This window comes from Malus domestica, chromosome 16 (assembly GCF_042453785.1).
Source record: "Malus domestica chromosome 16, GDT2T_hap1".
NCBI classification, from domain to species: domain Eukaryota; kingdom Viridiplantae; phylum Streptophyta; class Magnoliopsida; order Rosales; family Rosaceae; genus Malus; species Malus domestica.
Window position 1 is genome coordinate 9,904,908 of NC_091676.1, and position 129,217 is coordinate 10,034,124.

Below are 129,217 nucleotides of genomic sequence, written 5' to 3' on the forward strand. Positions count from 1 at the left end.
TGGGAGTGAGAAGGTTCCTGGCCACCACCGCAGCAGTCATATCATTCTTCATCACGGAATCCCCAACGGTAAGAGGACCAGTAGGGGAGACGAAGGATGGGCGCCATATGTTGTCTGGAGAAGGCGGGGCTGCCTCTTCAACAAGGTTCAAGTCAAAACGACGGTCGGAGGGGCCAGACATTTTCAAAGGTGTTGAAGAGAGAAGAGGTTGAACAAATCAAGATCTTAGAAGTGCAAGAATGGAGCTTCTACTGGTGGAGATTCAAGTGTGCTTTGGAACTTAATGCCAACCCCTATAAAAATCAGCACTCGACGGAGCTTCAGAAATCGAAGAGGCGTTTGCTTTCTCAAAAGTTGGGCTGCTTAGAGACCACGAGGGTTGATCTCAGAAATCGAAGAGACGTTTGCTTTCTCAAAAGTTAGGCTGCTCAAAGACCACGAAGGCCGATCTCAGAAATCGAAGAGGCGCTCGCTTTCTCAAAAGCTGGGCTCCTCAGAGACCACGAGGGCCGATCTCAGAAATCGAAGAGGCACCTACTTTTCCAGCCTTGTCAGCACCTGTCACACGCACAATCAGCTTTGCGGAAATTATGGGCATTCTGTCGAAGACTTCTGAGGAAGTAGAAAACACATGAATCTTACTGTTCAATCACCCACTTCCCACACGCAACAATAGCTCATGGGTACCACAGATAACTTTACCAAAGTTCTCTGCCAAAATTGAGCACGTAAAGCTTGCAGCTCCCACTACATCGCTTTGACCAAGAAAGGTAAAAGAATAGCAAAGAAACAGCACTAACAAAGTTTAGACCCATAAATTTTGAATGTCTAGCTACCATATGATTACCCATAAGGGTAAAGGAACAGTACCACTGCTGGATAATTGGAAAGTCCCTGTGTGTTAACCTCTGTGCTTCGTGGCAAGGTAGACTAGCAAACATGCCCAACCTTTACTCACACTCGAGAAAACACTACCAATAAGATTGCTTGCTCCAAAATCGAAGAGGCACCGTCTTCCGAATCTCGAGAGCCAGACTCCCAACATGACTACTTTCTCAAAAATCGAAGAGAGGGTAAAGGAACAGTACCATTGCTGGATAATTGGAAAATCCCTGTGTGTCAACCTCTGTGCTTCGTGGCAAGGTAGACTAGCAAACATGCCCAACCTTTACTCACATTCGAGAAAACACTCCCAACAAGATTGCTTGCTCCAAAATCGAAGAGGCACCGCCCTCCGAATCTCGAGAGCCAGACTCCCAACATGATTACTTTCTCAAAAATCGAAGTGACACTGCTCCCCGAATCTCGAGAGCCAGACCCCCAGCGCCAGACCCCCAGCATGATTGCTTTCTAAAAAATCGAAGATGCATCGTTCTCCGAATCAATCGAAGAGACGCTCGCTTTCTCAAAAGCTGGACTGCTCAGAGACCACGAGGGCCGATCTCAGAAATCGAAGAGACACCTACTTTTCTAGCCTTGTCAGCACCTGTCACACGCACACTCAGCTTTGCGGAAATTATGGGCATTCTGTCGAAGACTTCTCGAGAGCCAGATACCACAGACCACTTTTTCAAAGTGCTCTGACAGAGTTAAAACATGTGAAGCTAGCAGCTCCCACTACCGTGCTATGACCAAGCAGGGTAAAGGAATAGCATTACTACTTGTTGTTAGGGAGACTCCTATATATGTCGACCTCCATCCCCAACGGACAGGCAGACCTGCAAAAATGCTCAACCCTTCATCATATCTGAGAGGGCACTCCCAGCGAAGCCTTTCGAAATATTCAGCTTTCTTTCCCCCCGATAATACCTCTGTAAACAAGCTATACTAGAGCAAGAATATCTCATATCATCAGGGTTAAAAGCAAGAGTATCCCATATCATGCTTTTTCCCTGTCTTTTCCTTTGGCCTTGTTTTTACCTGCAAGACAAGGAGAAAGAGAGCAATCAGTCAGCACTTGGAATCAAGCTTCCAGCCAGGAACTGACTGCCTGGAACCCCTTACCTGATTACTTACCTGGCATTGCTCTCGAGTACTCATCTTCAACATCTTATGTTTCCAGGAAAGATACCGCATCTGCTTGAGGAACAGATAGGGCAAGTGCGAAGGATACAAGGAAGCATGTGGAGACAAGCGTAACAGCACACGTGCCGATACATCCATTACTCTGTCAAAAGCAAAAGTATCCCATATCAGTAGGGTCGAACGTACTCTAGATTTGATGGACTTGTTTTGACCCTCAAATTCTCCAGTCGGCTCTGGAGGAAACCAGAAAACCCTCCAGCCCAGTTCAAGAATAAGCCTGTGGAAAGTTACTTCTTCAAAAGCAAAAGCATCCCATATCATCTCTTCTCATTTTTCTTCTCTTTATCCTTCATGCTGCTGCAAGATGGGGAGAAGGTGAACAATCAGCCGGAGCTCTGATTGCTTACCTTGTCTGTCACCTCTTTCAGCAGATCCCCTAGCTCGGCGACTTGGGGGACTCCTACTACATGGTTTGTATCGCGCTTGACCAAGCCTGAAACTACAAGTAAGCTTCAAGTGAAATTGATACATTACCTTGTGCATCTCCACCAGTTAAAGATACCACCCCTGGATGGAGGAAGAGTACTTCCAGAGAAGATGCCACATCTACCTATGAGACAGATAAGGCAAGTCAAGACGATACCACACTCCGATACTTAGAAGTTTCGTGATTACGAGATCATTCTCTCACAATATTTTCTAATGTCATTTGTACTAAATCATTCACTTGTACTCACTAAAGGAGAGCTTGAACCTATGTACTTGTGTAAACCCTTCACAATTAATGAGAACTCTTCTATTCCGTGGACGTAGCCAATCTGGGTGAACCATGTACATCTTGTGTTTGCTTTCCTATCTCTATTCATTTATATACTTATCCACATTAATGACCGGAGCAATCTAGCGAAGATCACAAAAGCGACCGTTTTTGCTGCCTAGGATCTATCTTGCAAGAGAACGGATAATTAGATGGAGATCTCAACCATAGAATACGAGCTGGATGGATGAAGTGTAAGAGTGCATCCGGCGTGTTATGTGACCGTCGTAGGCCACTGAAGCTCAAGGGAAAATTTTATAGGACGACAATAAGGCCAACGATGTTGTATGGCACAAAATGTTGGACGGTGAAGCATCAACACGTACACAAAATGGGTGTAGCGGAGATGAGGATACTTCGTGGGATGTGTGGGCACACGAGAAAGGATAAGATTGGGCATGAGGATATCTGAGGTAAAGTAGGAGTAGCCGAAATTGAAGGAAAGATGAGAGAAAATCGGTTCCGGTGATTTGGACATGGGCAAAGAAGGCCGACTGACGCTCCGGTTCGAAGATGTGACTACGGGACAGAGGTTCAGGGCCGAAGGGGTAGAGGAAGACCTAGGAAAACTTTGGAAGAGACTCTAAGAAAAGACTTAGAGTACTTGGATCTAACGGAGGACATGACACAAAACCGAGCGCAATGGTGTTCTAGGATTCATATAGCCGACCCCACTTAGTGGGAAAAGGCTTTGTTGTTGTTGTTGGATGCCTCAATAACTGGCAGTTGGGAGGCCTTTCCTACATTGGTCAAAATCATGCGGTTTGGGGAGTCCTTTCAGGCTTGTTGCTAGTCTTGGGTTCCAAGATCGGCTGGCGGCGGACCGGTTGGCATCGAAAAGCAATACGGAGATGAGCGATTCCACTTGAGTTAACCGACCTCCATCTTCGTTCATGTTCTAAACAATGATAGGTTACCTTGTCCTTCCTAATTTCTTGTAATTTGTAGTGAAGGGGGCGACATTTTAGCTTTTGTTGCAGCGTCTTTTACCTCTGTACCCTCCTTCATTACCTTATTTATGTCTTTATTTTCCTGTTGCTTGCCACTCTGTGGGCTTCCTTTGTACTCTTGGCTTTTGCTCTGGTTATAAAAATCTCCAGTTCACCATAAAAAAGACAAAAAAAAAAAAAAACTAAAGACGTTATTTTTGCAGTCTATTTTTCTCCTCTGCACTTCTTTTTTTCTCTTTTTACATTTTTTAGCCTTTGAATGGAGTATAAATAATAAGAAAAACGATTGAAGAGAACATATGAATGTAAGAGAAGAAACCGAGAATGTGAAAATCACTTACTTAACAACATATCTGACTTCAAATGGGCCTAATAAGCATTTTCATGTATCTAATTCTGGGCCTCAATCTTATACTGAGATCCTTAATGAATAATATTATCAATTGGACCGTACTCGTAAGTCTTATGGGATTGGGTTATTTGGAAAAACTGAAATGAATTTGCAATGGCCCCATGTATGGACAGCCAGAGAAGTTGTGTTTCAACTATGCGCTTACTTTGAGAGCTAGTTTGAGATCTAGCCATGACATAAAATATCGATGATATCGGAAATATCGGTAGTTTAAAATATAAAAATTTCGATGAAAATATCGGGATATTATCAATATTGATAAAAATTGAATAAAAACCACTGAAATTGTAAGAAAAACTTGGAAATTTTTATTGAAACTTTGGAGAATGTTTATTTAGTCAATTATCTATTAGTTTATCAAAAAAAATTAGAAGAAAATGCATTACATGATGGATTTAACTCATTTAAGTTGATTATACAACGAGCTAACAAACACTGTGAGTGTAGAAAATATGTAGTAATTAATGAACAAAAGATTAAACACACCATAATCATTTATATATGATGATTTACTACAATATTTTACACTTTATACAATTATTTAGTATCACATAAAGTTCCTATGAGGTTCAAAATTTTCACTATCTTCATCATCTCTATGTGTAGAGTAAGTTTATTGTGAAGCGTATTCATCAAATGATAAATCCCCAAAATAGTTTTGCATGTAATTGTTAACATGCCACTCATATAAATATAAATATATTAGCATATTATCACTAAAACATAAGTGATATATGGTGGTTACGGTGTTGGAGGAGTAAAATAGGAGGGGTTCAAATCCCATTTGTGTTTTTGTTTTTTTCTACTTTTTTCCCTTCTTTTTTTTTTTTTCTTCCTTCCTTTACATCGATATTTTTGATATTTTAGCGATATTAAACCGATATTTTGACAAAATATTGCTGAAGTGTGAGCGAAATTATCGACATCGATATTTTCCGATATTATCATCGATATTTGTACGATATGTACATAGATATGTTTCGAAATATCCGTGATTTGAAAAAACCGAAATATCCTCGATATTTCGTCAATATTATCGATATTTCAAACTATGGATCTAACTAGGGCAACATGATTCATGACCATATCGACGCCATGCCAGATTATCAGACGTGGAATTCAGCCAAAATGGAGAAAACTTACCTATCACGTGACCAGATATGAGACACAAGGAGAGAGAGAGGGTATTGAAGTCATTGCATCTAATTCTTCCTCGCCAACATGGATAACACTAGAGAGAACTTGTCATACAAGTGGAGATAAAGTTTTTCGCGCTGCAAACACAAGAAGATATATCGCGGGTAAGACATAAGATTTTCTCGTGACATTGACCAAACATGTCTGCCAATTGTCATGACAACTGGACGAGAGCCTTTCCAAGTTACCAATTGCAAAGGGGAACTTGTTGTAGTATAGACCACAATGTGACCAGAATACAAGGTGGTACATCATGTGTCACTATACAAAAAGTGAGATATGTGTGTTAAAAAGTTAATAACTTAAAAAATAAAAATTCTCATCATTTATATATAAATATGTGGTGTACCATCCGTGTTCCGGTCACAACGAAAAATTTCTTGTCCACTAGAGCGACTCTCCAAGTCTAAACCCTAAGGTACAGGTAGGTCAATATTAATTAAGAAAAGCTTAATCACTTGCATTTCTTATGGGCAATTGTAAAATGTGGTCATAATATAAGATAGATATAAAAGCAATTAAAGGCCAGGAGGGGGTGAGTGGTCCATGCATTCTAAAATTTGTTGAGAAAACAAAAGGTGCATGGAGGGGGATCTGTCTCTCCACATGCCCTTGGGTCAGTTCAACGCGGGGTTTCTTGGCCCTACCCGGCTTTCCGTCTATCCCCTTCCTTACTCACACAAGCTTTTGGACTTTGCTTTTATATCCATCCTCTCCTCTCCTCTCATTCCTCACTCCCAAACAATAATATGTGCACTAATGTTTTGCATGTTTTCTTCTCTCATGTCGTATTCAATTTGAGTCGTGGGGGAAAGCACACTCAGATTTTCTTGATTTTATATATTAATCATACTGGAATAATGTTAAATGTCATAAGCTTAAATTAACTTATTGCAATCATATCTTTCTTACTCATTATATGATCAGTCTCAAAATGAAAGAGAAACACATAATTAATAATTGAGTAAATACTCTCCAAATCCTCACATTTATTTAGAACGCTAAAACTTGAGTCTCGATCCACTCATTTTCCTCATATTTATTTGGAATACAAAAAATTGAGTCTTATCCATGCATCCATCCATCCATCCCTGAATACAACCAGCTTCATAATAAGTCGGTTGATTTGTTTATCTGTTCATAGCTAGGCTGGCAAGTGGCAAGCCAATGAACAACTTCACATTCTATGTTGCAGATGGATATTTGGATGCTTTCAACTCAAAAGATGGTTGTTGATTAACACTTTATCAGATATATTATTTAATCTGAAACACTTAAGTTCGATCATTCTTCTAAAGGTAACTAATTAAACATTTGAAAAAATAGTACTTTGAGGAGGGGGGTGGGGTGGGGCTTGTGGGTGGGTTGATTGGTTGATAATTTTAGTGTAGCACGTTTGTATATTGGTATTTGGCATGCACGTATGAATCGCTTTTTTAAATATTATAGAGACTTTCTTGGTTTATTGCGTGTAGAAGTCAATTTTCTTTATTTGTAAATTACAATTGTTACATCTGTAAAAGTAACTTATAAATTGTGATTTTCTTTATCAGAAGAAATAACGCCTTATATATAAAGAGCCGAACATTTTCTTAGGGGTGTGTGTGATATCCAGACACCATTTTTTCCTTCTTCTACACCTTTTTGGCTTTCGGCCGTTGGATCGGATGAATTGAAGAAGATCAACGGACATAAATTAACAAGGGATGTGAGAGAAGTAAAAAGGGGTGTGTGGATAGCACACCCCTTTTCTTATAGATACACCTGAAATACCAAATCTCAAAACGGGATTTGTTCGTGCCACCATGTATACATAGAAGAAGGGATATTGAATGTTTAAAATATTACTCTTTTATGAAAGATCATATATGCTTATTTTAAAATTAAAAATTTTAATACATTGAGGGTGGAAGGAATGAGTTGTCTTTTGGGATTAATCTGTTAATACAATCCTATACTAGTAATAGCATATATTAATTTCCCTGCATACATCATACATGCCATGACGAGCTCATGTGGCCATCTCTCTGTCAAGTGCTTTTCTAAATATATAGTATACATGCTCTTTATCCTTTCTTCAGTCATTTCTCTTTGCCTCTCTGTTTCTTCAAACTCAAATTCCAAAGCAAAAGCACTTATTGCAAAGGAAAAGCACTTCTCCTTCTTTTTCTTCTTGATTCTCCTCCCATAGCCATGTCTACTGAGGCTGCTGTAGTACCTGTGCCTGCTGATGATCAGGTAAACCTGCTTAAATTCCACAACTTAATTTGCTAGCTCTTTCTTTAATTAGATGTTGTCACCTCCCAATACGGATACCTTGTCACGACTTCACTTCAGTCACAAGCCAGTCCTTTGGTCCCTCAAATGAAAATTCTTGTAGAATCGAGTTCTATGTTTACACAGTTTTGTTTGCGATTCTCTGTGGTTTCAGTTGTTAATTAGTGGTGAAAACATCTTGAACTTTTGCTTTAAAGCTGTATGAAGACCACCACCCTTCCACAACATATAAACATATATGATTGTATGGTGATATTTGGATGCTTAGGGGTAATAATTATGTGTTTATATCTAGGGAATTTGGGTTCTTTGGTTTATCATTTTTGGCAGTTCAATTGCTCATCATCTTCAACTGATGTAAAATCCACTGGTCTATCTTCACACATTGTTTTCTCCTTAAGAACCCTTTCTTCACCTGTTGATTCTCTTTTGATTTATTCAATCTGACGGGTAGTAAAATAGAGAGAAGTTTATGGGGCATGGGGGAAAAAGGTTGCAGAAATCACTGCCCTAAATAATCGATAAGTGTGTGATTCCACTACTAATAATATTGAAACCTTTTGTACTAAAATTTCACACCTAATGTGCTAGTAGTGGTAATATACAAGTCAGAAATAATATCAGCGTGATTTATAGTGGACCCGTGATTTGTCTCTCTGAAATCTTCGACACCAAATTCATCATTAACTAAGGTTGTAGAAACAGTGTTTCTTAGATATGCTTGATGTTGTTTTACCAATCTGTTATCTGATTTAAAATTATTTGCTGAGATCATTTTGAGTTATGGCAGCCTATTGTGGAAAAAGTTCATGAACAAACACATGAGGTTAAGGAGAGTGATAATTCTTCTCCACCCAAACCTGATGAGAAAAAGGATGCAAAGGAAGATCTTGCAGCAGAGAACTCTGTTGGTTCAGAGGTCTCTACAACCAAGGTTGAAGAAACACCAGTGGATAACGAGAACCAGACCGAGACTCCTGTCGTTGTTGAGGCTGAGAAGGTTGATGATGTTCCAGCCGAAGTAGTCTCGGAAGAGATTGAAAGTTCTGATAAGGAGCCAGAGCAATCATCCACAAAAGAATCAGCTAGTGAAACAGTTGAAGCAGTTGAAAATGTACCAGTGGGGAAACCGGCAGCAGAGTCAGTTGAAGAAAATCCGGTTGAGAAAATAGAAAGCGAAGCAGTTGAGAAAGAAGCAGAGAAGGCAGAAGCTGTTGAAGCAAATGAGAAGTCAGCTAGTGAAAAAGCAGAAGCAGTTGAGAAAGAAGTGGATGAGAAGTCGTCTAGAGAAGAAGCTGAAGAAGTGGATGAGAAAAAGCCAGTGGAGAATGTAGCATTTGAGGAAGTTGAGAAAGAAGCAGAGAAGGATGAAACTATTGAAGCAGTTGAGAAAGAAGACAAAAAGACGGAAGCAATTGAAGAAGCAGATGAGCAAAAGCCAGTGGAGAATGTAGCAACTGAAGAAGTTGAGAAAGAAGCAGATGAGCAAAAGCCAGTGGAGATTGTAGCAACTGACGAAGTTGAGAAAGAAGCAGAGAAGGATCAAACTATCGAGGTAGTTGGGAAAGAACCCGAAAAGACAGAAGCAATTGAAGCAGCTGATGAGAAGAAACCAGACATCGAAGCAGTTGAGAAACAGATAGCTGATGAGAAGCCAAGGGTTGAAGCTTCTGAGGCTAATACATCGACTGAAGAAGCAGCTGGTCAGTCGGTGGAGGCGCCTTGTGAAACGCCTCTTGTTAAAGATTCAGACACTGTAAGTGTAGTGGAGGGCAAGCAACATGAACAGCTAAAAGATTTATTAGAGATGGAGAGAAATGTTGAGAAGGAACTCAAGACTGAAGAAAATGCTGCCACCGCTAGCTCTGCCTCAACCATTGAGGAAGCACAAAAGAATGAGAAAGAAGCTGAGAAAGATACTGCAGTTCCTGATGTACATAAGCCAGTTGCTGAGAACACCGAAAAAGAAGCAGGCGAAAATGCTGCAGAGAAGGATGAGGAGAAGAAGATTGTGAAAACAGAACAAGAAACTGAAGAGAATGTTGAGAAGACTGATGAAAATGCTGCACAAGTTGCCGATAGAGATTTAGTCGAGGCGAAAGAGGTAGCATCGGAGAAAGAAGAGGAGTACAAGGATATTAAAGAGAATGAAGTTGTTTTTGCTCCTTCTTCTGCCATTGTTGAACCCGAAAGTAAGTTGGAGAAAACCGAAGAAGCGAAAACTGAGACGGCTGCCGAGAGACTTGAGGCCTCCAAAGAGGAGGCGAAGCAAGATGTTTCAGTAAAAGCACAAAAGCAGTCAGGTGGGATCCTTTCGAAGGTGAAGCAGTCCATTGTGAAGGTGAAGAAAGCGATTATTGGGAAATCTCCAAGCTCAAAAGTGCTTTCCCCGGCACCAGAAGTCAAAGCAGATGAACAAGTCGGTGTCAAGTAGTTCTTTTGGGCTGGAGAGTGATAGTTTTAATGGACTTTTATTCACTGTGTAGTTGGTTTTTTTGGCATTTCCTCATGAGGGCAGAGACCATGCGTTTTGCTTTGTGTGGGATTTGCAATGATTTTTTTTTTCTTTTTTCTTTTAGTTCTTTTGGGCAGGAAAAAAGATAATTTTTATTGATTTTTATTACTTATGGTTGTTTTGGTGAGTCTTTTATTTGAAATGTAATTGAACATTATATTGATTGGTATGTTACATTTTTAAAGTTGTAATTATTTGTAGCTCACATCAACTACATTAGTTATAGTCTGTTTTTTGACGAGAAAGAATACATTGTGACATAGTATAGTCAATTAAGGAAAATCAAACGATAACCTTAAGGCATCATGATTTATAATCCACCAAGGAAAACCTCAAGTCATAATAAATAATAATATAAATAACAAAATCAAAGTAAAGATAAAACTATTTTACAAACTACCTCTACCTTTAGCGTGGTTAAGAACCCTAATTGAAAGCAACATACAAAAAATAACAAAACTTTAAAAATACCGTCAAAACTCAAAGTTTTAAACTAATAGACAATATCCTTAAAAGCCGTATATCATAAAAAGTAGCATATTTGACTCTTCTTGCTATTCTCCTTGAATTAGCGTACTATGGATCTATATTAAGAGAGTAATTTACATGACAAGACTACACTATTCTTGTGAAGTTTGTGACAAAGTCTTCTCGTATCAAAGCTTTAGAACCCAAATTTACAAAAGATCTTGTTTCTATCATTATTAAATATTAGCCTTCACACACGCGCTCACGCGCGTGTATAAGGCATTTTTTGAATCACAGCGTGTCATGCGTGACTTACACGTTTTAAATGTATTTATATATGTAAATTGACAAAAGGAAAATTAAATATTTAAAGTAAATGAATAATTTTCGATCATGCTAGAACAAACCCCTCATAAACCAATTAAAGTCGCTGAATTAACATAATAAAATCGGTTTCTATAAAATTTACATTAGGAATAGAGAAAATAATATTTAATAAATAATTGATTGAATTATGTTGATGCACAAAATCAGCGAGGACTTTGGTACAACAGAAAGTGTCAGGTTTTGTGACCTTCGCTCGGTTGCTTCGGTCACTAGTGAGGATAAGTACGTAAATGAATAGAGACAGAGAAGCAAACACAGGATGTACGTGGTTCACCCAGATTGGCTACGTCCACGGAGTAGAGGAGTTCTCATTAATTGTGAAGGGTTTACACAAATACATAGGTTCAAGCTCTGGTTTAGTGAGTTCTAGTGAATAGTTTAGTACAAAAATGACATTAGAGATTATTGTGGGAGAATGATCCCTATTTATAGAGGAGAGTTTCTAGTTTTGTTCTAACATCGACACGTGTCGTGTTGTGATTGGCTTCTGATGTTGACATGTGTCGAGCTGTGATTGGCTTTTGATGACGACACGTGTCACATTGTGATTGGCCTCCTGGTTGAAGGGAAGCTCTTCTAGGTCCTTGACGATATAACGTTGACCGGTGCTCAGTAGTTTCAGGATTGATCAAGTATGGTACAAACAGTGCTCCCCTAAGTTCCCGAGTTAGGGAAGCTCCTCGGTTGGGGACTTGCAAGATCCAAGCCATTGAGTAATCACGAAACTTCTAAGTACTGAAGTGTGGTATCATTTTCACGTGCCTTATCTATCTCATATGTAGATGTGGCATCTTCTCTGGAAGTACTTTTCCTCCATCCATGGGTGGTATCTTTAACCGATGAAAATGCACAAGGTAATGTATCAATTTCACTTGAAGCTTACTTGTAGTTTCGGGCTTGGTCAAGTGCGATACAAACCCTATAGTAGGAGTCCCCCCAAGTCGCCGAGCTAGGAGATCTGCCGAAAGAGGTGACAGACAAGGTAAGCAGTCAAACTTCCAAGCAAGCAACCCAGGATCGGAAGTTCGACTTCGACTTCCGGTTGATTGTTCTCATTCTCCTTGTCTCTCATTCAGCTGCCAGGATAAGGAGAAGCAAATGGAGAAGAGATGATATGAGATACTTTTGCTTTTGAAGAAGTAACTTTCCACAGGCTTATTCTTGAACTGTGCTGGAGGGTTTTCTGGTTCCCTTCAGAGTATAAGGCCGACTCAAGAATTTGAGGGTCAAAACAAGTCCATCAAATCTAGAGTACGTTCGACCTTGATGATATGGGATACTTTTGCTGTTGACGGAATAATGAATGTGGTATGGAAAGGTGTCGTGCTGTAGTGATCTGTTTCAGCTCACCGTTGAACCTTCTGCTTCAATCTTTTGCATGGCAGAAGTGGTGTGTACCCTTTTCATTTAAATGGTCCTTCAGAACATTCCTTCCTAGTGACTCATCCACGCTTGGCAGCTTCAGTGTAAAGAGCCAATATCTGATCAACTGTCATGAGGTATTTGTTGGTGGAATTTGTGACCTTGACAGCAGTTGAGGATGAGTACTCGAGAGCAATGTTGAGTAAGCAACCAAGCAAAGGTCTCAGGCAGTCAATTCCAGATTGGAGGTTTGATTTCAGGTTCCGACCGACTGCTCTATTTCTCCTTGTCCTGCAGGTGTGGACAAGGACAAAGACAAAGACAGGGAGAAAGCATGATATGGGATACTCTTGCTTTCAACTCTGATGATATGAGATACTCTTGTTCTTGGTGTGGCTTATTTGCTGAGGTATTATCGGGGGGAAATAAAGCTGAGTATTTCGAGAGGTTATGTTGAGGGTGCCTTCTCGAATGTGAGAAAGGGTTGAGCATTTTTGCAAGTTTGCCTGTCCGTTGAGGAGGGAGGTCGATGTATATAGGGATTTCCCAATAACAAGTAGTAGTGCTATTCCTTTACCCTTGTGGGTAATAGCAATGTAGTGGGAGCTGCCAGCTTCACGTGTTTTAACTTTGTCAAAGCACTTTGAAAAAGTGGTATGTGGTATCTGGAAAGCTGATGTTACGTGTGAAGATTATAGACAAGCTTTATCTAAGGAAATCTGGCTCTCGAAGTTCTGAGAGTTGTGCCTCTTCGGTTTTCGAACAAGCAATCCCGTCGAGGATCTGACTCTCGAGATTCGGAAAGCGGTGCTACTTCGGTTTTTGAGAAAGTAATTATGTTGGGAGTCTTTTCTCGAATGTGAGTAAAGGTTGGACGTTCTTGCCAACCTGTCTTGCCGCAAAACACGGAGGTCGACACACATAGGGACTTTCCAGTTGTCAAGCAGTGGTGCTGTTCATTTACCCTTGTGGGTAATAGTAGGGTAGCTGGAACTTCGAAATTCTCGTGCCTAAACTTTGTCAGAGATCTTTGACAAAGTTATATGTGGTACCCGAGGAGTTGATGGTGCATGTGGAGAGCGGTGATTGAACAGTAAGATTCACGTGCTTTCTACTTCACCAGAAATCTTCGACAGATTGCCCGTAATTTTCGCAAAGCTGAGTGTGCATGTGACAGGTGCTGACGAGGTTGAAAAAGCAGGTGGTTCTTCGATTTCTGAGATCGGCCCTCGTGGTCTCTGAGCAGCCCAGCTTTTGAGAAAGCAAATACCTCTTCGATTTCTGAAGCTCCGTCGAGTGCAGATTTTTATAGAGGCTGGCATTAAGTTCCACAGCACACTTGAATCTCTACCAGTAGAAGCTCCATTCTTGCACTTCTAAGATCTTGATTTGTCTGACCTCTTCCCTCTTCAACACATTTGAAAATGTCTGGACCCTCCGACCGTCGTTTTGACTTGAACCTTGGAGAAGAGACAGCCACGCCTTCTCCAGACAACATATGGCGCCCATCCTTCATATCCCCTACTGGTCCTCTTACCGTTGGGGATTCTGTGATGAAGAATGATATGACCGCTGCAGTGGTGGCCAGGAACCTTCTCACTCCCAAAGATAACAGACTACTTTCCAAACGGTCTGATGAGTTGGCTGTTAAGGACTCTCTGGCTCTTAGTGTTCAGTGTGCAGGTTCTGTGTCTAATATGGCCCAACGCCTATTTGCTAGAACCCGCCAAGTTGAATCATTGGCTGCTGAAGTGATGAGTCTCAAACAGGAGATTAGAGGGCTCAAGCATGAGAATAAACAGTTGCACCGGCTCGCCCATGACTATGCTACAAACATGAAGAGGAAGCTTGACCAGATGAAGGAATCTGATGGTAAGGTTTTACTTGATCATCAGCGGTTCGTGGGTTTGTTCCAAAGGCATTTATTGCCTTCGTCTTCTGGGGCTGTACCTGGTAATGAAGCTTCAAATGATGAACCTCCAATGCCTCATCCTTCTGGGGTTTTGTCAAGTACTGAGGCTCCGGATAACCACCCTCCGGTGCTTTCTCTTTCTGGGGCTCTACCGACTGCTGAGACTTCCCCTAAGCACCCTTTGTGAAGGCTCCCTTTTGTTTGTTTATTTTGACTCATGTATATGTACATATTTGTGGCTTTATCGAAAATATTAATAAATAAGCTTTGCTCAATTTCAACATATTGTGTTAAATACACCAAAGCCTTCTTCAGAAAGTTCTCTGAATTTTTTCTTTTGTCGAAACTTGTATTGTTTGAGTAAAGCATGTAGTTTGAGGTAGTGTTCCCTTAATTTCCTGAGTGAGGAAAACTTCTCGGTTGGAGACTTGAAAAATCCAAGTCACTGAGTATAGGCCTGGCAAACGGGTCGTGTCTGTCGTGTTCGTGTCGTTTTCGTGTAACACCTGTTATCTTAACGGGTCGTGTCGTGTCACACCTGTTATCTTAACGGGTCCTAACAGGTCGGGTCATTTTACCCAACGGGTAAAGTGACCCGACCCGTTATGACCCGTTAAGAAAAATATATATTTTCTTAAATTTGCACATTCCACTCATTACCACATAAATATTCCCATTGTAACTTCCACTGACCCTCCATCACTAAGGTTTGTAAAATCTTGGTCTACAACATCCATTGCTTTAAGAAAGAAAAACAAAACTAAGATTACCAATTCTAGATAAACATAACTGCAAATTACCAAACAATACTAAGCAGTTTGCATGAAAATTACAATCACTAACCAACCCCTACTTAACCAACCAATAAGATAACAAATTCATCTTCAAAAAAGGGATCCCAGAACAAACACATAAAAATCAACAAACGCATACAAACACAGATCAAGGCAACAAGAAATATAAAAAAGAAACATATTTAGTTTAACTCATATAAACTACTGGATAAGAAAACTATTTAAGCTGAAACCCTAAAAGTAAAACCCATGAAAAAAAAAGTAACTTGAGTGAATGTAAATATTGAGTAGGAAGCTGAAAATGCTAAGAACTCAAAAACGCCAGAAACCCAATACTCCAGTACACTGTTTAATTTACTCTTGGACAGATCTACTTCAAACTTTTGGTATATTATATATACCATCAGCATCTAAAACAGCACCAAGTTTATGGCACCCTAGGGCTTTATTTATATTTTTTATATTCACCACAATATTTGTAGAGGTCGCACTTGGTGCGATGTCAAGTGCCTTCGTCCATAAGCGGTAGGTCTCGGGTTCGAGACTTGGGAGCAGCCTCTCCATAAATGGGGGTAAGGCTAGCCGACATTCACCTCTCCCAGACCCTGCGTAAAGCGGGAGCCTTATGCACTGGGTACGACCACAATATTTGTTCAATTCAATATTAATCTTTATGACAATGACATTGACTACAACATGTATAATATTAATATCCCCTAACATACAAAATACAATATTGGGCAGATGAGAAGTTCAGAGAAAGAACCTACACGGAAGAGGATGAAGTTCAGAGAGAGAACCAGGGGAGGGCCGAGAGAAGCAGGGGTCTGTCTGCGGCAGAGAAGAGAAAAGCTGAAGGGGATAGTCTCCAAAGTCCAACCTAAATACCTAATGCATAATGGACAGCTGAGATTAAATCTCAGCCAATCTAATGGCCACCAATTTTTTAAATTTAATTTAATATATAGATTCACTAACGCTTAATAAGATTTTGTGGTATCCACTTGTGTAAATATTTTAAATTGACGATCGAATTCATTCATTGTATTCGTATAGGGTCAACAAGTGTGGTTGTAAAAAATCATCAAAATCGAAGTTAAAATAACCGTTAAATTGTGATTTTTTGTTTTATAACCGTCGAAAAGTTTTGTCTCATTACTTGATCTCTGAATGTTTTTTTTTGTGATTTTTGGCGTATGCGATCTCGAAGCATATACAAACAAGTTTGACGGTTTGATCATTGAAATTAGTTTCATAGAATTTGTATCTCATCAAAACGATAGATTCACTAACACTTAGAGTTTATTTATACCTTCATTAAGTATAAAATAAGATTTTGTGGTATCCACTTGTGTAAATATTTTAAATTGACGATCGAATTCATTCATTGTATTCGTATAGGGTCAACAAGTGTAGTTGTAAAAAATTATCAAAATCGAAGTTAAAATAACCGTTAAATCGTGATTTTTTGTTTTATAACCGTCGAAAAGTTTTGTCTCATTACTTGATCTCTGAATGTTTTTTTTTTGTGATTTTTGGCGTATGCGATCTCGAAGCATATACAAACAAGTTTGACGGTTTGATCATTGAAATTAGTTTCATAGAATTTGTATCTCATCAAAACGATAGATTCACTAACACTTAGAGTTTATTTATACCTTCATTAAGTATAAAATAAGATTTTGTGGTATCCACTTGTGTAAATATTTTAAATTGACGATCGAATTCATTCATTGTATTCGTATAGGGTCAACAAGTGTAGTTGTAAAAAATTATCAAAATCGAAGTTAAAATAACCGTTAAATTGTGATTTTTTGTTTTATAACCGTCGAAAAGTTTTGTCTCATTACTTGATCTCTGAATGTTTTTTTTTTTGTGATTTTTGGCGTATGCGATCTCGAAGCATATACAAACAATATTGACGGTTGGATCATTGAAATTAGTTTCATAGAATTCGTATCTCATCAAAACGATAGATTCACCAACACTTAGAGTTTATTTATACTTTTCATTAAGTATAACATAAGATTTTGTAGTATCCACTTGTGTAAATATTTTAAATTGACGATCGAATTCATTCATTGTATTCGTATAGGGTCAACAAGTGTGGTTGTAAAAATTCATCAAAATCGAAGTTAAAATAACCGTTAAATCATGATTTTTTGTTTTATAACCATCGAAAAGTTTTGTCTCATTACTTGATCTGTGAATGTTTGTTTTTTGTGATTTTTGGCATATGCGATCTCGAAGCATATACAAACAAGTTTGACGGTTTGATCATTGAAATTAGTTTCATAGAATTTGTATCTCATCAAAACGATAGATTCACTAACACTTAGTTTATTTATACCTTCATTAAGTATAAAATAAGATTTTGTGGTATCCACTTGTGTAAATATTTTAAATTGACGATCAAATTCATTCATTGTATTCGTATAAGGTCAACAAGTGTAGTTGTAAAAAATTATCAAAATCGAAGTTAAAATAACCGTTAAATTGTGATTTTTTGTTTTATAACCGTCGAAAAGTTTTGTCTCATTACTTGATCTCTGAATGTTTGTTTTTTGTGATTTTTGGCGTATGCGATCTCGAAGCATATACAAACAAGATTGACGGTTGGATCATTGAAATTAGTTTCATAGAATTCGTATCCCATCAAAACGATAGATTCACTAACACTTAAAGTTTATTTATACTTTTCATTAAGTATAACATAAGATTTTGTGGTATCCACTTGTGTAAATATTTTAAATTGACGATCGAATTCATTCATTGTATTCGTATAGGGTCAACAAGTGTAGTTGTAAAAAATCATCAAAATCGAAGTTAAAAGTAATAACAGAAATGTTTAGTAATATAGTATAGTTAGAAGGGTATTATTGTAATTAGGATATATGGCTATATAAAGGATTATGTAGCTAGTATTTCATTAAGTTCATTTGTATACATTTTCTCAATTCATTCAATACAATCTCTCTGATTTCTCTTTAACAATTCTTTCCCTTTCTTTGTACCAATTTCATCTTCAACAATGTAGTTAACATGGTATCAGAGCCACCAAGGCTCACGCCATGGATCTTGGTGGTTGATTTCCGCTTCTATCTTTCTTCATTACTTTCTTTCATTTCCGCATATTCATAGTTCTTAATTTTTGTTTGGTCTCTGGATTTTTCCGCCGAGGGTTTTCTGTTTAGTTTTTGGGATTTTTTTTTTCCCTCTGAGTTTCAAGCTGCACAAATTCCGACAGGAAGAGGGCTGAAATTCGTGGGGGTTAGGGTTTTCATGAAGATCTGCATAGTTTCAGAAATTGGTTTCTTGGAGTGTCATTCTCCTTCGTAGATTTAGTTTCTTGGAGTGTCATTCTCCTTGGTACAGTTCAGCAGCAACATACATTTCAGTAAGCTTCATGGGTTGATCAATTGAGCTCTCAAGGATAAAAGCATGCCTGTATGGTTCTCCAAAAGTGATTTCAGGGCTTCTGTTGGCTTAGAACTGGATCGATCTCTCAGTCACATGGTCCTCCTACCACATCCCAGGCTTCATCACAATCTTTGTCATGCATTCACAGCGTCTTGCGGTTTCAGATCAGTTTCAGCTCAGTTTCAGAGTTCAAGCTCGTTCAAACTTCACTTGGCTACACCACGTTCAGTTTGAGGGGGGAGTAATAACAGAAATGTTTAGTAATATAGTATAGTTAGAAGGGTATTATTGTAATTAGGATATATGGCTATATAAAGGATTATGTAGCTAGTATTTCATTAAGTTCATTTGTATACATTTTCTCAATTCATTCAATACAATCTCTCTGATTTCTCTTTAACAATTCTTTCCCTTTCTTTGTACCAATTTCATCTTCAACAATGTAGTTAACAAAAAGAACCGTTAAATCGTGATTTTTTGTTTTATAACCGTTGAAAAGTTTTGTCTCATTACTTGATATGTGAATGTTTGTTTTTTGTGATTTTTGGCATATGCGATCTCGAAGCATATACAAACAAGTTTGACGGTTTGATCGTTGAAGTTAGTTTCGTGTATCCCATCAAGTTCAATGGTGTGTATATTATATATATATATATATATATATATATATATATTTTCTTATATATATATATATTTATTTATTATGTAAATTTAAATCTATTTATTTTGTACGTATAATTATTATAGTTTTTTTAGGGGTATAAATTTTAATTTAAAATTTAATATATATATATATATATATATATATAATTATTATAGTTTTAAACTTTTTAGGGGTATAAAATTGTTAAATTAATATATATAATTATTATAGTATTTTTTAGGGTTATAAAATTATTAAATTAATATTCTGCTTATCGTGTATCGTGTTACCCACGTGTATACCCGAACCAACCCGTTATCTTAACAGGTGCTTATCGGGTTACCCGATAATACCCGATTCGTTATCGTGTCGACTCAAACACCTGTTAATTTCGGGTCGTGTCGTGTCGGGTTATCGGGTCGTGTCAGGAATTGCCAGGCCTAACTAAGTGGTTGTGAGACTTCCGAGTATCAAGGTGCAGTAGCATATGGTGGGAGTCCCCCAAGTCTTCAGGCGATGAGAGTTGCCGAATGAGGTGTCTTGCTTGCTACTAATATGTCAAAGTAACGAAGCCTTGTTTTGATGTCACACCTTCATATATGCCTTATCCAAAAATATTTCAAGCTAGGTTTAGCTTTGGGAGGGCCAAAAATTTTTGTGTAGCCCAAAATTTTTGTGTAGCCCAAAACTGCTCATTTGTTTGCAAGCCCACGAAAAGAAGGGATCCAGTGCCTTTGTTCATTTGTTATTTGTGTGGCAAGCCCAAAGAGGAGAACAGGTTTGTGCCCACTCCCCTTTATTTAGTTTTTGTGAAGCCCAATGTATTCTTGCTGCCTATTGGGAGGTAGATAAATAATAACAATGAGACTCAAAGTCTCATCCCTTTGCATGTGTCTTCTTCCCCATTTCCCCGGACTTTGTTCAATATGGCACTGTGCACTTATTCCTTTTGTCCGTCACTTTTGGTGGCTTTTAGCTATTCTTTTGACTTGCCTTTTCCTTTCTTTGCTGGAAAGGTCTTCATGTCCTCGTAAAAATCTGAATGAGTCCAAAGGCATGATGAAGGAAAGTGGGTGTTGGAGCCAAGGAAGGGAAGGAAGGAGTTAACGTAGAGGGTGCGGTAGCTCTGCAATATAACACCATGTTCTGTAGCTCAACTCGCAAGGTTGTCTTCATGAAAATTGTTCCTTAGCTTGTGAACTACAACATATCCAAATTTGAGAGCCATCGGAATAGTACAACTCCAGATATTCAGGTATGTTGAGTAAGTGTTCATCATTTTGCTGTTAACCCGTCAGACTTATTGTGAGCTTCGAAACTTCATTTTTTCTTGTTCAGATCAACATACTTTCTTCATCAAAGTTGTTCCTTATCTGGTGAACTACAACATATCCAATTTTGAGATTCATCGGAGTAGTACAACTCCAGATATTCAGGTATGATGAGTAACTGTGCATCATTTTTCTGTTAATCCGTCAGACTTATTGTGAGCTTCGAAACTTCATTTTTTCGTGTTCAGATCAACATACTTTCTTCAACAAAGTTGTTCCTCATCATCTCTTCCATAACATATCAAAAATTCAGAACAAACTAACGGTTGGATATGTCCAGATCTTCGAAACACCGCAGCAGCGTTGAAGCTTGCAGAAATCTGACCGTCGTTTTGTTGGAGCTTCATCACTCTAACTTCCGTCGCTCAAATGGAAACATTTTCTTCGTGAAAGTTGTTCATCTGCTCAAGAACTATAAGATGTCCAAAATTCAGCTCTACTAAAGAAGAGCAGGAGTTGCAGAAATTTGATAGATGGAAAGAGGCGGAAGAGGGAGAGGGAGAAAAAAAGGTTGCTTGGGTTGGATTGTATATAATTGTATGTCTGTTTATGATAGGGATATTGTGGATGTAAAACAAAAAAGTTTGTGTGCACTCATGTGTTGTTGTACAAGTTCAAGAGAATCTTGGTTGTGTGAACAAAATTTGTTTATTTGCCACAAGGTTTTGTGTTTGGAAAATAGTTTAATAGGTAAGGTTTATTGACTATAGATTTGTGCTTGGGTAGATAGCTTGACTAGTGAAGCTTTGGTGTTGAAGCTTTATAGGTGAAGCTTTTGTGTTGAAGCTTTATAGGTGAAGCTTTGGTTGGCGAAGCTTTATAGGTGAAGCTTTGGTGGTGAAACTTTATAGGTGAAGCTTTGGTGTTGAAGCTTTATAGGTGAAGCTTTGGGGTTGAAGCTTTATAGGTGAAGCTTTGGTGGTGAAGCTTTATAGGTGAAGCTTTGGTGTTGACACCATAAATTAATTGTGCTTCGCACTATCTTGATGAACATAGTGCGAAGCTTTTGAGATTGATATTTATCCTCCATTGATAAAGCTTTTGTTGGCACCATAAATTGATTATGCTTCGCACTATCTTGATGAACATAGTGCGAAGCTTTTGAGATTGATATTTGTCCTCCATTGATGAAGCTTTTGTTGGCACCATAAATTGATTATGCTTCGCACTATCTTGATGAACATAGTGCGAAGCTTTTGAGATTGGGAGTTGAATCCCATTGATGAAGCTGCTGTGTTCCCCCTTCCCTTTTTTTTTTTTTTTTTTTTTTTTTTGGATTTTTTTTTTTTGGATTTTTTTTTTTTGGATTTTTTTTTTTGGAGGGGGGAACTGAAACATTTGAAATTTGAAACTCCTTAATGTTAGAAGTTTGAAGATTCTCCATGTGGGGCTTTCTCATGGTTTGAATTTGAATTTTGAATGTTAATAGCCATGTTGAACTATATATAAGAAGGATAAGTTTCCATTCTTTACCTTACCTTCATTTGCTCATCTTGTAGTGATTGTTGAAGACAAAGTGCTTTTTACTTGAGAGGGATTCTAGCATTGCTTTGCTGCACCATCTTCAGGTTGGTAGTCTTCTCCACTACATTGGATGTTTTCCTTTTTGTTGAATTGTTGGAATGTTCATGTATTTTGTGACGAACATAATGAACTGGTTGAGCTGTTCTTCATGCCCTGTGAGCTTCCTTATGTTTTGATCCTTCATGTAGTAATAGAGTTTGTTTCTGTTTGTTGTAAATGTCGGAGTCTGGAAGTCTTAGTGATGAGGGATCCCCTAGCTCGGGCTCTAGGTTTGAGCCTGCAATGCGGGGTCTTCATGGCCTTTGTTAGAGTCTTGTACAAAAGAAACGTTGGATGATCCTCACAATTGTCAAACCTTAGCCAATATTGGTTATTCCTCCATGTTAGTGGGTGAGGGGGTTGTTTGTGACGCCATACCCATATGTCGTTCTGATCCTCACAATTGTCAAACCTTAGCCGAGATTGGTTTTTCCTCCATACGAGTGGGTGAGGGGGTTGTTTGTGATGCCATACCCATATTTCGCTCTGAGTTCACAGCGGACCATTTAGAAAATAACTTGTTAGATAGCGAAAAGCAGCTTGAGGCCCTAAGGCAATCATGTAGTATCCCCCGTAGTGTAGGAATACGTTTGGTGCGTTGTGAAGAATTGCCTTCGGAGCCACCCAAGGGTCATGTTATGTTCTATACCCAGACATTAGTGACCTTGGGGGTAAATTTACCTTTGCATCCGTGGTTGCAACGAATGCTGGCTTGTATTGGTTATGCACCTGGGCAACTCAACCCTGGTTTCTGGGATACCTTGATCGGGTTTTATATTATTTGGATGGAGTGTGGATTAGGTGAGCCTTCCTTCCATCAGTGGCGCTACTGTTATAAGATGCACCCGGTGAAAACATGTACTGGTTATGCTGAATGTGCATGTCGGAGCGAGAGAGAGCGTGTTGTCTTTAATAAGTGAAAGTCGTACTGCACATGGAAGAAACGTTGGTGCTTTCTTTATAATGATTGGGAGCATGCTAAGGGTGTCACGCCTGAGCGACGTGTTCCTACTCACTTCCAGACTGTAGGTTGTAATGTATCCATTTTCTCATTATTTGCTATTGTTGTGATTTTCTCTTGCTTCTAAGATTTTTCTTCATGCAGTGACACGAGGCACCATCAAACTCTCCGGACAGGAGCTAGCTGATGTAGAGAAAGTGCTGAGGGTGCCTAAAGAAGATAGATACTTGGGTAAGCTACGTCCCTTGTTTCGAAAGTACGGTTTCCAGCCCTTAGTTTCCGAGTGCCAGAGACGAGCGAGTAAGTTGTATCCTCACTTGATCCTTGTTCTTCCCTTTTTTTTTTTTTTTTTTTTTTATAGATATATAATGTGGTATTCCTTACTTTGATTTTCCTTGTTCAGTGGAGAAGGTGGGCAAGAAAGTGGAGACTAGCACCAAGAAAATGAGAGTGCCCATGTTAGTTCATTCAGAAGACATCCTGTTTCACAAGGAAGCTCGCAAGCACCGAGTGAGACCAATTATTAAAACTAAGTCTCGAGAAGAAGTCCTCAAGGTTGCTGCCTCGAAGAAAGCTGAAGCTGAGGCCATTGGATGTGCTGCTGCCATAGTTGCCGGGGAAGATAGGCGATTGCTGCCTCCTCTTCCTACTATTAATCCCATCTTTCCTCCAGTTAGGGAACACATTGGGCAGGAAGGGTAAAGATAAGGAAGAGGTTGGCAGTGTCCCTTGGAAGGATTTGAAGGTTGCCATGCGGCCAAAGGACTTTGGGTATATCAACAATTGCCTGGCAGGGCGTCGATTCACTTTCGATGAGCTCGGAGAACCCTTAGCTAAAGATGAATCGGATTGCGACCGGATGTTGAAGCTATCTTCATATGTGAGTGTTACTTTGTCATTCCCTTGTTTTCTCCTCTTTATTAGCATTATTTTAGTAGTGATGATCGTCTTGTCATACAGGTCATGGCTGAGTATCACGACAGACTGCGAGAGGCTGAACGGTGCAAGGTGAAATTGAAAGAGAATAAGCAGCTTGTGAATGATGCCAGGAAGACGAGCAAAGCTTTAGCTGAGGCCATCCAAGTCAAGGATCAACATTTTGAGAGTTTGAAGAGGCGGAATGGTGAGAACTTGAGACTCAAGGTACAGTTGGAAGTGACTAAGAAACAGTTGGAGACAACTATGCTCGAGGTTTCCAAGGTTAAAGGGGAGTTGGATAGTGCCTTGGTTAAGGTTTCTGAGCTGAAGAGTGGTATCCCGGATGAGAAGGAAGCTGCTGTGAATGAGTTCTTGGGTTCCCAGGCCTTTCTCCATGTCCTTAGACCTCGCTGTGCCCGGGAAGTGCACTTTGAAAAAAGAAAGTGGATGGCTGTCCTTGATCGTTATGATGATGGAAGTGTTCTTCGAAAATACCGTGAAGAAATAGATGAGCATCATCGAAAAGGTGAAACCTTCGACCTTGCAGTTTATTCGAGCAGTGCAGATGAGTCGGGCGATGATGCTAGTGCTGATGAGCAGAGTCATCAGGGTGATGATGAGGTTGGAGATGCAGAAAATGGCAGTAGGTCTCAGAGTGATATGATCAGGGGTTCAACTTCAGAGGAGGAGGACTAGAAGTGCTTTCACTTTCTGCATGTACTCTGCCTGCACTAGATTGTTGTTTGTATGGCATGTGCCATGTTATAAACTCGAGGGTTTTTTTTTTTTGTATGTTTATGAGTGTTTGCATTATCAAGCAAGTGTTTGTATTATCAAGTTTCAAGTGTTTGCCCTATCATTGATGAATGTTTGGCTATGTTTGCATAGATCATTTGTATAGTCTTGTTGACATATACTTAGATTTTATTTTGTATTGGAAACATGTGCGTTGAAGCTTTAATACTTGAGTGTTTCATTGCTCAGAATGTAAAAGAGTTTAGGGCCGAGTTGGCTAAATCACCTCTTTATTGAATTCATACCAAATGGTCTTTGTTACATAGGATGCCGAACGGCTGTAGCTTAACACTTGTACAATGTGAGTCTATTTGTAATAATACTTCAAGTGGTCAGCATTCCATGGATGGCCAAGGGTCTTGCCGTCGGAGCTTCTGAGCTTGTAGGAGCCAGGGCGGCTGATGCCGACGACCTCGAACGGTCCGTCCCAGTTAGGACTGAGTGTTCCTTCACTCGGGACTCTATCACAGAGTAATCTTTTCTTCAGTACCCAGTCTCCCACTTTAAAAGAGCGAGGTTTGACCCTTGAGTCGTAGTAGTTGGAGATGCGCTGCTTGTAGGCGACATTCCTCAGGTGAGCCTGATTTCTGTGTTCCTCGACTAGATCCAGGTTGAGGGTGAGTTGCTTGTCGTTCTCACTCTGTATGTAGTTCTGGATTCGGTATGTTGCTTGCTCAAGCTCAACCGGGACAACTGCTTATGTACCAAAAGCAAGTGAGAATGGAGTTTCTCCTGTGGAAGTCCGATATGAAGTGCGATATGACCAAAGAACTTGGGGTACGAATTCTGGCCAACAACCTTTAGCTTTGTCCAAGCTAGTTTTCAGAGTGCGCTTGATTATTTTGTTAACGGCCTCGACTTGTCCGTTAGACTGGGGATGGGCTGGAGAGGCAAAACATAAGTTGATGTTGAACTTAGAGCAGAACATCTTGAACTTCTTGTTGTCGAACTGCCGCCCATTGTCCGTGACTATCGCATTGGGAATGCCGAATCTGCAGAGGATGTTCTTCCATACGAAGTCTTCTATTTTTCCCTCAGTAATGGTTGCCAAGGGTTCTACTTCAGCCCACTTTGTGAAGTAGTCAACTGCAACGATTGCATAGCGGACCTTGCCTTTCCCTGCAGGCATTGGGCCGATCAAATCAAGTCCCCATTGGGCAAAGGGCCAAGGGCTGATCATAGGAGTGAGCGGCTCGGGAGAGGAGTGAGGGATAGTTGCGTAGCGTTGACACTTATCACATGAGCGTGATATTCTGATGGCATCCTGGTGGAGTGTTGGCCAATAGTATCATTGGCGAAAAGTCTTGTGTGCTAAGGATCGAGACCCAGCATGATCTCCGCAGACTCCTTCATGTATTTCCCGAAGGACAATTTCCGCCTCCGCAGGTGTAAGGCATCTTAGGTATGGCAGGGTAAAACCGCGCTTATAGAGTTGGTCATTAATGATCAGGTATCGGGCAGACTTGTATCGAATCTGCTTAGCTTGGACTTTGTCAATTGGGAGGCTGCCATGAGCAAGGAATTTATAAATTGGGGTGATCCAACTATCTCCTTGCTGTAAATTGCACGCTTCCATGACCATGGTGCTTGGTGCTGCCAACAATTCGACATGAATTTTTCTCCCAATCTTGTCTTCCACTGCCGAGGCGAGGCAAGCCAAAGCGTCTGCATGACTGTTTGCCGCTCGAGGAACTTGGGTGATCTGGTAGTGGAAGTGCTTGAGCAAAAGTCGTGTTTGCGCAAGATATGCTGCCATGGAGCTATCCTTAGCATCAAAGTTATTCGTGACTTGGTTGACCACTAATTGGGAGTCACTGAAGATATCAATTCGTTTAACCCCGAGGTGCTTGGCCAAACGTAAGCTTGCTAGAAGGGCTTCGTATTCGGCCTCATTGTTCGATGCCTTGAATTTGAAACGAAGAGCGTATTCCATCGCCACTTTGTCGGGGGTAGTATGGACTAATCCTGCTCCGCAGCCCTGTTGGTTAGACGAGCCATCAACATACAGACTCCATGTTGGGGTTGTTGATTCTATCTTCTGAGCTTCCGATGGTAATGAAGCTATTGCTTCAGGTGTAGAAGCAATGTCAACAGGATATGTGAAATCGGCTATGAAATCTGCTACAGCCTGACCTTTTTCGGCTGGTTTTGGTTGGTAGGAGATGTCAAACTCACCCAATGATATTGCCCATTTGATCATTCGCCCAGACGTGTCAGGACTCTGGAGTATCTGTCGAAGAGGGTGATTGGTAAGCACGATAATGACGTGTGCTTGGAAATAGGGGCGAAGTTTTCGAGCAGACATGACCAATGCTAAAGCTAATTTCTCAATGTTGGAGTATCGTGTCTCCGCATCTTGTAGGGCCTTGCTAGCGTAGTAGACGGGCCTTTCGACCCCACTGTCCTTTCGAATAAAAACAGAACTAACTGCTGAAGTCGAAACCGATAGATAGATAATGAGAGTGTCACCAACTTCTGGTTTGGAGAGCAGATGGGCTTTACTCATGTACTCCTTGAGGTTCCTGAATGCCTTGGCACATTCCTCCGTCCATGTAATGTACTTCTTATTTCCCTTGAGTGCTTTGAAGAAATGAGCACATCTGTCTGTGGCCTTAGAGATGAATCTGGTTAAGGCTGCCACCTTGCCAGTAAGGCTTTGGATGTCTTTTGAAGTTACTGGCTCTTTCATGTCGAGGATTGCTTTGATCTTTTCGGGGTTAGCTTCAATGCCTCGTTGGCTAATCATGAAGCCTAAGAATTTGCCAGAGCCCACGCCGAAGGCACATTTGTTGGGGTTCAACCTCATTCGATACCTCTTTAGAATGGTGAAAGTTTCAGATAGGTTGATGATGTGTTGGTCAGCATGTTTGCTCTTGACTAACATATCATAAACGTAAACTTCCATGCTCTTCCCAATCTGTTCAGCGAACATTGAATTGACTAGTCTCTGATAAGTTGCTCATGCATTCTTTAGGCCGAAAGGCATGACTTTGTAGCAATATAGTCCCCTGTCAGTAGTGAAGGCTGTGTGTTCTTGGTCTGAGGGGTTCATGAGGATTTGGTTGTATCCTGAATAAGCGTCCATGAAGCTCAAGAGCTCACACCCTGCCGTAGAGTCTATAAGTCTATCAATGAGAGGAAGGGGGAAACTATCTTTCGGGCATCCTTTGTTTAGGTCGGTGTAGTCGACACACATTCTCCACAAGACCTTTTGAAGCAGGAGACTTTCCTTGGTCGGATTTTTCTTAACAAGGACAACATTTGCTACCCATGTTGGGTAATTGACTTCACGGACGAAGCCTATGTCCTTGAGTTTTTCAACTTCTGCTTTCATCGCCTCGTATCGCTCAACATCATAAGATCTTCGCTTCTGTTTTACTGGTTTGGTCTTGGGATCAATACTCAAGTGGTGACAAATGATATCGGGAGAGATGCCCGGCATATCTTTATATGACCAAGCGAAAACCTCAGCGTTCTCTTGCAAAAAGGAGATCAGTGACAACCGAAGGGGTGGTGACAAAGTAGTGCCAATCTTCACCATGCGGTCTGGATGGTCTTTGGAGATAGAGACCTTCTCTAACTCTTCAGCGGGTTGTGCTTGCTGGGTGAATGAGTCATCTCGAGGGTCGTCGGGTTGACTGTTGCCATCCTGAAGACCCGAGTTGGATTCATCTGGACTGGTCTTTACGACTTGGTTATGTATAGAGAGAGTCTCCTTGGGGACAGACAGGTGTTGTTGTTTGACTGAAGTGTTGTAACATGATCGAGCACTAAGTTGATCTCCCCTGATGTACCCATTGCCGAAAGGGGTTGGAAACTTCATCAACAACATATGTGTGGATACCATGGCCTTGAGATCATTGATGCATGTGCGCCCAAAGATGACATTGTATGCCGTCGGGCAGTTGACCACTAGGAAGTTAGTGGTAATAGTAGCTGTGTAGGGGCATGTACCAATGGTGAAGGGTAAGTGTATACTCCCTAAAGGTTGCACGATATCGTCAGATAAGCTTATCAGAGGAGAAATCGAGCGATCGAGCAAGTGTTCCGCTACATTAAGTGCCTTGAAAGCTTCAGCAAACATGATATTGACTGAAGCACCTGTGTCTATCAGGATTCGTTTCACATCAAAATTTGCTATGTGAGCTTCCACGATCAGCGGGTCATTGTGAGGGTAGATGATACCTCTTTCTTCCTCAGGGTAGAAACATATTGGATCCCAGTTAGGCTTTTGATACTTGCCTCCTCTGATGTCTTCCACGTGAAACACTTGATGGCCAGGTCTCAAAGTTCGTTCACTGCTTTTCATGGCCCTATTGGAAGATTCAGACATGGGTGTGCCGCCGCTTATGGAATATATCACATTCACCTGGCGTTGGTTACGGTTATCCCTCGGAGGGTGAAGGAAGAACTGATCAATTTTTTCTTCACGTGCCAGAGCTTCAATATGGTCACGGAGGATAATGCATTTTTCACTATCATGGCCATTATACTCGTGGTAGCAGCAAAACATTCCCGTGTTCTTCGTGGACTTGTAATCTGGCTGTCTTGGCTTTGGCTTTGGTATCAGGTGAGCTATACTGGGGTAGATGGCAGCACATGTAGCATTCAAAGAGGTGTATGTCTCATACCTCGGGGTAGGGCCTGTCTTGACACGTGATTGGCCCACTGCGTTGACTGCCTGGGGGCGGGCATTATTGTGACGATATCCTGAGTTATCGCGATAGTGCCCCTTATTCTTTTTATTAAAATGAGATTGGTGAGGATGGAAGTCTTTCCTTTTGCCCTGAGATTGATATGTCTGCTGACTTGGCGAAGCATTAAATGAGGCAGGGGGGTGTGCTGCTACCATTTGGAAGGTTGAGGTCTTTTCATTCGGTTGGATCTGGCCTCCACTCCCTACTTGCTGATAAGGGGTGACTGTAGGGGGTTTCCCTTGATATGTCCTTGCCTCGGCGGAGGCATGGTTGTAAGCTTGTGTCATCACCTCAGAGTAAGTCTTCCAAGTGTTGGCATTGATCATGTACTTGAAGAAACAATCACGTAAGCCTGCCGTGAAAGCCTTGAGGGCGGTCTTGTCATCTGCCTCAGCGCAGCGAGAATACTCATGGCTGAAGCGGCCAGCGTACTTTCGTAATGACTCGTCCGGCTTCTGGCGAATAGTGTACAAGTCATCTGTGGAATGCAAACGATCGGTCTGGAAGATGTGTTGAGAGACAAACAGCTTCCTCAACTCTTCAAATGAGTCTACTGTCTCAGGTGGAAGACGACAATACCAGTTTAAAGCTCCGCCAGAGAGGGTGGAGGGGAAGAGAAGGCACCGTTCTTCATCGGTGTGTCCCCGGTATACCATGGTGGACTCAAAGAGGTTAAGGTGTTCAATCGGGTCTTCCTTTCCAGTATAGAGCTGTAAGTCAAGCTTCTGCTTTGTCTTCGCTTGGAGGGGAGTGTTGAGGATCCTTCTTGTGAGAGGGCCAGGCCTGGGTTGGTTCCAGTCAGGTATCTCGGCTTGACGTTCAGCCTTCAGCTTGTTTACTTCCTCAAGGAGCTGCAGGACAAGGGGGTCCTGAGCGGAGTCGTGCACCACCAAAGTTTTCTTCTTTAAGTCCCCATCGCCTCTTGGAAGTAAGAAAGTTTGATCAAGATAGCGTGATCTTTCTTTGGACTCGCCATACTGACTTCTAGAGTGAGTATGTCGGAATGTTTCCGAGTCCCCAGTACCTTCATATTCTTCTGGGACTTGTTGCCCATTCCCTAGATTGGTGGCTGGCCTGGGTCGTGGAAGAGGACCGAGTCTTTCAGAAACCCTTGGGTCATTGATCTTCGAGCTTATGTGGATGGGATTCTCTCGACGTTGCTTTAGGAAGTCTCGACAATCGCGATAGACAGCTTTTGATCCTTCCACTCCCTCTATGAGGAGGTGTTTTCCTCTACTTCTCCTGCTTCAGGTTGAAGCAGCTGGGTTGAGAGAAGTCTCATGTTGATTATCACATTGATGTGTAGCTCGATCCCTATCAGGGATGTCCGTGTCGGATATCGGCGACCCTCCGTGTTGGGGGGCATTCAGTTGATTGTTAACCTCAACAGGGGCGACGAGCTTATGTGTTTGAGCCTGCCTAGCCTCGTGAAGCATCTCGAAAAGTTTTTCATATTGTTCCTGGAGGACTTCATTCTTCATTGCTATCTTGTTGTTCTGAACCTCTAGCTCATCGACTTTAGCTTGAAGAGTGACTCTATTTCCTTCCTGTTTTCGCTGCTTCATACTAGGTCCAGCGAGGGTGTCATTCTGTGTGCTGTGGCTTCTTTTGCTCCCCATGTTGGAGAGAGATGCTTGGCCAAAAGAAAGTGTACGAGCGGTGGAAACCAGCTTGACAAAGCTGAAGAGAGTGGGAGTAAGTGTCTTTCCCACAGACGGCGCCAAATGTTGATGCACAAAATCAGCGAGGACTTTGGTACAACAGAAAGTGTCAGGTTTTGTGACCTTCGCTCGGTTGCTTCGGTCACTAGTGAGGATAAGTACGTAAATGAATAGAGACAGAGAAGCAAACACAGGATGTACGTGGTTCACCCAGATTGGCTACGTCCACGGAGTAGAGGAGTTCTCATTAATTGTGAAGGGTTTACAAAAATACATAGGTTCAAGCTCTGGTTTAGTGAGTTCTAGTGAATAGTTTAGTACAAAAATGACATTAGAGATTATTGTGAGAGAATGATCCCTATTTATAGAGGAGAGTTTCTAGTTTTGTTCTAACATCGACACGTGTCGTGTTGTGATTGGCTTCTGATGTTGACACGTGTCGAGCTGTGATTGGCTTCTGATGACGACACATGTCGCATTGTGATTGGCCTCCTGGTTGAAGGGAAGCTCTTCTAGGTCCTTGACGGTATAACGTTGACCGGTGCTCAGTAGTTTCGGGATTGGTCAAGTATGGTACAAACAAATTACATTATTGTTAGCCTATTGTGAGTCTAAGTCCACTTCCTTCCCCTTAATTTAGATAATATTATTTGTTAAAAAAAATCATTTAACAATTAATTTAATCATATTATTATCCGCGTGCAAAAGACATCTTTTATAAAGAAACAAATGATCATTTGACAACTAATTGAATCATATTATTATACGCGTGCCAGAGACTTTTTTATAACCGGCACTATGCACCTCCTAATTAAAGATTGAGAAATAATATTTAATAAACAACCGTGTGCAAAATGTATTTTTTGAATCACAGCGTGCCATCCATGATTTATACATTTTAAATGTTTTTGGCATTTGTTTATTATTTTCTCTCTTTCCTTTCATTTTTTTTTATTTTCTCTCTTACCACTTATATTTTTATTATATTTTATGATAGCCAAATTACCAAATTACCCTTACTACATTCAATTTTGCTGTTGTATTTTTTGTGGTTGAGGGGCATTTTGGTCCAAATATTGGCTGCATGTGATGTGCACTGTTCATCCTAGTTATGACAAAATTATTTAAAAATAAATTTACCAAATTACCCTTGGATTATTTTATGGAGGTCGCACTTGGTGCGATGGCAAGTGCCTTCGCCCATGAGCGGTAGGTCTCGGGTTCGAGACTTGGGAGCAGCCTCTCCATAAATGGGGGTAAGGCTAGCCGACATTCACCTCTCCCAGACCCTGCGTAAAGCGGGAGCCTTGTGCACTAGGTACGACCTAAGGGTGGGCAAACGGGTCCTGGACCCGCGGGTAGGGGCGGGTATTGGAGGTTCGGGGCGGGTACGGGGCGGGTCCATATTCTTTTAGATACAAAACGGGGCGGGGCGGGGCGGGTCCAAGTAAACAAAGGGGCGGGCCGGTTCCAATTTTTTGAAGTCGCGGGCCCCCGGCCCGAACCGTTTGCAAACCTCACACACTCTTAAATCTCTCTCACACACACTCAAATCTCACAAACGCACACACATCTTAGCTTTCTGGAAGATTCTCCCGAGTCCTCCCGAGTCCCTCCCTGTCGATCCCTCTCTCTCTTTCAGTCTTCCCTATCGATCTCTCTCTCCCGGAGTCCTCCATCTCTATTCGTCGATTCTCCCGACATGTTGGTAGGGAGTTGCAGGGTGTGAGGTCGAGGTAGGGTTACAGATCCTGCTAAAACGAAGATCGGCTGTGGGAGATCAGAGTAGGAGGTCGATGTGCAGAGAGGATGAAGGAGCCGGACTCACCTGCTCGGTCTTACAAGGTCCTTGCTTCGCAAAGTCCTTGCACGCTTCGCTACACAAGAATCCCGAGTCCTCCCTCTCGATCTTTCTCTCCCAGAGCCTTCCCTATCGATCTTTCTCTCCCAGAGCCTTCCCTATCGCTACGGTTTTTCGATTTTTTTAATTTGGGATTTCAATTTTATTGCTTTTTCTCATATATGATAATGGTTATGGTTTTTCTACGAATTCTGATTATTTTATGATCTGGGTTTAATGATTTTAGATGGGGATCAAGTATAATACGTGTGTAGAGGTTCTTCTTTGAATTGCTATGTGTGCAACGGCTTTGTTCAGTTAGTTATCTAATTGTTGATTCTCAGTTAGGGTTTTGAGCATTCAATTCTTTGTGGGTTTGATTTGTCAAGAGTTTTTTTTTTTTAATGAAAGAATAAGAATTTACTTGCTTTACTGAATTTTGGAAAATCATGCTGTGAAGGATCTTGTAGGACTTGTTGAAGTCGTCTTTTTATCCGCTTTGGGAGCTCGATTTGGCTTGATTTCAAGCTACTGGTCCGAGTTTGGTTATCCTTTTGATGGCAGCAGTGGCGGAGGATGATGCAGCGGCAGAGGATGAAGGTGTTAGGGTTTTTTTTTATGCTGGGCTTGGTTTCGTTGTCCTATTTGGCCTTGTAAATGTGAATGTGTTGTTGGTAATAAAAAAAAGTAGCCCAATGTCAAACCCAAAAAAAAAAAAAAGTAATTGGACCCGTAGACCCGTCCCGAACCGGCCCGTTTTAAACGGGCCGGGTTAGGTCCGGTTCCTAAATTCAAAATCTCTCTATCCGGCCCGTCCCGGCCCGTTACATTTTAAAACGGGTAGGTCCGGTTTCTCCAAATTTCGGCCCGGCCCGGCCCGTGCCCACCCCTAGTACGACCTTTACCCTTGGATTATTTTATGCATTCATATTTCATGCTTTGAAATTTTTTTTGGCCGAGGGGTATTTTCGTCTAATTATTTTGTCAAAGCCGGTGACACCGAAGTTTTGTCCGTATGCTGTGACCCAAAACAACGGTTTTGCACTGTGCATCACTGTGCACTTTTCCATTGGCTTTCTTATATAGAAGCATATGAAAGTTCAAGTTTGGCTTCTTTCTTATAAAGCCAAATTAAGCTTAGATTATTTCTTATTTCTTTTACTAACTGAACTTCAACAAGTGAAAGACGAGCTAAATCCGCAAGAGTGCTGATAAATCCATCCCATTATCTTATTTTTTCTATCCACATTTTAGTATAAATTTTAATGTCAATTTTACCCTCTTGTAAAATGACATGTAAGGACCAAGACAAAAATGTACTGCAGATTGCCAATTTCCTTATGCCCACTACACATTGCCGGATAGCCCATTTCCTTATGCCCATTCACCATCCTTGTAAAAGAAAAAAAAATTCTTCTCTCTTTCAATTTAATTATTGTGCATTTCTGGGACGAAATCTCATCTCTTGTAAACAAGTATTTCTACTTCCATTTTTTCTTTCTCCAAAACCCAAATTACAGGGATCTAATCAAATACGAACCAACCGATCATATATCACCCATCACTGCTTCATAACATCCATGGCTTTAAACTCTCCGTCCTCACAGCCCCTTCTTTGGTTCTAATCCCAACCCAAACCTCACCTCCCTTCTCTCTCATTTTCCTTCTTTCTAAAACCTTAAATACATAACCCACCCATTGAATTTCATTGCAATCTGCAATACTTGAAATTCATAGGAAAAATAAAATATCTAGACTATGCAGGGGATAAGAAGATGGGTGGTGAGGCAATTTTGCTGCCATGGTGGTGTTCCGATGGTTGGGGGACTTGGGTTAGGTGTTGGAAGTTGGTGTGGCACTCCAGCAGAGTAGAGGCGTCGAGGGCTGAAATCACATTAGGGTATTTTAGGAATGTTGGTGGGTGAGAAAAGAGTGTTTTCTTCTTTTAACACATTTGGTGGGTGAAAAAAATAAAATAGGATGAGAAAATAAGAAAATGAGGTGAGCGTAGTAGCACTCACCCGCAAACTAGAACTATTTCGTGCGCATTTACAACCATATCCAAAAACACATTGAGCTTTCTTTGTGAATTGGGCTAAAAGCCTATAATGAGTTCTACTTGGGCTGACCCCAGGTGAGCTGAGCCGTTGAGAACTGCAAATCCTTTTTTCTTCTTTGGGTCCAAACCCGATTCATGTTTTTTTTCTTAATGCACTAAACATCAATTAGTTTTTACATTTCCCATTTTACTTATACACATTGATCGAGGAGTTTCAAGAATTTAAGCATAGGGCTGCCACCCCATCTGAGATGAACAAAAAGAAAGTAAACTAAGTTAAAAGTAATAGGATTACATATGCAAGTTTTGCCAGTTAGACGACAAATATTTTCACTGTTATACACTTGAGTTTGAATTTTAAACTTTTAAATTAAAATAATTCAGAATATATAACATCCTGTCATAATTGGGAGGAATAGGAGCGATGATATAGTTGTGATTTGTAGAATAAATCAGGAAAAGGTCTCCTGACAAAGAATATATGCATTAAGAAAACACACAAAGCAAAGGCTAGAAAAGGGATCGTGTTCATGCCCCCACTCCAGCGATGCAGTAAGTAAATCAGCCACGGGAAGGAGACATTGCGTAGGTGGGGCAACTCAACTCAAATAATACCTTGCTATATTTGACCGAGAACGAGAAGGAGGACTAGAAAAAGAAGTGAGATTAAGCTCTATATATATCTAGATTAGTAGGAATTGGGGTGATTAAATGAATAATTAGCAATGACATAAAACACACAGAATACAGCTTGGAATTGGACGAGAGAATAAAGTTGCAAAGAAAAGAGAGCGATTCTTCGGTGCCTCAGTTGCCCATGCATGACCTTTATTGGGTTTATAAATTGTGGGAGCTTAAAGAAGAAAAGAAATGGATAAGAAAATGACATTTTGTAGGTGACTATGGGGGCAGTGGTAATTAGATGTTGGGAGCTTTGGCAAAGGCCAGCTTGGAACAAATTGAAAGCGAGAGAGTAGCTACCTCTCTATATATGATGAGCTGCTCGAAAATACTTGGCTCTTTATATATAAAAATAATAATTAATTTTTCTTGCAAAAAAAATAAAAAGAATCATTAATTTTCATTACTAACAAATCTTAACTTGATTGTTTTTTGGTTTTAGTTAATATATATACGGTGAGTTTCCATGGTATATGGAATTTAAAAGCGTTTTTCATATAGAAGCACTTAACTCCTATATTTATAAATGAGTCGAATCACAATTAGACATGTATTTTTTTAGTATCTTTTTAGTGATCGGTTGTATATATGTATCATACTATGATTAACAGTTAAGAAGAAATGCAAAAGCCAAGCAATATTAACATAAAATATGTATTTATTTATATATTTATTATATGTATACAGTATAGACGTATGTATACTTGAGATGTACACAAAGTGATTAACATGAAGATCAATGTCATTGAAGTAAGATAAAGATATGTATGGCAGAAGCACTGTGCCAGACCGAAGCAACATAGGGGGAACAACCTTTTCTCATACCCCTCCTTGTTTGCTACAACCCCAAATCTTCTATCCCTCACTCACTCTTCCTTTGGACCCTAAACCTTTCTTCAGGACCAAGCTTGCCTACCTGTCCCCCACCCACCCAAAATAAATAAACAAATTAAATTTAGGTGCCCTTTACTTGCCAAAACCATCCCAAATTTGAAGGGGAAGGGGGTTTTTGGGGCGTGTGAATCTAACTCCACTCGTTTTTTGAGATCCAGACTTGCACTTCCCGTCTGTGACATGTATGATGCAAACAATTTAATACATTTAGATAAACTGTGACTTTGTGAATGATTTCCTTGGTCGCATCAATAAATAACCTATGACTTGCATAAAAAGAAGATCACATTGTTGGATTGTTGGAACAAAACAAGATATATAATTGAACTGTTTTTTTTTTTTTTTTAACGCGTGACAGATTTGCTCAAACCAAGTAAGAACGATTGTTGGAAATATGTTAGGTCGTTGATAATTGTTGATGCATAAAATCAGTTAGGACTTTGGTACAACAGAAAGTGTTAAGTTTGTGACCTTCGCTAGATTACTCCGGTCACTAGTGTGGATAAGTATGCAAATAGATAGCGACAGGGAAGCAAACACAAGATGTACGTGATTCACTCAGATTGGCTACGTCCACGGAGTAGAGGAGTTCTCATTAATTGTGAAGGGTTTACACAAGTACATAGGTTCAAGCTCTCCTTTAGTGAGTACTAGTAAATGATTTAGTGCAAATGACATTAGGAAATATTGTGAGAGAATGATCTCTATTTATAGAAGAGAGTTTTTAGTTTCATTATGAGATTGACACGTGTCGTGTTGTGATTGGTTTCTGATGTCAACATGTGTCGCGTTATGATTGGCCTCTGATATTCACATGTGTCGCGTTGTGATTGGCCTCCTGGTTGGAGGGAGACTCTTGTGGGTCCTTGGCGGTATAATGTTAACCGGTGCTTAGTAGTTTAGGGGTTGGTCAAGTATGTTACAAACAATAATGATGATGCATATGTGGTCATTGCATATATGTACATGTACATATATAAAAGATCTGGAAGGAGCCGTGCTAATGTCAATCATGCATGCATGATACTATCATAGTCTTTCATGTGTGTAGCAACTGTGGAGCTTTCAAGTGCTGGCGTAACACATGATTGGCGCTTACATGCACTCTATTTGTTTCGAGATTGTACATCTTAAATAAAGTTCTAGTGCTCAAATGAGTAATTTCTAGACCGTTGCTTAGGTTATATGAGTTATGTTAATTGAATTCTCATCCACAATAATAAAAGAAAATCTCATGATAGTATGAACAATTAGGTCACGGCCGGCACCTCTCAAATTAATGGGATGATTACAAAAACATGATAACTGGTCATGCATGTGTGAGGGCTAAAATTGAAACAAGGATTTGTGGAAGCATGTATTGATCTTAAAATAATTAATTTATATATGTTACTCGTTTCACATAACAAATCCTATATTCTTCTGCACGTGTATTAGATGCTCATGTAGTGCATGTATTTCTGCATTAGTTTTGCAAAAGAGAGAGAGAGAGAGAGAGAGAGAGAGAGAGAGAGAGAGAGAGAGAGAGAGAGAGAGAGAGTGGTGGGTTTATGGGCGTTGGGTGCGGAATTTAGTCGATTGCATGTTTGATAAAGTTGGGTTCATGTCTTGGCTTTTGAGAGACGTAGTCTTGGTCTCTTGGATTAGTTCAAAAGTCTTTGAACTCCAAGCAATTTATCAAACACCTCAATCGAACCTCCTACGACTTTTGAACTTTTTATAACTTTAACACCTTCATGTTCCGTCTTTGTCTCCCCTCATCCCCTCTCTCACTCTTTTTGCTTTAATCTCCCCTTAACCTTATCTTTTACCTCTTGCATTATTACACCAACCGATACCAAATGGCACACGTGTCGCTCTAATCAAATAGAATCTAATACAATAATATCATCAAACATCTGACTATTATCATGCGTGCATATGACGTAGATATTAATGAGTCTTTTGAATCTACAAAAATTTTCATATATCAAAATGTTTAATGAGTCAAGAAAAATTTTAGGTTCAATTTTATGTTAAATAGTATATCACGTGAGAAATATAATTAAAGGTGCCAACAAGAAATTAATATTGAAGGGGGTAGATTTTTGTCTGATGGGTGGGAAAGCAATCACTTCACTTTATTATACACATAATACATATATTAATTAACTAATTTGTTGTTATCATTACTAATATCTTACAGAATTTTAGGGTGGCTCATCACCATGAGCCTATGCCTGAGAAGGAGTAATGTGAAGGGAACAAGGTATGTGCATGGCCGCTGAAGGCTGTCCCAAAAGATCTGTTAATCCCATATTAACAAAATTATATATTTACTATGTGTGTTTAATCATAAAATAAAATATGATTAGTAACAAATCGTAAAAGTTAATTTAAAAAAAAAAAAAGGGAGAAAAAGAGCAAGAAGGCAGATCAGCTGCTCTCCAAAGACGAGATTGTTACTTTATTAACTGTTTGTTTGTCTCCACTAGGCACTAAGCAAACTGCCTTTGCTTCCTCATCTTTCCTTCATATTGTTCTTTTATTCTTATTTCTTATAAGGGGCTAGGGTTCTTAGAGAATAAAGAAACAGTTGTCTGCCCCATCAAGTTCCTTGGTTTGGTTGGTCCATTGTGTCTGGATAAAGCTCTAGATTAATATTTTATAAGCTCTTAAATTTGTTTAACATAGTTTCTAAAACACAATTATTATTGAGAAGGGAGACATTAACCAATCAAAGCATGTCTAAGTTGTCTCTATGGCCTTATATATGGATGTCATCATTTAACTGTAAAAGATTATTGCATGGTATTGAAACACTATCACATGATATAATAAGTTAATATGTAGTATACAACGATTTTATATTTGGATACAATTGTTTTATACTCCCCTTTCAGTATTACCTTGAATTAGTTGTACCATTTAACGATACTTCAGTAACAACACACAATGATTTCTCAATCCGATCGACACCCTTCTTTCTAAACCTTCTGTAAAACGAGCATCTAGGACCTAGAGCTGCTTTAGAGAAAAAAAAAGAAAAAAAGAAAAACCTAAAAATTACTCTCTGTCATTCACTTATGAACTCACAACCGTACAGCAGAAGAGCCCCTGCAGCCGTTGAATTGAACATTTCTCCTTGACAGCAAACTGAGTAGCACACATGAATTAATTAAAAGCCTCTGTATGTATATTTAATTTGATTGGGGGCTTTCAAAAAATTGTACAATCTGGAAGTGGGACATTGAATGTGATTAAATTAACATTTTATCTACTCTCCAACTTTATAATCAAGGAGGGCCTGCATGCAATTTGATTGCCAAGCATGCATGGTTAATTACACAGAAACATGACCAGAAATAAAAAAGAAAAATGGGAAAAGATTTCACTTTTGGGGAAGATGGTCAGTACATTACCAGGACCAGAATAAATAGATAGACAAGTATTATATATTAGGTAAAAGGAGATTAAATATTTGATTCCTTTAAGTTAATTGAATACTTGAGAACTTTTTCCACCTGTTAGAGCCTGAGTAGGTTATTTGGTTTTAAATAAAAATTTAATTCAGGTACCAAACTATTTGGTATATTTTTAGGCGAAAAATTAATATATGAATGTTTCACTGCGGTCATTTGCAGAATATTTCTCACAAAGACATAAGATTCTCATATTATGAATTTATTAACTTAACATTGGCTTCATATGATGTGAGAGCTGTTCAAATTAGGCATTGAAGTTTTTTTTTTTAATTAGAGAAATGACACAAAACCGAGCGCAATGGCATTCTATGATTCATATAGCTGACCCCACTTAGTGGGAAAAGGCTTTGTTGTTGTTGTTGTTGTTGTAGAGAAATGAATCCACGTGGGTTATGTTGCATGGACATGGTGGGCCAACCTTGTAACAAAATATATCAAACTGACTAGTCTTTTGTTTGGGATTTGGCTACATCTCCTTTCCGGTGTAGTTGTGTGTGTGTATATATTATGCACATAGATTCACGGCCTGAGATAGCGGCTTTTTATGTATTTTCACTTGAAGTTTCTCAACACATCTGAGTAGAAAATGGGAAGAAAAGCTGCAGCTTATTCATCATCTTCTTCAATAGATAGCAGCAACCATCCTGATCATCATCTTCCTAGCCCTACTGCCTCATCATCTTCTTCCTCTCTTTCTCGGAAAATCAATGGAAATTACTGCAATAGCCTCAGCATCACCAGAACAGATTTGAGCACTGATCTGAGACTTGGCCTCAGCATCTCTCCTTCTCATCACAGTGACTTGTCTTCCACTTCAACCCCAAGGTATGTATGAAAAACCACCATTCTATTTTTTTCCTTTCCTGACGAGCAAAAAGTCCTCATCTCGGTTGGCTTTTGTGGTTTATAGACACACACACACACACACACACACACACACACACACATACACACACACACACACACACATATATATATATATATATATATATATATATAAACTAATATTTAAGTATGTATATATGTTATGACTGAAAGTTGATGACATTTTTTCAGGGAGCAAGCACTGATAAACTGGCCACCAATCAAATCTATCTTGAGGAGCACACTTGCAGGGAGAGGAGCAGACAACAGGCGCCATCCCTCCTTATTTGTGAAGGTCTACCTGGAGGGCGTTCCAATTGGTAGAAAATTGAATTTGTTTGACCATGATGGTTATTCTGCTTTGATTTCATCTCTTTGCCTCATGTTCCAGACCACCATTCTATGTAAGTTCTGTTTTTTTCTAAAATTAAATAATTTATTATAGGACCACTAGTTTATGAGATCAAATCATATTTGGGTTTGCTTTTTATTTATGTATTTTAATTTGGGCACTATTTTTTGGGAGCAGGTCCCGAGAATAATCATTTTCATTTGGACAAATATCATGTGTTAACTTATGAAGATCAAGAAGGGGACTGGATGCTGGTTGGAGATGTGCCTTGGGAGTAAGTACGCATAACCCTAGGACTGCTGGTTTGGTAACCAAATAACGAAATGGTTATCCAATGGGCATTTAGTAACTCTATTTCCATTACAAACCTCTCCTCCGTTTTTCATAATACTTGTGTGTCCTAACATTGTGTTTCTCATATTTTGGCTTTGAAACACAGGATATTCTTGACCACAGTGAAAAGGTTGAAGATCACTAGAGCAGACAGACGTTAGTTGAATTATATTTTGGTCATTCTTAGATAAATATTTTTTGTCTTAGTGGTGGTTTATAACTTCTTACTCAAAAGAAATCAGATTTAATACATATTTTGGCTAAGGCCAATCTTGTGTACATTATCAAATATATAACAGTTGCATTTTCTTTTCTTTTTTCATAATCTTATTAAGAGGAGGGGAGAAAGTTTGAAACTATTACAACAATATAGGGAAATGGAGGAGTTTCAAATTCGGGATGTATGGGGAGAAACCCAACACTCTATCCATTAGGATATTGGACCACGTGCTATAATCTAATTTAATTTTCGAAGAGAGATTTAAACTTGAATGTAGAAAGAATATATTTAAGCCAAATTAGTACACCCGTGTCATAACAGTTGTATTTTTATACTTCTTGTATTTCTTAGAAGCATCTTCAAAATCCAGATCAAACCAACTTATTCCAGAAGTAAAAGTGAAGGAAAACATGGGACTTTTGAAATATTGCTATGAGGGTTTGCTAATATAGGACCATACTTGGTCTTTATTTTTCCTTGTGCACTTCCTTTTTTTTCTCTTCTGTGCTTTTCGCGTTGTTAGGTGGGAATTGATTTGGTTTAAAGTCCCTTGTCACAACAAGATTGTTGCCTTTTAATTCCCGTGATGAAGAATTATAATTAGCAACAATGTTCCTCATCAAAGACATCACTTGCATGCTACACGTGTTGGTGAGCTTAGACGTGCACGCCATCATGCTCATGATTCCTATCGTTTTGATTGCAGAAATTAACTCGGATTAATTCACAGATAGATGATAAAGTTATAAACATCATAATTTTGATCTTAATAATAATGTTAAGAAGTGGAAACATTGACCACCCAATTTCTTGAAACGTGGTGGTGGTGTCTCAAAAATTACTAGGAAGCTAAACCCTATTTTTCGTAATCTCAACGGTTAAAGAGAATTTAAACCGGTTACGTATCTACTTGTATCTATCTCTTTTGTTATGTGAATACAATCGAAAATAGCGGAAGATTATCTTCAGCTGCTAAGCTTAAAGTTTGTTGTCCACAAAACCCTTTTATTTATTCTTGTTATATTCTTGGCAGGCCAACTTAGATGAACCAACCACTAGGTTACATTACATCATGAGCAGTACTAAGGGACCTAAATTGATAATCAGAGAAAAATGGCAAATGGCAAACGGGGCAATGATCTTCCTTATTGATTAAATTGTGTGACCACCAAGGGAATTATAAAAGTTTAATTAGCTACCAGGTCATCCTCATCAATGATGTCATGTTGGAAATCTATCCAAGGTCTAGAGTGTCACTGTGTTAGGTACCCCAACCCTTACCGGTTCAACCCCAATCAACAATATAAGAACCAAACCATACCAGCTCAAATCATCCCTTGAAAACTTATGTCCTCGTTTCATAACTATATCTCTTATCACGTAACTAGTCATTTAAGAGATAGAAAAAGAGGTATGGAACAAAGGCTATATGCAAGCTATTCCCTTGCTATGGGCATAATTTGAACATCAAGAGATGTGAATTTGGTGGGTTACAATAGAGAATCAATACAGTTGGAAAAGTATTAGGTTATAAAGGGTGATGTTAATTACACACCTATTTTTACCTTTCTCACATTTTTTTTCAATTTTTTGTTGTAGGGTGGAATATATTGAAGAAGATTAAAGGATATAAATTAACATGAAATGTGTAGGAGGTAAAATGAAATATGTGGTAGCACCACCTAAGTTACAAATAGAGAGTCAACACAATTTCATAAGTTAAATTATTGCCCCGTTGGACTTTATGGGCCATGATCTTCCACTCACTAATTTGGATTAAGTTCAAAGATAATTTATGAAGAAAAACGTATTGAAAATTTGTATTTTAAAAGTCCAAGAAATGAATATGCAAATATCACGCCAATTGGTTAAGTTGGTGTGCCCGTTCCCTTCTACTCAAGTTTTAATCCGCTTTCAATAAAAAAAGTTATAAAGATGCCAGAATATTACAACAGGCCATGGTATGAATTTAAAGGTACCCAACGTTCAAAGAAACAGAGGGGAGAAATAGCAATGGGTGCACATTCAATCAGAAACGATGAATTAAAGCAAAAAATGGAGACCCAAAATTTTGAAAGGGCTGCTACAGGGACAGTATAGCTATATCGTTGCAATACATCAGGCCACTCACAGTATCAGCGTAAATTACACTTGCACCCCCTCCAGCTACCATGGTCCAGATGCGTCCTTTTGGGTTCAACACAGTGAATTTTAAGGACGCGCTTGTCTGCAATATATATGTTTAACTTTAGTTTGAACAATTCTTAAAAAGTGCTGATCCTTAAGTAAATTGAAATTTATCATAAATTTCTTTCCGCACAAGGAACGGTTAGGTTATTACCCTTTCATCCAGAGAATGAATAAACGTTTCTGTAGGACTTAAGACTCTGCCGAAAGGCAGTGGAAACTCCACACTGCCCCATCTGAATAGTATTACAAATATCGTCAGAAGGAAAAATCAAACCAAAAGTAGTCAACTAGAAACAGGTAGAACTAAAGTATGGAAAATCTTCAAGAGAAATATACTTATTGAAGTTCTTGAAGGCAGCAGTGTCATCCAGCTCCCCCCTCATATCTACGGATAAGGTTCACCATCAACCAAGGTAAATGGGTTCATTTCCAGGAAACTAAAATCCAAATCTGCAAAAGAAAATCAGGAATGCAAACTTCCACAGCAACAAGAGCATGTACCTAACTAATCATTACATAGCTAATCACAGTATTACACTGTACGATACGTTTCGTAATCCATATTTGGACATTCGTACCCTGGAATTTAGAAAATACGCCCTTTATGAAATCTCCAATTTTGTCTCTGACCTGTAAGCAGCAGAATACATTAAGCATATGTCCCAAAACCGACAAAAAAATTGAGTACGCAGAGCATAGTAGTAATAATACGATGATGATCAAACGGATTCACAAGAAATATAGCAACAAAAAACTGGTTCCCTTTGCACTAATGGTAGAATTGTTCTCATCAAGTTCAAACTGAAGGGCAGCAACCTCTTAAACGAAGAATTGTTCTCGCTGTCTCCATCTCAACCTGTTCGCAGACTGTTTCGGTTTGTTTCTGGTGAGACAACTGTAACAGCTGATCCTCTTGAAAGTGGCTATTAAGTAACCTCACCTCCTCAAGGTCCGTAGCCATTTTGTCCAGCTTAGCTTGCAAAGCCTTCCTCTCAACGTCTTCAGTGATCGTCATTATCATGCCCTCGTTTTCTTTATGTAAATCACCTGATTTCAGAAAATGACACGTTTCAGCTCAGATTGGATTTCTAATTTGTCCTTGTTGCGTGAGACTTCCATGTATCTGCAGCTTTCCTCCTACACATGATGTAACACAATTATTAAATGAACCCGCAACAATCTAGCATTCAATTACTCTTTTTTGAGTATCATCACCTACATTTAGATCTACATGAATCAAATGGTTTTGTAGAAACTCATCACATACCTGAGTGTAAGATGCTATTTCATCTCCAGAGTCACTTCTTATAGACAAGGTTTCAACCTGAAAAGTGGTTGCCAATCATAAATTTGATTCCAAGAAGAAGGCAAAGTGCAACACAACGTGATGTCTATGTAGGTTATAATCTGTCTAGAACTAGTTGCTCTCTAGCTCATTTAAAATGAATAACAAGCTGCAGAATTTCTTCTCGCTGCCGTGAGTGAGTCCTTCTGTTTTCTTTTGAGTAAAATGAAGCGTGCAAGAATGGAAGTGGCAAATTTCCAAGCACAAGGTAGAAAAGTGAAACACAACGTGATGTCTATGTAGGTTATAATCTGTCTAGAACTAGTTGCTCTCTAGCTCATTTAAAATGAATAACAAGCTGCAGAATTTCTTCTCGCTGCCGTGAGTGAGTCCTTCTGTTTTCTTTTGAGTAAAATGAAGCGTGCAAGAATGGAAGTGGCAAATTTCCAAGCACAAGGTAGAAAAGTGAAACACAACGTGAAATCATGGCATGGATAGCTTTTGTTTACTTGCACAGAAAATGAACTGGGATATAGCAACAAAGATAAAAAATAATAATGTAAATTGAAAATAACTCCAGTATTTGAAGAATGGTCTCCGACGTAAACTAATTGGATACTGTTTGAAATGGTACCAGGCATATCGATTAGGTTGATAAAAAGGATTGAAACTTTGAGCAAGGGTTTGAAGAAATTTGTTTCTTTCAAGAGAGAGAGGGAAGAGCAAGAGTCGATGTATTTTTCATATATCTCAAAAGACAAATTACAAAAGACTATATCTTTTTACAGCCAGTCTAAAATCAGATCCTACATCTAGGAACCTAGAACTCCTCTCCGACCATAAATGGTTATTGGAGGATATCATCCATCCACTTGGAAGAAGATGGGAAGGCTCAGTCCAATTAACAAGACAAAAGAAAGAAAAACACCAGCTGTAACTTTCTTAAACTAGTAAAAGAAACTAGCCGTTGAATTTCAATGGCTACTCCTGATTTAGTAAAGTCTTAATTTCTTCACATTTCTCAGCTCATTTTTTATTTCATCTGCAGGTTTAGCTTCTGCAGGGTAACTTCTAAAGCAAGAATGCAGCTTAATTCTCAACAGCCTCTTCTAAGCTGCATACTGGCTTTACTCCTAACTTCATCCTCAAGTAATTGAATCGATCTTTAGGCAAAGCTTTTGTAAATATATCTGCCAACTGCTCTTCACTTCTGCAGTACTTCACATCAATGGATCCTTGCTGCAATGCTTCTCGAATAAAATGATATTTCCTGTTTATGTGTCTGGTTCTCTGATGAAAAACAGGATTTTTTACCATCGATATTGCAGACATGTTATCACAAAACAATGGTGTTGCATCAGCTTGCAATTCACCAAAATCATCCAAAACAAATCTTAGCCAGATGGCTTGAGCTGTTGCTCCTGCTGCTGAGACATACTCAGCTTCTGCAGTTGACAATGCAACTGTGTTTTGCTTGACTGAGGCCCATGAAAATGTACCACTACCAAAACTGAATGCATACCCGGATGTGCTCCTACTGTCATCTTCACTGCCAGCCCAATCTGAGTCACAAAATCCAATCAAAACAGCATCCTTGTCCCTTGTAAATTCAATGCCATAGCTGAGAGTACCTTGAATGTATCTAAGAACTCTTTTAGCTATTCCCATGTGCTTCTTCGTGGGACCATGCATGAACCTTGATAGCAAACTGGTTGCATACATTATATCAGGCCTAGTTGCAGTTAAATATAGCAAACTGCCAACTATTTTCCTGAACAACCCTTCATCAGTCAACTCACTTCCATCAACTTTCTTCAGTTTCTCACCTGTTGATAGAGGTATTGTCACTGACTTACAATCCTCCAGACCAAACTTTACAAGTAAGGACTTTGCATATTTGCTTTGATGAATAAAAACCCCTCTTTCAGTTTGTAGAACTCCCATTCCCAAGAAATGATGTAAAAGTCCTAAGTCAGTCATCTCATATTTCTGCATCATGTCTCTTTTAAACTCACTGAGCAGTGTATTGCTACCTCCAGTGTATACTATATCATCAACATATATAGAGACTATGATCATATTTCCTTCATCATCAGTTCTAGTGTATAAGGTAGCCTCACTTATGCTTCTTTTGAAATTGCAGTTTGTGAGATAAGTGTCAATCTCACTGTACCAGGCTCTAGGAGCCTGCTTCAAACCATAGAGAGCCTTCTTCAACTTATAGACCTTGTGACTTGCATTTTTTACTTCAAAACCCTCGGGTTGCTCAGTGTAAACCTCATCCTCAAGCACTCCATTTAAGAAGGCTGACTTAACATCTAGTTGGAACAATTTCCAACCCTTTTGTGCTGCAAGTGCAATCAAAGTTCGAATTGTATCCAACCTTGCCACTGGGGCAAAGGTTTCATTGTAGTCAATACCAGGTTTCTGAGCATATCCTTTTGCCACAAGTCTAGCCTTGTGTTTTTGAACTGATCCATCGAGATTCAGTTTGGTTTTGAACACCCATTTGACTCCTATGACAGGCTTGTCTGCAGGTCTTTCCACCAGCTCCCAAGTTCCATTCTTCTCAATGGTTTCAATCTCAGAATTCATTGCTTCCTTCCATGCATTGTCTTCAATGGCTTCATGATAAGTTTCAGGTTCAATAATGGTCATGTTACATCTTGCATAAATGTCCTCCAAGCTTCTCAGCTTTACTGGTGTATTGCTTAGTGTTGAGCCTTGACTTGTACTGGCAATGTTGCTTCCAGGAACATGTTCATCATCTGAGATTAATTGAGTAGGATTTGAAGAGTCAATACTATGAGGTTCATGAAAATGTTCTTCAGTTTCTGTCATCTCAGTGTTTTCATTTCCAATAGTGAGAGGTATGTAGACAGATTCATCTTGCTTGCTTTGCCAGTTCCAGGTCTTATTCTCATCAAACACTACACTCCTTGAGAGAATAATCTTCTCTGTTTGAAGATTATAGATTCTGTAACCTTTTTCACAACTGCCATACCCCATAAAAATTCCTTTGCTTGCTTTGTCATCAAACTTCTGTCTAAGCTTGGATGGAATGTGACTATAACAGATACATCCGAACATTCTCATGTGTTTTACACCTGGCTTTCTTCCTGTGAAGGCTTCAAATGGAGTCTTGCCCTTTACTGAGATTGTAGGACATCTATTTTGCAGATATACTGAAGTTCCAACTGCTTCAGCCCAGACAATCACAGGAATGTTCTTCTCAGCCATCATAGATTTTGCCATTTCACAAATGGTTCTATTTCTTCTCTCAGCAACTCCATTTTGCTGAGGAGAATATGCTACTGTCAATTGCCTCTCCATTCCAGTGCTGGAACAGAAGTCTGAGAATTCATGGGATGTATATTCACCTCCTCTGTCACTTCTCAGCTTCTTGAGCTTAAAACCACTTTGTAGTTCCACAAGGACTTTGAATTTTTTAAACACATTGAACACATCAGATTTGTTTCTAAGAAAGTACACCCAACACATTCTTGAGAAATCATCTATGAATGTTATGAAATATCTGTTGCCACCAATGGATTCATTCTGCATTGGTCCACAAACATCTGTGTGTACCAGTTCTAATGGATTACTAGCTCTCCAAGCTTTCTCTTTATCAAATGGTTCCCTATGCATCTTCCCAGACACACAACTCTCACAGATTTCTTTCATTTCAGATAGTTCAGGCAAACCAAGCACCAACCCTTCTTTCTGCATCCTTTTCAGACTTGCAAAGTTCAAGTGACCTAGCCTTTTATGCCAGATCCAAGACTCTTCTTCAATTGATGCTTTTCTGGCCACTGGATTTATAGATTCAAGAGACAATGGAAAGCATCTGTTCCCTGTCATTACTACCTTGGCTACCACATTCTCAAGGTTGCTGTCATCGAAGATCACAGCCATGTTGCCTCCAAACAGAACATAGTAGCCGTGTTCCATCATTTGACCAACACTCAGCAGGTTTTCATCTAATCCTGGAACCAACAGGACTTCATTGATGTATCTCTTCCCATGCTTTGTATTTACTACCAGTGTTCCCTTGCCTGTTGCTTGAACCAAATCTCCAGTCCCCATTTTAACTCTACAAGTCACTGATCTGTCAAGATTCAATAGAAGAGACTCTTGAGAAGTCATGTGATTGCTGCAAGCGCTATCCACAAACCACACAGATTTATCTTGTTCTATTGATGCTGAGTGACAAGCATAGAACATTGTACCAGTGGTTACATCTTCTTCCTTGGCACAATTAGCCACTTGTCTGTTGTTATCACAGTCTTTTGCCATATGACCAAACCTATTGCACTTTCCACACTTAGCTTTTCCTTTATATCTACACACACCAAAATGGTATTTCTCGCAGACTTGACACTGTGGTTTCACACCACTTTGACTATTACTCCCTTGCTTGTTCTGTGGATTGAACTTATTGTTCCAACTTCCTCCAGAGTTGTTGTTCCAGTTTGATCCACTGGTATTGCTCCAGTTCCCATTCTGAGACCAGTTCTTCCCCTTTTTATATTGAGTCCATTTTGAGTTTGTCTTATACTGAGAGCCTTTGAAATTTCCATTACTGCTTCCGTTTCCTCCAACCTTGAGACTGCTGAAGGCCCTCTCTGTACCAGTGTATTTATCTCTTTCATCATGCAAGTCTTCTCTTTTATCATAGACTTTCACTGAGGCTAGGACTTCTTCAACTCTAATACTGTCCAGATCTCTGGTTTCCTCAATGATTGACACTATGGACTTATATCTCCTATTTAGACTCATCAACAGCTTTTGAACAATCCTTTTTTCGGTTACATCTTCTCCACGAGATTTCAGGTTGTTTACTATCTCAAAGAACCGAGCCAAATAGTCATCCAGAGATTCAACATCATTCATCCTTAAATATTCAAAATCTGCTCTAATGGCTTGTAATTTCACTGCTCGTACCTTTTTATCTCCTCTGAACTCTCTTCTCAAGATTTCCCAGGCACCCTTTGCAGTCTTCTCATTTCGGATTCTGGGAAAAAGCTCATCAGTGATTGCACTTTGGATGAGACTCAACGCCTTGGCATTCTTGATCCTCTCCTCCTTTGTAACAACAGGAGCTTCAACCGGAATGTTTTCCGTCTCGCTTTCTCCTTCTTCCTCAGAGCCTTCTTCTCTGGGAGTTTGTTGTTCAGGTAACCCAGCTTCAACCACATCCCATAGATCGTAGGCTATGAGAATGGTTTCCATTTTAATGGCCCAAAAATCGTAGTTTGATCCATTAAATTGTGGTGTTCGTAAATCACCACCAGATGTGCTCGATCCAGCCATTTCTTGAGCTAGAATACAAAGAGTCACAATAAAAGAACCACCTTTAAGGTTTTCTGTTTTTTTTTTTTCCGGAGTTGGATTTCTCTCACAGTATAACGCCCTTTCTTCGGAATCAGACCAATAGCTCTGATACCATGTTTGAAATGGTACCAGGCATATCGATTAGGTTGATAAAAAGGATTGAAACTTTGAGCAAGGGTTTGAAGAAATTTGTTTCTTTCAAGAGAGAGAGGGAAGAGCAAGAGTCGATGTATTTTTCATATATCTCAAAAGACAAATTACAAAAGACTATATCTTTTTACAGCCAGTCTAAAATCAGATCCTACATCTAGGAACCTAGAACTCCTCTCCGACCATAAATGGTTATTGGAGGATATCATCCATCCACTTGGAAGAAGATGGGAAGGCTCAGTCCAATTAACAAGACAAAAGAAAGAAAAACACCAGCTGTAACTTTCTTAAACTAGTAAAAGAAACTAGCCGTTGAATTTCAATGGCTACTCCTGATTTAGTAAAGTCTTAATTTCTTCACATTTCTCAGCTCCTTTTTTATTTCATCTGCAGGTTTAGCTTCTGCAGGGTAACTTCTAAAGCAAGAATGCAGCTTAATTCTCAACAGATACTAGGCTGGAAACAAATTGATATATCTCACTTACTATTGAATATTTATCTGATTGCCTGAATTCCTCAGTTTCCTTGGAGAAAGAATATCTGACCTGCATATATGCAAAGATTGTCAATCAACTACATATGCAAAGGTTATTACGTTGTTTAAACAACAGTTTCTTTCCAACTATTTATAGGCTATCCTTACAGAGCCCGAGGTAGCCTGACTGGAGTTCATATGCTTTTGCAGTTCTAGTTGTAATTCATCTACTTCCCTGCGGACCCAAAAACATAAGAGGATAATGAGCAATGCCGACATGTCATTTTTCACCAAAACAGCGAAAGACATTTGCCTTCACATGGTTAATATGATAGGTTTAAATTGTATCAATAGCAGCAGAAAGTAACTAGACAAATTATGGTAATAGAATGTCCACATATATGGCTGTCAAGTAGTGACAGGACCAGTGTTTATCATGTGGAGGAAGGATGAGATACCTTTCTGCCGTATGTTTTTGGTAGCCAGGGAGAGGAGCAGGATTATAGTGGAAACTTAGAGAACACGATGAAATTAATCGATTAAAAAGAAATAAAGCAGATCCAAAATGCATTAAAAAGTGTATTTTGATGAAGAAGTATACCAAATCAGTTTAGAATTCATGATCCTGCAATCTTCCAGTTCCCTTATGGTATCACTATTCTGCACTCTTCAAAGAAAGCACATTAAGAATCCGAGGTTTCTAAAAGGTCATATGTATTATTATTAACCAAAAGGTGTTTTCCAACCTGATTTTCATTCGAGCATGGAAGATTTCCTTCAAGTGTATCCAGAAGCTGCACATAAAACATGTTTTAGATAGCCACCTTAGAGTGCATGAGGCAGTTTTGGAAGGAGGAGAATTTTATGGACCTGATTGCGTAATTCTGATACTTCAGCTAACAATGTTTCTCGCTCTCCATGCTCGTGAAAGTTTTGGTACCTGGCATGAAGAATAATGAAAAATGAGTCACTGCCACCCAAAAAGAAGACAAAGAGCAACCATCTACAGAATTGAGCAATATACAAATTACAATTTAAGTTGCTCGAGAAGTCTAAAGTTCTCCGCTGCATATCGGGTCAATTCTGGATTGCTATCAATTCTTGCTTGAAGCAGCTGAATCTCTTCCAGTAAAGCCTTGTTCTCCTCCATCAGATACTTCTCAGCAGACAACATTCCATCCGTCAACAGTTCAAGTTGTTTGATTTTGTCCTCCCGAAACCTTAGCATCACTTCAGCATGTCCAACATCCTCCTCTCTTTGGCAAACCTGCAGAAATACCACGTCAATAATAAATCACATCACTTACTGCTATTTAGACATTAATAATCATGAAAAACCTTTACACAGAATAGTCAAGAACTTAACAGAGATAGGAAACCATATATAACTACTTATAGCAAAACACACCAAGTTGTTCATGTGTTCAATTTCAGGCACCAACTTCTGGACTTCAATTTCTGCCATCTTTTCCCTTCTTAGGGCACCAACTAAAACCGTCATCATGCTTTTCATCTGTTAAATTTGTGTTAGAATGCATTTCCATAGTGGCATTGCGTCATACAATTTTTCTATAGATGGAAAAACCTATGAGATATGAGATCAGTTTTTGTGAATCTATGATCTTAAATGAACAAATAAGTCTTGCTTTAAGAGTACTTTGGGGCTAAAACCGGTGTGAGGAAACTAGTGGTTGTGTCTTGTGTGGTAGATCTTGCATAATGTACGTGTTTCTCAATATGGTAATTTGTGTGGCTCCGACACCAATTCACAAGCAATGTATGTTCATGCATGCCATTGGATTAGCCATAAAATTGCTTTTTGTGTGCAATTTGGTTGCTGTATATTTTTGTAAATGTTTCCACTTGATGAAGATATTATTAAGTTTAGTTCAAGTACGCAGGATTCGTATAAAAACACACGCGCGCGCACAAAAATAGTCACTGGTCAGGGTCTGGCTGTAGTGTTTGGTTTCTTCTTGATTTTTCGGTCGGATTGGTGTCTTCTTCTTGATTTTTCGGTCGGATTGGTGTCTTTTTGATAGGACTACTGAGCCGTCACTGTTGGGATGACACGTAAGCCATCCACATCAGCCCATGTCAGTAGTCTGTTAGAATCGTTGGAAGACTGTTAAGAGTTAGTTAACCGACTTGGGTATAAAAGAATAGTTGTAATCCATTTGTATCTCAGTGTGAAATAATACAAAGAACAAATTCTCTTTCTCCCTCGAGTGTTCATCTTTCTCTTCCTAATTCTCTCTAGTCACTGCATTTCAATTCTTCTGTTCTGGTTATCATGATCGCCCGGACGATCATTGGTGTACTCGTCTTCCGCTGAAGCATACAGACAGAAGATCTTTCTTGGGGTTCTTCAATCTGGGTTTCTTCACCGCTCATTGCTATGGGCAATTTATTGGTTAGAAAAAAGGAAAAAGATAGAGCCGCAGAGAGAGTGGAAGATTCTGCGAACCCCTTTCAAAGAATTACAAAGTACGCAGGATCCAGCCTCAAAAATTCGTCAATACAAGGTCTTACGGCCATTCTATGGAATGCTGCCTGCACAACCTTCTCCTCCGCCATTCTGAAACTTCAGTGGGCACTGCAAGCAATAGAGAAATACAACCACCTTGAAGGCCGTGTGTTGGAGTCCCTCTCATGCAGCATCGCTGGAATGCTGGCCTCCTGCGCAACATTGTTGTTTGTGGTACACGCAACCAGAAGACCCCCCCTCCCACCCCCTGCACCGGCACCGGAGGCCCCTGCCCCCCTCCCACCCTCTCCACAAGATTTCAACTCGGACCACTTGCTCCGGTGGAGGGGGGCGAAGGGGGGCAGGGGCCTCCGGTGCCGGTGCAGGGGGTGGGAGGGGGGTTTTTCTGGTTGCGTGTACCACAAACAACAATGTTGCGCAGGAGGCCAGCATTCCAGCGATGCTGCATGAGAGGGACTCCAACACACGGCCTTCAAGGTGGTTGTATTTCTCTATTGCTTGCAGTGCCCACGGAAGTTTCAGAATGGCGGAGGAGAAGGTTGTGCAGGCAGCATTCCATAGAATGGCCGTAAGACCTTGTATTGACGAATTTTTGAGGCTGGATCCTGCGTACTTTGTAATTCTTTGAAAGGGGTTCGCAGAATCTTCCACTCTCTCTGCGGCTCTATCTTTTTCCTTTTTTCTAACCAATAAATTGCCCATAGCAATGAGCGGTGAAGAAACCCAGATTGAAGAACCCCAAGAAATATCTTCTGTCTGTATGCTTCAGCGGAAGACGAGTACACCAATGATCGTCCGGGCGATCATGATAACCAGAACAGAAGAATTGAAATGCAGTGACTAGAGAGAATTAGGAAGAGAAAGATGAACACTCGAGGGAGAAAGAGAATTTGTTCTTTGTATTATTTCACACTGAGATACAAATGGATTACAACTATTCTTTTATACCCAAGTCGGTTAACTAACTCTTAACAGTCTTCCAACGATTCTAACAGACTACTGACATGGGCTGATGTGGATGGCTTACGTGTCATCCCAACAGTGACGGCTCAGTAGTCCTATCAAAAAGACACCAATCCGACCGAAAAATCAAGAAGAAGACACCAATCCGACCGAAAAATCAAGAAGAAACCAAACACTACAGCCAGACCCTGACCAGTGACTATTTTTGTGCGCGCGCGTGTGTTTTTATACGAATCCTGCGTACTTGAACTAAACTTAATAATATCTTCATCAAGTGGAAACATTTACAAAAATATACAGCAACCAAATTGCACACAAAAAGCAATTTTATGGCTAATCCAATGGCATGCATGAACATACATTGCTTGTGAATTGGTGTCGGAGCCACACAAATTACCATATTGAGAAACACGTACATTATGCAAGATCTACCACACAAGACACAACCACTAGTTTCCTCACACCGGTTTTAGCCCCAAAGTACTCTTAAAGCAAGACTTATTTGTTCATTTAAGATCATAGATTCACAAAAACTGATCTCATATCTCATAGGTTTTTCCATCTATAGAAAAATTGTATGACGCAATGCCACTATGGAAATGCATTCTAACACAAATTTAACAGATGAAAAGCATGATGACGGTTTTAGTTGGTGCCCTAAGAAGGGAAAAGATGGCAGAAATTGAAGTCCAGAAGTTGGTGCCTGAAATTGAACACATGAACAACTTGGTGTGTTTTGCTATAAGTAGTTATATATGGTTTCCTATCTCTGTTAAGTTCTTGACTATTCTGTGTAAAGGTTTTTCATGATTATTAATGTCTAAATAGCAGTAAGTGATGTGATTTATTATTGACGTGGTATTTCTGCAGGTTTGCCAAAGAGAGGAGGATGTTGGACATGCTGAAGTGATGCTAAGGTTTCGGGAGGACAAAATCAAACAACTTGAACTGTTGACGGATGGAATGTTGTCTGCTGAGAAGTATCTGATGGAGGAGAACAAGGCTTTACTGGAAGAGATTCAGCTGCTTCAAGCAAGAATTGATAGCAATCCAGAATTGACCCGATATGCTGCGGAGAACTTTAGACTTCTCGAGCAACTTAAATTGTAATTTGTATATTGCTCAATTCTGTAGATGGTTGCTCTTTGTCTTCTTTTTGGGTGGCAGTGACTCATTTTGCATTATTCTTCATGCCAGGTACCAAAACTTTCACGAGCATGGAGAGCGAGAAACATTGTTAGCTGAAGTATCAGAATTACGCAATCAGGTCCATAAAATTCTCCTCCTTCCAAAACTGCCTCATGCACTCTAAGGTGGCTATCTAAAACATGTTTTATGTGCAGCTTCTGGATACACTTGAAGGAAATCTTCCATGCTCGAATGAAAATCAGGTTGGAAAACACCTTTTGGTTAATAATAATACATATGACCTTTTAGAAACCTCGGATTCTTAATGTGCTTTCTTTGAAGAGTGCAGAATAGTGATACCATAAGGGAACTGGAAGATTGCAGGATCATGAATTCTAAACTGATTTGGTATACTTCTTCATCAAAATACACTTTTTAATGCATTTTGGATCTGCTTTATTTCTTTTTAATCGATTAATTTCATCGTGTTCTCTAAGTTTCCACTATAATCCTGCTCCTCTCCCTGGCTACCAAAAACATACGGCAGAAAGGTATCTCATCCTTCCTCCACATGATAAACACTGGTCCTGTCACTACTTGACAGCCATATATGTGGACATTCTATTACCATAATTTGTCTAGTTACTTTCTGCTGCTATTGATACAATTTAAACCTATCATATTAACCATGTGAAGGCAAATGTCTTTCGCTGTTTTGGTGAAAAATGACATGTCGGCATTGCTCATTATCCTCTTATGTTTTTGGGTCCGCAGGGAAGTAGATGAATTACAACTAGAACTGCAAAAGCATATGAACTCCAGTCAGGCTACCTCGGGCTCTGTAAGGATAGCCTATAAATAGTTGGAAAGAAACTGTTGTTTAAACAACGTAATAACCTTTGCATATGTAGTTGATTGACAATCTTTGCATATATGCAGGTCAGATATTCTTTCTCCAAGGAAACTGAGGAATTCAGGCAATCAGATAAATATTCAATAGTAAGTGAGATATATCAATTTGTTTCCAGCCTAGTATCCAATTAGTTTACGTCGGAGACCATTCTTCAAATACTGGAGTTATTTTCAATTTACATTATTATTTTTTATCTTTGTTGCTATATCCCAGTTCATTTTATGTGCAAGTAAACAAAAGCTATCCATGCCATGATTTCACGTTGTGTTTCACTTTTCTACCTTGTGCTTGGAAATTTGCCACTTCCATTCTTGCACGCTTCATTTTACTCAAAAGAAAACAGAAGGACTCACTCACGGCAGCGAGAAGAAATTCTGCAGCTTGTTATTCATTTTAAATGAGCTAGAGAGCAACTAGTTCTAGACAGATTATAACCTACATAGACATCACGTTGTGTTGCACTTTGCCTTCTTCTTGGAATCAAATTTATGATTGGCAACCACTTTTCAGGTTGAAACCTTGTCTATAAGAAGTGACTCTGGAGATGAAATAGCATCTTACACTTAGGTATGTGATGAGTTTCTACAAAACCATTTGATTCATGTAGATCTAAATGTAGGTGATGATACTCAAAAAAGAGTAATTGAATGCTAGATTTGTTGTGCTAGGATAGCACCAAACCTTATGGAACCAACTCAAGCTAACCCACAGGAAATTTATCAAATGAAAATGCAAGAACAAAATATTAAAGACACCAAGATTTTAACGAGGTTCCTCAACAGTCAGTGTAACTGGAGTACGTCATCGGAGCAGTAGGAGCTCACCCAATAATCCACTATCAACCAAATGGGAGTTTACAAAGTGTTGGCAATCTCATAACCCAAAAGCCCAATACACCCAATAGCTCTCACACACCACAGAAACAAATAGAGAAAGAAATATAATGTATAATTTCTTCTCTACACATATAGCTCAAAGCTATTACAACAACAATTATGATGGATGATTGCTAACCAAAAAAAAAAAAAAAGCACTTTCTTCTTCTCTTCAACGAAGGGTTGCTGCACCCTCTCTATTTTTTGATGCTTTGCAGCTTGCACTCCTTTTTTTTGCAGCTCTCTCCTCACTCTTCTCTAAAACAAAATGAGCTTTTTTTTCTCCCACTCTTATTGCACCAACCGAACCCTTATTCTTTTCTTTAAGAAAAAGCCAAAGAGACATCATCATCACCCAATAAAAAATTAAAAAACATCATCATGACCATCAACTTTTCTTTTCAACAAACATAATCATGATGCCTCCTCATCATGATGTCTTTCATCTTTTTTTATTTTGGTTTGTTTATTAGCCGAAAGTTGTTTTGTTTTGTTGTCCACTTGGCCACAATTCAACAAGATTGTTGCGGGTTCATTTAATAATTGTGTTACATCATGTGTAGGAGGAAAGCTGCAGATACATGGAAGTCTCACGCAACAAGGACAAATTAGAAATCCAATCTGAGCTGAAACGTGTCATTTTCTGAAATCAGGTGATTTACATAAAGAAAACGAGGGCATGATAATGACGATCACTGAAGACGTTGAGAGGAAGGCTTTGCAAGCTAAGCTGGACAAAATGGCTACGGACCTTGAGGAGGTGAGGTTACTTAATAGCCACTTTCAAGAGGATCAGCTGTTACAGTTGTCTCACCAGAAACAAACCGAAACAGTCTGCGAACAGGTTGAGATGGAGACAGCGAGAACAATTCTTCGTTTAAGAGGTTGCTGCCCTTCAGTTTGAACTTGATGAGAACAATTCTACCATTAGTGCAAAGGGAACCAGTTTTTTGTTGCTATATTTCTTGTGAATCCGTTTGATCATCATCGTATTATTACTACTATGCTCTGCGTACTCAATTTTTTTGTCGGTTTTGGGACATATGCTTAATGTATTCTGCTGCTTACAGGTCAGAGACAAAATTGGAGATTTCATAAAGGGCGTATTTTCTAAATTCCAGGGTACGAATGTCCAAATATGGATTACGAAACGTATCGTACAGTGTAATACTGTGATTAGCTATGTAATGATTAGTTAGGTACATGCTCTTGTTGCTGTGGAAGTTTGCATTCCTGATTTTCTTTTGCAGATTTGGATTTTAGTTTCCTGGAAATGAACCCATTTACCTTGGTTGATGGTGAACCTTATGTTAGGAATGTCGGTACTACAAGGTAGAGAATGCACAAGGTAAAGTAGAAAATGAACACCAAGAATTTATGTGGTTTGGCAATTTATGCCTACGTCCACCAAACAAGGATCAATCTTCACTATATGAAAAAGATGAATACAACAAGAGTAGTCTTACCAAGGCAAAGACAAGGCTTGATGGATACAAGAAAGTATAACACACACTTTCTATCACTCTAAACTTCACTCACACAATGTGTAGTAGAACACTCTCACTCTCACTCTTGGAGTGGAACTCTAGCTTTGGACTTGATCCTTTGCTACTCACTCTTGGTTCTCAATTGGTTACATCACACCCATATTTATAGATGAGGGCTTGGCATTCTACTAGTTTCTAGTTCCTTCTTCAAACCTCTAGTATAGAAAAATCTAGACTAGCCACATACTTGTAGCTTCTAGATCTTTCCATTTGCAACCAAGGAAGCTAGTACTCTCTAGCTTCTTCCATCAATTTAATAACATGCTAGAATTGTCTAGCAAGCTCCAGCCTCATCTCTTGCTTACTAGAATAATCTAGAACATTGATCATGGGCTGGACCATATACCAACAATCTCCCCCTCCAGTTCATGAGGGAGGAATTCCGATCATGACTCCAAGTTACCTGGAGTTCATCCCAGCAGCCTTAATGCAGAATTCCAACTTTGATTTTGTGACTACCTTTGTCAACATGTCTGAAGAATTATTATCGGTATGAATCTTCTTCAGCTGTAGCAACTTGTTCTCGATAGCGTCTCTAATCCAGTGATAACGAATATCAATGTGCTTAGTGCGTGAATGATATGTAGTGTTCTTGCTCAAATCCAGAGCACTCTGACTATCACAATAAACGCCATAATCACTTTGCTTCAAACCCAACTCTTGGAGAAACCGCTTCAGCCACAACAACTCCTTGCATGCTTCTGTAGCGGCTATGTATTCAGCCTCGGTTGTGGACAAAGCAATGCACTTTTGTAACTTGGATTGCCAAGACACGGCTCCCCCTGCAAAAGTAAACAAGTACCCAGACGTAGATTTTCTACCATCCAGGTCACCTCCCATGTCAGCATCTGTAAATCCTTCCAAGATTGGTTTGGAACCGCCAAAGCACAAGCACATCTTAGAAGTCCCCTTCAAATATCTGAGAATCCACTTAACAGCTTCCCAGTGGTCCTTCCCTGGATTAGAGAGAAACCTGCTCACCACACCTACTGCATGAGCAATATCTGGCCGTGTGCACACCATTGCATACATGATACTTCCTACTGCTGAAGAGTAGGGAACAACTGCCATTTTCTCCTTTTCTTCATATGTTTTTGGACACGACTCTTTGCTCAACTTGATATGATTGGCTAAAGGTGAGCTTACCGATTTGGCTGCTTTCATGTTGAACCTTTCAAGCACCCGTTCAACATACTTTTCTTGTGACAGCCACAACTTTTTGGATTTTCTGTCACGAATTATATCCATGCCCAAAATCTGCTTGGCTGGCCCTAAGTCCTTCATGTCAAAGGACTTAGATAACTCTTCTTTGAGCTTTTTAATCATAGAGGTATCTTGTCCGACAATCAACATGTCATCAACATAAAGCAATAAGATGATGAATTTACCTCCAGAAAATTGTTTGATATAGACACAAGAGTCAGCATGAGTTCTCTTGTACCCATTACTCACCATGAATAAGTTGAACTTCTTATTCCACTGTCTCGGAGCCTGCTTAAGACCATATAAGCTTTTCTTGAGCTTGCACACCAAATTTTCTTTACCTTTGACTTCAAAGCCTTTGGGTTGCTCCATGTATATCTCCTCTTCCAAATTGCCGTGGAGAAATGCAGTTTTAACATCTAACTGCTCGAGCTCAAGATCCATACTTGCTGCCATACCAAGGATAACTCGAATGGAAGTCATCTTCACCACCGGTGAGAAAATCTCATCGAAGTCAACTCCTTTCTTTTGACCAAAACCTTTGACAACCAAATGAGCCTTGTACCTTGTCATGTTGTCGTCTCTTTTCAATTTGAACACCCACTTGTTTTTCAATGCTTTCCTGCCCTTTGGAAGCTCCACCAGCTCATAGGTATCATTCTTTGATAAGGAATCCATCTCCGACTCCATTGCCTTCATCCATTTGTCACTGTCGTTATGAGCTATGGCCTCCTCATATGTTTCAGGCTCTCCATAATTAGTCAACATGATATACTCTGATGAAGAATACTTGGTAGATGGTCTTCGACTTCTAATGGATCTTCTGACCTGATCTTCATTCTCTTGTAGGGCTGGAGGCTCCCCCTGATTGGGTTCTCCTTGAATCTGCTCTTCTTGACTAGGCTCCACCTGATCAGCAATCTCATGGTCTGGCACATCTTGATCAGGCTCCCCCTGATCAGCATTATCTGGTTCTGCAGGCACTTCATTGGCAGCTGCTTCAGGGATGTCATTGTGACTTTCTTCATCTGAAGCTAATGGATCAACTCCTCTGTCTGCGCCATCTGGTTGTGCTTCTTTATCCGAATCCCCAATTGTTTGATCTTCATAAAAGACCACGTCTCTACTTCGAATAAACTTCTTCTGGTATGGGTCCCATAATCTGTAACCAAAATCTTCATCGCCATAACCAAGAAAGATGCACGGTGTAGCTTTGTAGTCTAACTTCGATCTCTGCTCTTTGGGCACATGCACAAAAGCTTTACAGCCAAACACTTTCAGATGAGAGTAAGACACATCATTACCAGCCCATACTCTCTCTGGAACATCAAGACCTAATGGTACTGATGGAGATCGGTTGATCAAATAGCAGGCTGTCCTTACAGCTTCACCCCAGAACTGCTTAGATAACTTTGCAGTCCTCAGCATACACCTGACTTTCTCCATGATGGTTCGGTTCATTCTTTCAGCAACACCATTATGTTGTGGAGTTCCAGGAACTGTCTTCTCATGACGTATGCCATGTTTCACACAATACTCTCTAAACTGGTGAGATGTGTACTCGCCGCCGTTGTCGCTACGAAGGCACTTAAGAGGTTTCCCAATTTCCCTCTCCACCATGGCATGGAACTCCTGGAATGTCTGAAACACCTGGTCTTTGGATTTCAACAAATACACCCAAACCTTTCGTGAAGCATCATCAATATAAGTAACAAAATATTTATTTCTTCCGAGTGACTCGACTTCCATGGGACCACACACATCTGAATAAACAAGATCTAACAAATTTCCTTTCCTTGTAGATGGAATCGAAAAACTAATTCTTCTTTGTTTTCCTAATAAACAGTGCTCACAAGAGTTTAACGACGTACCTTTGGCAAAGGGCATGTGAGACTTCTTTGCCAAAACCTGTAGGCCTTTCTCGCTCATGTGACCTAGCCTCTTATGCCACAAGTCTAGAGATGAGTCCTCCACAGCATTCAACTCACCTTTCAAAACCTTGGCATTTGACCGGTACAACGTACAACAAAGTCGTGCTCTTGCTACCACCATTAAGCCTTTAGTAAGCTTCAATTTTCCTTCGCCAATATGGTGATAATATCCTTGTCGATCAAGGGTACCGATGGATATCAGATTGAGACGTATATCAGGAATATGTCTCACATCTTTCAACATCAATTGGTAGCCGAGATTAGTTCTTAGACATATATCACCAATTCCAAGAATTTTGGAATAGCTTTCATTCCCCATCTTCACTATGCCAAAGTCACCTTCTTTGTATGTACTGAAGAACTCCCGTTTGGACGTAGCATGGAAGGAAGCTCCATTGTCAAAGATCCATTCAATGTCTCTGTCTGAGTTGCCCATATGCAGACATTCACCAACAGACAATATTTCTGGTACATCACCACATATGACAGCAGTGGTATTGCCAGTATCATCTTTCTTCTGATTGTTTCCTTCCCTTTGCTCTCTCTTCCAAACTCGACAATTTTTCTTCATATGGCCTTCTTTGCCACAATGGTGGCATGCACCCCTGAACCTTGACTTAGATCGGCTAGGACTCCTGCCATGACCTCTAGGCCCTCTACTCTTGCTTCTTCCGCGGTTCTCTGTGACAAATACTTGGCTGCTATCTGTGCCAGAAGTCTTTCTCCTTGTTTCTTCATTGAGCATGCTATTTTTAACATTATCAAGGGTAAGAACACCATTAGAAGCAGAGTTACTTATACTCACCATAAAGGTTTCCCAACTGTCTGGCAAGGATCCAAGTAACAAGAGCGCTTGTAGCTCGTCCTCGATCGTCATTTTCATAGTAGCCAACTGGTTGATGATATTCTGGAAATTGTTCAAGTGTTCTGCTACACTTAAACCATCCTTGTACTTCACATTGATGAGCTCTTTGATCAAGAAGGCTTTCTTAGCTGGAGTCTTCTTCTCGAACAAGGACTCAAGCTTTGTCCAAAACTCGCGAGCATTGGTTTCATTAGACACATGGTGAAAAACACTATCGTCCACCCATTGTCTAATTGTGCCAATAGCCTTGCGATTCATCTTCTTCCACTCGGCATCGGACATGCTCTCTGGCTTAGCGGCATCTCCTTCAATTGGCTCATGCAGATCCTTGCAATAGAGAATGTCCTCCATCCTTGGCTTCCATGTTACCCAATTGGAGTTGGTGAGTTTGATCCTAGTGCCACTTCCTTCCATCTCGCAGTACGAGCCAACCGGGCTCTGATACCACTTGTTAGGAATGTCGGTACTACAAGATAGAGAATGCACAAGGTAAAGTAGAAAATGGACACCAAGAATTTATGTGGTTCGGCAATTTATGCCTACGTCCACCAAACAAGGATCAATCTTCACTATATGAAAAAGATGAATACAACAAGAGTAGTCTTACCAAGGCAAAGACAAGGCTTGATGAATACAAGAAAGTATAATACACACTTTCTATCACTCTAAACTTCACTCACACAATGTGTAGTGGAACACTCTCACTCTCACTCTTGGAGTGGAACTCTAGCTTTGGACTTGATCCTTTGCTACTCACTCTTGGTTCTCAATTGGTTACATCACACCCATATTTATAGATGAGGGCTTGGCATTCTACTAGTTTCTAGTTCCTTCTTCAAACCTCTAGTATAGAAAAATCTAGACTAGCCACATACTTGTAGCTTCTAGATCTTTCCATTTGCAACCAAGGAAGCTAGTACTCTCTAGCTTCTTCCATCAACTTAATAACATGCTAGAATTGTCTAGCAAGCTCCAGCCTCATCTCTTGCTTACTAGAATAATCTAGAACATTGATCATGGGCTGGACCATATACCAACACCTTATCCGTAGATATGAGGGGGGAGCTGGATGACACTGCTGCCTTCAAGAACTTCAATAAGTATATTTCTCTTGAAGATTTTCCATACTTTAGTTCTACCTGTTTCTAGTTGACTACTTTTGGTTTGATTTTTCCTTCTGACGATATTTGTAATACTATTCAGATGGGGCAGTGTGGAGTTTCCATTGCCTTTCGGCAGAGTCTTAAGTCCTACAGAAACGTTTATTCATTCTCTGGATGAAAGGGTAATAACCTAACCGTTCCTTGTGCGGAAAGAAATTTATGATAAATTTCAATTTACTTAAGGATCAGCACTTTTTAAGAATTGTTCAAACTAAAGTTAAACATATATATTGCAGACAAGCGCGTCCTTAAAATTCACTGTGTTGAACCCAAAATGACGCATCTGGACCATGGTACCTGGAGGGGGTGCAAGTGTAATTTACGCTGATACTGTGAGTGGCCTGATGTATTGCAACGATATAGCTATACTGTCCCTGTAGCAGCCCTTTCAAAATTTTGGGTCTCCATTTTTTGCTTTAATTCATCGTTTCTGATTGAATGTGCACCCATTGCTATTTCTCCCCTCTGTTTCTTTGAACGTTGGGTACCTTTAAATTCATACCATGGCCTGTTGTAATATTCTGGCATCTTTATGGGAATTAGGTTGGAGATTTGGGTTATGCTTTAGAACTTGGAAATTATGCAGAGTATAGTGGAGCTCCAAATGAGGAAGAGGTGTTGCAATATGCAAGAGTTGCGATGGATGTAAGAAGCTTTTCTTATCTTACGAAGACCTCTTTTTTCTCTCTTGCTCACACACACACACACACACATCTTCTCGTTTTTACTTCATCTGACTAATCAAGTTGCAACCATTACATGCAGCATACACTAACTGCCAATAAAATTATCATATATTGCAGTGTGCAACAGCTGATCCAGATGGTCGTAAAAGAGCTCTAATAATTGGAGGTGGTATAGCTAATTTCAGAGACGTAGCTGCTACATTCCATGGAATTATTAGAGCCCTAAGGGAGAAGGTATCACCACATTTTGACATTCATATCATATACGATAGATTGGCCTAGTTGGTTTATTTTGTTTTGTATGCTCAAATCGTTTCTCTTTTGCGATATCAAAGGAATCCAAGCTAAAAGCGGCAAGAATGCATATATTTGTGAGAAGGGGCGGTCCAAATTATCAAACTGGTTTGGCAAAGATGTGTGCTTTGGGGGAAGAACTCGGAGTTCCTCTGGAGGTATGCGATGATTTTCTGGTTTTAACACTTGATATCAGTTAACTCCGCCTATGTCTTACATGGCCGGTCCCAAGCCCGGATAAAGGAGGAGGGGGAGGGCGTCAGGTAGTCGACAGCCGGCACTCCATGATCACGTCGAATCCTTATGAAAATGAATCCAGAACAAAATCGCGCTAAAGCTAGGGCGTCACCCGTAAGTGGCGCGCTGTGTGGCCCGAGCACAGTGATAAGTGAGCAAGGGTCGCTGTATCTCCATCCGCACCCGGATGCAGTGTTAAATGAGCAAGGGGGCCATAGAAACTTCTTTTCGAACGACTCCACTCAAAGTTGTTTGGGAGCATATGCTCCTATCAACTTTACCCGGGACACACAAAAGAAGTACTTTGATCCTATTAGACGGGGGAGGGTGAAGAAGCTAGGACAGAAGGGTAGAGTTCAAGAGAGCAAAATGCGTTTAGGAACGTGGAATATAGGAACCTTAACGGGAAAATCTATGGAAGTAGTGGAAGTTATGGTGAGGAGAAGGATAAATATTATGTGCCTACAAGAAACTAAGTGGGTTGGTAGTAAGGCAAAGGATCTAGAAAACTCAGGGTTTAAACTTTGGTATTCGGGCACAAATAGAACGAGAAACGGTGTTGGCATCATCGTGGACAAGACCTTGGTACAAGATGTTGTAGATGTCAAGAGGGTAGGAGATAGAATCATGGCAATCAAGATTGTAATAGGACAAGAACTTATCAATGTGATTAGTGCGTACGCACCTCAAGTAGGGTTGGATACGAGTTCGAAGGAGAAATTTTGGGAAGATCTTGGAGACTTGGTGCAAGGAATTGCTCAGACGGAGAAGTTATTTATAGGAGGAGATTTAAATGGACACGTGGGCAGGGAGACAGGCAACTATGGAGGTTTTCATGGTGGCCATGGTTTTGGGGAGAGAAACGAGGATGGGGAAGCTATCTTGGATTTTGCAATGGCATATGATCTCTTCTTAGCCAACACCTTCTTTAAGAAGAGAGAAGAACATGTGATCACCTACAAGAGTGGGTCGTCAAAAACACAAATAGATTTTCTTCTAATGAGGAAATGGGATCGTATAACTTGTAAGGATTGCAAAGTTATACCAGAAGAGAGCGTGGCTAATCAACATCGCTTGTTGGTGATGGATGTACATATCAAAAGAGTAAGACAAAAGAACAAGACTTGGAAGTGCCCAAGGACTAGATGGTGGAATCTAAAAGAAGAAAAACAAGCCATTTTCAAAGAGAAGGTAATCACCCAATGTGTGTGGGATAGAGAGGGGGAAGCTAGCCAAATGTGGGATTCCATGGCTAGTTGTATCCGAAAAGTAGCAAAAGAGGTATTAGGAGAGTCCAAGGGCTTTGCCCCACACCAAAAGGAATCTTGGTGGTGGAATGAGGAGGTACAAACAAAGGTGAAGGCTAAGAAGGAATGTTGTAAAGCCTTATACAAGGAGAGGACCGATGAAAATGGTGAAAGGTATAGAAAAGCGAAGCAAGAGGCGAAGAAAGCTGTCAGAGAAGCTAAGTTAGCGGCTTACGACGATATGTATAAACGACTAGATACCAAAGAAGGAGAGTTGGATATCTATAAACTATCTAGAGCAAGGGAAAAGAAGACAAGGGACCTAAACCAAGTGAGGTGCATCAAGGATGAGGATGGAAAGGTTCTTGCTACAGAGAACGCGGTTAAAGACAGATGGAGAGGTTATTTTCATAATCTTTTCAATGAAGGACATGAAATGAGTGCTTCTTTAGGGGAGTTGAGTAACTCAGAAGAGTGTAGAAACTACTCTTTTTATCGTCGAATCCGGAAGGAAGAAGTGGTTGTAGCGTTGAAGAAGATGAAGCATAAAAAAGCAATAGGCCCAGACGATATACCAATCGAAGTGTGGAAACTTTTGGGAGAGACAGGTATAACATGGCTCACTGACCTTTTCAATAGGATTTTGAAAACGAAGAAGATGCCAAATGAATGGCGAACGAGCACTTTGGTGCCTATCTACAAGAATAAGGGCGACGTACAAAATTGCATGAACTATAGGGGTATTAAGCTAATGAGTCATACAATGAAGCTCTGGGAGAGAGTCATTGAGCATAGATTGAGGCAAGAGACACGGGTTTCGGACAACCAATTCGGGTTCATGCCAGGGCGCTCAACCATGGAGGCAATCTATCTCTTACGAAGATTGATGGAAAGATATAGAGATGGGAAGAAGGATTTACACATGGTCTTTATAGATTTGGAAAAAGCGTATGATAGGGTCCCAAGAGACATTCTTTGGAGGATTTTAGAGAAGAAAGGAGTACGAGTAGCATATATCCAAGCTATAAAGGATATGTATGAAGGAGCAAAGACTGCCGTAAGAACTCATGAAGGACAAACCGAAAGCTTTCCCATAACTGTAGGATTACATCAAGGCTCATCCTTAAGTCCTTACCTTTTTGCGTTGGTAATGGATGAGTTAACAGGACATATTCAAGATGATATTCCTTGGTGTATGCTTTTCGCAGACGATATAGTGTTGATAGATGAAACTCAGGAAGGGGTAAATGCAAAGCTTAACCTTTGGAGAAAAGTGTTGGAATCTAAAGGTCTTCGCCTAAGCCGATCAAAGACAGAATATATGGAGTGCAAGTTCAGTGCAAATGGAGGCCAAAACGAGTTAGGGGTGAGGATCGGAGATCAAGAAATACCAAAGAGCGACCGTTTTCGTTACCTAGGATCTATCTTGCAAAAGAACGGAGAATTAGATGGAGATCTCAACCATAGAATACAAGCTGGATGGATGAAGTGGAAGAGTGCATCCGGCGTGTTATGTGACCGTCGTATGCCACTGAAGCTCAAGGGAAAATTTTATAGGACGGCAATAAGGCCGGCGATGCTGTATGGCACAGAATGTTGGGCGGTGAAACATCAGCACGTACACAAAATGGGTGTAGCGGAGATGAGGATGCTTCGTTGGATGTGTGGGCACACGAGAAAGGATAAGATTAGGAATGAGGATATCCGGGGTAAAGTAGGAGTAGCCGAAATTGAAGGAAAGATGAGAGAAAATCGGTTACGGTGGTTTGGACATGTACAAAGAAGGCCTACTGACGCTCCGATTAGAAGATGCGACTATGGGACAGAGGTTCAGGGCCGAAGGGGTAGAGGAAGACCTAGGAAAACTTTGGAAGAGACTCTAAGAAAAGACTTAGAGTACTTGGATCTAACGAAGGACATGACACAGGATCGAGCACAATGGCGTTCTAAGATTCATATAGCCGATCCCACCCAGTGACTTGGATTTTCCAAGTCTCCAACCGAGAAGTTTTCCTCACTCGGAAAATTAAGGGAACACTACCCCAACCTACATGCTCCACTCAGAAAGCTTCAACATACAAGCTTCAACAAAAGAAAATTCAAAGAACTTAGCGAATAAGGCTTTGGTGTATTTAACACAATACGTTGAAATGAAGGAAAGCTTATTTATTGATATCCCCGATAAGCTACAAATATGTACATATACATGAGTCAAAATAAACACACAAGAGGGAGCCTTCACAAAGGTTGCTTAGGAGAAGTCTCAGCAGTAGGTAGAGCCCCAGAAAGAGAAGGCACCGGAGGGGGATCATTTGGAGCCTCAGTACTGGACAGAACCCTAGAAGGAGGAGGCATCAGAGGTTGATCATTTGGAGCTTCATTACGCGGTACAGCCCCAGAAGACGAAGGCAATAAATGCCTTTGGAACAAACCCACAAATCTCTGATGATCAAGTAAAACCTGACCATCAGTTTCCTTCATCTGGTCAAGCTTCCTCTTCATGTTTGTAGCATAGTCATGTGCGAGCCGGTGCAACTGTTTATTCTCATGCTTGAGCCCTCTAATCTCCTGTTTGAGACTCATCACTTCAGCCGCCAATGATTCAACTTGGCAGGTTCGAGCAAATAGGCGTTGGGCCATATTAGACACAGAACCTGCACACTGAACACTGAGAGCCAGCGAATCCTTAACAGCTAACTCATCAGACCGTTTGGAAAGTAGTCTGTTATCTTTGGGAGTGAGAAGGTTCCTGGCCACCACCGCAGCGGTCATATCATTCTTCATCACGGAATCCCCAACGGTAAGATGACCAGTAGGGGAGACGAAGGATGGGCGCCATATGTTGTCTGGAGAAGGCGGGGCTGCTTCTTCAACAAGGTTCAAGTCAAAACGACGGTCGGAGGGGCCAGACATTTTCAAAGGTGTTGAAGAGAGAAGAGGTCGGACAAATCAAGATCTTAGAAGTGCAAGAATGAAGCTTCTACTGGTGGAGATTCAAGTGTGCTTTGGAACTTAATGCCAGCCCCTATAAAAATCTGCACTCGACGGAGCTTCAGAAATCGAAGAAGCGCCTGCTCAGAAATCGAAGAGGCGTTTGCTTTCTCAAAAGCTGGGCTGCTTAGAGATCACGAGGGTTGATCTCAGAAATCGAAGAGGCGTTTGCTTTCTCAAAAGTTGGGCTGCTCAAAGACCACAAAGGCCGATCTCAGAAATCGAAGAGGCGCTCGCTTTCTCAAAAGCTGGGCTCCCCAGAGACCACGAGGGCCGATCTCAGAAATCGAAGAGGCACCTACTTTTCCAGCCTTGTCAGCACCTGTCACACGCACACTCAGCTTTGCGGAAATTATGGGCATTCTATCGAAGACTTCTGGGGAAGTAGAAAACACATGAATCTTACTGTTCAATCACCCACTTGCCACACGCAAAAATAGCTCATGGGTACCACAGAAAACTTTGCCAAAGTTCTCTGCCAAAGTTGAGCACGTGAAGCTTGCAGCTCCCACTACATCGCTCTGACCAAGAAGGGTAAAAGAATAGCAAATAAACAGCACTAACAAAGTTTAAACCCATAAATTTTGAAGGTCTAGCTACCATATTATTACCCACAAGGGTAAAGGAACAGTACCACTGCTGGATAATTGGAAAGTCCCTGTGTGTCAACCTCTGTGCTTCGTGGCAAGGTAGACTAGCAAACATGCCCAACCTTTACTCACATTCGAGAAAACACTCCCAACAAGATTGCTTGCTCCAAAATCGAAGAGGCACCGTCCTCCGAATCTCGAGAGCCAGACTCCCAACATGACTACTTTCTTAAAAATCGAAGAGAAGCTTCGTGGCAAGGTAGACTAGCAAACATGCCCAACCTTTACTCACATTCGAGAAAACACTCCCAACAAGATTGCTTGCTCCAAAATCGAAGAGGCACCGCCCTCCGAATCTCGAGAGCCAGACTCCCAACATGATTACTTTCTCAAAAATCGAAGAGACACTGCTCCCCGAATCTTCGAGAGCCAGACCCCCAGCATGATTGCTTTCTCAAAAATCGATGACGCATCGTTCTCCGAATCAATCGAAGAGATGCTCGCTTTCTCAAAAGCTGGGCTGCTCAGAGACCACGAGGGCCAATCTCAGAAATCGAAGAGGCACCTACTTTTCTAGCCTTGTCAGCACCTGTCACACGCACACTCAGCTTTGCAGAAATTATGGGCATTCTGTCGAAGACTTCTGGTGAAGTAGAAAGCACATGAATCTTACTGTTCAATCACCCACTTCCCACACGCAACAATAGCTCATGGGTACCACATATAACTTTGCCAAAGTTCTCTGCCAAAGTTGAGCACGTGAAGCTTGCAGCTCCCACTACATCGCTCTGACCAAGAAAGGTAAAAGAATAGCAAAGAAACAGCACTAACAAAGTTTAGACACATAAATTTTGAAGGTCTAGCTACCATATTATTACCCATAAGGGTAAAGGAACAGTACCACTGCTGGATAATTGGAAAGTCCCTGTGTGTCAACCTCTGTGCTTCGTGGCAAGGTAGACTAGCAAACATGCCCAACCTTTACTCACATTCGAGAAAACACTCCCAACAAGATTGCTTGCTCCAAAATCGAAGAGGCACCGTCCTCCGAATCTCGAGAGCCAGACTCCCAACATGACTACTTTCTCAAAATCGAAGAGAGGGTAAAGGAACAGTACCATTGCTGGATAATTGGAAAGTCCCTGTGTGTCAACCTTTGTGCTTCGTGGCAAGGTAGACTAGCAAACATGCCCAACCTTTACTCACATTCGAGACAACACTCCCAACAAGATTGCTTGCTCCAAAATCGAAGAGGCACCGCCCTTCGAATCTCGAGAGCCAGACTCCCAACATGATTACTTCCTCAAAATCGAAGAGACACTGCTCTCCGAATCTCGAGAGTCAGACCCCCAACATGATTGCTTTCTCAAAAATCGATGAGGCATCGTTCTCCGAATCTCGAGAGCCAGATACCACAGACCACTTTTTCAAAGTGCTCTGACAGAGTTAAAACATGTGAAACTGGCAGCTCCCACTACCGTGCTATGACCAAACAGGGTAAAGGAATAGCATTACTACTTGTTGTTAGGGAGACTCCTATATATGTCGACCTCCATCCCCAACGGACAGGCAGACCTGCAAAAATGCTCAACCCTTCATCATATCTGAGAGGGCACTCCCAACGAAGCCTTTCGAAATATTCAGCTTTCTTTCCCCCCGATAATACCTCTGCAAACAAGCTATACTAGAGCAAGAATATCTCATATCATCAGGGTTAAAAGCAAGAGTATCCCATATCATGCTTTTTCCCTGTCTTTTCCTTTGGCCTTGTTTTTACCTGCAAGACAAGGAGAAAGAGAGCAATCAGTCAGCACTTGGAATCAAGCTTCCAGCCAAGAACTGACTGCCTGGAACCCCTTACCTGATTACTTACCTGGCATTGCTCTCGAGTACTCATGTTCAACATCTTATGTTTCCAGGGAAGATTCCGCATCTGCTTGAGGAACAGATAGGGCAAGTGCGAAGGATACAAGGAAGCATGTGGAGACAAGCGTAACAGCACACGTGCCGATACATCCATTACTCTGTCAAAAGCAAAAGTATCCCATATCAGCAGGGCGGAACGTACTCTAGATTTGATGGACTTGTTTTGACCCTCAAATTCTTCAGTCGGCCTTATACTCTGGAGGAAACCAGAAAACCCTCCAGCTCAGTTCAAGAATAAGCCTGTGGAAAGTTACTTCTTCAAAAGCAAAAGTATCTCATATCATCTCTTCTCATTTTTCTTCTCTTTATCCTTCATGCTGCTGCAAGATGGGGAGAAGGTGAACAATCAGTCGGAGCTCTGATTGCTTACCTTGTCTGTCACCTCTTTCAGCAGACCCCCTAGCTCGGCGACTTGGGGGACTCCTACTACATGGTTTGTATCGCGCTTGACCAAGCCTGAAACTACAAGTAAGCTTCAAGTGAAATTGATACATTACCTTGTGCATCTCCACCAGTTAAAGATACCACCCCTGGATGGAGGAAGAGTACTTCCAGAGAAGATGCCACATCTACCTATGAGACAGATAAGGCAAGTCAAGACGACACCACACTCCGATACTTAGAAGTTTCGTGATTACGAGATCATTCTCCCACAATATTTCCTAATGTCATTTGTACTAAATCATTCACTTGTACTCACTAAAGGAGAGCTTGAACCTATGTACTTGTGTAAACCCTTCACAATTAATGAGAACTCTTCTATTCCGTGGACGTAGCCAATCTGGGTGAACCACGTACATCTTGTGTTTGCTTTCCTATCTCTATCCATTTATATACTTATCCACACTAATGACCGGAGCAATCTAGCGAAGATCACAAAAAGCGACTGTTTTCGCTACCTAGGATCTATCTTGCAAGAGAACGGAGAATTAGATGGAGATCTCAACCATAGAATACGAGCTGGATGGATGAAGTGTAAGAATGCATCTGGCGTGTTGTGTGACCGTCGTAGGCCACTGAAGCTCAAGGGAAAATGTTATAGGACGGCAATAAGGCCAGCGATGTTGTATGGCACAGAATGTTGGGCGGTGAAGCATCAACACGTACACAAAATGGGTGTAGCGGAGATGAGGATGCTTCGTGGGATGTGTGGGCACACGAGAAAGGATAAGATTGGGAATGAGGATATCCGAGGTAAAGTAGGAGTAGCCGAAATTGTAGGAAAGATGAGAGAAAATCGGCTCCGGTGATTTGGACATGTGCAAAGAAGGCCGACTGACGCTCCGGTTCGAAGATGTGACTAAGGGACAGAGGTTCAGGGCCGAAGGGGTAGAGGAAGACCTAGGAAAACTTTGGAAGAGACTCTAAGAAAAGACTTAGAGTACTTGGATCTAACGGAGGACATGACACAAAACCGAGCGCAATGGCGTTCTAAGATTCATATAGCCGACCCCACTTAGTGAGAAAAGGCTTTGTTGTTGTTGTTGTTGTTGACACTTGATATCAGTTGTTAACAAGCCTTATTCTTGAAGAACTTTAAAAGGGTGAACTAAAACACAAATAGATTATAAGCTACGGGCTGCAAGCCTGACGTCGTTTCTCAATGCAGGTTTATGGCCCTAAGGCAGCAATGACCGGAATGTGCAAACAAGCAAGCAATTGAGTGCATCGTGGATGAAGCTTAAGAGTTTCTTATTCGCGGCTCTTTGTATGAGTTTTCAAGCCTCGAAGTGTGTTTATGATTTGGCCAAAAAGGCAAAAAGTATGAATTGTGAGTTTGTCTTGGCAAGATGAGAGCGCATAATTTCTTCAGTTTTCCAATCTTTTCAACTATTGTGACTTATTGTGATGAACCATGGTAAGTGTGTTCTTGTTTTGAAAGGAAATGGTTGCATTGTGTTGTTTTGAAAGTAAATGGTTGTATTCCTTCCTTTCCTTCCGTTTTCTGCCCCCTTGAGTATTTCAAGTTTAAACAAGTAAGAGGTAATAAGCAAAAGAAAATATGTATCACAAAAATTTTACATATCTTTAGAGAATGAGGAAGTGAGTAATTTTTATTTTTAAACAACAATATCCTACATGTAAGGGGAGGGCGATAGTCTACTATGAGGGGAGGGGGTGGATTGGGCTAAGAGAAAATCCAGGATCCATGTGTTTATTAATTTGAATCTAAGATGTTCGAGTTTATGATTTGTTTTTGTTCAATAGAAATTAGAGAATCAAACGTTTTTTGAAATGTCATCATTCAATTTTAAATGAATGTGTTTTGACTTTTTCATGTTTATTACTTTACGAAATTAATTTTCACATCCTTATTTTTCTTTTATACACTACTTTTCATCTCTCACCCTTGTGTTGGATAAATAAAAATAAAGAATCAAATGACGAAGTTGCATTACAAGTTTTTCCTGGCAAATATATATAAAATATGAGGATTAACCACTTTTACCCTAAATGTAAAAAGTGAAAAACCCACTTGTCTATAATCGCCTTGTGACTTTCTCTGTCTCACACTGCTCGTTTCCGTGAGCAATGGATTGATTGCAACCCTGCAAAATTGGGGTAATTGTTTTTTTTCTTGGAAAATCTAGGCATTATTTGCGGGCAAGTATAAAACTTTGGTCAAAGTCTGAATTGGGTAGTTTTTTCTTTTCATTATTGTGAGTGTAAGCATGGAATGATTTGCAACTCTGCAAAAATTGGATCTTTCATTCTGCTTAGAAAAATGTAGATATATGCATGGATTGGTTGCATCTGTTGTTAATTAATTCTTAGAAGTTTGAAACTTTGAACAAAATCTGAATTGGGTAAAAATTTCTGATTATTATGAGTGTAGATATATGCATGGATTGGTTGCAACTCTGCAAAATTTGGGCATTAGTAATTTGTATGCAGCAGCACCTATGAGACCTGTAAGTTGGTAATTTGGTGTTAAAGACTTAAGGTTCTTCCAAAATGAATCTCTCTTTACACTTGTGAATTCGGACCTCTTTGTGCTGCTTGGGATTAAATTTATTTGACTGTAATCGTTACTGTTGATGGATTACTGAACAGTACAGTGGGTGTTACGTCCATACTCGATGGGGCTTTTGATAATACAGGGTCAGGCATTGCTTGAAGATTAGGTAGGTTATCAATTTTTGTTTGGATAATTTGGGTTTGTCATCGTCTTTTTTTTCCCCGCCTACTCCATGGTCTGACATGCGGTTATTTTCAGTGTTAAAGACTAGACTGAACATAATTCTGGCTTGCAACATTCTGAAGAATAGTCCCATGCTTGAGGTTTGTACCCTCTCTGTCTCGAACACATAGAGAAACAATACACACATGAACACGAGACTATCAGTTGTCTGTTTCTTTGTCGTTTGCATATGTGCAGGAATGGATTCGTCTGTGTTTGCACGTTTTGTTAGCTATTTTCACCGAATCATTTGCCCCTTGTTCTTGTGATTTCAGGTAGATGCTGAAAATTGTTGGTTCAGAAGCTAATCAATCTTGGGTTCACAAGGCCAAAGTCCGAAGGATTCTAGTCATAGCCGGGGCTTTTTGATTCTGCTGGATATGAGGAATGTTTACTAGTCTGATTCCAGACGTCAAGCGTCGTAGTAACCCTCACTAGTCCGATTATAGTCGTAAAGTTGACACTTTTCGCAGGCTATGGTGTGATTAAACATGTATCAGGCTATGGTTCACTTGTAAGGAATGAGTATCATTCTCACATGTTTTACAAAGAGGAGTGGAATTGGAAGGAAAGAGTTTATGCGGTTCAAATTTGCTTTTGGCGAGAATTAAACCTAAAATCTCTCACTTATAAGTGAAGAGGAATATCACATCGTAATACTAAGTGACCATGCACTTACTAACATGGGGAATAAATAAATAAGTGGATCTCTTGTTGATTTTGGTACGACATACCTGAAAAATTAAGGTATGGGATAATCATGGGGTGGTGGGTGTTTATCCCATTCCCATTCTTTCTCATCAACATTCCTTATCTTATTCCATCCCATACTCATACCAAGACATTAAACATGCCATTAATCCTATCATTAGTTGTGATTGAAATAAATAAGTTTCTTTATTTCCTTACAACTTGGACACTATTTTTTTGGGCTTTCTTGTTTCAATACCATTTTTAAGAAAACAATTTAGGAAAAATATCATATTTTTAGTTTAGGTACTAATGAAAATGTCAACCAAAATTATTTTATGAATATCACTATATAATTACATGATTACCCCTCAAACCCACTAACTTTTTGGGTTAGCAGTGGCCGGCCGGCCAACTTTCAGGCTAATTTTTTCAGCCGCACAACCAAATTTTCGGTGACTTTTTTGGTATGCTGGTCAACTTTTCGATGACTTTTTGGGTTATTGATCTTTTTTTTTTCTTCTGCCATTAGTTAAACTTTTCGTCGATATTTTCTAGCGGCCGAAAATTTCCAGTGACAGGCCACCAACTTTTTTGGTGACCGGCCAACGAACTTTTTCGACGCCATAGAAAAAATGATTTCAAAATGTCTTCAATGAGATTTGAACTTAAGACCTTAAAGTGAGAAATAACAACTTGTACTATTACACTAAATGGATAAATGGTTTTGGATTGATAATTAATAAAAAAGAAAAGAAGTATGACCCATAAGTAGTCCACATTTCTTAAAAGATGGGGATCCTCAGAAAACGAATGTCTTCAAATTCATAATCAAATGCCTAACAAAACCAGGAATCATATCAACTAGCCAGCGGAAGAAACCAAAAGAACGTTTGACCTACTACGTACTGATAGTGTATATAAATAGCACCACACTTATAACTTGATCATTCTCTTAATCTCCGTTTTTTCGGTTTTTTTCTTGACCGGATACAATATTTGACATCAAAGGACGTTGGAGTATGGTATAAAACCTTTTCCTTGAGAAACAGATAAACACTCCCTTTTTTTTTTTTTTTGTTATGGTAGAATCATCATCTTGGGATTCTACTCCTTAATTACGGTTTCCTTGTATATCAAGTATTTTAGAATTGTAAGTATTTTAGGATTCCTGCTACAGTTGGGTTACGTTTAACCCTATATATATATATATATATATTATAAACTTTGTACAAAAATTAATTCAATAGTCAATTTTGCTACTTGCACCGGATTATCTACGATTAAAAAATGGATTTGTTCAATTTTATCACCCACAGTTTGAACCATGGTAAGATTCTCTCTGCATATCTGTGTGCATATATACATATATATATATATATATCAGTATATTTACGTTATTCTTGTGTTTCCTTGCATATATATATATATATATATATATATACACATATATATCAGTATATTTACGTTATTCTTGTGTTTCTATGCATATTATTTTGTTGCAGGGGTTTCCAGATCATATTCAGATTCACCTCCAGCTCATTACATTAAAAAAAATAAAGTCGTTTTCAGTGCTAAAGAAACATTCAACACATGTACATCAATCAACGGAATTTGAAGCTGAAGGATACAAATGGTAATCCCCATTCTCATATCTGCTGATTAAGGATGTGTTTGAATTTTTTTTGGAATGGCTAAAAGTTTTTTTTTAATAATAAAGCGCTTTTGACTATGTTTTGCAAAACTTTAAAGCGCTTTTGAGTCTTAAAAAATACTTACTAGATAAGCACATGAATTTATAGTAAAAATTTCTACAGGTCCATAGTAAAAGCACTTCTATAGAGTTGTGGCCTTGTTACCAATGTTCACTAACAAATAGATCCACAGATTCATAGCAAACTCTTCTTTTCTTAGAGATACGGTCGATGTGGGATATGTGACTTGTGTTGTAATCCTCGTACGCATAAAATTTTATTTCTCCAATCATCACTATCTAGTTTTGGGTTAGACGTTCTAATACCATCAGGAAACCACGAATAATGCACCAGTGATACCTTGTGAATAAACTAACAAACACACACACACATAATGCATTTGAGTTGATGGTAGGTTTCTTCTTCTATGTTCAACATGCAATAATTCTGGCCTATTATGTATATCTACATACTCACAGGAAACTGGCGCTCTACCCAAATGGAAACAAGAAGAAGAATGTGAAAGACTTCATCTCTGTCTACTTGGAAATGGCTGGAGTAAAATCACTTCCGGCTGGTTGGGAAGTATATGTTGATTTGAGAGTGTTTTTGCTTGATCAGAATAAGGGATCGTACTTGGTTCTCCAAGGTATATATGTGTGTAATGTGTGTATGTGTGTATGTGTGTGTGTGTGTATTCTATTTCTCATGCATGCATCCAGCAGATAAGAGACCGGTTAATATGTGTTGATGAGGTCACGTCGAGAAGCTGAGGGTCTTTGTATATGCTTATTGAATGAGGGTCTTCTAAATTTTAAGGGATTAAGTCCAAGTTAGTCAGGAATGAACCATAAAATATAGATAGAGCTATTATAAATGTTTTCCATGAGTATTACAATGGTATGTGAGAGGGATTTGCAAATCATTACTTACTTAGAAGGTTTTAGTTTCAAATTCCTCTCACATGCTTTAATTAGTTCAACTCATATAAGACATTCCTTATCCCCTCTAAGTAACATTTGTAGACTTGAATTAAAACCCCTCACCCTAACATAGCTTTAGGGAATTGGGTTATCCTCATACATATTGCTAATTGATTTTATGGTAAAATATCAACTTCATTCATAATATATCAGAACAAATGTACCAACGTGTTGAGCCCAACACATGCTCCCACGTCACCCAATATATGTCCCCAACGTGTTATTCTTGAATGATCACACACGAGAGAATCTCAATTTCCTTCATGTGCTTTTGGACATTACTCATCATTTTTATGGTCTTTCTTATTAATATTTATTTTCTTGGTGCATTTAGATCCTAATATAAAGCAAAAGTGCTTTCATGGGGCGATGCTTGATGCCGGTATTGATAAACTCATCTCACTGAAAGAATTTACTGATGCTTCCAATGGCTATCTGGTAAATGACGACTGCGTGGTTGGAGCTGAGGTCTTCGTTTGTAAAGAAAAAAGAGCAGCCAAGGCAGAGTTTCTATCAATGAGCTATTATTCTTTTACGTACAACATGTTTGGAACGTTGAGAACTTTTCAAAGTTAGATGCCAAACTTGACTCAGAACCATTCACTGTTGGAAACAAGAAATGGTACGTACATCTATCTAACTTAACTGCATGAAAATTGGAAAGAAATTAATTAGGCCTAGAATGGCAATAGCCAACACAATTATAATACTAGTAGGGATCTCCAGCATATAAACTGTTTATTGTTTGTTACATATATAAAATGTATATTATTTTGTTATATTTCCAGCATCGGACTATATTTTCTAACACGTCTCATCACGAGAGATCCACACAGTTTCACACTGGAAACCAATTATCACATAAAAACTGGTCAATTTCATTATGTTTGAGCTCACACATATTTTCAAGAGCCCATTCATTATTCATTCACTAGAGCCAACTCACATTTCGAAGGCTTAGTCATTCGTTTAATACCCTTGTGCCCAGCATGGTCAACCTTTTTGACCCAACATCACCACCACTCACCCACCAACATCACTGATATTGTCCACAACTTAACTACCTATTATTAGATGTGACATTTATCAAATTATCCCAATGACATTAGTCGTGAACCTCCCACTTATAAACTGTATATTATTTTGTAATACTGTATGATGTGGGACTCAATTTTCCAAGGATAAATTGTTTTTAGTATTAAAGTATTGCTCCACCAACATGACCAAGCATGGGCCATCACCAACATCAATAATTTTTGTTTTAGCCAATTTCACTATGCAATTTGAAATATAGTCTAGCAGATTAAGTGCCCAAAATGAAGCATTGCTCTTGAAGATCAAATCAACTTATAAATGAGGCATTGTCCTTATATTTCACGTACTATTTGTGGTTACAGGAAGATCGTGCTCCATCCTAAGGGAGACTCGAACGGAAAAGGTACTCATATTTCTCTTTTCTTAGCATTGGCTGATCCAGAAACCCTCCCTCCTTGTTCGAAAACGTGTGTGGAGATTTCCCTGCGCATTGTCTATCGAATGAATCGCAAGACTAATCATTGTCAAAAAGGTACTACACGTAAATAAAGGTTGAACTATTGCCGTGGATATATAATTAACTACGTTTAGATATTCCACATTGAAAAAGGAAGCTTTGCCTAAATATTTTAAATAATCTCAAGTCTCTGCATGCTATTGCTAATTGATTGGTATTAGATTGGACGCGCACGTTCTAATATATATATACAATGCGCTCTTATTCATGAAGGTATACATTTTGTGTGTGTGTGTGTGTGTGTGTAAGTGAAATAATTCTATTATCTTCTTGTAGCTACTAATCAATGGTTTGATGCCTCGAGTCCGAGTTGGGGTTGGTCTCACTTCATTGCACTGGACACTTTCTGTAAGGCCGGCAAGGGCGATTTTGTAAAGGATACTTGCTTGGTGGAGGCCGAGGTCACCGTCCATGGAAATTCTCAAATAGTGTAGCTAGTCAGCTAAACCATGTTATCATGCACTGTTAAATTTGCTTCCACCCACCCTGTGGTTGCATTTCTTTGGGGTTAATAATTATGATATTTTGTATGTGTTACTTAACTCTTAAGTTTTTTGAAGTAGTCCATATACTTGCTTCTCTTCCAAGAAATTCATATGCTGAGATTTTATAAAATGATGAAAGAAAGGGACGTATGGAGGTATTCATCATCATATATCTACCAATTATTTGAGAGGCATTTTAGGTTTAGGTGCCTCGTTTTCCTTATTTTCCTTATCTACCAATTTCACTACAATTAGGTGCCGCTAATTTTTCATCAGAAATTAGTGACAGTGCCTGTATTTTTTACTGTTTTTATTTTACCGTGTAATTTGAGATGGTGGTGCATCAGTAACTGATCTCGGAACCCTTGCAACCAAGTATTATCAAATATTGGTACCAAAACAAGAAGGTATAATTAGGGCTGGGCAAACGGGTCCTGGACCAGCGGGTAGGGGCGGGTAATGCGGGTACGGGGCGGGTACAGATATTGTAAATTCAAAATGGGGCGGGGCGGGGCGGGTACAGGTAAATAACGGGGCGGGGCGGGTACAGAAATGGGAAAATACGGGCCCCCGGCCCGGATCGTTGATTCCTACCTTGATTTCCTACCTTGATTTCCTACGTTGATTTCCTACCATTGATTTCACCCTCTCTCTCTCTCTCTCTCTCTCTTATTCTTGTCCGAGACTCCCAAGACTCTCATTCTCAGACTCACTTCCTCAACTTTCCATTCTCTCGATCTCTCCTCCCTCGATCTCTCCTCCTTGAATCTCCTTCAACCTTCCAACATGCAAAATCTCCTTGAATCTCCTTTATCGCCGCCACCATCATCATCAGACGGACCTCGATCTAGGGTTTACACTGAGGCTTCGCCGTCGATGAGCTAGGGTACCGCGAGGTGGGCCTGAGAACTAGGGTTTACACTGAGGCGGTGTCGGCGATGCTTGAATCCGACGGCAATTGATCCATTTCTCTCTCAATTTGTCTGATTCGTTCTGTCAGAGTCCTCCAGAATCCAGATCGGAGATGCTCCGAGGGACCTGAAGGATAGTAGAGATAGAAGATGGACGATGATGGCGCGATGACGATAGCGAGCTCGTCGATGATGGTGGGCTCCAGATCGACGAAGATGACGCGACAACCACCACCCACCACCACTATCGCCGGCGCGACAACCACCACCCACCACCACTATCGAGGACAGTATCATCCTTGCGAGTTCTGGGTTCTGTTCTGTTTTTTTTTTTCCTGTTTATATGTTGATTGTTGTTTCTTTTCAATTTTGATGTTTTGATCATTGTTTGGTGGTTGGTTTTGTCTGTGTGCATGATTAAAGGGGTTTGATTTGTTGTTTTTGCATCTGGGCTTTCATTTATTGCAGCTGTGCTGCTTGTTCTCGTATGTGGTGGGGAAGACGACCTCAACGAGGTCGTCCCTTCTATGGCTAAAAGAAAAAATGGGTACCCGTGGACCCGCCCGAACCGGCCCGTTTTAACCGGGCCGGGTAATGTCCGGTTCCTATACAAGAAAATCCAATCCACGCCCCATCCCGGCCCGTTTCGTTTAAGCTCCGGTTCCTACAAACTTAGGTTTGGCCCGGCTCGCCCCGGCCCGTGCCCAGCCCTAGGTATAATGACCTTTTTCAAGGCCACAACATGTTTGCGCGACGGAGAAAATTTTGTCGCGCAAAAATACTTTGCGCGACGGAAAATACAAAACGTTGCGCAAACTGCCTTTGTGTCGTGCAAAACAGCTTTGCGCGACGCAAAAGTTCCTACGTCGCGCAGAAGTACCTTCGTCGTGCAAAGTTTTTTTTTTTTTTTTGGTTCTTGCATTGCCTTTTTCTTTTGTGGTATCCACATGTGTAAATGTTTTAAATTGATGATCAAATTAGTTCATTGTATTCATATAAGGTTAAAGAGTGTAGTTGTAAAAAAATCATCAAAATCGGAGTTAAAATAACCGTTAAATCGTGATTTTTCGTTTATAACCATCGAAAAGTTTTGTGCCGTTACTTGATCTTTGAATTTTATTTTTTTTGCGATTTTTGGTGTATGCGATCTCGAAGCATATACAAACAAGTTTGATGGTTGGATCGTTCAAACTAGCTTCGTACAATGCGTTTCCCATGAAAACAATAGATTTACTAACACTTGGAATTTATTAATACTTTCATCAACTATAACATAAGAATTTGTGGTATCCACTTGTGTAAATATTTTTAATTGACGATCGAATCAGTTCGTTGTATTCATATAGGGTCAAGGAGTGTAGCTGTAAAAAATCATCAAAATCGGAGTTAATAGAACCGTTAAATTGTGATTTTTCGTTTATAACCGTCGAAAAGTTTTGTCCCGTTACTTGATCTATAAATGGTTTTTTTTTGTGATTTTTGACGTATGCGATTTCGAAGCATATACAAACAAGTTTGACGGTTGGATCGTTCAAACTAGTTTCGTACAATGCGTTTCTCATCAAAATCAATGGTATACGTATTTACTAAGTATATTTTCATTTATTTATTTTGTACTTATAACTTATAAGCACAAGGGCCAAAATTACCTTCGTCGCGCAAAGTCTTCATTTTTTTTTTTGGGGTTTTTGCATTGCCTTTTTCTTTTGTGGTATCCACTTGTGTAAATGTTTTAAATTGATGATCGAATTAGTTCATTATATTCATATAGGGTTACAGAGAGTAGCTGTAAAAAATCATCAAAATTAGAGTTAAAATAACCGTTAAATCGTGATTTTTAGTTTATAACCGTCGAAAAGTTTTGTCCCGTTACTAAATCTCTGATTTTTTTTGTTGTGATTTTTGGTATATGCGATCTCGAAGCATATACAAACAAGTTTGACGGTTGGATCGTTCAAACTAGTTTCGTACAATACGTTTCCCATCAAAATCAATGGTATATGTATTTACTAAGTATATTTTCATTTATTTATTTTGTACTTATAAGCAAAAGGGCCAAAAAAAAAAAATACAGAAGACTTTGCGTGACGCAGGTATAATTGCATCGCGCAAATCCGTTTTGCGCGACGCAGCGGTACCCACTTGTGTAAATGTTTTAAATTGATGATCGAATTAGTTCATTGTATTCATATAGGGTTACAGAGAGTAGCTGTAAAAATCATCAAAATTGGAGTTAAAATAACCGTTAAATCGTGATTATTCGTTTATAACCGTCGAAAAGTTTTGTCCCGTTACTATATCTTTGAATTTTTTTTTTTGTAATTTTTGGCATATGCGATCTCGAAGCATATACAAACAAGTTTGACGGTTGGATCGTTCAAACTAGTTTCGTACAATACGTTTCCCATCAAAATCAATGGTATATGTATTTACTAAGTATATTTTCATTTATTTATTTTGTACTTATAAGCAAAAGGGCCAAAAAAAAAAAACAGAAGACTTTGCGCGACGCATGTATAATTGCGTTGCGCAAATCCGTTTTGGGTTCTTGCATTGACTTTTTCGTTTGTGGTATCCACTTGTGTAAATGTTTTAAATTGACGATCGAATTAGTTTATTGTATTCATATAGATTTAAAGAGTAGATATAAAAAATTATCAAAATCGGAGTTTAAACTACCGTTAAATCATGATTTTTTCGTTTATAGCCTTCGAAAAGGTTTGTCCCGTTACATAATCTCTGAATGTTTGTTTTTTGCGATTTTTGGCGTATGCGATCTCGAAGCATATGCAAACAAGTTTGACGGTTGGATCGTTGAAACTAGTTTCGTTCAATGCGTATCCCATCAAAATAATAGATTCAGTAACACTTCGAATTTATTTGTACTTTCATTAAGTATAACATAAGATTTTGTGGTATCCACTTGTGTAAATATTTTAAATTGACAATCGAATTAGTTCATTGTATTCATATAGATTTAAAGAGTGTAGCTATAAAAAATTATCAAAATCGGAGTTAAAACTACCGTTAAATCATGATTTTTTTGTTTATAGCCTTCGAAAAGTTTTGTCCCGTTACTCAACCTCTGAATGTTTGTTTTTTGCGATTTTTTGCGTATTCGATCTCGAAGCATATACAAACAAGTTTGACGGTTTGATTGTTGAAATTAGTTTCGTAGAATGCGTATCCCATCAAAACGATAGATTCACTAACACTTAAAAGTTTATTTATACTTTCATTAAGTATAACATAAAGATTTTGTGGTATCCACTAGTGTAAATATTTTAAATTGACGATCGAATTAGTTCATTGTATTATATAGGATCAAGTACTGTAGCTATATAAAATAATCAAAATCGGAGTTAAAATTACCGTTAAATCGTAATTTTTGGTTTATAGCCGTAAAAAAGTTTTGTCCCGTTACTCGACCTTTGAATGTTTGTTTTTTTCGATTTTTTGCGTATGTGATCTCGATGCATATACAAACAAGTTTGACGGTTGGATCCTTAAAATTAGCTTCATAGAATGCGTATCCCATCAAAACGATAGATTCACTAACACTTGAAGTTTATTTATACTTTTATTAAGTATAACATAAAGATTTTGTGGTATCCACTAGTGTAAATATTCTAAATTGATGATCGAATTAGTTCATTGTATTCATATAGGATCAAGTACTGTAGGTATAAAAAATAATCAAAATCGGAGTTAAAACTATCGTTAAATCGTTATTTTTGGTTTATAACCGTCGAAAAGTTTTATCCTGTTACTCGACCTCTGAATGTTTGTTTTTTTTCGATTTTTTGCGTATGTGATCTCAAAGCATATACAAACAAGTTTGACGGTTGGATCCTTGAAATTAGCTTCATAGAATGCGTATCCCATCAAAATGATAGATTCACTAACACTTAGAGTTTATTTATACTTTCATTAAGTATAACATAAAGATTTTGTGATATCCACTTGTGTAAATATTCTAAATTGACGATCGAATTAGTTCATTGTATTCATATAGGATCAAGGAGTGTAGCTGTAAAAAATCATTAAAATCGGAGTTAAAACCACCGTTAAATCATGATTTTTCGTTTATAACCGTCGCAAAGTTTTGTCCCGTTACTTAATCTCTGAATGTTTTTTTTTTTTTTTGCAATTTTTGATGTATGCGATCTCGAAGTATATACAAACAAGTTTGACGGTTTGATCGTTCAAATTAGTTTCATATAATGCGTATCTCATCAATTTCAATGGTATGTGTGTATATGTATATTAAGTAAATTTAAATTTATTTATTTTATACGTATAACATTTAAGAAATTGAAAAACATGTATATTTATTAAGTAGCTTTAAATTTATTGTAATTGTTATAAAAATATATTATTGTGGGTTTTATGTAAAAAAAAATTGAATTTGAAGGCAGTAAAATTACATTTTTAGTACATTTTATAATATTTATAAAAAAAAAAATACCGCGACGCCATGTGTATTCATCGCGCAAAAACCATTTGCCCGACGTCGAAACCCTAAACCTGCGTCGCGCAATGTGTGATAATTTTGGCGGTGCACTTGTTAAAAATAGGCGCTTTGTTTAAATTTTCGCTATCTGTGATAAACCCGCACTCTCTCTTCTCACTCGGTCTCCCGAACTCTCTCTTCTCACTCGGTCTCCCTCATCCTCTCACGCAGGTGAATCACCCTCTCTCTCCCTCTCGCTCATATCGCCCTCTCTCTCCCTTTCGCTCACTCGGTCTCTCTCTCCCCAAACCTGAACCCTCCCTCTTTCTTTCCCTCTTTATTTCTGAGTTGTGATAAATCTGAACCCTCCCTCCTTCTTTCCCCTTCTTTCGAACCCAATCTTGAACCCTCCTTTTTTCCCCGTAGACCCCAAATCTCCATTTCTTTCTTTCCCTCCTTCTTTCCCCTTCTTTCGAACCCAATCTTGAACCTTTCCCCGCAGACCCAAAATCTCCCTCTCTTTCTTTCCCTCTTTCTTTCCCTCGATTTACTGAAACAAAAGTAGGAAGGAGAAACTGTTTGATCATCAATGACTGGTTTTGTTAGAATGAGATCGAAACGGGTCACTTACCCGCTCGACGACCGGGTGAAAGATAGACTCGTATGAGGATACAGCTCCGGACCTAGTGATGCCAGGAAAGGAAGCGAGCACTCCGGCGACTACGACTCCCCCTGCCTCTCCGAGCTCGTCCGTGGCTGGGTTTCACGACAACGAGTCCGACTCGGAACGAGTCGAATCGGGTATTGGGCCGTGAAAGGGACTTTTTAGTTTCTTCTTTTTCTTCTGTAGGTGTATGGGTAAGGAAGGGACTTTTTAAAAATTTGCTGAAGTTATTACCAAGATTGAACAATATGTGCAAGTTCTCTGGCAAATACAAGCTCGCATCTCCAGTTTGGCAGGTTTGCATTCCATTTGAGTACGTTTCTTATTAGCGTTTTTGTTTTCCCAGTCTTTAATTTTTCCGGGGTTTTCTTTTTAATTTGTTTAGCTCTTTCTGCTGCCATTGCTGATTTTTATGTTTTTTTTTTGGAGAATTTAGTGCTAAATTTGGTGTCTTTCTGGTCAAGCTGGGGTTTCGGAATCGAGGGGTTTGTCTAGAATCAAATTTTAGGTTTCGGGAAGTTAGTATTGTGGAAAATTAGGACAGTTTGAGCTCCATTGGCGAGAATTTCACAGATTTACTTTTTCCAGCTCTTTCTGTTTGGTTGGTGAGAAAATTTAGGAAGCCAAATTCGATTTCCAGAATGAATTAATATTGGAAGAAAATTGATTTATCTTACGTTAAGTGCTACTCGTTCTGCTCAATTAAGCATTAAGCTCATGTATTTTACTAGGATAATCTATGGCTTAGTAGTGACTTTGATGCACTTATGTCAAACTTCACCATGAAATTAAGCACTGGCTTCCCCCGGGGAGGGGGGGGGGAATCCTATGTGCATTGTTAATTTGACTTGCCAAGCTTAACTACCGTACCTTTATTTTTCTTAAGAAATAAACAGGCTTTGTAAATGTTTTGTCGAAGGTAATGACAACAGCAAGAACTGTAAACTTTTAAATTCCTTAAAAGTGTTTCAATTGGTGTTATATGATTTCTGTCTTTGTTATTAGTCCCAATGCGGTCACAAAATTATTTGGTGTATGTTTAATGTACATGTCATAGAAAAATATGGTGCTGTGATATATCATTGATGTATGAGTGTGCTGAGTCCCGCATAAAAACCTGTGATTGAATGGTCATTGAGCATTTGGCTTTGGTAAAAACTTATTGGTTTATTTGAACATAGGGGGCCTGAAGCTCAAGGGCAGCTGTATTCTCTTCCTTTAGGCTTTGGAAGAGTTTGTCCTGCTGCGAGTCAACCTTACGCTTCTACAGGAGTCCATGGGTAAGGACAACCCTTGTAAATTAAACATATAAATTCATTATTATGTGTTTCACTTAATGTTTTATGTTTTTTTCCGTGTGTATCTGTCTCAATGCGATCACATTCTTGTGGCACATGTTTAATTCATGACACATCAGAGAAGAATATAGTGTTGTGATATATTATTGATGCATGAATGTGCCTGAGTTATGCATAAACACCTGTCATTGAATAGCCATTGCGCATTTGGGTTTCGTTATATATTAAAAACTTATTGATTTTTATTTCAACATAGGGGGCCTGAAGCTCTAGGGCAGCTGCATTGGCCTTTGAAAGAGCTCGTCCTGCTGCAAGTCATCCTTACCCATCTGCAGGAGTCCATAGGTTCGACAATCCCTGTAATTGTACATTCAATATTCTGTGTTTAAGATGATTTGAGAAAACCAATTACATTTAGAAGCGGACTTGTCATTAGTCGGAAAAATCTGTGTTATTGTCTAATGCCATGTGAAGTAGAATTGACTAGCTTTAGATAATTGGCATTTTAATTTCTAAGTTGTAGCAGTGTTGTGTGTGTTTCAGTTTCGGCATGTGAAACTTTTCGTTTCATTGTTATGACATTGGTTTAATTAGACCTTTGCACAGTTTCTTTTTGTACGTATTTCTCATCAAGAACTTGGTGGTTGAGCTTGAAATCCTATATAAGCTGAAAAGGTATTCTTTCAGCATTTTGTGTGGCATGCTTTAAGCCTTTTGCTTTCTCTTTAGCGAGAAAAGATTTATGCTTTCGCCTTTTGTTTTCTATTCTTTTGTTAAATTTCTTACTGATAAGTTTGTCTTTGAAATGATGTTGAGTTGAATGCTTTCTTGATGCTCTGCATGTCCTGAACTTACACGTTTTACACAAATATTCGGAAGAGTGGTAGGCCGAAAATGTGGCCCTCCCGATGTCAACTCTGTATAAACAAATTATATGTCTTTTACATTTCCTATATGCTCGCACTGATTGAAAGATGTGGAAGTTGATTTCTTAGAATTGTTTTTAAGAGAACACTCTCTCTATACATTCAGCCACAATCGTTCACTAGTTGCAAGCTGTAGAAATCATTATCAGCACCATTCTGAAACCTTTGTTAATTTTTCAGGGGAAGAAGAAAGATTGCTCAGTTCTCTTTCTCTTCTCCCCTTTTCCTTTTCCCTTTAATTTTCTCGTTTCTCCGTTTTGCTTCTCTGCAATAATTAAATACATATTCCAAGCATATATATGTGTGTGTATATATGTATGTATATGCAAATAATTGGAAGATTAGTTGGTTGGATGATCAGGAAAAAGGAACCTACGAGGTTTTTCAAGGTATATCTGATGTGTGTGTGTGTGTGTTTTCTCTAAGGGATATCCACATACTCCTTTTCTCCTTATCTCTGTATTGAATAAATCTAATCAAAGAAGAATCAGGGGAGTGTGAGGAAATCATTTCCCTATATTATATACCCATCTATTTACATTTAATTCTCATGCATCCAGCAGATCAAATGAACCAGTTAATATTTCATTATATGCAAAACACATCGCTTAATTTTACTGATTTTTTTTTGGTGTTGCGGTACTTAGATGATAAGATAATGCAGAAGTGCCTTCATGGGGCGGCGCCTGATGTGGGTTTTGATAAACTTCTCTCCCTTAAAGAACTTGCTGATGCCTCCAATGGATATGTCATTAACAACAACTGTGTATTTGGAGTGGAGGTCTTTGTTCGTAAAGAAAGAAGAGCAGGCAACGGAAGGTCCATATCAATGACCAAGAATGCTGCGAAGTACACGCATGTTTGTAAGATTGAGAAATTTTCAATGTTAAAAGATGAATATTATTGCTCCAAACCATTCACCGCAGCGAACCAGGGATGGTAAACTAAGCAAGCATTCTTTTTGATAAAAACTACTGTCAACTTTCTTCTCTCTATCACCAGGAACGAAAGGAGATCGATGCTTTCAGTTTCAGTTATATATTTAGATTGATATATGAAACTTCATGCATCTTCTATAAAACCTGTATGTTATTTGGAGTTTTACTTTACACTAATTTGTTGGTTATTGCAGGCAGATAATGATATATCCCAAGGGAAATAGTACTTCAAAGGGTACTCATTTTGCACCTTACTTAACATTGGCTGATGCAGAAAAGCTACATCCTCGAACCCAAATCCTTACAAAGTTTATCTTGCGCATTGTAGATCAAATGCATCTCAAGCATCATTGTTGTCTACCAGGTAAAGAGTCTCTGCGTTTTATGTTATATGTAATGTAACCACACACATGTATAGTCTCCTTTTGTTGAAGAATTTTTTCTTTTAAACCTCAACGGTACAAGAAGAATTTTAAGAAAATAAAAAATTACAAGGATATTAACCATTAAAAAAAAATACATAAAAAAGAAAGGAATATAAACCTTACCTGAAAGAAAACCAAGAAAGATTCGATGCCCACTTTTTAATTAATCGAACCTCGAAATAGAGTGCAGCAATTATAGAGAATTGTTTTTACTTGTAGGTACTACTTGGTTCAGCGCTTCCCAAAGGAGCTGGGGTTGGTCCTCATTCGTCACACTGGCCATTTTGAATGAGGCAGACAAGGGGTTTTTGATGAACAATTCTTGCATAGTGGAGGCAGACATCACCGTCCTTGCAATTGCTAAAGCATTATAGTCAGCTTGCCGTAAAACTAAAACTCGATCCGGGGATGTATTCATGCTATTATTTTGATGGCATTGTTCAATTTTATCACGCACAGTTTGAACCATGGTAAGATTCTCTCTGCATATCTGTGTGCATATATATATATATATATCAGTATATTTACGTTATTCTTGTGTTTCCTTGCATATATATATAAGTATATTTACGTTATTCCATGCATATTATTTTGTTGCAGAGGTTTCCAGATCATATTCAAATTCACCTCCAGCTCATTAAAAGGTCGTACCCAGTGTACAAGGCTCCCGCTTTAAGCAGGGTCTGGGAGAGGTGAATGTCGGCTAGCCTTACCCCCATTTATGGAGAGGCTGCTCCCAAGTCTCGAACCCGAGACCTACCGCTCATGGGCGAAGGCACTTGCCATCGCACATTAAAAAAATAAAGTAGTTTTCAGTGCTAAAGAAACATTCAGCACATGGACATCAATCAACGGAATTTGAAGTTGGAGGATGCAAATGGTAATCCCCATTCTCATATCTGCTGTTTAAGGGTCTGTTTGAATTTTTTTTAGAATGGCTAAAAGTTTTTCCTAACAATAAAGTGCTTCTGACTATGTTTTGCATAAAACTTTAAAGCGCTTTTGAGTCTTAAAAAGTACTTTCTGAATAAGCACATGAATATACAGTAAAAATTTCTACAGGTCCATAGTAAAAGCACTTCTATAGAGTTGTGGCTTTGTTACCAATGTCCACTAACAAATAGATCCACAGATTCATAGCAAACCATGTCTATTGATTGGCAATGGCTTGAACCTCTTTTTTTTTCCACCTCGAGAAAGTAATTGCATATGCTACCGTAATGTCCCGAACTTCACTAATCAGAATAAGCGGTTACATATACCATAGAGGTATAACATATTTGTAGAATTATAAGCGGTTACATATACCACAGAGGTATAACATATTCGTAGAATTATCAGAGAAACGGGCCACTTCCAACAACACCGATATTGTGCGCAACTTGGTAATTACTACTTGCACAATCCGTCAGGTGTGACCTTTTATCCCAAAAGGCCTCAGTATTAGTTGGAGTGAGGTTAGGGTATTTAAACTCTTCTTTCCTTAGAGATACGGTCGATGTGGGATATGTGACTTGTGTTGTAATCCTCGTACGCATAAAATTTTATTTCTCCAATCATCACTATCTAATTTTGGGTTGGACGTTCTAATACCATCAGGAAACCACGAATAATGCACCAGTGATACCTTGTGAATAAACAAACAAACACACACACACATGACATAATGCATTTGAGTTGATGTTAGGTTTCTTCTTCTATGTTCAACATGCAATAATTCTGGCCTATTATGTATATCTACATACTCACAGGAAACTGGCGCTCTACCCAAATGGAAACAAGAAGAAGAATGTGAAAGACTTCATCTCTGTCTACTTGGAAATGGCTGGGGTAAAATCACTTCGGGCTGGTTGGGAAGTATATGTTGATTTGAGAGTGTTTTTGCTTGATCAGAATACGGGATCGTACTTGGTTCTCCAAGGTATATATATGTGTGTATGTGTGTGTGTGTGTGTATTCTATTTCTCATGCATGCATCCAGCAAATAAGAGACCGGTTAATATGTGTTGATGAGGTCACGTCGAGAAGCTGAGGGGCTTTGCATATGCTTATTGAATGATCTTCTAAATTTTAAGGTATTAAGTCCAAGTTAGTCAGGAATTAACCATAAAATATAGATAGAGCTATTATAAATGTCTTCCATGAGTATTACAAAGGTATGTGAGAGAGATTTGCAAATCATTACTTAGAGGGTGTTAGTTTCAAATTCCTCTCACATGCTTTAATTTGTTCAATTCATATAAGACATTCCTTATCCCCTCTAAGTAACATTTGTAGACTTGAATTAAAAACCCTCACCCTTACATAGCTTTAGGGAATTGGGTTATCCTCATACATATTGCTAATTGATTTTATGGTAAAATATCAACTTCATTCATAATATATCAGAACAAATGTACCAACGTGTTGAGCCCAACACATGCTCCCACGTCACCCAATATATGTCCCCAACGTGTTATTCTTGAATGATCACACACGAGAGAATCTCAATTTCCTTCATGTGCTTTTGGACATTAATTACTCATCATTTTTATGGTCTTTCTTATTAATATTTATTTTCTTGGTGCATTTAGATCCTAATATAAAGCAAAAGTGCTTTCATGGGGCGATGCCTGATGCCGGTATTGATAAACTCATCTCACTGAAAGAATTTACTGATGCTTCCAATGGCTATCTGGTAAATGACGACTGCGTGGTTGGAGCTGAGGTCTTCATTTGTTCAGAAAAAAGAGCAGCCAAGGCAGAGTTTCTATCAAAGAGCTATTATTCTTTTACGTACAAGCATTTTTGGAACGTTGAGAACTTTTCGAAGTTAGATGCCATACTCGACTCAGAACCATTCACCGTTGGAAACAAGAAATGGTACGTACATCTCTCTAACTTAACTGCATGAAAATTGGAAAGAAATTAATTAGGCCTAGAATTGCTTATTCAAATTTGCCTAGGTCCTTGCCGAAGTGTAAAGTCATGTCTATCGTCTGACTAGAGCTTAGCATCTTTTAAAACTTTGCTAATTATACAGTTAAGTAATAGGACGATACAACGAGAAACGGTGCTAAATCATCCTTCAAATAATATTGTTTTTCAAACCCTCCTTCGACTATTTTGAGTAGTCCAAATCCTCTTTTGAATATTTCGGTTAGTGCAAATTCTCCTATGAATATTACGGGTGGTTCAAATAATATTCTTGCAAATGCAGGACTTACATCTCGAATGAATGTTCACATTTTTCAGGACCCTAAATTTTTTAAATTTCGCCCCTCCCCCCAAGAATTCCTGGCTTCGCCACTGAACACAATTATTATACTAGCAGGGATCTCCAGCATATAAACTGTGTATTGTTTGTTACACGTGTATTATTTTGTTATATTTCCAATGTCGACTATATTTTCTAACACACCTCAGCATAAGAGATCCACATGGTTTCACACCGGAAATCAATTCTCACATAAAAACTACTCAATTTTATTATGTGTGGGCTCACACATATTATCAAGAGCCCATTCATTATTTATTTACTAGAGCCAACTCACATTTCGAAGGCTTAGTCATTCGTTTAATACCTTTGTGTCCAGCATGGTCAACCTTTTTGACCCAACATCACCACCACCCACCCACCAACATCACTAATATTGTTCATAACTTAACTACCTATTATTAGATGTGACATTTATCAAATTATCCCAATGACATTAGTAGTGAACCTCGCACTTATAAAATGTATATTATTTTGTAATACTATATGATGTGGGACTCAATTTTCCAATGACAAATTGTTTTTAGTATTAAAGTATTGCTCCACCAACATAACCAAGCATGGGCCATCACCAACATCAATAATTTTTGTTTTAGCCAATTTCACTATGCAATTTGAAATATAGTCTAGCAGATTAAGTGCCCAAAATGAAGCATTATTCTTGAAGATCAAATCAACTTATAAATAAGGCATTGTACTTAAATTTCACGTACTGTTTGTGGTTACAGGAAGATAGTGCTCCATCCTAAGGAAGACTCGAACGGAAAATGTACTCATATTTCTCTCGTCTTGGCATTGGCTGATCCAGAAACCCTCCCTCCTTGTTCGAAAACGCGTGTGGAGATTTCCCTGCGCATTGTCTATCGAATGAATCGCAAGACTAATCATTGTCAAAAAGGTACTACACGTAAATAAAGGTTGAACTATTTCCGTGGATATATAATTAACTACGTTTAGATATTCCACATCGAAAAAGGAAGCTTTGCCTAAATATTTTAAATAATCTCAAGTCTCTGCATGCTATTGCTAATTTATTGGTATTAGATTGGACGCACATGTTCTAATAATATATAGGGTGAAGTGCCGATTTAGTCCCTGAACTATCACCTCAATGAAAATTAGGTCTCTGAATTATTTTTGTGTGTGTGTGTATAAGTGAAATAATTCTATTCTCTTCCTGTTGCTACTAATTAATGGTTTGATGCCTCGAGTCTGAGTTGGGGTTGGTCTCACTTCATTGCACTGGACACTTGCAGTAAGGCCGGCAAGGGCGATTTTGTAAAGGATACTTGCTTGGTGGAGGCCGAGGTCACCGTCCATGGAAATTCTCAAATAGTGTAGCTAGTCAGCTAAACCATGTTATCATGCATTGTTAAATTTGCTTCCACCCACCTTGTGGTTGCATTTCTTTGGAGTTACTAATTATGATATTTTACGTGTTACCTAACTCGAAGTTTTTGAAGTAGTCCATATACTTGCTTCTCTTCCAAGAAATTCATATGCTGAGATTTTATAAAATGATGAAAGAAAGGGACGTACAGAGGTATTCATCATCATATATCTACCAATTATTTTAGAGGCATTTAAGGTTTAGGTGCCTCGTTTTCCTTATTTTCCTTACCAATTTCACTACAATTAGGTGTCACTAATTTTTCATCATAAATTAGTGACAGTGCTTGTATTTTTTATTGTTTTTATTTTACCGTGTAATTTGAGTTGATGGTACATCTGTAACTGATCTCGGAACCCTTGCAACCAAATATTATCAAATATTGGTACCACAACAAGAAGGTATTGCGACCTTCAGGGCCACAACTGAGAGTTTGAGTAGTTAAGCAAATAACAAATCCTAGCTAAAACACATTACTCTTAATATATATATATATATATATATATATATATATATATATATATATATATATATATATATAAACCCTATAGGCTAAAGGATTATTAAAAAAAATTAATAAAAAAAAATCACATTTGTAATAGAAAGTGAATTCTCATGGTTGAATTTTTTAGGTCGACGGGCTGATGACTCACTCCAACAACACCGATACAGTGTTAGTTAGAGTGGAGATACGGTGTGTGTTAGAGCAGAGTAATTATATTTAAACTCTTCCTTTTCCTCACCGATGTGAGATTTTTGTTTTTTGGGTAGAAATTTCATTGTCTCACATTGACCATTACCAAAGGGTTTCCTCACTTTATAAGGTTTTGTTCCTTATCGATGGTGATTGGCAGTGGCGGATCCAGGAATCTTACCCCAAGGGGTCGCAGTGTAAAAGTTCAAATAAAAATTTAGGATGGAAAAACAAAAGTGAGTCCCTAACTTATCTAGATAGGGTCGCGAAGTACAAAGCCCCGGTCATTGACAACTGTTGTAAGGACAACAAAACCTATGTTTAGTAATGTGCTATAAAAGAACTTTTTCATGATGCACTTGAATGTTTAGTAATGTGCTATAAAAGCACTTCTATTAGGGTGTAACCAAACCATCGAAAATCCTCATAACTTTTCCTTAACAAAGCTGCCGAAAAGGTAGAAGCATTCCAACATTTTAAGGTGTAACCAAACCGTCGAAAACAATGGCAATTATTCAAGAAAACAAAATAATTAAGAACTCTTCACTATGAATGCCCAATTTTTCAAAGAAATTATTTGGAGATGCAGTGGAAGTAGCTAAAGAGAATAAATTGAAGTGACAAATATCAACGACAGCAGAAATGAAGAAATAAAAATATTTGAAGGATGACTGGGATTGTTCTTATAACGTAATCCAATACACTAGCACTAAAATCATATGAAACAGATAGATACTTTGGACACGCACCGATCAATGCAACTGTTTTCACCCATATTTAGCTCAGACTCCTTGTACCTGGATGTATTTGACAATTCACATTTACTAACTTGAGTGACTTTAGATTTCAAAAAAGGGCCTTAAAGTAAACTGCTGCGTATCTTTCATAGAGGTCCATAAGAACTAAATAGAGAAAAGAAAAGGGTTCTCATACTTCTTCTTGACGCACTTGTTGAAACATGTGTGGGTAAGCCTGAATCAATAACCAATTAAATGCGTAAGTGAAAACCGGTAACCATCGGAGCCAAAGTATTAGACATGGAAAATTGCAGATACCAAAGCAGAATTCGCAACCTAAATAGATGTGCTCAGTCAAAGTGTATAACACAAACAGAAAAGACTAAAATGCTCACACATTGAAGCCACAAGACAACCAAATACGATTGCTTTAGAACTATTGTTCAGAAGCCTTGTTTTTTAGTGAACAATCATACATGCTCATCAACACAAAGTATTAAGTCCAACGGAAATAATAGTTAAACAGGTACAAGCCAAAATAAAGAAACAAATAAATGATCACGCTTACGGAAAAAAGCCCCTAAAAATTTCTCAAACTAGAATATAGGCTTGAAGAAACAACCCTCGCCGCCTTCCATATAAAACCACATTAGTGAACTGTGATATCTAACACCGTTCAGAAAACTTACTTGTTGAACAACTCAACCCTGTATTCCATCTCCTTCTCGGCCATACCAAAAATCTGCACATTCATTGAAAACAAACTTCAAGTCTTTCCAAAACGCCAACATTGTTTAATAACACAACTTTTATGGCAACAATTTATAACAAAAAGAATAGAAATCCATTAACATCAACCATATTGCTCCATCCTAACTCCCGTGAAATGCCTCGGTTTCACTACTAATGTCGAAAACACCGCCATCATTGACCAATTAGACAAACTATACCAAATCTGATTACCCCCCAATTCAAAGAATACACAGATTCCCAACCCCCATTAAACAATCTGACCATGAATTTCCAATCTTGGGTATACTTGAAATCATATTCAAACTCCAAAGGTAGAAACTTTAGAACAATGAAGAAAAGGGCACTCACCTGTTCCTTGTCCAAAACCGTCGGCTCATTAGGGGCGCCATTAGATCCTAAAAAACCCCCAAATTAACTCACACGATTCCTTCAAAACCGAAATAGAATGAAGTAGCAGAGAGGGTTTAAGTAATCTTACTCGGTGGGAGAGAACCGAAAGTATTGTGATTGGAAGCTATTAGATGCAGAGGGGGTTTTAGGTGTCTGATTTGAAGCTGAAGCAGGCGAAAATAGAAATTGCACTGGAGGTGGCGTGCGAGTCCAACCCCGACGACCCCAGCTCCAAGAGGTCGCATATGGGAGCTTCAAGGTTGTTTTCATGGTTTCCAAGGGGTCGTGCGACCCGACGACCTCACTGTGGATCCGCCAGTGGTGATTGGAGTGATGAACCATGGAGAATGAAATTGGGCTTAACCTTTGGGTTGAGTTTTGGGGTGTACTAATTAATATATATAATTAATTTCAAATTTAATTAATTAATTATTTTTTTATCAACATACTCATCTTTTCATATGAAGTTTGAAGTGATGAAAGAACGCAGAGCAAAGCACCGCTCTGAGAAAGATGTCTTCCAACAGACACACCCCATTCTTATACATGTTCGCATCTTTTCAGATGAAGTCTGAAGTGATGAAAGAATGCAGAGCAAAGCACCCCTCTGAGACAAATGTCTTCCAAGAGACGCACCCCATTCTTATACCTGTTGCGAACATGTATAAACCTACTATATATACATCAATCTGCATGACATTTAGAACACAGAAAATATCTAATTCTTCTTCTACAATCCTAAACCTCCTTACTCAGAGAATCACAAAGAAATTTGCTAGAAGTTAAGTTTACCGGTGCTGGAATTCTGACTTAGATCGTTGAATCCTAATAAAGCAGACGTCCATAGAACTACAAGCACTGAGTAGGGACAAAATTTATGTTTCAAGGATATTGCGGTACGTAAGCCTTAATCTTCAAGTTGTCTGCTTAATATTTTTATTTTGTTTATACTCTGTTAATTTATTTATTCCCATTTATTATTTATTAACATATATAAATTTATAATTGACTGTTAATATTTATCCACCATGACAATCCACCTCTTGCCACTTAGAGGAGGACTTAAGAACTAAAAATATATAAACACGAAACAAACGATCTGTCGTTTGTGTTAAAGCAAAGACGTCTGCATTACCTATGCTTCCTGCTGTTGTCTAGTTCTGCAGGAATAAGGAGTCCTAGTCTTCATTGGAGTTTTTGTATCATGTTGAATTATAATTCTTGGGTGACTTGTAGATATCTTAATTCATATCCCACATGGATTAAACTTGTGTTTATATTCTTTATAAATATTTACGTGCAGCACTCGCTCTATTCATCGAGTAGAGTTTGCAGGTCATTATATTCTTCTAGTTTAATATCTTTCAGTTTGCAACCTGATCACAATTCCTGCAACGTTCGCTGGCCAATTTTTGTTGCCATGGGTCAAGGTGGTAAGATACTTTCTGTGCCTCTAATTCTTTGCGTGCGTTTCAAGCATTGTTTTGGTTTTCCGTAATTTTAGTGACTCAGATGCTTTGTTGTGTTGCCACTATTCAGTTTCAGGGATTTCGAGATCATATTCGGCTTCACCCGCAACTCACTACACTTTAAAATTAGAGTCGTTTTCAATGCTAAAAGAACTTCCAGAGGATCATAGATGTGAATCGGACGAGTTTGAAGCTGGAGGATACAAATGGTAGTACATATTCTTGTACATATCTGCTGATTAAATAAACGAAGTTAGAAAACATTCATGTCTAGTATATTATTCTGTTACTTATGTATATATTATTCGGTAACTTGTGTATTTATGTTATGCTCATCAAAGGAAACTGGTGGTCTTCCCATATGGAAACAAGAAGAAAAATGTGGGACACCACATCTCTATCAACTTGGAAATGGCTCGAACAGATTCACTTCAGCCTGACTGGGAAGTATATGTTGATTTCAGAGTGTATTTGCTTGATCAGGAAAAGGGAACCTACGTGGTTTTTCAAGGTATATATGATGTGTATACGTATGTGTGTGGTTTTCTCTAAGTGATATCCGCACACTCCTTTTATCCCTTTGAACACCCAAGTTTACTTTTTGTCTTTGTATTGAATAAATCTAATCAAAAGAAGAATCAAGGGAGTGTGTGGAACACATTTCCGTACATTAAATACCCATCTATTTACATTAATTCTCATGCATCCAGCAGATCATATAGAACAGTTAATATATTATTATATGTAAAACACATTGCTTAATTTTACTGAATTTTTTTTGGTGTTGCGGTACTTAGATGATAAGATAATGCAAAAGTGCCTTCATGGGGTGGCGCCTGATGTGGGTTTTAATAAACTTATCTCCCTTAAAGAACTTACTGATGCCTCCAATGGATATGTCATTAATGACACCTGTGTGTTTGGAGCGGAGGTCTTTGTTCGTAAAGAAAGAAGAGCAGGCAAGGGAACGTGCATATCAATGATCAAGAATGCTGCAAAGTACACGGATGTTTGGAAGATTAAGAAATTTTCAAAGTTAAAAGATGAATGCTATTACTCCAAACCATTCACCGCAGGGAACCAGAGATGGTAAACTAAGCAAGCATTCTTTTTTATGACTGTCAACTTTCTTCTCTCCCTCACCAGGAACGAAAGGAGATCGATGCTTTTAGCTTCAATGCATCTTCATTAAAACCTGTACGTTATTTGGAGTTTTACTTTACACAAATTTGTTGGTTATTGCAGGAAGATAGTGATATATCCCAAGGGAAATAGTACTTCAAAGGGTACCCATCTTTCACTTTACTTAACATTGGCTGATGTAAAAAAGTTACATCCTCGCTCCCAAATCCTTACAAAGATTACCTTGCGCATTGTAGATCAAATGCATCACAAGCTTCATTGTTGTATATCAGGTAAAGAGTGTCCCTATTTATGCGTTTTATGTTATATGTAATGTAACCACACATGTATAGTCTCCTTTCGTTGAAGAATATTTTTATTTAAACCTCAATAGTATAAAGGAAATTTTAAAGAAATAAGAAGTTACATAGACATAAACTTTAAAAAAAAAAAAAAAGAAGGAAAAGAAAGGAACATAAATCTTACCTAAAGAAAGATATACAACGCACACTTCTCAATTAATGAAACCCCGAAATAGGGTGCGGCAATTACTAAGAATTGTTTTTACTTGTAGGTAATTTTTGGTTCAGCGCTTCCCAAAGGAGTTGGGGTCGGGCGTCATTCATCACACTGGTCACTTTGAATGAGGCAGACGAAGGCTTTTTGATGAACAATACTTGCATAGTGGAGGCAGACGTCACCGTCGTTGCACTTGCTAAAGCACTATAGTCAACTGGGCGGAAAATTAAAACTCGATCCGGGGGATGTATTTATGCTATTATTTTGATGGCATTGGTCGACAATGACTTGAAGCTATTCATCATTCTTAATAAATGTGATTGAGGAAAAAAAGATACATTATTTGCCTATTATTTTGATGTCACGCACTTGAAGATTTCATCATTCTTAACAAATATGATTGAGGAGAAAAAAAAAAAGTTTACATCCAATGTTTTTATTTTGATGACACTGCTAAATAGTGACTTAAAGTTATCCATCACTTTGCATGGGGCTCAATATCCTGTGGATAGGGTGTTGAGTTTCTAGTTATGCTTCTTTCCTAAATTATTTTAATAATTTCTGTGGAGCCAAAAATAATCATAAGGCGACACGTGGATTGTTGGACGAAAATGACCAAAATACCCCCGAGGTACACCGGGATCTCTACGCGCAAGCAGTTGACAATCTTTTTTCAACAAAGTCAGAGATGCTCCAAAAGAGGTAAACAATTCAAAGTCTATCTCATCAAATTCCCTTTTGCAAGGTAACCTCCAAAATATTATGTTAATTGGTTAATTAATGGATTAATTACCCAATTAATCCATTAAATATCAATTAAGTCACCCATTATATCAAATAAACCACCCAAAACCACATCAATGGCCGGCCATCCCCATCTAAAAAGGGATCCATCCTATTTCCTACCTTTCCTTACCCTTTTCTCCCCTTTTTAGCTAATTATTTAGTTATTCTGTATGACCTTTTCATAACCTAATTATCAATTTATTCTAAATAAATATGTACCCACCAATTTATTCTTTAAGGTTCAATTAGCCAATAAATTGGCTAATTAAACCAAAATCTCAACCACAAAAACTCCTTCAAGGGCCGGCCATTCCTTGGAAAAAATGGCCAAGCCTAGCCCTATAAATAGGCTCCTATTTTCACCAAAAACTCATTCCAACACTTTGGCAAAAATCCCAAAATTCTCTAAACACTCTTTCTCTCTAAATTCTAACTTTGGCATCGGAGGTTCTTCGGCCAAAGCCCCCCCCCATTCATCGTGGGCGTGTGAGGCTCTTGTCCTTAACCTAAGGTGTTAATTGTTTTGTAGGTGCAAAATAGTCCAAGATCAAGGAGGAAGAAATTTGCATCCACAAATTGGTGCTTTCATTGAGAGTTGAGATCCATACTTATAGAAGACTCTCGCATAAAAATGTTTTTCTTTATTTTCTAGTCCATTAGAATATTTTTCATATCTTCTTATTATTAGAATTTTTTATTTGCAAAGGTTCTTTGATAAAATGTATAAGAAAAATATAATGGCTAGAAATTTAGAAAATTTCACAAGTGAAAATTCTAATACTCAAGAAATGGGACTGCGACGATCAACGAGACTAAATGTGGTCATAGGCGGAATGGTACCACCACTACAAGGTTCCACCATGGCCCAAGCCGTGCCATCCAAGTTTGCACGGGTCCGAGCCCAAGACTTGCATTCATATGCATCACATACTGAGCAGCCCATTTCCGTCGAGCAGCCCATTCTCGTGGCCCAGCCTGCTCCCGCCAAGTAACCTACTCTCGCGGACTAGCCTGCTCATGCCGAGCAGCCTGCTCTCGTGACCTAGCCTGCTCCCAACGAGCAGCCCACTCCCGTGGCCCAGCCTGCTCCCGTCGAGCAACCCACTCTCACGACTCAGCCTGCTCTCGTGGCCCAGCCTACTTCTGTGGCTTTCCAAGCAGCCCAAGTAGCCCCAAGACTATCTCAACCATCCAGATCTACCATCGAGCCGGGGGCATTCTCACCATATTTTTTCGCGAATTTGACATTTCCCAGCTCAAATCTCGCTCCCGGAGCCTACCACCCTTCCACTGCCCAATGAGGCGCATTCCTTCCAAACTCTTCTAATCTAAATGGCGAACAACACTTGTCTCGACAAGTCATAGAGTGACGAGGGCCCTTGCACAACAGACAACCTTGGTGAATCAACTTTTGCAACGCACCGGGATCCAATGTGCCCCGGATGAGGTATCCCGAAGTAAGACAAGGGCGGACGAACCTTTCTAGCAGCGTCCCGGCAAGCAGCCACTCGACCAGCCACGAGCCGAGCGTTCGGGCAGTGTACACTCCTGATTGGGCCCCCGAGATAGCGTATACTTCCATAGTCAACATGAGCAACCTTCTGGGAAAAATGTTCATTCGCGGCTAAGCCCGCAGGGAGCATCTTCCACCTTACATCGGAGTAGGCAGAACGACGGACGGAGAGAAACAGTCATTTAATCCAGCTCAAGTTCAACCAGCAGCCTGCGAAGAACTCGCTCGCCTGCTAGGAACGCACCATATACACTGCATCCGCGGCATAGACGAGCCAAACACATGGAAGAGCAGCCTAGACCAGCAAGTCATAGCTGGGGGCAACCGAGAGCTCCGCTACCCCAACAAAGGCAAATTCAGGAAGAAGTAGAGAGACTCTTGACCAAGCGATTGCATGATTTCCAACGCAACGAGGTCACCGACGATGCACTACGACGGAACATGACCAACATAAGCAAGTCACCCTTCATGGACGAGATCGAGCAGGCAAAGCCTCCACGGGAGTTCAGCATGCCACATTTCACATCTTTCAAAGAGGATGAAGACCCAGAGAGACACTTAAAATGCTACCGAAACGCAATTATCGTTTATCGAAACAACGATGATCTCATGTGCAAGATATTCGCCATCACTCTATAAGGCGAGGGGCAAGATTGGTTCTACACCCTGTCGTCATAATCCATTTGAAATTTCTATGAACTTTCTTTGGTTTTCACCAAAGAATATTCATCCTATCGCTCGATCAAAAGAAGTCCGACCATTTGTTTGATGTCAAGAAGAACCCAAATGAGTCACTTCCTGACTATGTGAGGAGGTTCAAAGCAGAAAAGGCAAGGATAGTCAGATGCAACGACTCGATAGCAAGAGCAGCCTTCCAAAAAGGACTTCCAGTAGACCACCCGCTATTCAGAAAATTGATCATGAAAGAATATCTAACTCTGGCAGACTCTTTCGCTCTGGCAGAGAAACATGCATTTTGGGATGAGGCTCCCCAATGCACATTCAAAGACTTGAAGAAGTACCCGACGTCACCTCCCTACTATCCAAACCGAAAGCAGCAGATAGCTTATTCACGTGTTTGACGGTATCTAAAGCAGCAATAAGCTCTATCATCATGCGAGAATAACTGGGGGCCCGACGACATGTATTCTACACTGTATTCTATAGTTCAAAAGCTCTCCTCGATGCTATTAGAAATTCAAAAGTTAACTTTGGCAATAGTTGTTGTAACCTGAAAGCTCAAGTTTTACCTTCAAACGCACGCAGTCATCATCATAACGCACTATTCCGCCGAATCCAGACGCACGACAATAAAAACGTAGACCTTGGTGGATGCAAAGTTTTCTGACGAACGCAACAACTCAGCCCAAAAAACACGCTAAGGGCAGACGAACATTGGAAGGTACACTCAGGAGCAAGTTTTGTCCTCGTCGCCCCAAAAGATTCTACATAAGAGCAACACGTACCGGCAGTTGAGCACTACCTCCTGATGCCAGTCACACAGCCCTAGCCGAGCCTTGCTCCATTATTCATCTCTAGAGTGGCTCAATACCTGTAGTTGAGCATCTCCTGCCACATGTAACATGGCCCTAGTTCCACAGCTCCCTACTGCGCCTTCACGCCTAGCCTTGACAACGTAACAGAGCGGCCCAATGATGCCCCAAAGGTAGTTGAGCACACTTCAGGCGGTTCAATGCCTGAGCAGGCGATCATTCTAGGTTTCAAAGCATCTAACAACGAAGCAGAGTACGAAGCCCCACTAGCAGGCCTTCGAATGACAAAAGACTTAGTGGTGAAAAAGCTTTCAATTTATTCCGATTCCCAGCTAATCACCAGCCAGACTACTAGGAGCAAAGGCATAATGATCATGGCAACCGACTACTTCACCAAATAGGTAGAAGCAAAGCTCATGACCACCACGATTTAGACGGACATAAAGCGGAGAAACATCATTTACCGATTTGGCATCCCTTAATCCATCGTCACCGATAACGGCCCGCAATTCGTGGGCAAAGATTTGGCGAAGTTCTTCCCAAAATATGGCATCAAGCAGCACATGTCTACGTTAAGATATTCTCAAGGCAATAGGCGGGCTAAAGTATCCACCAAGATGATCTTCGACTGCCACAAGAAATCCCTCACCAGTAAGAAAAGAAAATGGCTAGAAGAACTCCCTGGATGTCTATGGGCATATCGCACCACCAAAAGACGAGCAACCGAAAGGAGATGGCCACAAGCTTAAATCTGGCAGAGGAGAAGTGCGAGTAGACTATCACCTACATCGCAACTTACCAACAGTAGTTCCTCTCCAGCCACAACAAAAGGGCCAAGATCCGGCAGTTCCAGCCCAGATATCTAGTCATAAGAAAAACCTTCATCACTGCCAGCAGATAAGGCTACCAAAAGATGAATCTCATATGGGAAGGTCTATATAAGATTAGCAGAGTAGGTAGCAAAAGTAATTACACAACGAAAAAAAAAAAGATCGAAAAGTAGTGGAGCACCTACAATCTGAAGAGGTATCATGTGTGACCTCCCACTACATCAAAGCCCGAAGACTCAAGAAGCTCGATAGGCATCGCCACACAAGCTGAGGACTATCTAGTTGTTATGCAGTTCCTACCTTACAGCTAAGTTCTCGTTTGTTTCACTCGTTTTTCAATGAGGAATTTATAAGCAATCACAACTTGGCTCGGCTGCATGCTTACAATTAGGCCTGGCAATTCCTGACATGACCCGATAACCCGACACGACACGACACGAAATTAACAGGTGTTCGGGTCGACACAATAACGAAACGGGTCGTTATCGGGTAACCCGATAAGCACCTGTTAAGATAACGGGTTTGTTCGGGTATACACATGGGTAACACGATACACGATAAGCAGAATATTAATTTAATAATTTATAACCCTAAAAAAATATTATAATAATTATATATATATATATTAATTTAACAATTTCATACCCTTAAAAACTATAATAATTATATATATATATATATATATATATATTAAATTAACTATAATAATTATAACCAAAATATTAACTATAATAATTATATATATATATATTAAATTTTATACCCCTAAAAACTATAATAATTATACATACAAAATAAATAGATTTAAATCTACTTAATAAATAAATACATATATACACACACACACACCATTGAACTTCATGGGATACGAATTATACGAAACTAATTTCAACGATCCAACTGTCAAACATGTTTGTATATACTTCTAGATCGCATACATCAAAAATTGCAAAAACAAACATTCAGAGACCAAGTAACGGGACAAAACTTTTCGACGGTTATAAACAAAAAATCACGATTTAACGGTCATTTTAACTCCGATTTTGATGATTTTTTACAACCACACTCCTTGACCCTATATGAATACAATGATTGAATTCGATCTTCAATTTAAAATATTTACACTAATCTTATGTTATACTTAATAAAAGTATGAATAAACTCTTAAGTATTAGTGAATATATTGTTTTGATGGGATAGTCATTCTACAAAACTAGTTTCAATGATCCAACCGTCAAACATGTTTGTATATGCTTCGAGATCGCATACGCCAAAAATTGCAAACAACAAACATTCAGAGATCAAGTAACGGGACAAAAGTTTTCGACGGTTATAAACGAAAAATCACGATTTAACAGTTATTTTAACTCCGATTTTGATGATTTTTTACAACTACACTCCTTGACCCTATATGAATACAAGTAATGAATTTGATCTTCAATTTAAAATATTTACACTAGTGGATACCACAAAATCTTATGTTATACTTAATAAAAGTATGAATAAACTATTAAGTATTAGTGAATCTATTGTTTTGATGAGATACTCATTCTACGAAACTAGTTTCAAAGATCCAACCGTCAAACATATTTGTATATACTTCGAGATCGCATACATCAAAAATTACAAAAACAAACATTCAGAGATCAATTAACGGGACAAAACTTTTCGACGGTTATAAAAAGAAAAATCACGATTTAACGGTCATTTTAACTCTGATTTTGATGATTTTTTGCAGCTACACTCCTTGACCTTATATGAATACAATGATTGAATTCGATCTTCAATTTAAAATATTTACACTAGTCGATACCACAAAATCTTATATTATACTTAATAAAAGTATGAATAAACTATTAAGTATTAGTGAATCTATTGTTTTGATGGGATACTCATTCTACGAAACTAGTTTCAATGATCCAACCGTCAAACATGTTTGTATATATTTCGAGATTGCATACGCCAAAAATTGCAAAAAACAAACATTCAGAGAGCAAGTAACGGGACAAAACGTTTCGACGGTTATAAACGAAAAATCATAATTTAACGGTTAATTTAACTCCGATTTTGATGATTTTTTACAACTACACTCCTTGACCTTATATGAATACAATGATTGAATTCGATCTTCAATTTAAAATATTTACACTAGTAGATACCACAAAATCTTATGTTATACTTAATAAAAGTATGAATAAACTCTTAAGTATTAGTGAATCTATTGTTTTGATGGGATACTCATTCTACGAAACTAGTTTCAATGATCCAACTGTCAAACATGTTTGTATATATTTTGAGATCGCATACGCCAAAAATTGCAAAAAACAAACATTCAGAGAGCAAGTAACGGGACAAAAGTTTTCGACGGTTATAAACGAAAAATCACGATTTAACGGTTAATTTAACTCCAATTTTGATGATTTTTTACAACTACACTCCTTGACCTTATATCAATACAATGATCGAATTCGATCTTCAATTTAAAATATTTACACTAGTGGATACCACAAAATCTTATATTATACTTAATAAAAGTATGAATAAACTATTAAGTATTAGTGAATATATTGTTTTGATGGGATACTCATTCTACGAAACTAGTTTCAAAGATCCAACCGTCAAACATGTTTGTATATACTTCGAGATCGCATACGTCAAAAATTACAAAAAAAAAACATTCAGAGATCAAGTAACGGGACAAAAGTTTTCGACGGTTATAAACGAAAAATCACGATTTAACGGTCATTTTAACTCTAATTTTGATGATTTTTTGCAGCTACACTCCTTGACCTTATATGAATACAATGATTGAATTCGATCTTCAATTTAAAATATTTACACTAGTGGATACCACAAAATCTTATATTATACTTAATAAAAGTATGAATAAACTATTAAGTATTAGTGAATATATTTTTTTGATGGGATACTCATTCTACGAAACTAGTTTCAAAGATCCAACCGTCAAACATGTTTGTATATACTTCGAGATCGCATACGTCAAAAATTACAAAAAACAAACATTCAGAGATCAAGTAACGGGACAAAGGTTTTCGACGGCTATAAACGAAAAATCACGATTTAACGGTCATTTTAACTCCGATTTTGATGATTTTTTACAACTACACTCCTTGATCCTATATGAATACAACGATTGAATTCGATCTTCAATTTAAAATATTTACACTAGTGGATACCACAAAATCTTATATTGTACTTAATAAAAGTATGAATAAACTATTAAGTATTAGTGAATCTATTGTTTTGATGGGATACTCATTCTACGAAACTAGTTTCAATGATCCAACCGTCAAACATGTTTATATATACTTCGAGATCGCATACGCCAAAAAGTGAAAAAAACAAACATTCAGAGATCAAGTAACGGGACAAAAGTTTTCGACGGCTATAAACGAAAAATCACGATTTAACGGTCATTTTAACTTCGATTTTGATGATTTTTTACAACTACACTCCTTAACCCTATATGAATACAATGATTGAATTCGATCTTCAATTTAAAATATTTACACTAGTGGATACCACAAAATCTTATGTTATACTTAATAAAAGTATGAATAAACTCTTAAGTATTAGTGAATCTATTGTTTTGATGGGATACTCATTCTACGAAACTAGTTTCAATGATCCAACCGTCAAACATGTTTGTATATATTTCGAGATCGCATACGCCAAAAATTGCAAAGAACAAACATTCAGATAGCAAGTAACGGGACAAAACTTTTCGACGGTTATAAACAAAAAATCACGATTTAACGGTTAATTTAACTCCGATTTTGATGATTTTTTACAACCACACTCCTTGACCTTATATGAATACAATGATTGAATTCGATCTTCAATTTAAAATATTTACACTAGTGGATACCACAAAATCTTATGTTTATACTTAATAAAAGTATGGTATAGTACTATTGTTTTATTTTTTTTCATAATTATTTTGGTAAACTTCTCATAATTTGAATGATTTTTAATGTTTGGTTTTTCTATACTTAGTTTATGCAGAAGAGAGTTATGACGTGGAAAACCTTACTGAAAACATCATCAACATAACTCTTGAAGGCAATAGATCAAGCCAAAGTTCCAATGCAATTTTATGATGATCGATGTAAATCGAGGATTTTGTAAATTGAGGTTTAAACTTTTGAGAAATATTTCACAACCTTGAATACAAAAACTGTTTCATTTTGCATATCCTTGCACATTTAAAATTTGTAATAGATTGGTAGTGTATGTATTATTTTTTTATTAGGCTCTTATTTTCAAGTGTAGATGTAGTACTTAAACGACAAATGTATTTTAATGTTTTGAAGTAATATTTATGTGGCAATGTGTGGTATGTGCAAATTTAAGAAAAAAAAAATATTTTTCTTAACGGGTCATAACGGGTCGGGTCACTTTACCCGTTGGGTAAAGTGACACGACCTGTTAAGGACCCGTTAAGATAACGGGTGTGACACGACACGACCCGTTAAGATAACAGGTGTTATACGAAAACGACACGAACACGACTGACACGACCCGTTTGCCAGGCCTACTTACAATAACTAATCACTCCTGCACTTCAAAAGAAGACTGCGCCATTCTTAAGGACTCATTGCAGGAATTGCACCCCCCGAGGGACCAACCATGCTCTCCAGTGCGAGAGAGTAAACCAATTCCCCGACACCCATATGGGTCAGCTCTACAAGACTGGATTATAAACTTTACACTCTGAATATCCACATGTGGATGAGCCTGGCTGCCCTAGTATAACTAGATGCACGATGGCTTGAGCCGAGATTCCTAGAAGTAGCCATAATGGTATTTTTCAAGGCTTAGCTAATTGAAAGATTTTGGGTCTCTTGGCCTAATTCGTGGGGAACCGGGCTTTAGAGACGGAATGGGCACATTACGCAGTATGCCCTATAGACGGCTGCCCTAAAACCCTAAAGCTGCTACCGAGTGCACTAAGGTAGCCTACAAATTCCGAAAAACTGCCTACGGCTTACCCTTCAAGCAGTAAAGGCTCGCTAGACTTATACAACCGCACATTCTTGTGATAGGTTAAACAAGCTATCACGCATACAAAGCTTTATCCACTGCCGACATGTTACGTAGTCGATAAGCTTCACCTCTGCCAAGCGCGGAACAACCTACACCAAGTCCTAAAGTGTTATGATACTTGCTACGCAACCTACGGAATTGGAGAAAATCAAGGTTAACAGCCTAGTGGTTACGCGGACTTGTCTGCTTCTATAAGTAAGACATCCGGCTGCCAACCCTATGGCTAACAACTTTACAAAATTCTACACCAACATCTACGACTGCATAGGCTACACGAGCTTGTCTACTTATAAAAAAGTAGCATGCATGCCACTGGTCTATCAAGTCTAAAGGTTAGTGCATGAACAAAAGAAGCGAAGATGAAGAAAAGTGAAGGAAAACATGTTTATAAACAATTAGCAAAGGTCGAAGGAGTTCAAGCAAAACAAGAGCTACAAGAAAAAAAAATAAAATCCTAAAGACTACCTAGAAGACTACGGCAGCTTGGACATCCTACGACTACTCGGTCGCCATACCTTCAGCAGCCGTAACGTTCTTAGTAATGGCATCATCCGACGCTTCACCCCCGGTTGCCCCAACCTGGGCATTAACTTATTCAACTACTTCACCAATGGAAGCCTCAAAAGTAAAAGCAAGCAAGTCTTCCGGAGAAATAAAGAAGGTCTCGAAACCTCAAGCCCATCAGTCTCACCCTTCAGCTGCTCATTCTTCTCAAGCAGACTAACACGGACGTGCTGCAGCTCATCCATTCCTTTTTTCAAACTTTCGTTGATCTTCATTACATCTTGAAGTTTCAACACTTGGGGTTCAAATCTATCGACGATTCTCTTGAAAGTGGATCACTTGATTATAAGCAGCAATCAACTCTTCATCATTTGCATAAGCAGTAAAACGAAGCTCAGAAACTGCAAACTTAAGATCTTGAATCTGAGGTATATAACATCCAATCTCCTTCTCTGCACTTTCATATTTAACTTGGATTGCGTCAAGCCTAGCCTTCAAGTCAACGATCTCATGGCGAGCGGTCTCAAGCTGTAGAGAAGTGGGGGCAGAAATATTAGACCCCTTTAAAGCAACAAGCTTAGAATCCAACCTCTTGATCTCCTCGTCTAAGGAATAAGCTTCAGCTGCCATGGTCTTCGTCACCTCCTTGGCAACCTTGCTGTATATACATCATAGCAAGCAAAGCAGTCCTTCTATATTGGGTCGTATGCTTTGCAAAGGAACTTGGGCAAACAACCTTTCTACCGCCATCAACAAACTTGGCACAAGCGTCCATGTCTTCAAGTAGATCTAGCTTCAAAGCACACAGATCTCAGCAACTTCCCTAGAAGCAGGCTTAGTGAATTTCTCACCGCTGCCCATGCGAGCAGTCTCTTCCTTCCTAGCAGGATCAGTCTCAACAGCAAAGGGAGTGGGCATTGGCGCCACTTTAGCAGCAGAGTCCACCTTATCGCTCTTCATAATAGCAAGCCTCTCCAAAGGTGAATCAGACTTAGCTCCTAACAGACGTTTTGGTACAAAATTCGGCACTAAGGGCATAACAGGACCTTTATGCTGAACAATCCTATCAGCTTTCGTACTAGCCATTCTTGACAAGGTAGGTGCCACATGCTCAGATTTAGCAGCTTCATTTTTCATCCCCTTGGAAAAAGTAAAGTCAATCATAAGCCTCGAGGCAGTCGACTAACCCGCGCGAGCAGCGAAAGAAGTCTTTGGTTTTTTCTCAACCGGCATCTCTTGAGCAGGCAGGGAAGATCCCTTTTCCCACCTTCACTTGCAGCAGGATCCACAACAGTGATTAGATGAGCCAATGCATCTGCCTTGATCCTATTCACCTCATATTTTGGGAGCAGCCCACGTTTCTCCTAACGAAAAGAGTTAAAGTAGCCAACGCCATTCGTGGTTCCCAGCAGGGGAGTTCAACCCAACATTCCAGCAGCTCATGAGGCCCGCAACCTCTTCATTTCTCTCAATCACCGGCCTAGCTGGCGTCATGTCCAAAAGCCTAAAATGACATGAGCCATGTGACTCGCCTAGCACTGCGCCCCAGCGCCACAATCCACGGCCCCAGCCACACAAGCTACCCTTGGTTATAGCCAAGTCGAGCAGCTTAAAGCAGTGGTCCCTGCCACAATACCTCATCGGCCCATGCCGAGCTGACTCCTGGCCCATTCCAGCCAACGTGCCGCACCATCCCGACGGCTGCCCTGCGGTAGTACCATCCAAGAAGAAGACAAGGAAAATTAATTTTTTCTTACCTCAGTGCGGCACGAAGAAGACCAAGAAAGCAACGAAAGACGGTCATTTGCACGGGCAAGATGTTGAAGATTGCTAGATGAGGGGGAACAAATATCCTCTAAGCTATCTCTCTCTTGTAGGGTGGAATAAATCGCTCTCCAAAATTGATTTAATAACCCACTTAGGGTGGACTCCAATAGGCTTTGAGAGAAATTTATTTCCCTTTCCTAGAAGGGTCTAATTTCCTATTAAAAAGATAATCTACATCAAAATAGGAAGCAGTCCTAAGTTTCCTAAAACAAGAAGATCTCTACACCTGCTGCCCTTTTTTGCGAGCAGCCCAACAGGTATGGGGGCATTTGTGGAGCCAAAAATAATCACAAGGTGACACGTGGATTGTTGGACTAAAAGGACCAAAATACCCCTAAGGGACACCGGGATCTCTACGCACAAGCAGTCGACAATCTTTTTTCAACAAAGTCAAAGATGCTCCAAAAGAGGTAAACAATTCAAAGTCTATCTCATCAAATTCCCTTTTGCAAGGTAACCTCCAAATTATTATGTTAATTGGTTAATTAATGGATTAATTACCCAATTAATCCATTAAATATCAATTAAGTCACCTATTCTATCAAATAAACCACCCAAAACCACATCAATGGCCGGCCATCCCCATCTAAAAAGGGATCCATCCTATTTCCTACCTTTCCTTACCCTTTCTCCCCTTTTTAGCTAATTATTTAGTTATTCTTTATAACCTTTTCATAACCTAATTATCAATTTATTCTTTAAGGTTCAATTAGCCAATAAATTGGCTAATTAAATCAAAATCTCAACCACAAAAACTCCTTCAAGGGCCGGCCATTCCTTGGAAAAAATGGCCAAGCCTAGCCCTATAAATAGGCTCCTATTTTCACCAAAAACTCATTCCAACACTTTGGCAAAAAACCCAAAATTCTCTAAACACTTTTTCTCTCTAAATTCTAACTTTGGCATCGGAGGTTCTTCGGCCAAAGCCCCCTCCCATTCATCGTGGGCGCGTGAGGCTCTTGGCCTTAACCTAATGTGTTAATTGTTTTGTAGGTGCAAAATCGTCCAAGATCAAGGAGGAAGAAATTTGTATCCACAATTTCGAACTCTCATAAAATTAAGTTGGTTTGTTTTAGTTGTAAGTTTGAAATAAACTACTAAATAACTCACCAAATTATTTTTTTTGAAGAAAACAAAAATAATTTTGATATGCTTGTTAGACATAATTATAACATGACAATATTCAAAAGAAATTGGTGCAACTGAGTTGGTAAGATGTGTTTGGAGGGAAAATGATCCTCGTTGGATCTTTTTTCTGGGGATTCTTGGGATCCTGTGATCGTGATCATTCATCATACATCGTGCGGTTCAGTTTTCATTAGGTACTATTTATATTTAATTTTAAATTTTAAATTTTGAAATAATTTCTAGCCGTACGATATATGATGAACGGTCACGATCACAGAATCCCTAGGAAGAGGATCCGTAGGTTGGAGGATCTAGAGGTTGGAGGTTAAGTCTCCAAGGAAACATTATTTTCATTTTAATTTCATGTGAGGCCCCACCTGTTGTGGTGGTGAAGTTCGGCGGTGGCCGCTAGCAGCATAATTTTCGATCATATCACCAGCATCGGTGGTATCTTCCCGCAATGAAATATTGGTTATGTGCTGTGGGGCATAAATGTCAATATGGTCATAAATGACATTTTTGCAAAGAGGAGGTTAACCAAAGTATTTAATATTCTTCCTTAAATTGTTGCAGGAAGACTTTATCCCAAGGGAAATATTCATTCAAGGGGTACTCATCTTGTTGTTTACCTAAGATTGGTTGGTGCAAAAAAACTACAGTCTCGCTACAAAATCTTTACAAAGTTTTCCTTGCGCATCGTAGATCATCTGCACTCCAAACATACCTTTGGCCCTTTTTCTGTGTAACATGTTACGTATAGTTTCTATTCAACATCTACACTTCTCAATGGAACAGCAAAATTGGGAACATATACCTTGGTGTGGCCCGCTTGGGGGGTGGCGGCGGCAGTTACTGAGAATCAATTTGATTTTCCTCTTGTAGCTACTCGTAGGTTCATAACTTTTGGTCCGGATTGGGGGTTCCCAACATTCATCACAAAAGTCACTTTAGTGGAGGTCAATGTCACTGTCCTCGCCTCTCACTGTCCTCGGAGCAGAGGCGACATTAGGGGTATGAAAAAGGTGCAGTGATGTAGGGCCTTGAATTTCTGTAGGCCCAAAAAAATTTCATCTTCTTACATATTAATATGAGTATACTTTTTTCATAAAAAAAAGTTTTTGATTGAAAGGAAAAATCATCATCATCATATGATTTTATCTATATTACAATTGATTAACTGGACCTATACTTAATATATTAATTTTCACTTTTTTCTAGCAATAAAAAAAAACTTGTGTATGTTGTAGGCCTATTTAACTGAACTATTCTAAGGGAATAGAGAGAGGGAGGCCGACGGTAATGAGAGAGAGAATAGAGAGATTTAATAATGAGGTGTGTGTTGTATCACCCCATTGTGCCTTTATTTATAATAGTAGGATAGGTAAAATCCTTACCCTTTTAGGATTACAACTCTAATATGAATTAGACTACTAAAAGGAATGCAAAAGATATCCATATATACACTAGGATTTACACAATCACATTCTTATTTCAAATATGACTGCAACACTCCCCCTTGAGTGTGTAAATACTCAACAAAACATCGTATCAGATATTCAGCAGATAAGGTAGAACAGTTGATGAAGTCGGCGGCACAACGGACGAATGCGAGTCTCAAGCTTAAGAAAGTATGCATTGGTAGTAAAACTCACAAAACCTCACTATGGTAAAACCTAAGATGGGAGAACCCATGGACTAAGGAGAAAAATGAGAAATGTGCATAATGTCTAAAACAAACATCAAACAGGATGAAAGTAGTGAACTCAACAGAGGTGTATCCTCCTCAGGCGGTGTATCCTTCTCATCCTCTGCAAAATTAATCTTCCTAAAAATTGGAAATGGTGGTCGCGATGCTCAGTGGGTTTTGCGGCTGATAAGTTTCTTGATGGTTTAGGGGTTCATTCGATTTAGGAAGTGGTGGTTGAGGTGCTCAGTGGGTTTGTGGCTGATCAGTTTCTTGATGGTTTAGGGGTTCATTCGATTGAAAATCTTCATGAAAATTGGAAGTGGTGGTTTCCTTTCTTCACTATTCATTTTCTTAAGTTTTGGGTGATTTGTTGCATATTTAGATTTGCTGATTTGGAATGTATTCTTTCTAACTCGTTCACGCTCTAGCTACTTAAGAAAGGTTAATTTTGAGAGTGGCTCTCTTAAAATCGTCTCAAGTTCTCAACCATGTCATATTTGTCCTTGGACATGTCTAACATAAGTCGTTTTGTAAAGGATGCAAAAATGTTGTTAAGTGTCACTAGAAACCATCTTCATAGTTTGTGGTGTCGTTTTCACTTTGATGTTCCACTCGATGGTTGGTATGCATCTTGATCATTTCTTTTGTATCATTGCTGTGTGGTATTCGTTTTCCTTAAATCAGATTGAAAACCATGATTAAAAGAAAATTCCTAAAGAAAAATAGTTTGGGCCTGGTGGGCCATCCTGATGTAGGGCCTAGATAGGAAGCCCAAAGGCTGTTTATTATGCTGGTTACATAAATATCATAATGTAAAAAGTTCAGCGCCCAAATCACGCGTGTAATGGCAGTAGGTTTTTCACCGTTACTTTCTTCATTTATGGCGCTTGAGAGAGACGTTCATGTCGCAAAAATGGCAAAAAGGTTAAAATCCAAAACCCCAAAATTTCAAATGCTCTGCAAATGCAAGAGTGGTGACTCACTGAGTCTGTGACTCGACACTTTGCAACTCTCTAAATTTCCTATCCAACAATGGCGTTGGAAGACAACGACTGGGATTTGAGCGTCGAAGAATTTGACTCTGTCGAAATAGATGCGTTCCAGAAACTCGCTCAGCAACACGTCAACTCCACGGCTTTTTAACCAAAATGTTCCATAAGATTTGCATAACTCATCACTTTGGCTTTTGAGATTTGAAATCAATAGAAGTAGTCTTTGAGTTTGTCCACCAACAATCATTTTGGTCATTCCAAAAAAAATTATATTAAATAAGGACCAAAATAACAAAAACACCATCAGTTTAATAAACAATGAGCCAAATGATTTGACAAATTTTTGTTATTTTAACCTTAATTAATCGAGAATTTTCATGGAATGACCAAAATGATTGATAATGGACAAACTCATGGATTACTTCTATTGAGGAGTTATGCAAATCTGAAGGACTATTTTAGTTAAAAAGTCTTTATTACACATATAAAATGTATATTATTTTGTTATATTTCCAGCGTCGGACTATATTTTCTATTTGTACCATACTTGACCAATCCCGAAACTACTGAGCACTGGTCAACGTTATACTGTCAAGGACCCAAAAGAGTTTCCCTCAAACCAGGAGGCCAATCACAACGCAACACATGTCGACATCAGAAGCCAATCATAGCACGACACGTGTCAATATCAGAAGCCAATCACAACACGACACGTGTCAATGTCAGAATGAAACTAGAAACTCTCTTCTATAAATAGAGATCATTCTCTCACAATATTTCCTAATGTCATTTGTACTAAATCATTCACTAGTACTCACTAAAGGAGAGCTTGAACCTATGTACTTGTGTAAACCCTTCACAATTAATGAGAACTCCTCTACTCCGTGGACGTAGCCAATCTGGGTGAACCACGTACATCTTGTGTTTGCTTTCCTGTCTCTGTCCATTTGCATACTTATCCACACTAGTGACCGGAGTAATCTAGCGAAGGTCACAAACTTAACACTTTCTGCTGTACCAAAGTCCTCACTGATTTTGTGCATCAACATTTTCTAACATACATCCTCACAATAGATCCACACATTTTCACACCGGAAACCAATTCTCACGTAAAAATTGGTCAATTTCATTATGTTTGAGCTCACACATATTTTCAAGAGCTCATTCATTATTCATTCACTAGAGCCAACTCACATTTCAAAGGCTTATTCATTCTTTTAATACCCTTGTGCCCAGCATGGTCAGCCTTTTTGACCCAGCATCACCCACCACCCACCCATCAACATCACTGATATTATCCACAACTTAACCACCTATTATTAAATGTGATTTTTATCAAATTACCCCAATGACATTAGTAGTGAACATCCCACTTGTAAAATGTATATTATTTTGTAATACTACATGATGTGGGACTCAATTTTCCAACGACAAATAGTTTTTAGTACTAAAGTATTGCTCCACCAACATGGCCAAGCATGAGCATCACCAACATCAATAACTTTTGTTTTAGCCAATTTCGCTATGCAATTTGAAATATAGTCTAGCAGATAAAGTGCCCAATGAAGCATTGCACTTGAAGATCAAATCAACTTATAAATGAGGCATTGTCCTTAAATTTCACGTACTGTTTGTGGTTACAGGAAGATAGTGCTCTATCCTAAGGGAAACTCGGACGGAAAAGGTACTCATATTTCTCTTTTCTTAGCATTGGCTGATCCAGAAACCCTCCCTCCTCGCTCCAAAACTTGTGTGGAGTTTTCCCTGCGCATCGTCTATCGAATGAATCGCAAGACTAATCATTGTCAAAAAGGTACTATACGCAAATAAAGGTTGAACTGTTTCTGTGGATATATAATTAACTAAGTTTAGATATTCCACATCGAAAAAGGAAGCTTTGCCTAAATATTTTAAATATCTCAAGTCTCTCCATGCTATTGCTAATTAATTGGTATTAGATTGGACGCGCACGTTCTATTAATATATATACAATGCGCTCTTATATAAGTGAAATAATCTATTCTATTCCTGTAATTACTAATCATTGGTTTGATGCCTCGAGTCCGAGTTGGGGTTGGTCTTACTTCATTGCACTGGACACTTTCTGTCAGGCCGGCAAGGGCGATTTTGTAAAGGATGCTTGGTGGAGGCCGAGGTCACCGTCCATGGAAATTCTCAAGTGGTGTAGCTAGTCAGCTAAATCATATTATCATGCATTGTTAAATTTGCTTCCACCCACCCTGTGGTTGCATTTCTTTGGAGTTACTAATTATGATATTTTATATGTGTTACTTAACTCGAAGTTTTTGAAGTAGTCCATATACATGCTTCTCTTCCAAGAAATTCATATGCTGAGATTTTATAAAATGATGAAAGAAAGGGGCATATAGAGGTATTCATCATCATATATCTACCAACTATTTTAGAGTCATTTTAGGTTTAGGTGCCTCGTTTTCCTTATTTTCCTTATCTACCAATTTCACTATAATTAGGTGCCGTTAATTTTTCATCAGAAATTAGTGACAGTGCCTGTATTTTTTACTGTTTTTGTTTTACCGTGTAATTTGAGTTGGCGGTGCATCAGTAACTGATCTCGGAACCCTTGCAACCAAATATTATCCAATATTGGTACCACATCAAGAAGGTATAGTGACCTTCTTCAAGGCCACAACTGATGGTTTGACTAGTTCAGCAAATAACAAATCCTAGCTAAAACACATTACTCTTAACAAAAAAAATATATCAAAAAAAAAATAAAAAATAAACCCTATAGGCTAAAGGATTATTAAAAAAAATAAAAAAAATCACAATTCTAATAGAAAGCGAATTCTCATGGTTGAATTTTTTAGGTTGACGGGTTGAGGGTCCCACTCTAACAACACCAATACGGTGTTAGTTAGAGTGGAGTTATTATATTTAAACTCTTTCTTTCTCTCACCGATGTGGGATGACAATCCACCTCTTGCCACTTAGACAAGGACTTAAGAAATAAAAATATATAAACACGTAACAAATGATCTGTCGTTTGTGTTAAAGCAAAGACGTCACCTATGCATCTTGCTATTGTTGAGTCCTACCGTGCCATTGCTACTGCGGTTGTCTAGTTCTGTAGGAATAAGGAGTCCTAGAGCTCGTTTGGATATACTTTTAAAATGACTGAAAGTGTTTTTGGTGAAAATGTTTCTAAAACCAATCGTTAGTAAACATGTAAGTAAATCTTGTAAAAACACTTAAAGTGTTTCATGGAAGAAACACATAACCGGTGCTTCATGGAAGAAGCACATAACCGGTGCTTCTTGCATAAAGCACCCTTCAAGTGCTTTTGGAACCCAAAAATATTTTTTGTAAAAACGCTTTCAATCATTTTAAAAGCACATCCCAACAAGCCCCTAGTCTTCATTGGATCTTTTGTTTCATGCTGAATTATTATTCTTGGGTGACTTGTAGATATCTTAGTTCATATCCCACACGGATTAGACTTGTGTTTATATTCTTTATAAATATTAACGTGCAGCACTCGCTCTTTTCATGAAGGGCAGTCCGCCTCGTGGATCGATTTTGGAGTCATAAGTTAATGTTTCCTTCTCGGCCATTAATGAATGGGACCCTTCAGCAAGCCTGGCGGTTGCTGCCTTGAGTCGATATCTTCCCAGTCCAAGCATTAGAGGTAAGATTTTGGGTATTTAGTAGAAGAAGATGCGAATGTCTGACCTCTTGTGTGCCCCCCCTGTTTTTCACCTTTTTGTTAGGACTAGGAGTAGGAAATACATGGAGAAAAGAGGGACGGGGGGTGCTGGGAACTGGAAGGAAGTAGAAGGAAATGTGCACTCGAGAGTACTCATGAAAACTAAAAACTAAAAATGAAAACAATTTGGTAGGTTTTCTTTATCTAGTTTTTGTTTCTTTCGTTCTCCTTCATTTCTCTCTCTTCCCGCCCTCCTCACTCCAATTTTATCTAGTTTTTGTTTCTTTCATTCTCTTTCATTTCTCTCTCCTCCCACCCTCCTCACTCCAAGCATTTCCTCTATCTCTATCAAGAAAATTAAAACTACATATGAAATAGTTATCAAACGAACCTTTCGTTGAATACTTAATAGGTTGTTAACACAAATCAAATAGAGTTTGAATACATGTAAAGCTATCTCCTATAATTGAGGAATACGTACATTTCCAATGTGCATTTGAAAATGTGCACTAATCACAATTGCTCTTGCACGTTAGGGATTTGAGGTAATGGGAAAATAACCAACCCTCCATGATACATGGGAGTTGGCTGCCATTGCCGCTATAAGTACAAGAATTCCCTGCTCACAGATATAGTGTTATGCGATATAGGATCTATCACTATATGAATATAAAGGTCTCCTAGCTAGTAGAAGAAGTTCTTGGGTTGCAACAATGTCTTCAATAGGTAAGTGTTCTAGTCCTATACCTCAATATGTGATTTAGGGTTCATGTTGTTGAATTAGTGGCCAAGTGGCCAAAAGCATATAATAAAAAATTATGGACATAATGATGTGGAAACATCATTATGAGGAGACAAATGATTATGTTTCCTTTTGTTTTGGCTTTTTCAAAGGTAGAAAATTCAGCTTTTGTCCCTCACTTGTTGCCTTTTTGGAAATGAGAAAAACGGAAGGAGAGTTGTGAAAGGTGCAGAAAATAGTTGTAAAAGGTGCAGAAAATAGAGAGCATTTTCTGAAGGTAGTTGTAGAGTGCACCAGAAAAACAGAGAAGAAAAAATAGAAGTGCAGCAGCCCCTCTTTGAAGAGAAGAAGAAAGTGCTCATCTCTTTGGTTAGTAATCATCCACCAAGGTAGTTGTTGTTGTAATAGCTTTGAGCTTTGTATAGAGAGGAAATTATTCATTATATTTCTCTCTATTTGTTTCTTTGGTGTGTGAGAGCTATTGGTTGTATTGGGGTTTGGGTTGTGAGCTTACCAACACTTTGTAAACTTCCATTTGGTTGATAGTGGATTATTGGGTGAGCTCCTACTGCTCCGAGGACGTACTCCAGTTACACTGACTGTTGAGGAACCTCGTTAAAATCTTGGTGTCTTTTATATTTTGTTCTTGCATTCCATTTGATATATTTCCTATGGGTTAGCTTGAGTTGGTTCCAACGGGTTTGGTGCTATCCTAGCACAACACATGTTAAGATCATATGAGTTCCAACACAAGGTTGTACTGAATTTCTCAATCAATATTAAGAGTTTGCCCACTGATAGTCTCCCTAATATTATGTGTTCAATATCTAGGGTTCATTCACCCTCCAGCGTTGGAACATCATTTTTATCTGATTACAACCCGCTGATTGATATGATTAAGTTCAGTACCTTGTGTGTATCATTTCTTTTAGTTGATTGAGTTGTTAGAAAAAGTGAAAATTACTGATAGTGGTTTGCCACTATGCTCCTAAATGTATCAGGAAAAGAAAGGAGTGGGATGTATACGAACCCATCGTTGATCTTCTATCTACCGTGGAAGTGGAGGCCCTTGAAGTGAAAGAAGAAAGGATTGCTCGGTGAATTATAAAACAGCTGCGATGGTTTAAATTAAGTTGTGTAGGGTGTAAGAACCATGTTGAGTTGTCCAGTGTTGTGTTTCGAATCACAGTTAGAAGGATGTTACTTGCATGGCAAGTAATCAGCCTTCAATGTGATTAGCTGATTGATTGGCATGCATCGTGGAATTGTTAGCTCATTAGTTGACTATTGGAAAGACCTAATTAAGGAAGACCTAATTAAGGAAGATATCACGTACATGCCTTGGTAGGACAATATGATACGCCCCGATCCCGATATTCCCCGAATACCAGGATAGGCACGTGCTGGCCGACACCCGAGGGTGACGAAAGCCATTTATTGATGCAATTGCTGAAAATAAAGGATAACTAAGACTTATAAATATAAAAGAATAAGCATTTAAGGAACGTGTTCAAAGCATACGACTAACTAGAATACTAAAAAAAAACGATATAAAATTTGATGAACAAAAGAATGGGTCCCACACCAAAAGAACTCGAAGACGCCGATGCGGAAGTGCCTGGATGCGGAAGTGCCTGAAGGGGGCGCAAAACAAACATGAGTGGACCAAGTTGATATATATATATAATAAAACAGTTATCAACGTACTAACCCCCAGGTTTATGAAAACACATATATAATGATAAACGTATGTTTTCCGAAACCTAGCATGATGTGCAGTATCTCAAATCATAACTCATATATAATAATCACTAGTGAATTGTCCGATAACCCCCAGGCCCCATGCCGGCTCCCAATCTCTGAGCAGACAGTCAGAGGAAAATACACTTCAGGCCCCATGCCAGCTCCCCGTCCCTGTGCTAAATAGCCAGAGGAAACACACTTCAGGCCCTATGCCAACACCAAACCGTCGCCCGGGACGGACCGGAATCTATCCCTACGTCCCGTAGCGGAAATGACCACTAGGTAAGTACAAAACCATTGAACATATATATATTGAAAAACAACTTCAGAGTATAAAGTCATCCATCATCTATACTATAAAGAGGTGTTCGAAACTTGTTCTAGTATCATATCGTCATCCATCAGATATTCTATAAGAACACGGGTTATAGGAAAAATAGTAATAATTCAAAGTAGCCTCAGTAAGCATGTTATCTCACAAAACATTTCATAAAACGTAATCATCAAATCATGCTTTTCATGTATGCATTTCTACTATTAAAACATGTATTTAAGAAGGGGTCCACTCACAGTACTTAGTTGCCAAAAGTTGCGCCACTAGCGAAGACAGAAACGTCACAATAATTGCCCCTAAGCACATAAATGGTACAATAAATAAAACTATATAATAGAAATTGAATTTGGGAAAACGGACATTGGAAACGGATCCAGAACGTCGAATTACCCTAAGAAGGGTTTGAATTAAATAAAATAGGGAATTTGGAATTGAATGGGTTTAGGGTTTTAAAGGATTTGGGTTATAAAGGGTTTAGGGTGAAAATGGGTGATTTGGGCCTAAGCCCAAACACACACACGCACCACACAAACACACACATGCACGGCATGCACATGCATGCAAGCATGCATATACACACACGTACACATGCACTTATACACACACACACAAACCACAAAGGCCTTAAGGCCTCACACAAGGACCGGGCTTTAAGCCCTTTCACTCAAAACCGGCCCAAGGCCCTTTGGGTTGCTGAAAATAAATAATTAAATAGAATAAAAACGGGCTGGGCTAGGCAGGGAAGGCCCAAAGCCTTGGGTTTTGGTGGGTCGCCGGATCCAATGGGAGAGAAGGCCGGAAATTCGATAATAGGAAGTATTGGTAGAAACTCTTAGGGGGTGTTTGTTTTCCCTCACTAAAGTTCACTGGACTGGACTGGACTAAAGGTTAGTCCAGTCCCGTGTTTGTTTCCCATAGGGCTTAGAGTTAATGAGACTAGCTCTCACTCGTCCCGACTAAAACAGGGCCTAGCCGGTCTTTGCTAAGCCCCCCAAAAACCATGGGATTGCTAATCCCGTCTCCAGAACTTGCATAGGACGATCGCATGCAGCAAGTCTTATGAACTACAAATTTGCAAGAATGCTTCTGGGCGACTCCGTTTGCCAACCCATGTCTAGATCTAAAACACAGCCCTACCCACTGCCTAAATCTCAACACCAAAATTCAAAAACATATATGCAAAACGATAACAACAACAATCCCAATAGCAAAATTCTTCCTTATTCCCGAATATTCCCAGAAAATTTCTAAATTTTTTTCCTTTGCCCCAGAAAATTTCGGAAAGAATGGATAGAGAAGGGGAGAGAGTAGCTTTAGGACAAAGAGAAATGGAGAGACCGAGAGGGAGGGGAGAGTAGCACGGGGGACGATTTGCAAGAAAAATGATTTGAAGGATGTTGTCTTGCAGGAAAAAAGATGGAGAAAAGAAGTGATGGGGAACGAAACTAAAGAGGAAGAAAAGGGAAGAACTCTCCAGAGAGAGCAGTGGAGTGTCTGGCTGTGTACTTTGGAAATAAAAAAGAAAAAGCTTGATTTAGTAATAAAATATTATTGAATTAATAATAAAATATTATTAGATGTGTATTATATAATATAATATTATAGTTATTAATTATCCTATTTTTTAGCCCGACGCTGCACCAAACGTTTCACTAAGCTAGTCCAGCTTAGTCTAGTCTAAGCCAGTTCAGCTTAGTCCCTGAAGCTAGTCCAGTCCGATGCAACAAACGCACCCTTAAGAGCTATAATAAGGATGTCCCTGCTCTCTCTAGACCATGTTCCATTACTCGAGCAATCCCTATTACTTGCTGGAACTCTTCTGCTAGAAGAGAGGAGAAGACACCCTACAGTTTACTTAACCAAATGGCTCCCATGGGTGCAGGTCTGTTTACTTTCATTCTTAATGTATCACTGCATATAATATATATATATATATATATATATATATATATATATATATATATATATATATATATATTCTACTTGTGCTGCTGGTAACACGTTGGAACTGATACATTTTACATTTGGTACCAGAGCCAAACAATATGTCTGGCATCCTTTTATGAAGCTTATTCAATCACTCAAACACATGATATCGAAATCCAATTACTGATATCTGTGTTAACTACTATATGCTGCTGATATGTGTATGTATATACATATATACAGACACTGTAAATCATAACTAGAATTCAAAAATTTGTTATTAAGATAAGACAACTCATGGAATTCGAAATTGCAGGATAACATGCTAACATGCTCATCTGCTCAAAAGTGTTAGACTTGTAATCACCTTCTTATGACAAAATACTGGTTTATAGTCATTGTTGAAAATGATTCTGCTTAAAAGTGTTTCATTGGTTCTGAGAGACTTTAAACCAATGTATAGTAGGACATGGAATTGACAAGAACGCATAAATTTCATCTGCTCAAAAGTGTTGAAATTATATGTATTTTCCCTTGTATTTTACGTACTGGCTATGCAAAACTAGTGTGATTAGTCTCGGTCTAAAGATGATTTTGAATTGCACGAACTCATGAAGTTGGGAATTGGTTAAATTATAACTAATTCTCTGATATCTGTCAATGTGAAACATGAACAACACTAATGTCTTGGGAATCTGTATTGGTGCAGAAATGACCTCACTCAACTTCACTAACATTGAAGCCTTGAATGGTTCCAATTACAAGAAATGGAAGGAGGACATTGAGATTGCATTGGGACTCATGGATCTCGATATTGCTATTGATGAAGATCAACCTCCAGCACTTACCCCTCAAAGCACTGCAGAAGAGAAAACCAAGCATGCTAAATGGCATAAGGCAAACAAGATGGCACTGGCAATAATGCGAAAAGCAATCAATGAGACTGTCAGAGGTGGAATTCCGAAATGTGACACAGCCAAAGAACTGCTTGACACCATAGGAAACAAGTTCAAAGAATCTGGGAAAGCTGAGACTGGCAGCCAACTCACCAAACTCACAAGCATGAAATATGATGGCTCATGGAGTGTAAGAGAACACATGCTGAAAATATCAGACATTGCACTAAAGCTCAAGGATCTCGAAGTACCAATGACAGATGAGTTTCTTGTTCATTGGCACTCAATTCCTTGCCCGCTCCATATGGTCGGTTGAAAGTCTCGTACAATACTCAGAAGGAAAAATGGAGCATGAATGACTTAATTTCCATGTGTGTGCAAGAAGAGGAAAGACTCAAGGCTGACAAGGAGGAAAATGTGAACTTAGTCATGCCGACAAGGGTAAGAAGGTTGCCACCACTGTCCTGAAAACTTTGCCTGCTGGTAAGAAAGGAAAGAACTCAAACTTTTCAGCTAAAAGTTCTAACCCCTCTAAAGGATCTCATGATTTCAAAACCAAGAGTCATTTTAATGCACCTGCCACTGATAAACCTTGTTACTTTTGCAAAGAAGTTGGTCACTTGACAAAAGATTTTGCTGGTTTCAAACATTGGTTAATTAAGAAAGGTCATATTATAAATATTTTTGTTTGTGTAGAGTCTAATTTAGTTTTTATCCCACCAAAAAGCTAGTGGTTTGACACTGGCAGCTCTATTCACATTACCAATTGTTTGGGATTTACAAAACTAATGGAGACAAATAAAGCTAATTACAATGCCTTTGTGGGAAATGGGAGCAAAGTGGCAGTAGAGTCAATTGGAAGTGTCAAGTTGCAGTTGTCTTCTGGTTTTATTTAGGTCTTAAATCCGGTTCATTTTGTACCTTCAATGAGGAGGAGTTTGATTTCAGCTTCTAAACTAGTTGAGTCTGGTTTCATATTTACTGGTGACAGTGAGAGTGTCAAATTTTTCCTTTCAAATAATAAAGATGTTTTGCTTAGTCATGCTTTTCTTAGAACTGATATGTGGCAATTAGAATGTGCTTATGAGAATGAATGCTTCAATGTAAACGTTGCTGGTTCTAAAAGAGTGCTCACTGATGAAACATCCCCCATGCTTTGGCATAAGAGGCTGGGGCACATTTCTAGAGAAAGAATCATCACACTAATGAAGCAAAACATGTTGCCACAGTTGAATTTTGATAATTTTAATGATTGCATAGACTGTTTTAAGGGCAAACTCACTAATGCCAGAAAAATGCATGCCATAAGAAGTCAAAATTTGCTTGAAATTATTCACACTGACATCTGTGGTCCATTCCCAAATAAAACTATCCCTGATAACACGTTCTTTGTAACATTCATTGATGATTTCTCACGATATTGTTACCTGTTTTTAATCTTACACAAGTCTCAAACTTTGGAGTGTATTAAAATTTTCAAATTAGAAGCAGAAAAACACTTGAAAAACAAATAAAAATAGTGAGATCCAATAGAGGTGGTGAGTACTTTGGCAGGTACACTAAAAAGGGACAACAACAGGGACCCCTTGCATCCTATCTCTCCCAAGAAGGTATAATGGCACAATATACAACCCCTAGGAATCCACAACAAAATGGTGTTGCAGAAAGGAGAAATAGAACACTCAAAGACATATGGTGAGATCCATGTTTTCAAGATCATAGTTGCCTATTTTCTTGTGGGGTGAAGCTCTCAAGACTGCAAACTACATTGTTAATCGTGTGCCAAGCAAGTCAGTGCATCTTACACCTTATGAACTTTGGATTGAAAGAAATGTTGATTATTGACTCAAACAAAGTAGTCTAAAACCAACAATTAATTTCGGCTACTTTTGTGGTCAAAATTGTTGGATGGCATGCTACATGTGGGAAACAAAATACATGCAATTGTGCCTAACTCTTTTTGACTTGATGTTAGGCCTTTGGCCATTGATGTCTTTGAGAAGCTTTTCTTTAGCTATAAAAGGAGAGAAAGGTGTAGCTCATAAGCATGGAGAAGTAGAGGAGAACAAGGAAGAGAGAAAAATAGCAAGAAGCCATTCGGCATAGAGAAGAATTTTCTCAAATTGTCTTGCTTTGTATTTTTGGTTTTCTCTTCCTATTGTAAGTGTGAGAGCTTGGGTTATTTGGGTCTTTGGGAAATTGAGTGATAAACACTATTGTATGTTCTCATTGATTATAGTGGAATACTCCGTTGTCTCCAAACTGGATGTAGGCATTGCCGAACCAGTATAAATCTTGGTGTTCTTGTTGATAGTGGTTTTATTCTGTTCTGTTTAACTATTCACTTACAGTCGTATGCCGCTTCCGCACAACAAGTGGTACCAGAGCCCAGTTCCGTGAATAGTGTTGGCGCTACAGTTCCGTGAACAGTGAACTGCTATAGTATCTGTGAACAGTATTATACATGTGAACAGTGCAGTATTTGTGAACAGTGCCGAGTAGATGGCTGGAGATAAAGATGAATCTGTAAAGAGGGGGTCAGCATCGTCTTCGTCTACATCTAATAGATATCCAACTACTACTACAAGGTTAGAGGTTGATAAATTCAATGGCTCTAATAATTTTGGTATGTGGCAATGTGAAGTTATGGATGTGTTGTATCAACAAGAGTTAGATATGGTTCTGGAAGATAAACCAGAAGATATTGATGACAAGCAGTGGACGCGAATTAATCTTCATGCTTGTGCTGCTATTCGATCGTTCCTTGATAAGGAGTTGAAATACCCGTATATGAAGGAAACTTCTGCTAAGGAGTTATGGACGAAATTGGAGGAGAAGTATATGACCAAGAGCGCAGAAAATCGTCTCTTCTTGAAGAAGCGACTCTTCCGATTTCAGTATTGTCCAGGTATCTCTATGCACGAACACCTCAATGATTATAATAAAATACTTGCTGATTTAGCAAACCTTGATGTGAAAATTCCTGACGAGGACAAGGCACTATGTTTGTTAAATTCATTGCCTGATGATTATGATCATTTGACAACTACTCTGTTGTATGGAAAATCCGAGGTGAAACTTGATGAGGTGTCTGCGGCATTGGTGAATCATGAGTGTCGTAAGAAGGAACTGAAGACTCACAATTCACAAACCGAGGCATTTGTTACAAGGGGTCGAACAGAGGAAAGAAAATCTGGGAAGCGGGGAAAATCTCGTTCAAAGTCACGAGGGAAGTTTCCTG

At 39.1% G+C, this 129,217-nt stretch overlaps 6 protein-coding genes and 4 long non-coding RNA genes across 12 annotated transcripts; 9 read left to right on the forward strand and 1 right to left on the reverse strand.

Annotated features, from left to right (window-relative positions):
• Positions 1 to 7,403: 7,403 nt before the first annotated feature.
• Positions 7,404 to 10,384, forward strand: LOC114821978 (uncharacterized). The gene is made up of 2 exons (XM_029095682.2): positions 7,404 to 7,639; positions 8,469 to 10,384. The coding sequence occupies exons 1-2, from the start codon at positions 7,595 to 7,597 to the stop codon at positions 10,110 to 10,112; spliced, it is 1,689 nt and encodes a 562-aa protein (XP_028951515.1). The 5' UTR covers positions 7,404 to 7,594; the 3' UTR covers positions 10,113 to 10,384.
• Positions 10,385 to 20,095: 9,711 nt separating this feature from the next.
• On the forward strand, positions 20,096 to 21,153 carry LOC139193170 (uncharacterized). Of its 2 annotated transcripts, none has more exons than XR_011577572.1 (3): positions 20,096 to 20,434; positions 20,518 to 20,615; positions 20,699 to 21,153. It is a non-coding gene; the product is annotated as an uncharacterized lncRNA (long non-coding RNA). The 2 variants fall into 2 exon arrangements; XR_011577573.1 differs by having other exon boundaries at positions 20,791 to 21,153.
• A 19,354-nt stretch (positions 21,154 to 40,507) lies between these two features.
• LOC114822349 (auxin-responsive protein IAA31-like) lies at positions 40,508 to 41,909 on the forward strand. Its single transcript, XM_029096690.2, has 4 exons — positions 40,508 to 40,868; positions 41,100 to 41,311; positions 41,437 to 41,533; positions 41,699 to 41,909. Exons 1-4 carry the CDS (start codon positions 40,630 to 40,632, stop codon positions 41,751 to 41,753), a joined length of 603 nt encoding a protein of 200 aa, XP_028952523.1. The 5' UTR covers positions 40,508 to 40,629; the 3' UTR covers positions 41,754 to 41,909.
• A 14,116-nt stretch (positions 41,910 to 56,025) lies between these two features.
• On the forward strand, positions 56,026 to 58,403 carry LOC139192989 (kinesin-like protein KIN-12C). The gene is made up of 5 exons (XM_070815939.1): positions 56,026 to 56,088; positions 56,175 to 56,233; positions 56,600 to 56,666; positions 56,765 to 56,824; positions 58,177 to 58,403. The coding sequence occupies exons 1-5, from the start codon at positions 56,026 to 56,028 to the stop codon at positions 58,258 to 58,260; spliced, it is 333 nt and encodes a 110-aa protein (XP_070672040.1). The 3' UTR covers positions 58,261 to 58,403.
• Positions 58,404 to 58,595: 192 nt separating this feature from the next.
• On the forward strand, positions 58,596 to 58,921 carry LOC139192718 (uncharacterized). Its single transcript, XR_011577063.1, has 2 exons — positions 58,596 to 58,735; positions 58,864 to 58,921. It is a non-coding gene; the product is annotated as an uncharacterized lncRNA (long non-coding RNA).
• A 5,190-nt stretch (positions 58,922 to 64,111) lies between these two features.
• LOC103433850 (ATP-citrate synthase alpha chain protein 3) lies at positions 64,112 to 74,189 on the forward strand. Its single transcript, XM_029096436.2, is given in 7 exon segments — positions 64,112 to 64,259; positions 64,363 to 64,444; positions 64,559 to 64,654; positions 64,866 to 64,967; positions 65,126 to 65,242; positions 65,344 to 65,460; positions 73,903 to 74,189. Coding segments are annotated over 7 exon segments (615 nt in total). The 5' UTR covers positions 64,112 to 64,212; the 3' UTR covers positions 73,957 to 74,189.
• A 1,109-nt stretch (positions 74,190 to 75,298) lies between these two features.
• Positions 75,299 to 75,895, forward strand: LOC139192719 (uncharacterized). The gene is made up of 3 exons (XR_011577064.1): positions 75,299 to 75,418; positions 75,511 to 75,575; positions 75,750 to 75,895. It is a non-coding gene; the product is annotated as an uncharacterized lncRNA (long non-coding RNA).
• Positions 75,896 to 86,425: 10,530 nt separating this feature from the next.
• Positions 86,426 to 95,305, forward strand: LOC103430758 (uncharacterized). Of its 2 annotated transcripts, XR_011577065.1 has the most exons (7): positions 86,426 to 87,202; positions 88,088 to 88,186; positions 88,461 to 88,549; positions 89,778 to 90,069; positions 90,263 to 90,432; positions 90,713 to 90,963; positions 91,094 to 91,309. XR_011577065.1 is itself a non-coding variant. In XM_070815306.1 (6 exons), exons 3-6 carry the CDS (start codon positions 92,315 to 92,317, stop codon positions 95,029 to 95,031), a joined length of 585 nt encoding a protein of 194 aa, XP_070671407.1. In that variant the 5' UTR covers positions 90,867 to 90,963; positions 91,094 to 91,373; positions 92,245 to 92,314; the 3' UTR covers positions 95,032 to 95,305. The 2 variants fall into 2 exon arrangements, 1 of the variants encoding a protein (XP_070671407.1); XM_070815306.1 differs by lacking the exons at positions 86,426 to 87,202; positions 88,088 to 88,186; positions 88,461 to 88,549; positions 89,778 to 90,069; positions 90,263 to 90,432 and adding exons at positions 92,245 to 92,414; positions 93,067 to 93,355; positions 94,478 to 94,647; positions 95,006 to 95,305 and having other exon boundaries at positions 90,867 to 90,963; positions 91,094 to 91,373.
• Positions 95,306 to 96,744: 1,439 nt separating this feature from the next.
• On the reverse strand, positions 96,745 to 97,726 carry LOC103430759 (uncharacterized). The gene is made up of 3 exons (XR_011577066.1): positions 97,672 to 97,726; positions 97,260 to 97,312; positions 96,745 to 96,805 (listed from the first exon to the last, which is right to left on the reverse strand). It is a non-coding gene; the product is annotated as an uncharacterized lncRNA (long non-coding RNA).
• Positions 97,727 to 98,900: 1,174 nt separating this feature from the next.
• Positions 98,901 to 101,251, forward strand: LOC114822237 (uncharacterized). Its single transcript, XM_070815305.1, has 6 exons — positions 98,901 to 99,146; positions 99,253 to 99,391; positions 99,524 to 99,693; positions 99,980 to 100,271; positions 100,428 to 100,597; positions 100,879 to 101,251. The coding sequence occupies exons 1-6, from the start codon at positions 98,918 to 98,920 to the stop codon at positions 101,031 to 101,033; spliced, it is 1,155 nt and encodes a 384-aa protein (XP_070671406.1). The 5' UTR covers positions 98,901 to 98,917; the 3' UTR covers positions 101,034 to 101,251.
• Positions 101,252 to 129,217: the final 27,966 nt, after the last annotated feature.

What these genes read in the sequence shown, in the direction of transcription:
- LOC114822349 (XM_029096690.2), top strand. Translation starts at nt 40,630, where the DNA reads ATGGGAAGAAAAGCTGCAGCTTATTCATCATCTTCTTCAATAGATAGC. An exon ending in GTTCCAGACCACCATTCTAT is followed by an intron (nt 41,312 to 41,436) that starts GTAAGTTCTGTT and finishes TTTTGGGAGCAG; the next exon opens with GTCCCGAGAATAATCATTTT. An exon ending in GTTGGAGATGTGCCTTGGGA is followed by an intron (nt 41,534 to 41,698) that starts GTAAGTACGCAT and finishes TTTGAAACACAG; the next exon opens with GATATTCTTGACCACAGTGA.
- LOC114822237 (XM_070815305.1), top strand. Translation starts at nt 98,918, where the DNA reads ATGTTGAATTATAATTCTTGGGTGACTTGTAGATATCTTAATTCATAT. An exon ending in TGTTGCCATGGGTCAAGGTG is followed by an intron (nt 99,147 to 99,252) that starts GTAAGATACTTT and finishes GCCACTATTCAG; the next exon opens with TTTCAGGGATTTCGAGATCA. An exon ending in GAAGCTGGAGGATACAAATG is followed by an intron (nt 99,392 to 99,523) that starts GTAGTACATATT and finishes TGCTCATCAAAG; the next exon opens with GAAACTGGTGGTCTTCCCAT.
- LOC103430758 (XM_070815306.1), top strand. Translation starts at nt 92,315, where the DNA reads ATGGCTGGGGTAAAATCACTTCGGGCTGGTTGGGAAGTATATGTTGAT. An exon ending in ATCGTACTTGGTTCTCCAAG is followed by an intron (nt 92,415 to 93,066) that starts GTATATATATGT and finishes TGGTGCATTTAG; the next exon opens with ATCCTAATATAAAGCAAAAG. An exon ending in ACCGTTGGAAACAAGAAATG is followed by an intron (nt 93,356 to 94,477) that starts GTACGTACATCT and finishes TTGTGGTTACAG; the next exon opens with GAAGATAGTGCTCCATCCTA.
- LOC114821978 (XM_029095682.2), top strand. Translation starts at nt 7,595, where the DNA reads ATGTCTACTGAGGCTGCTGTAGTACCTGTGCCTGCTGATGATCAG. An exon ending in CTGTGCCTGCTGATGATCAG is followed by an intron (nt 7,640 to 8,468) that starts GTAAACCTGCTT and finishes GAGTTATGGCAG; the next exon opens with CCTATTGTGGAAAAAGTTCA.
- LOC139192989 (XM_070815939.1), top strand. Translation starts at nt 56,026, where the DNA reads ATGTTTTATGTGCAGCTTCTGGATACACTTGAAGGAAATCTTCCATGC. An exon ending in CATGCTCGAATGAAAATCAG is followed by an intron (nt 56,089 to 56,174) that starts GTTGGAAAACAC and finishes TGAAGAGTGCAG; the next exon opens with AATAGTGATACCATAAGGGA. An exon ending in GTCAGGCTACCTCGGGCTCT is followed by an intron (nt 56,667 to 56,764) that starts GTAAGGATAGCC and finishes GCATATATGCAG; the next exon opens with GTCAGATATTCTTTCTCCAA.